Source organism: Lactuca virosa, chromosome 1 (assembly GCF_052849685.1).
Source record: "Lactuca virosa cultivar CGN04683 chromosome 1, Lactuca_virosa_CGN04683_v6, whole genome shotgun sequence".
In the NCBI taxonomy this organism is placed as follows: Eukaryota; Viridiplantae; Streptophyta; class Magnoliopsida; order Asterales; family Asteraceae; genus Lactuca; species Lactuca virosa.
Genome location: NC_136426.1, coordinates 41,136,900 through 41,281,078, shown reverse-complemented (window position 1 = coordinate 41,281,078; position 144,179 = coordinate 41,136,900). Strand labels below are relative to the sequence as shown.

Below are 144,179 nucleotides of genomic sequence, written 5' to 3'. Positions count from 1 at the left end.
GAGATTATAAGGCATATTCTTTACTTCATTTTTGGGAAAAAAAATAGGAATGAGTCGAAGATGGTCTTAAAAAACCATATTATTCGGAACTTAATTCTTTATTAATGGAGTGGCAAACGAGGAGGGATTGGGTTTTCATCCACAATCACCATAATATTTAGATATGATTGCATTTATAAGGCATTATATATTATATATTATGATATGATATAAAATAAAAACAATTTTATATGTGCCACGAGTTCTTTTGAGTTGACTTCGATGATGTTTTTTTTTTTTTTTTTTTTTTTTTTTTTTTTTTTTTTTTTAAGAATTAGTAGAATAGGTAGATCTTTGTAAAAATAAAATTGTTTATTTTTTTAACGTTTGAGATTGTTAATACAAATTAAAATATAAATAAACTGGTTTTTAACTTAAAAAAAGTTTCTAACACTAAAATTTAAATAATTTTAGTTTGCCAATCTCTCTAGCAAACTTCAATTCTTGGCTATAGTATACACCTACAAATTCACCTGTTGGAAAGATGACTTTCAAATTGGTAAGATCATATTATTAACTATTAAAGGCTATAAGATTGAAATATAATTCTTACAACTATAATACCAATTATTTTGAAAGAAAATGTTTTTATTTTATAACTATTTCCAGGTCTGCTGCTGTCATGTCCTTCAAACAAATAAATGTTTCAAAAAAATTTAATTGGCTGTATTTATTGTATCAAATAGTTGAATAAATAAAAATAAGGGCTAAATATCAAAGAATCAATGTTTAGGCTTTGAGCAATTTCACGGGTTATTTAAAATGATTAAGAAAGCAAAAGCTCAGGTTTTATGATAAAGAAATAAATAAAACTATTATTATCTTTAGTATATTAAATTAAAAATAAAAGGAAATAACAGACAAGGGTATGTATGTGTTTGCGAAAAAAACATATATATATATATATATATATATATATATATATATATATATATTTGTTTTCACGCATCATTTTTTACTCATTTTCATTCTTATAGAATAAGACTCAATAAAAATTCTGACAGAATGAAAATAATAATAATAAGTCTATAATAACCTTATAGACGATTTAATTAGTGAGAATGCATGAAAATGACGATAGTTGTGTAAGGTTGAACATATTCACATTAACAAACAATCTATTCTCTTAGTATTTCTCATAGAGAATAGCATTGTCCGCACAATAGTTGTTCATCCACATTACAACCTAGCCCTATATATATATATATATATATATATATATATATATATATATATATATATATATATATATATATATATATATATATATATATATATATATATATAAAATGTGAGGTTCAATAGAGAACCATAATTAACCAAGGAACCAATCTTTTTTTCAACTTTTAGAACTTATTTTTTATCAAAAAAAAACTAAAAATACAAAAATTCATAAATTTTTATCTTTTTTCCAATGATACAAATTCGATAAAAAATATATTTTTTTTCCGTCAAATTCACAATGTGAATTTTTGAAAATTCACAATGTGAGTCTAAATTCACATGGTGAATCCGAAAAATATATTTAACATTCACAATGTTAAGTTATGAATTTAGATATTTTTAGTTTTTTTTCGATAAAGAATAAGCTCTAGAACTTGAAAAAAAATATTTGGTTCCTTGGAGAACCAATAATTATGGTTCTCTATTGAACTTTTCCATATATATATATATATATATATATATATATATATATATATATATATAAGACATGTTTCTTCTAAATAATAATTGTTTGTACTAAAAGATGTCTACAAGAAATGTTTTCACGTCTACAAACTTTGCTCTGTCTTATTGGAGAAGATGACGTGTAAACGTTTTGATGTTTGCGATCTTCTAAAAAATAATATGTGAGAATGTGCATACGTAAATGTCTTCCTGCGCGTAGACATAAATGATCAAAAATATATTTGATTGTGTTTAAACAAAATTATGGTTTTTGTGGTTTGTGAAAACAAGCATTGTTTTTTGTCCATGTGGCCTTAATTCTTTGCACTTCGCACTGTTAATCAAATCATGCATGTAAAAAAAAATTCTATTCTTTTTATTTACTTATAATATACGATTTAATTTAGATGTTCGAAGCCACCTGGTTTCGGGGGTAATGTGTTCAAAGAATCTCGCGGTTCTTTTCACTATTCAGATGACAATCCTAGGAAGTCGTGGAGTACGGGATCGGTAAATATTTTGAATAAAACTACTCCATCTGTGGGGGTTAACTCTTGTGAAGAGGTGAGTAAGTTCATTGAGTTAGGAAAAATGTTAGGATACGATGTGGAGAATGCTAAGGCGGATTTGAAAAACCGTCTAATCGGTATGGGAGTGCTTCAATCTTTATGAATTGTGTTTCACTTAATGTTTGTGGCATGAATACGTCAAAAAAGCGTAGTTGGGTTAAGGAGATTTGTAATAGTCATGTGGTGAATTTTATTGTTCTTCACGAAACCAGATTGACTCGGGTTGACCTTGTCAAAATAAGGGCTCTTTAGGGTAATTCGACCTTTGATTTTGCTTGCAGTACGGCTAGGGGATGCTCGGGTGGTATTTTATCGGTGTGGGATAATACAGTGTTTAAGAAGGAGAGTATTCATTGTCATGAAAATGTGGTTATTGTTGAAGGCACCTGGATCAGGAAAAATATTAAATGTACTATGATTAACATGTATGCCCCTCAAGATGCTGGAAAGAAAAGGGAGTTATGGCAATATCTGATCTCGTATATGTCCAAAGTAAATGGTGCTTTTATAGTCTTTGGTGATTTCAATGTGGTTAGATCTTCTAATGAAAGACGTGGGAGTTTGTTTTGTGCTTCGCAAGCTGCTGAGTTTAATCAATTTATTTATGAGACAGATCTGTTTGATATTCCTATGGAGGGCCGGAAATTTACTCGAGTGGATAAGGCTGGTGCTAAGCTTAGTCGTTTGGATCGATTCTATATTTCTGAAAGTTTGTTAGATGTTATTCCCGGTATCTCTTGTATTGCATTGGATAGGAGGTGGTCATACCATTGCCCGGTGCTTCTGAAGGAAGATCAGAATGATTACGGTCCTATTTCTTTTAAGCTGTTTAACTCGTGGCTTCAGATGGATGGTTTTTCCGATGTGGTTTCTCAAGTGGTTAGAGATTTTAGTCCAGATTGTAATCTAAATAAGTGTATTAATCTGAAGAACAAACTTAAATTCGTTAAAGCCAAGATTAAGGGCTGGCAAGTTGATATGCGTAAGTTGAAAGGGGAACAAAGGAAAGCGTGTATTAACCGGTTGCTCGATATTGATAATCTGATTGATAGTGGGGTTGCTTCGGATGATGTCATGGTCGAGAGAAAGAATATTCTCCAACAGGTGTCGGATATTGATAAGGCGGATATTTTGGATTATGTTCAAAAGGCTAAGGTCAAGTGGGCGATAGAAGGAGACGAGAATTCTAATTTCTTTCATGGTATGCTAAAAAGAAAAAGAAAACAGATGGCTATTAAAGGAATCTCGCAGGATGGTATTTGGGTGACTAACCCAGATAGCGTTAAGGAGGCATTTTTAGAGTTTTACAAAAACAAATTCAAGCATTACAATGTGGTCAACATGGGTACTCCTAGTGCTCGGTTCCAAAAACTTAATGAAGTCCAGGTGGAGTCCTTACAAGCTTATTTCTCAGATGATGAAATTAGGGATGTAGTGTGGTCGTGTGGGAGTGATAGGGCTCCGGGGCCTGACGGATTTACGTTTCGGTTCTTGAAACAATTCTGGAGTTTGTTTGAGAAGGATGTGTATGATTTCATGCGAGAGTTTTTTGATACTTGTATCATTTCGCCAGGGTGCAACTCTTCTTTTATCACGTTAATCCCTAAAGTTGAAAATCCCACTGAGATCAAAGATTACAGGCCGATTAGTCTGATTGGGCTGCAGTATAAGATAGTTGCGAAGTTATTGGCTAATCGATTGGATAATGTGGTAGACTATTTAGTCAGTCCGGTTCAGTCTGCTTTTATAAAAGGTAGACAGATTCTTGACTGACCTCTTATGGTCAATAAAATTGTTAGATGGTCCAGGTTAAAAAAAAATGTTGATGTTTAAAGTAGACTTTGAAAAGGCCTACGAATCAGTTTCATGGGAGTATTTAGATAACATTATGGAGGTTATGGGATTTGGGGAGAAATGGCGCATGTGGATTAGGGGTTGTCTGCAGTCTGCTAGGTCATCTGTCCTTCTGAATGGTAATCTGAGTTTCAACTGCAGTGTGGTCTTCGTCAAGGAGATCCACTATCCCTGTTTTTGTTTATCTTGATCATGGAAGGTTTACATGTGTGTATGGAGGATGCTATTCACAATTCGGTTTTTAAAGGGGTTTCTATTGGAGATCAAAATCTGCATATTTCACACTTGTTTTATGCGGATGATGCTATTTTTATTGGAGAATGGGATGCGGAGAATATTAAGAATTTAATTCGAATTCTTAGGATTTTCTTTATGGTGTCTGGGCTTCAGATTAACTTGCATAAGTCCAAATTGTACGGAGTTGGTGTTGAGCAGGAGGCTATTGCGCAGTTAGCTGCGTGTACTGGGTGCGGTGCAGATTCTATTCCTTTTATTTATCTTGGGCTTCCTGTTGGTCAACTCATGCATAGGAAGTTGGCGTGGGACTCAGTTTTTACTAGGTTTCGCAAAAAACTTTCTATATGGAAATCAAAGATGTTATCTATTGGGGGCAGGTTAACTTTGGTTCGTTCGGTGCTTGGCAGCTTGGGCACTTACTTTCTTTCCATGTTCTAGATGCCTATCTTGGTTTCTAAGGATTTGGAAAGACTTAGAGCTAGGTTCTTTTGGGGAGCTGATGATCGAAAAAGATTTTTACACTGGATTAAATGGGAGATGGTTTTAAATGATAAAAAATGGTGGCCTTTCTATAGGTAGCTTGGCATCGTTTAATCACTCTTTGTTGTACAAATGGCGTTGGCGGTTTTTGAATAGCCCTAATCTTCTGTGGGTGGATCTTATTAAAAGTTGTTACGGGAGTGATGGAGGGTTCTGCATGGCCTCACGATCCAATTCAAAGAAAGGAGTTTGGATGGGGATTGTTAATACGGTTTGGGATATGCATAATAGAGGCTTAATTCCTTTTGACTCTATATGTAGGAAGTTGGGGAATGGTCAAAGTATTAGGTTTTGGAATGATGTTTGGTGTGGTGACATTATGTTGAGAGCTAGATTTTCTAGGCTCTGTGCTGTAGCTAGTGATGTTGATGTATTGGTTAGTGACTATTGGGATGGACAAGATTGGAGGTTTCAATGGGTTCGGAATTTTGATGGTGGGGTGTTGGCTGATCAAGCTTTGAAACTGAGGAATTTGCTGCAGTCGTCACATCTTTCAGCTAGAAGAGATTCTTGGCGTTGGTCCTTTGGTTCTGAAGATACGTTTTTGGTGAAAGAGACTCGTCTTCAATTGGATCGGGCTATTCTTCCTTCAGGTGGTTTGGCGACTAGATGGAATAGGTGGCTTCCTATTAAAGTTAACATTTTTATTTGGAGAGTGGTGCTAAATAGAATTCCTACGAGAGATAATTTGGATAGAAGAGGGTTAGACATTGATTCGAGTCTGTGTCCGGTTTGTCAGCAGGCTCGGGAGGACATAAACCATTTGTTTTTTACTTGTTCGGTGGCTTTACAAATTTGGTTTAAGGCGGCGAAGTGGGTGGAGCTTCATATCCCTTCGTTTTTGTCTGTTGAAGAGCAGCTGCAGTGGGTTGATGGGTTGACGATGGTGCGCTCTAAAAGGTCAATTATGGATTCGGTGTGCTCTACTTTGTTGTGGGTGTTGTGGACGTTTCAAAATGACATCGTGTTTGGGAATAAGAAGATGAAAAGGAAATTTTGTTTGATTCCGTTGTTTCTTTTTCTTTTAATTGGTATTGTGCTAGGAATTGTAAGGCTAGTATAAGTTGGACCGAGTGGTTGAAAAACCCGGTCATGAACTAATTGTTTTGTTGTGGTTTTGCTAGTTTTTCGCTAGCTTTTAATTCATTATGCCGTTCATATATATATATATATATATATATAGTGAAAGATCATTACCGAAACTCAAGGTATCATCCCAGAGCACCAAAATTGGTTTTGCTTCTTCATCCAACTTCTTTTCTTCTTCAGGATTTTGTGAATATGTCACCAAATAATATAATGCATAAAAACATATCTTAATAGATTAAAATCATATCTCGTGATTTAGATGCGTCTTAATCTGATTTATCTTCTTTTATAAAAGTTACTTTAACCGAATGAATTTACGCAAAACTGAAACGATATGTTGCTATTGGTTGATTAAAATATTAAGATCATTTTCTACGAAAATCTAAGATTGTGAAAATTTTAAAAACAAATACTTTTGATGGAATATTCATCGAATTGAATTTGGTTGTGTTGCACCTTATACTTGCACATTTAAGATTCCCAACAGTTTAAAGTCTGTTTTTCAACCTTTTCTTTTACTTGTAGATGTTTCTAACATTTATCGTCAAATTGGTATGTGATGTCTAGTTTGCTTACCGGTCATGTAACATCTAGTCCTTTACGATGTCTTCGAGTGTAATCACTTTGATTGAGGAGCCCATGAATCCTTGTTACAAACAACAAGAATGAAAAACAAACAAGGTTAGGCAATACATCAAATTATCAAACACCTTATAGAATAATCAAGAGCCAAGAACAAAAACTTGCAAAACTAGATTGGGAAAATCAAGAACCAAAAACAAACCAACAAATATCTACCGTTAAACAATATTATTTTTCAAGCTGGTAAATAATAAAATGATAAAATATACAATTTGTGAAGTTAACGGATTTGTAAGCTTATAATATGTTAATTATTTTTTTCTTTTGGAGTAAGGTAGAGAATAATAACAAAAGTTGGATGATCAGGTGCAAAAATATGAGTAAAGGGCAAAATGGTCTTTTTTGGTAAATGTCAAAATTGGCAGGGTTGCTCATACCTGCATGTTGGGATAGTTTTTTTAGATTAAAAAAAAAATCCAAAAATAGCAGGAATGTAGAGGGTTGCTCGAAGTTAGCCGCCCCAGACGTCTTGAAGATGCTCGAACCATTAGATACCGAACTAGCATAACGATTTTTATGGAAAGGAAAGAACGAAGGGAAGGTACAAAGTGACGTCGAAACAGTAATTACAGTATCTCAAAACTATGAGAATACAGCCTGTACGAGGATACGTGGCTGGTGGATCCTGGTACAGTCTCACAACAGCTGTATAACGACATGTATAGTAACGATAGTCGTACCTTCGGGTATAATGCCATAAATGCGATAAGATGGCATGTCAGGGTCAATATACGAAGAGCTTGCTGCTTCCTCCTATCACTATAAATAGATAGCTTGACTCGTCATGAAGGTAAGTACACAAAAAACCCGTTCATAACTTTTGTGTATAATCGATCGAATACATACCCTTTCGCTAACTTAACCGTCAGAGAATTGTCCGGGATCCCCTCCCGGTCAATTGCTTACGGTTTGTTTGTAGTCTTCAGGTCAATCTACTAGCCTGGGGAGAACCAATCCTTGAGTGAAAGATGGAAGTTGGACCTGATGGCACATCAAGTGGCGCCATCTGTGGGACTCCGCAACAAACAGCCGGCACAAGCACGCTAGCATTCGAAGCGAGTCCCGTCGCAAGAACGCAAAACCTATAAGGCCCAGAAGCAACCCCACATGTTGCAACTGTGGTAAGACATCAAATCGTAATCGCCGAAAAGTTTTTCAATGACGACGGAACGAGTTTGCAAGGCCAAATGGCAGAAGAGGTGGAGCTAGAAGAATTTGAAGCATTTAAAAGTTTTAGAGCCATGACGAAATTACAAAGTGAAAGATAACTCTAGAAAGAAGAAGAGTGGGATCGAGTTTCGGTCCACACAGATCAAACGGAGGACTCGGACGAAGAAGAAAAGGAGTCAAATCCTCGCGAAAAAAGATCAAGCAAGAACGAGAAGAAGGCAGATCGACTACCCAATGCAGAAGACGCTCATAAAAAGCAAGAAAAACTACCTGAAGTAATAGAAGCAAAACAATACAACCAAGCATTCAAGAGCCTAAACTTCCGCTCTCCTTTTACGGATGACATTAACGAAACACCCATCCCTAAAGGATTGAAAGGGCCAAGGGTGCCACCTTACAATGGCACCGGAGATCCAGACAATCATGTATCCAATTTTCAGTGGGCAATAAAAATGATACCAATGGATCCAAAATTATGGAGCATGTACTTTGTGAGAACTTTAGATGGATCTGGTCGATATTGGCTCGCCAGCTTACCACCTCGAAGTATAGGGAGCTTCGAAGAGCTATGTCAAAAGTTTTGTAACAGCTTCATACAGCAACGAACGTTCCAGCAACAAGTGCATGCAATATTTTCTTGTCGACAACATGAAGGAGAATCGAACGAAACATACTTTAAAAGATTTAATGAGATCGGTATAAAGATGCCAACCCGAGATGAGCCTATGATCATAGCGGCGTTCACCTACGGACTCCTAGAAGGGGAGTTGTTTCGAAAGCTGGTAGGGCGAGAATGGGCTAACGCGGAAGAAATGATACGAAAAGTCAATCGGTTCCTAAGACAAGAGGCTGAAAGTGTCAAAAAAGCAAGAATGGAAGGAAAGACCATGGTGGGAAGAGGAAAAAAGGAAGAACGAATTAAAACATACCCGTCTCAACCCAAGGGGATGCCCCGCCACAACTACGGGAGAAGGCCACACCAAAGCGAGAAGGGAAGGTGAAATGGCCGCTATCAGCAATATCGACAGGAAGCTTATGAAGTTTACACTCCACGAAGCCCGAACATGCACAACATAGACAAAAACAGAAAGTACCCTCGAGACCCGAACAAATACTGTGAATTCCACAAAAAGTTGGGTCACGCGACGGAGGATTGTGAAAGCTTAAAAAGAGAAAAAGCGGTCATTCAGAGTCGACGAACGGACGATGAAGAGAGACGACACACCAAAGTATGACGCTGAAATTGCCATGGTACAAGGCGAAGAAGATTCTGGTGACAAGTTAACCCAGAAGCGGAAGGTAACTATCATTGAGTTCAGTCTTCATGATCCAATACCTTTCGATCATAAAGGGACGGAGCCTCTGATAATAAAAGCAGCGATAGGAAGAACGTTGATTAAAAGAGTTTACGTGGATAATGGAAGCGTTGTCAATGTAATGTACGAACATTGCTTGAAAGGACTGCCCCCGTACATCCAAAGATACCTCAAATTTGTCACAGGTGCAGTGGTGGGATTCGCGGGCCAGTTCGTATGGCCGAGAGGGAAGATCTTGTTGCCTTTCACCTTGGAGGATTATCGAGGTAGTATTCAGAAAACCATATTGATAGAATTTATAGTGGTACAAGCACCATCTCCCTATAGCATACTTTTCGGAAGAACCGGCTTGTGGAAGCTTCAAGCCGTTTCATCCACGGTGCATGGGTTACTCAAATTCCCAACTGAAGAGGGGGCGGCGATAGTTCAAAACACCACCTCAGGACCTCCTGAGCTTAGCCATGTTGTACAACCAGAGCAGGCTGAGCCCATGGAAGAAGAATGAGTTTCTACAGTAGACATCGAGGAAGTAATTGTCAATAAAAGCCACAAGGATCAGACAATCAAAGTAGGGGTCAAGCTCCCTAGGGTGCTGCGAGAAGGATTGACGACGATATTAAGAAAGTACCAAGATGCGTTCGCATGGACACCCGTAGATATGACAGGTATCCCAAGGTCAATAATACAACATCATTTGAATATCAATTCCTCATGCACACCCGTAAAGCAAAAGAAGTGCATCATAACTAAAGAAAGAAACAAAATCGTTAACAAGGAAGTCGAAGCTTTAGTAAGAGCCGGAGTCATGAGAGCCACACAATTCCCAAAGTGGATCGCTAATCCGATGCTGGTAAAGAAAGTGGATGGAACAATGAGAATGTGTGTTGATTTCACCGACCTCAATAAAGCTTACCCAAAAGACAGTTACCCCCTTCCATAAATTGAGCAGAAGATCGAGTCGTTGGGGGGATATCGATGGAATTCTTTTTTGGACGCATACAAAGGGTATCACCAAGTAAAGATGGCAACGGTCGATGAAGATAAAACAACCTTCCATACGAAGAAGGGGACTTTCTGTTATACAAAGATGCCCTTCGGATTGAGGAACGCAGGGGCAACTTACCAGAGGTTGGTAGACAAAGTATTCACGAAACAAGTAGGAAGAAATGTTGAGGTATACGTAGATGATATGGTAATCAAGAGTAAGGCTAGTGAAGATTTCCTGGCAGATGTAGAAGAGACCCTCAAGAGGCTATGACAGACTAACATGAAGCTTAACCCAAAGAAATGTATTTTTGGGGTGCAAAAAGGAAAGTTCTTGGGCGATATTGTAACAGAAACAGGGATAGAGGCGAAACCTGAGAAGGTCGAAAGTCTGTTGAAAACGACAACACCCCGAACATTGAAGGGGGTACAGAGTCTTAATGGCAAGTTGGCGGCGTTGGGGCGATTCCTAGCTAAGTCAGCAGACCAGACGATACCTTTCTTCCAAACATTGAAAACATTCACAGGGAGAAAGGATATACTATGGTCGGATGAGGCGGAAGAAGCACTCCAGAAATTGAAGCAATACCTCAAGCGACTACTGACCCTGGCAAGTCCCTTAAAGGAGGAAGTGTTAACGGTGTACCTGTCAGCAAGTCACAAGGTGATCAGTGCAGTGTTGGTTGTGAAAAGAGGAACGAAGCAAGTACCAGTATACTTCATTAGTAGAGTATTGTAAGGGGCGGAATGAAATTACTCTAAAGTGAAAAAGTTGGTCTTATCTTTCGTATACGCAGTCAGGCGATTGCGTAGGTACTTCCAGGCCCATCCAATCGAAGTGTTAACTGACCAACCAATGAAGCAGATTCTATTACAACCAGAACGCTCGGGAAGAATGACGAAGTGGGCGATAGAATTGGGGGAACACTACATCACATATAAACCTCGAATCAGCATAAAAGGGCAAGCTCTAGCTGATTTCCTAGAAAAAAATGCCAGATAACCCGCAGTGATCAATGATGAGTACTCACAAAGATGCTGACGAACTTCCAAAAGCATCGACCCAAGCAGCCAAAGAAACGTGGGTGCTGCACGCTGATGGGGCGTCAAGCAAAGATGGCTCAGGAGCATGCATTGTTCTCACCAGTCCATATGGGGACAAGTCGACCTATGCTCTACGATTCAAGTTTAAGTGTTCGAACAATGAAACGGAATATGAGGCCCTGCTAGCAGGTTTACGATTGGCGACAAGTATGAACGTCTCGCATCTTGAAGTGTTTAGTGACTCGATGTTGGTGGTTAACCAAATTAAAGGGACTTACAAAGCGAAAAAAGGGCACATCTAGAAGTACCTGGCTCAAACACAGACATGGATCGCGAAGTTCGAAATGTTCGAGATCACACAAATTCCACGATCAAAGAACAAAGAAGCGGACGCCTTAAGTAAACTCGCCTCAATATCCTTCATTCACCTATCAAGAAGTACCACGACTGTCAGATACATGTGAATATGCCAACCCTACCTCCATAAGACATGATCAACATCACAAGTCCATGGTCGTTCCTCCGGTGGGGAATTGGTATTGTGGGACCCTTCACCGAAGCACTGGGAAAGCTTAAATTCCTTATCGTGGCGATAGACTACTTCACCAAATGGGTCGAGGCTGAGGCAGTCGCGGTCATAACTGGAGAAAGAATTATCAAATTCGTGTGGAGACAAATTGTTTGTCGTTTCGTCTTGCCCCATTGATATCGCAATAATCATACATATATTTCGAGCGATATTTATGTATTTTTAGCTATATTTTGGTATGATTTAAGATAAAAGGTACTTATTAAGTTTGAAATTCCATTTTACAGCTAAAAATCATTTCTGAAGAAAAAGGAGAAGAAAATGTGCAAAAATCCGCAAAAAGAAGTGAAAGAAATTACACGAAGAAAAACGAGATCAAAAAGTCAAAGAATTCAAAGATAGCCGCGTTGGAGAGTCAAGAAAACAAAATAAAAATATAAAAAGAATTTAAATTAATTAATGAGGTTTAATTAAAATAAATTATTGGGAATTAATTATTTAATTTCTAAATAATTTATATTAATTAAATTAATTTAATTTACAAAAAGAAAAAAAAAATAAAAGAAACAATTCGGATTTAGCCCAAACCAGGAGCCCAAACCCGGAGCCCAAAAGAAGACCCTGATCCGTCCACCGGAAGAACCCGAACCGAATCCGGAGTCCGCCCCGCGTCCAGATGCTCTCACAAGCTGATCTGGTATCCGACCCGACCCCGATCCGACCCGGGAGTTAAGATCCGCGTGTTTATTAGCCTGTAACGTCATCGATGACGTCATCCGATCCGATCCATGTCCGGCTTCGACCCAGCTCCGACCCGAGCTCCGATTCGTTTTCTCTCACATGAAGATCCGCGTGTCGACCCGATTCCGACCCAAAATACGATTCGGAACTATTCAGCTTAAAACGACGTCGTTTTGGCTTCCAGATTTGCCAATTCCGATTCCATTCCGTTTTTAACCATTTTTTTCCCACTTTTTCCTATTTTAAACCCATTCCTTTCCAACCAATACTCAATAATTCACCACCTTTAAACTTTCCAACCTTTTATTCCCATCTTTTTATTTCTTTTGAATTCTTTTTCATTAGATCCAATCTCAATTTATTTCTTTTTGGTATTTAATTCTCCCAATTTTTACTATAAATACCACCATTTTTCACCACAAAGGGGGAAAAAAGAGGAAGACATTGGAATCATACACTTTGATACACAAATTTCTCCATACAATTTCTTACCATATCACCACTATACCAAATTCCATCCAACCTTTGAACCACAATTGGGGATTCAAGAGTCAAAAAGCTAAGGAATTGAAGATTGCAGTGGCATTAGGGACTACATCGGGTTTGTTTTATCGACATGTTTAACATTCTCAATATGTTTTCTATGTATGTTGTAACCTTAATTATGAGCTAAATTCTCTTTGCTTTCACTTGGATAATGAAACCTTGAAAATATGATTTGATTTATATTATTCGGATATTAATTGTTATTTATTTTATCATGCATATTTGATCATTTATTTGTATATGTTAAGTTTTTGTAATTAATTTTCCCATAACTAAGTTAATATTTTTAAAAGATCACTTTAATTATATTATCTTGAATCATAAATTTTTCATAACCATTGATATTTATGACTAGTAAAGGACAATATTCTAGGAATTGGGCAAAATAAAATACTAAAAATTTAACATGTATATTTTATATCGTACGACCAACTTACGATTCCTATTTGTTTTACTACCACTAAAATGAATAGTTTGATCAAATGTTTGCATGATACGAATTAATTATTGTTAATAAAATTGTTAATTGCATGACAATTGTTTTTAATTAATTTTATTATCAAAACGGTAAAAAATTTAGATCATGATTTTTAACCAATTTTAGAAATCGGTAAATAACTAATAATATCCATTGCACTTAATATAAATCATTCATTACTAAAAGGTGGAATTAAATCTAAGTGAAAGCATCCTTATCATTCTTGATTCTTAAAAACCAATTCTTGTTCTATATTTATTCTACACTTTAATTGTTAAAATTCTCATTATTGTCTTGTTACTAGAAATTCCCTCAAGTTTCTTATCTTTTAAGTTAATTAGCGACAAATAGTCTAATATTAAATCATACTCGTTTCCCCAAGTGTTCGACATCCGTTCTTACCATTGCTATATTACAAATTCAATTAGGTACACTTGCCTAAGTCGATAGTAAATTCTAGTATCGGTAATTTCAACCTTATAAATTTAAAACTAGTGAAATTTACACATCTGCCCCATACCATCATAAGTGACAATGGCAAACTATTCGCCGAAAATCCCTTCAAGAAGTGGTGCCAGGAAAAGGGGATTCAGAAGAATTTCACCTCGGTAGCTCATCCACAAGCCAACGGCCAAGTAGAGGTGACGAATCGAACTCTAGTTAAAGGAATTAAGAAAAGGCTGGGGAAAGCCAAAGGAAATTGGGCTGATGAGTTACAACATGTATTATGGGCATATCGAACCACAGTACGGGAACCAACCAAAGAAACTCCTTTCCGCTTGGTGTATGGGATGGAAACGGTCATTCCCATAGAAGTCATGATTCGAACTACCCAAACCTACAATCCACAAGCACGGTCGACCACAGTTAACCTCCGGACAAATCTGGACCTGTTAGAGGAGAAGCGAGAAGAAGCTGCCATAAGACAAGCCAATTATAACGCATTAATGGAGAGATACTATAACGCCCAAGTAAAAAAGGCATCGTGTAAGGTAGGAGATTTGGTTATACGCAAGAACGAAGCAAGCAGACAAGAGCCCGTTGGAAAACTGGGTCCAAACTGGGAAGGTCCATATCAAGTGATCGAAGTGCGACAAAGTGGAGCTTATATTTTGAAGACATTGGAAGGGATCCGCTTGCCAAGAACATAGAACATGTGTAATCTCTGCAAATTCCACTTTTGAAAGAAATATGTAAGACAATCAGGGGAAAAGGAATCAAGTGACAACGACATTTTAGAACTCAAAACCTTTTTGTTCTTTTTTGATGTAATTCGATTACTTGTTCTAAAACGATATCTTTCATTCCTTTCAACCTTACCGACTACGAATAGTTAAGTATAAAACGATATGTTCCCACTTCTCGAACCTTAGGTTCAAACCTAATGGTTCGAGCAACTTATAAACTTCGCCATCATCCTCCATATTATGGCTCGATGTTCTTATTACTCGAACCTTAGGTTCAAACCTAATGGTTCGAGCAACTTATAAACATCGCCAGAATCCTCCACATTATGGCTCGATGTTCCCATTACTCGAACCTTAGATTCAAACCTAATGGTTCGAGCAACTTACCAACATCGCCGTAATCCTCCATATTATGGCTCGATGTTCCTATCACTCGAACCTTAGGTGCAAACCTAATGGTTCGAGCAACTTATAAACATCGCCATAATCCTCCACATTATGGCTCGATGTTCTCATTACTCGAACCTTAGGTTCAAACCTAATGGTTCGAGAAACTTACCAACATCGCCATAATCCTCCATATTATGGCTCGATGTTCCTAGTACTCGAACCTTAGGTTCAAACCTAATGGTTCGAGCAACTTATAAACATCGCAATAATCCTCCATATTATGGGTCGATGTTCCTATTACTCGAACCTTAGGTTCAAACCTAATGGTTCGAGTAACTTACCAACATCGCCATAATCCTCCATATTACGGCTCAATGTTCCTATTACTCGAACCTTAGGTTCAAACCTAATGGTTCGAGCAACTTACAAACATCGCCATAATCCTCTATATTATGGCTCGATGCTCCTATTACTCGAACCTTAGGTTCAAACCTAATGGTTCGAGCAACTTATAAACATCGCCATAATCCTCCATATTATGGATCGATGTTCCTATTACTCGAACCTTACGTTCAAACCTAATGGTTCGAGCAACTTATAAGCATCGCCATAACCCTCCATATTATGGCTCGATGTTCCTATTACTCGAACCTTAGGTTCAAACCTAACGGTTCGAGCTACTTATAAACATCGTCGTAATCCTCCATATTATGGCTCGATGTTCCTATTACTCGAACCTTAGGTTCAAACCTAATGGTTCGAGCTACTTATAAACATCGTCGTAATCCTCCATATTATGGCTCGATCTTCCTATTACTCAAATCTTAGGTTCAAACCTAATGGTTCTAGCAACTTATAAACATCACCATAATCCTCCATATTATGGCTCAATGTTCCTATTACTCGAACCTTAGGTTCAAACATAATGGTTCGAGCAACTTATAAACATCTCCATAATCCTCCACATTATGACTCGATGTTCCCATTACTCAAACCTTAGGTTCAAACCTCACGGTTCGAGCAACTTATAAACATCTCCATAATCCTCCACATTATGCCTCGTTGTTCTCATTACTCGAACCTCAGGTTCAAACCTAACGGTTCGAACAATTTACAAACATTACCATAACCTTCCAAATTAGGACTCGATGGTCGTATCACCCGAACCCCAAGTTAATTTGAGTCAGCGGGTGAAATATTTTAAAACCTGTTAAAACACTTTAAATCGATACGAAATTAGATGTCAATCGAAACCAATAGAAGAATAATTGAAACCACAAATAACTATTACAACCACAATGGCAAGAAGAGAAAAGGATTCGAACGGATAGAAAAGGATTACATTATCCCTAAACGTCATTACAAGATAAAAAAAACAAAAGAAACATGCCCTATAACATTGGAAAAACAAAAGTGGTGACTTCCAAAAGTCTAGACCATTACGACAATAAACACAACTTCCAACCTTCATCTGCTCCAAAAGAAAACTACCTCTTTCCAACCCCTAGCTCGACCCATCTTCATCTGCTCCAGATGAATCCACAACCTTCAACAATTTCTTCAAACCACCAACATCCATTTCTTCGTTCCCCAAAGCAGATACTAGTGAATACTTGTATGTTGTCATATCAGCAAAACGCTCAATAATTTGACGTTGTGCGTCTGGGTACGAATACAAGACATTCTTACCTTTTAGCTCTTCAGGGTACTTCACTTTCAAGTCCACACAGGCTTGATGGAGCCCAAGCTGGATAGCAGATGTCTGCAGGGCGACATTCACAACACCAAAATCACTTGAATCCAACAAAGCCCGAACAAAGATAGGGATACCTTCCTTTATGACCCACTGTAGTTCCTCTTTCTTTTTACTCATTTCCATCTGGCAACTTGTTGTATTTTGCTCCATCAAAAGTTTTGAATCACTCAATGTGGCAATTCGAGCATCCTTCTCCAACATCAGAAGTTTCGTTGCGGCTAGCTCCTCCTCTATCAACTTAATACTAACATCCTTGCTAGAACATGTGATTTCCAACTAAGAAACCTTCTCTGTATATTGCGAATTTAATGAATGGTATTACTGAGAAACACCCTCGATCTCCTTAACGGTAGAGGCGCGGTGGCTCATGACATCATCTATTTTTAGTTGTAAATCTTGATTCAACTTCTTCAACTCCTCCTGGTGACCAATAGCTTCACTCAAATCCGTCACTAAACTTTGGTTTCTCTCACACAAACCTGCTACCTCTTCCTTCAAACCCTTAGCTTCTTTTTTTGTTTGCTCGTGAAGGGTCTGAAGCTGCTTCAACCCTTCCAAGGCTTCATAAAAATCGATTTGACGCTGAGTAAGTTGCTATGAACGTGCCTTAGTGCGTAAGGACACTTCATTCAGCAAATGAATTCCTTCCATCAAGCAAGACCGAGCCTTATCTAAAGCTTCTTCGTCAGATGCAACCCCCGTTTGAAAAGGGTTATTGGGAACACTTGTAATAGCAAAAGGACGTTGGAACTGGGGAAGTGAAGCAGTTAGAGTAATTAGTGTTGGCATTGTGGCCTCCTTCCCTGTAATGACAATAGCTGCACAGTTAACAAACACGTAAATTGTGACAAGGATATAAAGATCATAGAAAGAAGAAAGCAAATGTTGGCAGGGAAAGAAAATGAACATACAGCCTGATGCAGGGGGGGGATCCAGAATATTAACTTCCATGCCTGCAGATTCGATCCTCATAGGCTCTTCATTCTTAGTCATGGTATCGGAGGGAATGGGAATAGGAGTAATTACTGAAGAGTCGGTAGTCGACGCCATGAAACGACCAAATCCGGGCCCGAAGAGTTTCTGTTGGAACACAACTGCAGCAGACAGACCTTTGGGGTTTTCTTTCTCTAACAGGGGATTTTCAAGGATCTTCTCTTGGAGACCTCCAGTAACGGTCTCTGGTTCTGATTTGTCCAGATGAGACATTTATGCCTCATCCTCCACATGCTTCATTTTGCTGTCCGATTCGATTGAACATTCGTGAAGGACGATAGTAGCAGGACCCTCCGAGGTACGCTCAGAGCTTGCAACATCGGAAGCTATAGGGTCAGATAGATCATTCAAGCTTCAGCTTCTAGATTCACGACCAGAACGTTTTCATTTGGGAGGAGACATTTTGATAAGTTGGTCGACTTGAACACTCTCAGAGCGCTTCTTCAAGATGAGCCCTTTTGAGGTAGTCCTAGTAAACACAGTGGGAGGTTCACCACAATCAACATCCGATTTCACACCCTTCGAATGAGGGTTAGGAGGAATAGGTCTAGAACCCTCTGATTGGGAAACATCTACGGCAGAGTCCATGCTAGACTCTGACCTACTCGGGGAATCCGGCGCCATCACTTCCTCCAGGGTGGTATTTGCAAATCGCTTTCGGCGGAGTCGGTCAAGAAGGGTTACGTTCTTTCCTTCGAACACCTCCACTGGCTTCTTGCCCAAACGGATTCAATGGGGACTCATGCCAGCCATACCCAGTATCACTTCATCAGGGTCCGCCCATCGAAAAAAATTGTCTGATAACCTTTTGTGACGCTCATCTCAGGTATCATTTAATTTCTTCAAGCTTTTAGGGTTTTACACTAAAACTCGACGATTTGGGAGCACCAACTCGTCGTGTAGAGATATTTTTGGGACGTGGGATTTAGGACCTACTCGACGAGTTGGAAGGGCCAACTCGACGGGTAGGCGTTGTAAAGGAAAACCCTAATTTTCAAGGATTTGTACCCTATTTAAGGAACTTATGGACCACTTGTGGCCTCCCTCATCGTCCTAACTGTCCAGAAAGAAACCCTAGTTGTCCCTTCATGAGTGTGTGAGCTTTGGAGAGTGAAATTTGTGCTTTTTGGAAGGAAGTTTGAAGATTAAAGACATTGAAGTGAGGAGAGGGATTTAGATCCGTCATCTACCTGGTGTTAGCATCCTTTTGAAGGTAAAAAGTTGCTAACATGATCTCTATTTGCTTAGATCCCATTTTATGGAAGTATATGGTCACTTTTGGTGCAAAATGGTGTCATACTTGGTTTTGGACGTGTCAAGAGGACATGGTTCCAGATCTATACACCTCTACGTCTTCATGGACAGAAAGTAGCTCACTTTACCTAGTCTAAGCCCTTCTCTATGCCCTAAACCTTGTATGAGACTTGATTTTAGCGTTCTAGCTTCTTGAAGCCTTACATGCACGTAAAGTTTGCAACTTTACGTGGTATTTCAGTCTTTAGGGACTGGATCTGAAGTTTGGGGCTTTGGATTCAACTGGAAGGATAGATTATGTTAGGTCAAGGGAAAAACTCGCGAGTTGCCCTGGCAACTCGACGAGTTGGATGGGGTTTCCCCGCTTTCTAGATACATGAGTGAACTCGACGAGTTGATGAGGCAACTCGGCGAGTTGACTAGGGTTCGTCCCGGTTTTCTGGACACTGAAGGAACTCGACGAGTTGCTAGGTGCACTCGACGAGTTGGGGTCAACATGGACTATTGACCTTAATTGTTGACTTGGACATTGACCAGGGTTGACCAAGTTTGACTTTGAGGGTATTTATGGTATTTCAGGATTTTGACAAGTTAATCACATGATGGTTATAGGCAGTTGAGTTGGAGTTGTGCATTGGGACTTATCTGATCCTACCCTATCAGTTCAGCATTCTTGAGAGGTGAGTCTCCTCACCATGCCAATGGGTCGAAGGCACCAAGGCCGACTCATTTTATGATATGTGGTTGATGTAGTGATATGTGGTATGATAGTTAGTTATATGCTAAGTGGTATGCTAGTTATATATGTGATACTCGCAGGGAGGACCATAGGGGAAGCCCATGGCGCTTGGATGTAATACCAGGTGGGGGAGCCCATGGCTTTGCAAGTAAAGACCATGGTGGGAGCCCATGACACTTGGATGTAAGACCATGTAGGGGAGCCCATGGCTTTCCAGTTAAAGACCATGGGGGAGCCCATGGCACTTAGGTGTAAGACCATGTGGGGGAGCCCATGACATCCTGGAGTAAGACCCTGGGAGGAGCCCACGACATCCTTATATGTTTGTATGCATGGCTTATAAGGTTTATGTAGCTTTTATAGCTAATATGGATTATGTGATTATGTAGATTGTGTGGGGTATGCTCTGGGAAACTCACTAAGCATTAGCTTACAGTTTGTTGATTTGTTTCAGGTACTCCTGAGCCTAGGAGCAAGGACAAGGCTTGATGCCGCGACATGCACTCTCTCTGGCATTTTGTGGGACACTCTAATATTTGAAATAAAAATTGTTGATGTTATGGATTTGAAAACAATTGTTCTTGAGATTTTGTGGTTTATTAGAAATGTTTTGATAATTTAAAAATGAAAATTTGGGTTTTAAAATTGGGTCGTTACAAGTTGTTATCAGAGCCTTGGTTTGAGGGATCCGGGCACACTCTCGGGTGTGTCAGGACTCAAACTAAGGAAATGGTAAAATTATTTTCAAAAAAATAAAAGTTAAAAACTTCTTAAAATGGAAAAAGAGGAGATTTCAATGTTCGTGATCGGCCGAGCCAAGTAAGTAGTTCCCAATATGTTAGCCATGTTATACTGATATTTGAGTTATGATAATCGTATGAATCTTGTTATGTGTATGCTTTCAAAATTATATACGGTTAGGGTCTTATAGCCTCAGAATGATGGACTTGGCCTTATTTCCTGTTCCTTGTTTGGTTGTGGTCTTAGGGTAGAGTCTGTTATTCGAAAGTCTATTTGATCCTGTTCTGTGTATAATTTGCATGCATAAGGCAACCTGCTATGATTGAGTTCTGGCTTGTTATGGTATTGAGCAAATCTTAGGATAGCCTAGGATTTGAGTTACGTAGTAGCCATGAAATATGTTTTTTCTGGGTCGAATTAGAGTTATCAGGTAGAGCGTTGGGGAAGGTACAGGTAGGTGTGGAAGGTAGTATTGGGCCCGTACAAATGGAAGCACCAAACATGTACCCGAACCAATGTTATATCTGGAAGCTCTAAGGAGAATCGGTGTGGAGGGATCCTTTTTTGGATATTTGACCCTTCCGTCTTATGATATTTCATATCAGTATGGTGGTTACACGACATGGAGCGGGGGGATCTGGGTCACGAGAGGCATCCTTGACGCTACCCCAATGATTTTTGGGACGGTCAAGGAAGGGATGATGGAGATTATGGAGGAGAGGCTCAGGGCATTCAGAGTCGAGATTTTTGCGGGCCAGGTCGGGGCCCGAACTCCCTCGTTCCGGGAGTTCAAGGAGTGCGGGGCGCCAGAGTTCTTTGGGGTCAGGGATCCCATAGTTAGTCGACGTTGGGTGGCGGACATAGAGAACGCCCAACGCACGAGTTCTTGCCCTGAGGCGGCAAAGGTGGGTTTTGCTTCTTGTATGTTGCGGGATTGAGCCCGATATTGGTGGGGAGAGGTGACTAGCCAGGTGGGAGAAGCCGGTGTGGCTGAGATGACATGGACAGAGTTCGTCAGGCGTTTCAATTTGGAGTTCGCACCACCTATTGAGGTGCAAAGAATAGTGAGGGAGTTTCATGAGCTCCAGCAGACCACCGAGACTGTGGCGGAGATCACCGCTAAGCTTCGGGAGCGAGCACTCTTGATCCCACAGTACACTACATACGAGGAGATGAGGAGGACGAGGTATCATTCCATGCTGAGGGATGATATCCGGGAGTTTGTGAGCTTTACAGGGTGCAAAACCCTGAATGAGATGGTGGATAAGGCCCGTGAGCGGGAGATGGAGTTGGACTTCCGCACCAAGCTGAAGCCTGAGCAGGCACAGACAGCAGTAGGTCAGGCTAAAAAGCTTAAGACCTTGGATCCTTCCAGTAGGGGCCAGCAGGGTCGTGGCCGGTGTGCCAAGTGCGGCAAACTGCACAGTGGGGCTTGTCGGGTAGCTGGATCAGGATGTTACACATGTGGCCAGCCGGGTCACTTGAGCAGGGATTTCCCCAAGAAGGGCTTGATATGTTTTCACTGCAACCAGACCGGTTATAAGAGTTCCGATTGTCTGAGGTTGCAGGGAGAGGGAGGAGCAATGGTGGTGCCTGCGCCCGCCACAATGAGGATCACAGATAGCCTCCCTGTTAAGGCGGATGTTTCTGTGGTGAAGAGTCGCACACTTCAGTTGACCACCGAAGAGGCTCGGGCAACGCCAGACGTTGTGACGGTACGTATTTTTATCTTCCTGCTCTATATTTATTGCATTGCTTATGTGTACATTGTGCTTATGTATAGGGACCTTTTTGGTCAATGGTATGCCGGCTCACGTTCTATTCGATTCGGGTGCTACCCGATCGTTTGTATCTCTTGCGCTTAGCAAGAAGTTCCAGGATGCACCGGAGATCTTGGATTCCCCGCTTGAGGTTGAGATTGCAGATGACCGCACCATGAGTGTTGTGAGGGTGTATCGGGATTGTGTTCTGAATGTGCATGTGGAGAGGTTTCGTGTGGATCTAGTCCCGATACCGTTACGAGGACTGAAGGTGATCGTCGGGATGGACTGGTTGGGGGCCAATGGGGCCATGATCGATTATGAGCGCTCGTCGGTGAGGGTTCGAACCCCAAGTGGGGGAGAACTGGTTATTCATGGAGAGAGGGCCTTGCACGGTCCAACCCTCTGTTCAGCTGCGAGGGCTAGGAGACTTCTTCAGCAGGGTTGTTCGGGATTTATGGCATATATCTCGGATATGAGAGTTGAGACCATGATGGATTTGGGCAGTACACCGGTTGTACATGAATTCCGGGATGTCTTTCCCGAGGATTTACCTGGAGTGCCTCCGGAGAGGCAGGTGGAGTTTCGCATTGATTTAGTGACGCGTGCCGCTCCGATAGCCAAGGCACCGTACCGACTAGCTCCCCCGAGATGCAGGAGCTATCTACGCAGCTTCAGGAACTGCTAGACTGAGGGTTTGTCCGTTCGAGCAGTTCCCCGTAGGGAGCACCGATCCAGTTCGTGAAAAAGAAGGATGGGTCACATAGGATGTGTATTGATTATCGAGAGCTAAACAAGCTAACGGTGAAAAACCGTTATCCGCTCCCGAGGATCGATGATTTGTTCGATCAATTACAGGGTGCATCTTGGTTTTCAAAGATTGATCTTCGGTCGGGGTACCATCAGATCAGGATTCGGGATGAGGATATATCGAAGACCGCTTTCAGGACCCGTGTGACATCCCCATTTTCACAGACAGAAAAGACCGATTTGTTTATGCTTTATTTTGAAAATCAAATTATCCTTTTAAAGAAAAATGTTGCGGAATTTGTTCCCAGAAAACATGATAAATACGTTATCAAAGCGTTTCTGAAGAAATGTATTTTATTCATTTTAAAACATTGGGATGCCATTGTCAATACATAAACATAAGCATAAACAGACCTTACGTTCATTTACACTAGTGATTCACAACTTCTTTAATCTCTCAGTGTAATATAGCCTCGTATCGAAACCTGTAATACAAATAATCTGAGTGGGTTAGGTTGGGAAACTTGTTGAGCACATAGGGTTTTCAACCCACAATAATATAGTTATTATATTTAAACACCAAACAATCAACCCAATTACCCATCCCCATTATCTTCTTTACTCTTAAGGTTCTACCCTGTGAATCAGCTATTCTTCGTTCATTCATTCCTAAGGATTATCCTAAGGAATAGTCACGAAGTCCATCGTCGCCAGGGTTTATACAACAGACAATAAGTCCATAGTCGTCAGGGTTCATACATTAGGCACTAAGTCCATAGTCGCCAGGGTTTATACAATAGGCACTAAGTCCATAGTCGTCAGGGTTTATACAATAGGCACTAAGTCCATAGTCGCCAGGGTTTATACAATAGGCACTAAGTCCATAGTCGTCAGGGTTTATACAATAGGCACTAAGGCCATAGTCGCCAATGTTTACTTATATCCTCTTCCATCCATCCTCCTTCATCTACCCATGTTTTACCCAACATATTCGTAGATATAAAATACATATACAGTTTAAATCATTTAAAACATGTATATAGTCGTTCATCTAGCATAGACAACAAGTATTCAAATAATATGCACACATAGCACGTAATTTATATAAAATACTTCATATCTATGTGTAAGATGAAAGTAACTATGCACTCACCTGTTAAGGTGGTGATTCCGAACTCAGACAGTGCTTCGCTTCTTAAAAACAATTTCCTTTGACGAAACCTAGTATTATTACCACTAGAGTTTAGTATAATATTCACCGAGACTAATTAATAGTCTTTTTATTATTATTATTATTATTATTATTATTATTATTATTATTATTATATAAGCGTTAAACAATACTTCTCAACTACTATGTACAGACAGGGGCAAACATGAAACACCGGAGGGTAGGACCATTTTGGTATAATAGCACTTCTGAAATCCAACAACCCAAGCTGCCCTTCAAACCAGATTCCCCGTACCGCGAGTAGTTAAAAAGGCATTATGACGACACTTATATAAGTCATAATAATAGCCCAATCATTTATTATAAGTTCATAATAACATTACTAATATTAAATACAAGCTACACTTAAAGTAGGGTAGGCGTATCTCACTTACAACAGGTTTTCTTAAAAACCGGGCTCCGCTGGAGCAGAGCTTCTGAGCCGAAAAGCTCATTTTCTCGGAGCCTTCGGGCGCTCCGGGGCTTTCTTCTAGTGCCTTGAGGCTACTAGGGCTTTAGGAGGGTTGTGGGAGGGTTAGAGAGAGTTTAGAGTGAGAAAGAAAGTGTGGAAGGTGTGAGAAATGAAGGCACTCTCGCATGGTATTTGTAGGCTGAAACACAGCTTAACTCGTCGAGTAGGTGCCACATGTCACCATCTGGTGGCAAGCCTTGGGAAGAAAGCAATGGCCAGGATTGTGCCACGTCACCAATTTTCGCACAACACACTTTCGACTTCTAAAATCCATAAATTTCACATACGAGCTCTGTTTTTGACGTTCTTTATATCCACGCGTAGGTATTGACAAGATCTACAACTCTCTTTTTGACTCAGTCGGCTAATTCTCGACCGATTTTAAATTTAACAATATGAGAAGATTATACTCTTAAATGGCCGTGTAAAATTCATGAATTCTACATACAGACTCCATTTTTGTCTGTATTTTTATCGTTGAGCTCCTATTAATGAGATATTCAATTCTCATTTAGGTTGCATTGGCCAAAAATCGATCGATCTAAAATTCGAATTCCGGGTTGTGCACTGTTATGTCAAATCTTAGAAAAATCATAACTTCCTCATACGAAGTTAGATTTGGGCGTTCTTTTTATGCATGCTCTCGGTTTAACGTATACTACAACATTCATTTAGATCTCTAAGGCTAAAAATTTGATTATCAAAAATTCACTTTTTACGTTACGCGGTGCCGTGCCGGTTTAGCCGTAAAACTTCGACGGGTCGCTACTTCTTCGTTATAACTCGGATTTCGGCGTTCTTTATATGTACGGAACCCTTGTGACATATACTATAACATGTTTAAGATTATTCATTCTAAATAATCTTCCATCAAAAAGTCATTTTTTGACGCTTAGTATCTCTAAATTGACAAACTCGAATCTGCGGGCGTTACAATTATCTCCCCCTTAGGATGATTACGTCCCGGAATCATCAACGAAACATGGGTGTATAATGACTCCATAAGTTATCTCTTCATCCTAGGTAATAATCGTATCTTCTATGTTTCTTCGAATGAGTATTTAACTTGTTGACTTCTTGACCGCATGCAGTGCTCAATATTGCACCTGCTCTCTATCTCGCGTTGGGCATTCAGTTGTAACCTTCGAGTTACAGAATCAATCTTTATTGGAGACTCCTTCTTCTCCTTAACAAACTTATCTTAAGAGAAGTTCTTTTACTTTGATTATATTGACAGACCTATGGGTCATGTTCTAATGACCTCGCATCGTATGATGCATCGCTTAGACTCAGGTCTTTTAGAGTCAAATTCTAGAATAGGATATACCTACCTTCATGTTTTAATGTGATATGATCACATTTTAGTATGTAGCATTTCTAGCTACAAGCTTTTTACTCCAACAACGATCGCGATACTTCTATTGATCGTTTTGATTATCTTTTGGCTTAAGTTGGATGCTACACCGATCTTGGTTCTCTGAACCACGTAACATACTCGTCTTAGTTGGATTCGATTTGATATGACCACTATGGTCGGAATAATAATCATCTTTCTTAGTCATTACCGAAATGATGGTAACGACATACTTGAACAAAACGGAATCAATTACTAGCTTCTTGGTAACCTTGTCACCTTCCCTGATCCAAGCGTGAGTTATGTGCTTCCGGTAGTATAGGCCTCTACTACCATTCACACCTACTCATACTCGTCCCAAGTATTGTCTCGCAGTTTTCCAAGTTACCATACAAGAAAATCACATAAGAACTTAACACACCAGATAACAAAACGAAGGTTTTATATTATTCCATGAAACGATTACATAGGTGTTCAAGTTCACCCAAAACTATGCCTCCTATAGGCTACATCGCATGATACGGTTGCGGTAAGACCGGGCATTTCAAAAAGGACTTCCCAAAGGCACAGAGCAGGAATAACGGAGGCGTGGGAAGAGTTCTAGCGATAGAGCATGAGGAAGCTATGAGGGATCCCACTTTGGTGACTGGTACGTTTCTCCTAAACAACTCATATGCATGCATATTATTTGATAGTGGTGCGGAGAAAAGCTTCGTGAGCCACCAATTTAAACACCTACTCAAACAGAAACCACAAACACTAAATGAAACCTTCACTGTAGAGATGGCCAATGGAAAAACAGAATTCACTAATGATATATTCGTAGGATGCACACTAACTCTAAACAACCATTCCTTCCAAATTGACCTGATGTCGGTCACAATGGTCACAATCAGTAGCTTTGATGTCATCATCGACATGGATTGGTTAAGTTCCCATCATGCTGATATTCTGTTTTACAAAAAGGCCATTCGCTTTAACCTACCGAACAATGAAACCCTCGTCGTTTATGGCGACAAACCTGGCAAAAATTTACACATCATCTCCTACATCAATGCGCAAAAACATCTATGTAAGGAATACCATGCCTTCTTAGCACATGTAGTTGATAAGAAACAAGAGGTGAAAGACCTTAAGGATATTCCCGAGGTCTGCAACTTTCCTGATGTATTGCCAGAAGACCTTTCGAGAATCCTACCAGTACGCCAAGTTAAGTTCCGAATCGACTTGATTCCTGGAGCCAACCCCGTAGCAAAATCCCCATACCGCTTAGCACCTGCAGAAATGCAGGAACTGTCTAGTCAATTGAACGAGCTGCTGAGCAAAGGATTCATCCGACCGAGCTTCTCACCCTGGGGAGCACCGGTCTTGTTCGTTAAAAAGAAGGACGGATCTTTCTTCATGTGTATATACTATCGAGAACTGAACAAGCTCACTATCAAGAACCGTTATCCTTTGCCACGAATTGACGACTTATTTGATCAGCTACAAGGGTCGAGCTACTTTTCGAAGATTGATCTAAGGTCGGGGTATCACCAGCTAAGAATTCAGGAAGAAGATATTCCTAAAACAGCATTCCGAACTCGCTATGGTCACTACGAGTTTGTAGTAATGCCCTTCGGTCTAACTAATGCGCCAGAAGTGTTCATGGACTTAATGAATCACATGTGCAGGCCTTACCTGGATAAATTCCTGATCGTATTCATTGATGACATACTAGTTTATTCACGAAGCGAGGAAGAACACCGTCAGCATCTACGGCAAGTCTTAGAGACGCTTAGGGCAGAAAAGCTATACGCCAAGTTCTCGAAATGCAATTGCAAACTGGGCGACACCAAGAACACCGACGGAGATACGCCAGTTTTTGGGCCTTGCTGGCTATTACCGAAGATTTATACAAAGTTTCTCAAAGATCGCCAAGCCGCTCACAACCTTAACACAGAAGGGAGTAACTTTTAGCTGGGGAAAAGAACAAGAATCCGCCTTCCAAACACTTAAGCAAGCTCTGTGTAGTGCTCCAATCTTGTCCCTCCCATAAGGGACCGAAGACTTTATGGTCTACTGTGATGCATCCAAGCAGGGCCTGGGATTTGTACTCATGCAACGAGGAAAGGTCATCGTGTATGCCTCAAGGCAACTCTAGACTCATGAGGTCAATTACACCACGCACGACCTCGTGTTAGGGGCAGTGGTGTTTTCCTTAAAGATCTGGAGACACTACTTGTACGGTACCAAATGCACCATCTTCACAGATCATAAGAGCCTACAGCGCATACTCAGTCAGAAAGAGCTCAACATGAGACAATGGCGATGTGTGGAATTGCTTAACGACTACGAATGTGAAATTCGTTATCATCCGGGAAAGGCCAATGTAGTAGCAGACACCCTGAGTCAAAAAGAATACTCGGGTCGCCGAGTAAAGTCATTAACCATGACCATCCACTCTCACCTGTCTTCACAGATTAAGGAGGCTCAGTTGGAAGCCTTGAAACCCAAGAATGTAATAAATGAAGCTTTGCATGGTATGGAAAAGAACCTTGCTATCAAGGATGACGGAGCTTACCACCTCATGGATCGAATCTGGATGCCGAAGTTTGGTGGGTACAGAGACGTTGTCATGAATGAAGCCCACAAGACAAAATACTCCGTTCATCCGAGTTCTGAAAAGATGTATCAGGACCTCAAGAAACTCTATTGGTGGCCGAACATGAAAGTCGAGATCGCTACCTATGTGGGCAAGTGTCTGACTTGTGCCAAGGTCAAGGTTGAATATCAAAATCCCTCGGGTTTAATCCAGCAACCAGACATACCCGAGTGGAAGTGGGAGCGGATAACCATGGACTTCATCACCAAGTCACCCAAGACGAAGGGTGGACATGACACCATTTGGGTGATCGTTGACAGTTTAACCAAATCCACACACTTCCTACCAATAAAGGAGACTGACAAGATGGATAAGCTGACAAGGGCGTACATTAGAGAAATCGTGCGGCTGCATGGGGTGCCAATATCAATTATCTCCGACAGAGATAGTAGATTCACCTCACGGTTCTGGCAGTCACTACATAAGTCCTTAGGGACCCAAATTGATATGAGCACCGCCTACCATCCTCAGACTGACGGGCAGAGTGAGAGAACCATATAGACACTTGAAGACATGTTGAGGGCATGTGTGATATACTTTGGTAAGGACTGGGATACTAACTTACCACTTGTCGAGTTCTCCTATAATAACAGCTATCACACCAGCATTAAGGTCGCTCCATTCGAAGCCCTCGACGGACGAAAATGCAGATCACCCCTGTACTGGGCCGAAGTAGGTGACACGCAGCTGGAAAAGGGACAAGTACCTGATAGTACGCTCACTGGCCCGGAAATCATACGGGAAACCACGGAGAAAATCGTTCAAATCCGTGAACACTTAAACGCATCCCGGGATCGGCAAAAGAGCTATGCAGACAAGTGGCGAAAACCTTTGGAGTTCCAGTCGGTGATCGCGTGATGTTAAAGGTCTCGCCCTGGAAGGGAATGATACGCTTTGGAAAACGAGGGAAGTTAAATCCAAGATATATCGGGCCATTTGAAATCCTTGCTAGGATTGGTCCGGTGGATTACAAGTTACGTCTACCACAGCAACGCAACTATGTACATCCTGTCTTCCACGTGTCCAACCTAAAGAAGTGTCTGTTTGATGAGACTCTTGTGGTTCCACTCGACGAGATCGAGGTAAAGGGAAGTCTACACTTCATAGAGGAACCAATTGAAATCATGGATAGGGAGGTCAAAAGGACGAAACAGAGTCGTATACCGATCGTGAAGGTCCGTTGGAACGCCAAGCGAGGACCCGAATTCACTTGGGAGCGGGAAGATCAAATGAAGTAGAAGTACCCACAACTATTTTCTAGCTCTTGAATACTCACCCTAAAAATAATTTCAGGACGAAATTCCCTCTAACGGGGGGATGATGTGACAACTAACAAAATTTGGATCAAGAAAAGTCTAAATTGTAACCATGTACAAATGAATTCACAATGTAACCTTGTTGCAATTGATTCTTGTAAATCAAAAAGGACATTGTTTGTATGAATACATATATAAGCGTACTTTGAGAACCAGTTCGTAACAAATATTTAAAAGTCAAAATAGGTCAAATAGTTAAAACATGAATCAAAAGTGGGATTTGCTTTAGGGTTTTCGGCCAAGAAAACCCCAAGACCGAAATCACCCTTAGTGGGTGATCTCTAAACCGAAAACCCTCCCATGTAAAGCATCAAACCGAAAACACAATCCTAGAACACCCTAGGACCAAAAACTCCAAGATCCAAGCCCACTAAGGCCGAAAACTCAATGGGTGAAGGAGTTAGGATCGAAATCACCAAGGGAATAGGGTGATTTCGGTCATCCTAAGGGGTGTCCAGTGGGTTTTTCTATGTAGGATTAGAAATGACCTTGGAAAGAATGATTCAACTTTACACAACTTTACCCAGTACGTATCCATGCAACCCCCACAATTACATTTCAAATAATCAAGGATCCATACATTCCTTTTCTCCATAAAACCACGGCCAGAAGGCCATCCTTCATTCACCATCTCTCCTTCTTTCACTATCTTTACCTTCTTTCATCTTCATATTTCAAAAAATTTCCCTCAAGAACAAGACCCAAAAATTTCCCAAGATCATCATCATCAAAGTGGTCCTTAGAATTTTGGTAAGCAATTTCGTGAACCTCTAGCGATTCTACACATTTTTATGTAAATTTCATCATTTTTACACACCTTAGTGTGTATTGACATCCTTAGGGTAATATAATCTTCAAGAAGTTCATCAAACACATACTAGTGTTTTAGGCTTGGAATCTTCACATAAACTCTTCAAACAACCCACAAATCCACTCAAGGTGAGTTCATACCCCCATAATTTTCGAAAATTTCATGTTTTAGGGGGGGCGGGGGGTAATACAAGTCAAAAATTGTTTATCACACAAATACTTGCATGTTATAGCTTTATGTTAAAGTATCAAGTGTTATTTGCATGAGTTATGATTTTGCTAGTTTATACAAATATTTGTGTTATATTAGTTTTCAAATGCAAAACTAACAAAAATAGAACATGATCTATGTTATAAAAAATTGAGAAAAATTATGATTTGTGAAGCTACATGGTTTCTGGAAACTTTTTAACTAAATATAGCTTTTCTAACCAAAAGTAGTATATTCTAGTTATTTCACTATTTTGAGGGTTACAACCCAAAAATATGATGTTTAAACTTACATTTAGAAACTATACAAGATGACTACTATGTATTTATATAAATGATTATATAAATGTTTCTTGATAAACAAACATGATAAACTATAATTGGTATAGTTTGGGACTCACAAAACTACACTATCATTTCAGATGAAACTTATAATTAATTAAAGGTATAATTATTACATTTACAAGTAAAAGGAGTTTCAGTTCACGTAAATCGATTGATACTGGTTGTGAGAGTTTCGACTTCACCATACCTACCAGAGTATACAACTAAGACTTGTATTATAACCAGAGTCTGTTGGAGGGAGAGTGTGATACTTGTGTATCGATCTATAAGGGATTGACAACCCCGCACCTAAACTGTTAACTACAGTTAGACCGACAGGTCTGGATGACAAATATCATACCAGTTACCGACGCCCGAAGCACGTCGTTTCAGGCAACTAGTCGCATTAGCATGGTTATAGTAACTCACACAGGGTATCAATATAACGTTTGATTTATGAGTTAACATACATTCAAATAGTTTTATATAAATATAAAGCTTCATAAACATTAATTTCAGTATAGCATTACTTACATTTTAGTCTTTGGATTAAGACTTACAGTTCATTTTAAAGAAAATATTGGATTTTCTGGAAGCATACCCTATCATTTTCACGAAACAGTTATAAACCCTTTTCATACAAAAACGCTTATGAACTCACCAACTTAAATGTTAAAACTTTTCAAAATCACTTGTATTCTCAGGAAATCAGTAAACAGGTAACCCCAGGGAACTTTCTTTTGAGGAATGGAACGTCGTTACATCATGCTATTTATTTTGTTATATACATTGGTATCATGTAAAACAATATTTTGAGTACAATGTAACTTATTAAGTATTGAATGTAATGGTTGTGATGCTTGTTTCATTTATATCCAATTGTTATGATACTGTACATGAAGTCATCCGCCCTCGGACATTTCCGCCATTCCGGTTCGAGGGTGTGACACGGGGAAAGCAGAGACGTGAACAAAAAAGAACTCTTCTTTCTAGTATTTGATAGAGGTTGAAAGACCGTCACAAATCTCCACTAAACCATGAAGAAGAGAGAAGGAAACCCAATCTCCATTGGACATAGGAATATAGAAGTGACAAAACAGATTGATGGTCGATGACACATCCAGAGCGATGCACAGCAGGGTGAAGCAAAGAATCTTTCGAAAACCATCAGGGGTTATTTGGGCGATGTGCAAACCATAATAGTCTAGAACACTTTCAAGGAAATCAAAAGCAGGGAGACGCAACCCGGATTTGATGAATACTCGGTAAACCCCCACGAAGCCCTTCAGGGGCGTCAGTAATGGCATCATTGGCCTCCGGCAAGCAAGGATGGAACTTGGGGTCGATATTGTACTTCCCAACGAGCATACCCATGGTCCGAATGGTTAACTTGGATTTCACCGTCCCAATGTGAGAAATCCCAGTGCTCTCCATGTCTGGAAGAGAAGAATAAAACGAGAGAGGAAAGAAACTGACTCTAACCGAAATAGCAAATGGTGAAACGCGTGGTTCAATATCGAGTATTTTTAGCAAGTATAAAGTGTGTGAAGGTTAACAGGCAGACAATGTGGTTTGTAGATATTGTACCCCTACTAAAGGAAAGGCAGGTGAAAAGACGGCTATAGGGATCATCATTAGGGCTAGCATAACCATCAACACGTCACATCAAAATTAATTCAGGATTCTTCTCGTTCCTATCCGATTGTAACGGCTATAATGTCGACTCTACCAAAGTTTGCATCCCTACTCCATTGAACACGTTGGGATACAAACTGGGGGGACTTAATAGGATATAGTCCAGGAATACATATATCCTTTCCAAACAGACCGAACCGGCATGCTAGAGGGTTGCGCGAAGTTAGCCACCCCATACGTCTTGAAGATGCTCGAACCATTAGATACTGAACCAGCATAACGATTTTTAAGGAAAGGAAAGAACGAAGGGAAGGTATAAAGTGACGTCGAAACAGTAATCACAGTATCTCGAAGTTATGAGAATACAGCCTGTACGAGGATACGTGGCTGGTAGACCCTGATACAGTCTCACAACAGCTGTATAACGGCACGTATAGTACTGATAGTCGTACCTTCGGGTATAATGTCATAAATGCGATAAGATAGTGTATCAGGGTCAATATAGGAATAACTTGCTGCTTCCTCCTATCACTAGAAATAGATAGCTCGACTCATCATGAAGGTAAGTACACAAAAAACTCGTTCACAACTTTTGTGTATAATCGATCGACTACATAGCCTTTCGCTAACTTAACCGTCGGAGAGTCGTCCGGGATCCCCTCCCGATCGATTGCTTACGGTTTGTTTGTAGTCTTCAGGTCAATCTACTAGCCTAGGGAGAACCAATCCTTGAGTGAAAGATGGAAGACGGACCTGATGGCACATCACTATCATTTTTAAAAGTATTAGAAAAAGAACAAAGTATCATCAGATATTCCTCTAAACTAAAAAATAGATGACTAAATAATACCAGAAGATGATGGTGGTTGTGCATCTCCTCTATGCAATACTTTAGTTCCTCATGTGTCTCTTATGTTGAGTTCAAGCTATATAGGTCAGAAGTCATGTACATTAAAGTTAGTCCATGAAATGTATTAACACTTTTATATTATTCCTTGTATTTTTTTTATTCAAAATAAATACTTTTAAGTCATAAAGACCTTGTGGAGCAACATTTTTAATTGAAGGAGGTAACTACAGTGATGTTATACCACATCGAGATAAATTTGCAACCTTTGCAGCCAGATCCATGTACCACTTTTTTCTACAACCTTCCTAATTACATGTAATGTCCCATTTTCACAACAAAATTTTTTTAGTTTATTTAAGTAAATCTTCCCAATTATAAATCCGTTATGTAGTAAACCGTTTATTCCAAATACATTTATAAAAAACAGAGTGATATTAAAGCGTGGAATCTTCATTGTTGTTGATGAATGTGTACAGTCACGTCTTCGCCTTCCCATGACGACCGATGATACCTGAAACAATAAACAACTGGGTAAGCATAAAGCTTAGTGAGTCTCCCCCAGAATACCCCATACGATAAACATACAAGCATACATCGGGTCCACTCAGCCACCAGGCTAGAATACCCAGGCTTTGTTGGCCTACCGCTTCAGCCCAACCGCTCTTCCAGAGCCTCCGCGCCTACGGCTTACAGCCGGCTTGCACCGGATATCTTGGCCTACAACACAAAGCAAGACCGCCTCAACCCACTACTACCATATGTCGACATATAAACAATCAAGGATCAAGTAGGCACATAATACAGACAAACAACAATCATACAACTCACTACCGCCCACTAGTCCTCTCACAACACACATTCCCACTACCAGCTAACCTCCATGAAATGCATAACCATAAGTACCCAGAGGTGAGATAGCCACTCGAACAGATGATCATACTCTAGAGCCACAACCAAACGAGGAACAAGCAAGAAAGCCTAGATCAAGAGTTCTCAGGGTATCCTACATGACTACGTACAGTCCTTAGGGCACTCCAATAGATGATAACCAGTAAGTATAGATAGACACACAAATCTAACAGATCACTACATCATATCAACATCCTATATACCATGATACAAATCTAATAGATCACTGCAGCATAACAACATCCTATATACCAGGATACCGTTCTAACGGATCACTACAACATAGTAACATACTAAGTACCAACAATCCAAGGAATACATGACTGTATATACTCAGAGGTGATATAGACACCCGAAAAGGTGATCGTACTCTAGATCCACAACCAAACGAGGAACAAGCAAGATAGCCTAGATCAAGAGTCCTCGGTCTATCCTATATGACTATATAAAATCCATATAGCATCCTTCTACTAAAATATAACCAAAACTAGTGGGCCGACATTGGTGCCTTCAACCCACGAGTATAATGAGGCAAAACTCAACTAAAATGAAGAAACCCGAGAACACTGTGATACGCTCCCTGCTACACTGCTTGCTCCCGCGGATCCACTAACATCAGAACCATATAAAATCTTAATCACTAATAAAAAACCTCAAGCCTGACCTAAAGTCAAACTTGGTCAAAAAGTCAACGGTCAATAGAGTCAACCAAAGTCAATATTTCTTCCCAACAGAGTACGCCCTGCGTACCAAGAGAATACGCCCAGCTTACTTTGATGTTAACCAAAAGCGGGGCGCTGACCAGGTATGCCTAGCGTACGCAACCCAGTTCCAAACCTCCATTAAGAGCTTATTCCATTAATCCCTTACGTCCAAAACTCAGATCCAAGCCCAAAATGATGTCCTAATTCATAAAGCTTCCAACTTTATGACTTTGCATGGCTATAAAGTGCTTAATGTCCAAAACCCTAAGTTCTTAACCCAATAAGACATCACAACTTTTGTATGGAAGGGATAGATTGGCCAAGATCACATTTTTATGGTTCATAATAGCTCCATAATGGATAAGGTTTCCAACTTTATCCATCAGAATGGTCCCAACAAATAAGATCTAGTCTTTAAGTCTCAAAGGGACCCAAAAGGGCATCTTTTTGAACTAAATCCATTAAGTCCAAGTTCTCTAACCTTCAGATCTGAATCAAAATGATGTTTAGATGGATAAAGTTTCCAACTTTATCCATAACAAGGTCACAAACTTTCAAGATCTAAACTTTATGCAATTAAATTGACCAAAAGCTCATAACACCCAAAACTAGCTAGATCTAACAGTTTCATCATCAAGATTCAAACTTTATACCTCTAAAAGAAAGATCAAGGTGAACAAAATCTAGATCTACAAGATGCAATGCAACCAACACTTCTTCAATGAGTTCCATCTTCTCCAAGGTGCACCAAGAACACTCCAAAGCACTTAAAAACATCTTCTTTTTGCTCACAAGGCTCAATCTAGTGTTAGGGTTTCAAGAGAGGATGTTGGAGAGGTGGAGGCTGAGAATGGAATGGGTTTGGGGAAGTTAAGGAGCTTAAATAGGGATTAAACCATGAAAAATAGGGTTTATGCACTGATCGTGTACGCCCTGCGTACTCTTGGTACGCCCAACATACTAGGGATGCCCTAGTACGCCCTGCGTACGCGGCTAACCCAAAAATCGTCCTAACTTCAAACGGTCGTAACTTTTTCGTTCCAAATCCGTTTTCGACGTTCTTTATATCCACAGAAAGGTGTTGAAGAGATCTACAATATTATCTAAATATCTTGGAACTAAAAACTTCTCGAAAAAAATCCATATTTCATGCAAGGACCCGACCTATGACTTTTCCTTTTCTACCATTCGGCCCAAAACACAATTCAAGGGTAAAACCTCTTAACTATGATTACCTCCTTCCACAAGAACTAAACTTTGCCTCCTTAAGGCCCAAAAGCTTACACAATCGACTTCCGGTCCATGGCTCAAAAATGGCAGGAAACATAATGTTACATTACAACATTGAAACTATGAGAGCAATAATTTATCAGAAATAAATGAAATAACAAAAATTGCTAAGTTATATTTACTAACCATTATCTCGCGTTCTGTACATGTTCCTTGCTCACTAATTTGTGAAGAAACGAACAAGTCAAATTACACATAATGGAAAAAATAGATAGCAAAAGAAGAGAATAAAAAAACCTACTTTTATTTCAACTAAATTCTTCTACCACTAGATGGTCTTTCGTTGTAGAAATGACAATTTTAATACAACAAAAGGAATGAAAGTTCACATGGCATGCATTCCATCTAAACTCAAATAGATTCAAGCACTCAAAACACAAAGAAATTCAACTTTGGTAGACTGGTTTGTGTTCGACTTTTAATCGAACTCATGGTATGCATTTCAGTAAACAATATATTTAGATGATTAAATATAAAAGAAATTGAGGTGCATCAATATGTACATCAGGGGGTCAAAAACAAGGGTTCTACATACATGCTAGTAAAAGATTACTTAATGGAGAAAAACTATAGCAGGGAAAAAACACAAAAAGAAGAAAAAACAATTGAATGTGAGACTTGTACGTCCAGATTGAAATCGATTGAAGGTTAGTAGCCGACGACCTGAGATTAATTGAAAATAGTAGGTGGCGACGAACCTTACTGAAGGTGAGATCATACCTGAAGTCCGAACACAGTCCGAACACTGAAGGTGAAATTAGGTTTCCCTTATATCGTTTGAGGTGAGGCAAAACTCTAATTTCAATTTCATTGGAGATCAAGCAGAAACTTTCATTGGCGAGATTCTTATTTATGCTTGGAGGGAAATGAATTTTCATGGTGTTAGAAATTTTTCGATGGAAGGATCAGTTCATCGGGTTATATGTCCAATTTTTTGCGAACCCTAAACATTACATCTTTTCGAAAGATATAAAACTAGTTATTTCTTTAGTTTTTGTGCCACTGAATGACATTTTGTTTGTAGTGCTCTATATATTTTTATATAAAAAATATCAACATCGTTCGAGCTTCGTCGAAGTCTGCGACATATCCAATGGTGAACCAATTCAAGGTGTTTTTTCATACAGTGGTAGCAACAATAAGATTTTGTTGCAAACTTTACTTATCGGTTTGGAGATGCGCTCAAGACCAAAAAAAAAATATTGGCTATAGAGATCATGAACGATCTTCTTCTTGTTGAAGACTACTTTGCCAAAAATATCCGGTGCACAAAAATTGAGTGAGAGAGAGAAGGTTCACTTGTTTTTTATTTTTTATTTGAACACATGTTAAAAGTTAAAGAAAATATATCAAATTTAATAGTAATCAATATAAATATATTTTTAAAACAAGATAGTATAATAAAAAAATTAAAATTAATTTTATATATACCATATGTTCTTTGAGTTGTCCACGTTTAGTTGCTAGTGAATAATAAACAATTATTTGGATATGATTTTGATTGTTTTTATTTTATTTTAAATGTCATTTTATTTTATGATAAAACTAAAACGGATTTTACGATTTCTTCATCTCCCCGTAACTGAAGCTGCATCTCTGAACTTGGATCGAAAAAATATAAAATTATTTGAAATCGTCTTTATGGTTTGATCAAAATTTCACGTGTGGCATATAACTTTTTTTGCACTCGGATCGTCCCTGTGATCTGATTTTGTTGCATTTTTCGTCTCTATAGTTTGGACAAAATTGCACGTTTGGTCCCTAACTTTATGTATATAAGGGACGAAAAACGCAACAAAATCTAACCACAAGGACAGTCCAAGTGAAAAAAATAATAATTATGGACCAAACGTACAATTTTAACCAAACCATAGGGACGATTTCAATAATTTACTCTTGAAAAAGACCACAAAGCGATGTAGAAGGTATAGATGGAGGGTAATGAGCAATGACAAAACCTCGAGTTTGGGTATATAATTCTTCCTGGGAAGTCTTAATTAAAGGGGAACTTTTTTTGACTATTAAGTGAATAGTTGTTGGATATGATCAGGAGTGGCTGATACTTGAATCACTTTCTAGCCCCTCATATGATTTGAATAGCCGCTATTAACAAACTACACATCAGTTTGAATGTGTCACACACATAACTGAGCAGAAATATGAGTGATTTTATTGATTTGCGTTGATAAGGAAATTACATAAACAAGGCACCTACTTATTCCCCAAATAACATAACAACCAAAGCTACAAAACTGAAACTTATCGAGAAAGATAACAACTCCTAAAGACTCCTAAAACTACTGCCTTCGACCGGGTAAGCATCACACTCATTAAAACTTTGAATCAACATCCAACATATTAATTCTTTTTAATAGGGTAAGATGCCAAAATTGTTATTCCACATTTACCGATGTCCTGTTTTATATTGCGTTCTAGTCTTATGTAACCTTCTTCACCCCATTCTGTACCCCATGAGCTCCTCACAATCCAGTAGTCCTTGCCATTTTCAGTCCCATACCCAACTACAACTACACCATGGTTTACTAAATCTCCACATACACCACTAAAGATACCCTGACAAAATATAAAATACACAGATTATCACATATATTTTTTAAAACTTGTTTCGCTAAATTCAAAGATTATGAAAAAAATAGAGGGAGTACTTAGTACTTACTGAACTGTATGACATGAAATCCGTGCTATTGATAGCAATACCAGCAGATATAGGCTGGTTTGCAACGGCCTTTTGTAATGCTAACTCGCTTTCCTCCAGAAGATATTCATAATCATCAATGGTAACAAGCGTTGTGTTTTTCTGTACAAATTCGAAACAGAATATAATTGTCAACAACTAGACGCATACATATTGAGAAGATATAGTAGAAGTAGAAGGAAATTAATATGATAGGACCTTGGAAGTGTCGCATTTTCCATCTTTGGCTGTGTACGGATAGTCTTTGTCACTCTGTATTCCGCCATTTTTGATGATGAAGTCAAAGGCATCAGTAACAAAACCACCATCGCATCCATAGTTAGATGTATCACAATCAATGAGTTGTTGTTCTGAAAGTGTTATCAGGTCACCTGTCACTATCTGGTTTATCCCTTCCACTGCTCCGATCGCTGAGAATGCCCAGGAAGCCCCTTTCATTCAACAAACATGAATCCACAGTTTTTAGCTTGCTTTTCTTATCAACTATCAATTAAGAAGATTTTGCGTACTAAAATGTTGGCAACACAGTAAAAACAAATGCTCAAAAACGAGGGAAAAGCAAAAGACACGAAAATATTTCTAATTTTCTATAAAGTAACGCACCGCATTTTCCTTGTGTTTTGACGGGGGCGACGGCACCTTTGGCCCTCCAGTCAACGGAATCAGGCAGGACATCGGCGGAAAGAGGAGAGTAACGATCACTCTTCAGCTTGTTCGACTTTCGCTTAGGAATGGCGCCGGTACTGTAGCGTAATCGGTGCTCTTCAATGGTCAGATCTGAGAACTTGTTGAGTCCAAGCTTGTATGAATGATCACCGGAGTTGTGAGCTTCTATGTACCTGAGGTTGTCTTTGAAGATCTGAAACCTCTTCTCCTTCTCTCTAAGAGTGTTGTAAAACTTACTATGTTTGACGAGCCAGGACTCGTACATAGCGTTGACTTCGTCGTCGGTGCGCCAGCTCGAGGAGGATGCATCGGAGGTGGTCATGTGGGTGGCGTCGTAGCCTATGATCGACATGTCCATGGCTGATGAGACGACGAAGAGTGCAAAAAGCAAGAAAATCACCATTGGAAGGAGCTTCATTGTTGGAGCGTCTTGTGTTGAAAAGAGAGAAGAGGAGAAGGTGATAGAAATGAATCAATGGATTTATATTTTATAACGGGAGACATGCAAGAGGGAAACGTGTCTCGTGTTATTATTTTATTTTTTTGAACGACGCAACTGTCACGTGATCATATCTTCATTATATATTTATTAATTTATTAATTTATTAATATTAATATACTATTATTGATCAAATAAAAATAATACTATTTACTTTTTTTAATATATTAATTATATTTTGTTACAATGTTATTCGATTAAGATATTATATTATACAAAATAGCATTTAATTACCATATCTTCCAGTATTAATTTTGTTATCCATATAAGTGTTGGTTCAAATAAAATATTGAGTTAGAGTTTAAATTGGCACGTTTTATTGACCAAACTGATATTGATACTGAAAATCAAAGTAATTGGAATGGACTTTGGACTCCTAAGTAGATTTTAGAGTCAATCATATGTATTGCCATATATGTTCTTTGTAGAGCATAAGGTATTGTGGTCGACTTTCGAGTCTATGATAGGGATGGCAAAAAAGCGCGAACCCGACCAGGAAACCCGAAACCCGATCATTTCGGGTCGTGTAACGGGTCGTTATCGGGTTTTTTATCGGGTTCGGGGCAGGGAGTGGGTTATCATCGCCCCGACCCGCCCCGCCCAGATTATATATATATATATATATATATATATATATATATATATATATATATCTTCGAATCCTTTTGATGTTAATTGCATGCATTCAAAGATAAAATACTTAATGTGAACAATTTCTTTAGTTATTAAAAATCTAGTGTGAATGATATTTTTTATGTTTTAACGTATTACACTAAACTTAAATCAAATAATATTTTTAGTTATTAACAATCTAGTTAAAATAACCATTTTTTATATTTTGACGCATTACACTAAACTTAAATCAAATAATTTCTAATATAACGTCCAAAATTATTTTATTAAAGTGATGTATCATATTTTTAATTTAAAAGGGAGGCTAGAACATATATTTTCTATAAGACATCGGGGTACCTTAAAACAGAATAAATATTTCGTTATGAATTGTTATAAACCCGATTAGATACCCGAAACCCGATGGGGCGCCCCGATAAGAAACCCGAAAAATATCGGGGCGGGTTTAGGAAACCATGCCCCGCCCCGAACCCGTCCCGTTGCCATTCTTAGTCTATGAGGAAAAGAATAGTCATGTGTGTATGAGGAGTGCAGGCACTTTATGCTGTAGGTTTTTATGTCCAACAATTTTTTTTTCAAGACTATATAAAAGCTAAGTCATATGTTTATGGGGTAATGGGGAAAAGAATAGTCATGTGTGTATGAGGAGTGCAGGCACTTTAGGCTATAGGTTTTTATGTTCAACAATTTTTTTTTCAAGACCTTATAAAAGCTAAGTCATATGTCTAAGGGGTAATGGGGAAAAGAATAGTCATGTGTGTATGAGGAGTGGAGGCACCTTAGGGCTACAGGTTTTTATGGTACTAATTAAATACTCCAACTTTTTTTTTCAAGACTATATATAAAAGCAAAGTCATATGTATAAATATTGATGCATAAGAAAGCGTGTGTGAAAGAAAGTTTTGTAAAACTAAGAGCATCTACAATCCATTGAACTCTATAGAGTTCAATGAATTGTCACATCATCCATTAAACATCTATACAACACCACCCGCAACCCATTAAATACTTATTCAATCCTAATCACCATTTTATTTCTTCTATTGAACCATTCAATGATCATTCAACTCTACTCCATGTCATCATCCACACTCCATTCAACTCTTATTCAATCCTAATCACCATCCTATTCAACTCTTATGCTACTTGCATTGTGGATGCTCTAAACATCACGTTTTATAATGGTTCACATTAACGTGTTTTTTAAGTACACTATACAGTTTACACCTAAATTCATTATCTCCGACTTGAACCCCTAGTAGGATTTTTATGGTAGAACTCAAACATAGGCGGTGTTTGTTTTTTTAGTTTGTAGATCTTTTTGGTCTCTTTTATCTATGAAGTGTAGAACACGTGCGGACATTATATTTTGCAGACTGTTTTTTTTAGAAGACTGCTGACTTACAATCGTTTGCACGTCTTTTTTAACGCAAATATAGCGTAGAGTCTTTTAACATCTTCCATATATCTCCCTTCCATACATCTACTATAGCCTGAAAAACACATATATCCTTTTTTATTTATTTAGTTAAAACTTAGATTTATTTCAATTTTATCTGTGAATAACAATTTGGGGGAAAAAGTTACAATATTTCAAGAAAAAAGGGTTTGATGATACAACATTGGTCTTTATGATAAATTTATAAATAATATAAATAAAGATTTAATTACAATAATGGGTATTAGAGCTATTTATATAGGTATGAAATAATCTTAATATTGTCTAATGTTTTTTTATGCCAAATTTAGAAAAAAAAAAAGAAAAAAAAAACATTTGATGCAACATCATCCATTTATTTGAAAAAATATATATATATGGTCAGTTTTTAATTGATTTAATTGAATAAAAATAAAATAAAAATTTTTAAAAAAAATCATTTTGAAATCGAAATGTATTTTTATCCATTTTATTTATTAAATTTTTTAATCCTTAATTACAATCTTTACAACTTTGCGACCAAAACTTCTTGATTTTTATCAAATATATTTGTTAATTCGTACTATTTTATTTGAACTTTTTTAAACAATAATACATAAATTATATCTATATATGTTAACTATTTTTAAAAAAACATCATAAAAGTATCAAAGAGAGTAGATCTCACTCTAACACCTCGTTCCCAAGTTCAATTTAAGGAGAGAAAAGAAAGGAAATGGGTGGAAGTGAGAGGAAACTAAAAGAAATTGTTGTTCCCGAGTTTCATTAAAGGAATGAAGTGGAAGGAAATCGAAGGATCACTTTCCCTCCTAACTTTCTTTCCGATTTGGAAGGATTTGGAGAGAAAGAACAAAATGTTTAACTTTCCTTCTTTTACTTATCTCCAACTAGGGAACACAAAATACAAATTTCTTTTCCTTTATTTTCTCTTCTTTTCTTTTCTTATTTTATTTTCTCTTCTTTTCTTTTCTTTGCTACAACTCGGGAACAGGGTGTAAATAAACACTTACAAATTATATCATTTGGATACTCATTCCAACTTAGATATCACAATAAGGGACTTGTTTTACTTGTTTGATAGTTGCTGATTGAGTCAGATCTAACTGTATCAAAGGCCTGACTAGATCTGAAGTCTAACTGGATCTACATCTGATGAAACCATAATGTTTGATTACGTATCTGATTGGCTACGTTAAATGATGAAAATTATCATTGACATTTTGATTACGTCTACATGAAGAGCCATTTGAAAAGTGTGAGGGTATATCGATCCTCAATAAGATAATATCCATAAGGATCATTCTGAGGATGAGCATTCCCATAAGGATATTTACATTACTATTAATTTCCTTCAATTAACCAAAAATAAACTAGACAATCTGAATATTATTGGAAACCTTGGTTACTAGCTCAAAAAAGTTTCAACACTGGAAGCACTGTAATTAATCAGCGTGTTGTAAATACATATGCATTTTATTGTGATTCAATGTGTAATAAATTCAATATATTGATATTTCATGATATTTTCTTTAACGCAAGTAGTGATTCAATGTGAATTTGTACACTCTTTAAGCATATTCAAATCAATGGAAAAGGTATGAAAACATCAAAGATGATTACAAGTTCCATTCTTCCAATTATAATATTTCCATCTCCGAAGAAGGTATGAAATCCATACCTTTAATATGCTTATAACCATTTTTCTCACAAACATATATAGGTTGGCTTAAGAATAGATAAGGAAACATATTTATGTTTAGAAAAGGAAGAAGACAAACTTTCCCAATTAGAGGATATTACGTACAAGAACCATCATTGGTTTTACCTGTGTAAAGTGAAGCGAACCAATTGATGATTGCTATTATATTGTATTCACTTTCGGTTCTTACGGAAAAGTTTAGGTGTAAATTTTCCATATCCTTTTTTGTTTAAGATTGTGAAAATAGGATGTGGGAAGTAATAAATAGGAAAAGCTAGGTAGGTTTCAATGACCAAAGGATAGAAAGTCTTGTGTGAAGATTATTTAGGTATATGGGTGCCCCTTAAATTATATAACTTCAATAGTTTATAGCATATGACAACATGAATCAAGAAATCGACAACGAAATTCACAAATAATCAACATGTATTAAGAATCAATAGTTATGCCTCAGAGACTAAGCAATTGGAGAGATGAAAAAAAGCAGAGTAATTGAGATATTTATTCATACCATTTCAAGTCCAAGCGTTAGTGTTATAAACAATTGAAATGATGAAGTGAGAAGAAAACGATGACAAATAGGGACAAACCTAAAACGATTAACTACGTTGGAAGAAATTAACGTTGGATAGGGCGGGGATGGATGACAAGGACCGCGATGGAAGATGTTTGCGATGGATTTGACAACATCAATGGGTAAAATGGGGACAAAGTGTGTCTTTTTCTTTATTCAGTCAATCAACTATCTTTTTCTATTTAACAGGGTCGGTCATTTTTTTGGATTGAGTTAGAGATATGGGTTGGACTAGATGCACAATCTACACAAATCAAACACCCTGACTGGACCGAGTCAGACTGTAACGGTCCAATTTTTTTATAAATAAAACAAAATAAAGACAGTTGTTACCCTTTAAAAAATATAATTAAGGTTTTCAAAAATATTCGGCCACTTTTATATAATAATATTTCTAAAAACATTTTCGAAGAAGAAAACGTCCCAGGTTTAAAACATAGCATAGTAATTTCATAAATCTTCAAGAGAATGTCGCTTGCAGTTACACCAGTCTCTTTCCCTTATCAGTACCTGACGATCCTGAAAAATGTTAAATAACAACGGGTAAGCGAAACGTTTGGTGAGCATACACATTACTCACCCATCATATTGATCATTTACCCACACATGGCATGCATATTCACATAGCATTCATATAGAACATACAATCCTAACACATATTGTTGGTATCAACTCTACATCAACAGATTGATTCCCCCGAAGGGTCTATCTCAGACACTACCATATTGGGGACTAATCACTTCCCCCGAAGGGTCTATCATGACCATCCAAACATCGACCACTACCCCCGAAGAGTCTATCATAGTCAAGAACATATCCTTGTCCACTCTACCGGATTAGGGTGTCGGTGGTAAAAGTGCACAAAACCTGAATCTGATCTGATCCAATCTGGATTCGAATCTGATCTGGATTCGCTTACGTCATCATCGATCAGGTTTGCCTTTAATCCGCTTCGGTTTCAAACCGATTTTGACCGGTTTCCCATTAGATGATATAAATCGGTTTGATCCGGTTTTTGTTGGGTTTTAACGTATTTTTGGGCGGTTTTCAAACCAATTTTTGGAAATTCTAGTTTTTGATCCAGTATTAAATCTGATTTAGAAACTAGGATTAAGATCCGATTTATAATCCGTTCTTAAATCCAAACAGATCCGGTTTCGGATTGGATCCAATTTTGAATAGTAAAACTGGTTTCTGTGTGTATCTCTAATTCGTAGACAACATACACTTACATAGACAAAGTCAACATAAGAAGCAAGTTAGTGTAACTCACCTCTCTTGATAACTTGAAACACTCTAGTTGTGAGAGCTAAATGAACCTCCTCCTTTCCGAACACCTACACAACAATTTTAACATTTACTTAACTTGTGCTTCCTTACTCTACTTTAAAATTCTTATTTTTGTATTACTTTAACTTTTCATTGATTAAAGTGTTATGATCGGGACCTGATTTCTTACCTTTAAATTCATACTTAGGTTTCGATAAAATTATATTCATATATTTCCCTCTCTTACCTTTTCGGTAATATAAAGATCTCATTCTAACGATTTTTGTTGATTTTATATAGATTTTACAAGTTAACATCTTTGGGCTGTCATTTTCTAAACCCACTCTAAAAAGTGGTAACTTTTACTTTAGGAAAAGTAAAATTCAGGTCTTAGGAAAACTTTACGGTAAACTGGACATTATACCCTAACCAAACTTCTGGCATTACATGAATTGGGGTTATGTAGAATTAATTATGCACGACATAAGTTGATTTATGATTTTAGTAACTTTATGTACCACTAAGCACTCTTTGAATAAACTCCACCAATCAACTAGGAATTTCATGAAGCCCTTGATATGGAGGAAACAAGACATCCATATCTAACTACAAGCCCTGGAATTTTTGACATTTGGAGTTGTAATGAATTGATTATGATTTTTGAAAGACACCTTATAAAATCTGTGACAGCACAGACTAGTCTGAGATGTAACAACATAAATTTCCAACACAATTTTTTTCATTTTTAAAACATAATTTCATTTATAATAAGTATCAAAATCCAATGTAACACATGTCCTCCAAATAAAACAATCCCAAGATCTCAAATACCTAAAACTCCATCAATGTGTACAGATCATGCAGGCGCCTTCCTGCGATCCTCGCTGATACCTGAAACACATATCACATAAACGGTAAGCATAAATGCTTAGTGAGTTCCCCAAAATACCACATATGCACATACGCCACTCAAGGCTATAACTCTACAAGACCTTCCAGTTCGTGTGTCTCAGGGGACTTCCGTCCCGTAACCATGATAGACCTTCCGGTCCCATTTCTATGACCTTCCGGTCCGTATCATCTTGACCTTCCGGTCCATATCATAATACTCATAACATAACATAGCACATACATATCATATAACAACATACATCACATACTCATCATAGCACATAAGACCTTCCGGACACACATAATTACCACTCTAGGTAAAGTATAGTGAGAAGACTCACCTTGTACGATGTCGGATAACCTCTCGTGCTCGATAACCCGACCTAGCCTCCTCCTATTACATAATAACATCTCTAATCAATACTTTCTCTTGTCCTCATTTCTAAAGAATGGGTAGAAGACCATTCTACCCCTCCCCGACCTCTCTTGAACCAGCTTGACCAAAACCCTAAGGTCAACTGAAGTCAACTCTAGTCAACGGTCAAACTTTGACCAAACTCGCCGAGTGCACTCATGTGAATCGACGAGTCCATGCGTGTCCTCTTAATCCTCATAAATCCTCACTCGACTCGTCGAGTTAACCTTTCACTCGACGAGTTACCACTGGTCACAAAACGCGGGGCAACCCGACTCGACTCGTCGAGTCCCCTTATGGACTCGGCGAGTTCCCTCCATGGCAACACTCAAAAGACCTTCTGAGGTCAGATCTGCTTCTCTAACCTATAGATCTGACCTTCCAATACACAATAATCACGTAAAGGTCCAACCTTTACACTCATGCAACACTCATAGGGCTTCTTTTGGTGAAATAGCTTCTAAAATGGCAACCTAGGTTCATATATCCAAAGGAATAGCATAAAGCAGGATAGTTAGGACTCTCTGGACCTCTTAAGGTCCAGATCTAAGAATAATTCCAGCTTGGGACCTCATATGCTTCGAATCCAAGCTAAAGAAGGCATAAGAAAACCCTAAATTCAAGTAGATCACCATATACACGAGAATGAGCATAGATTTATACCTCTAGCAGCCTCTTCTAATCAAATGGTAGTAGATCTGAGCTCCTCAATCTACCTAGCTTTCCCTCCTTCCTTCTTTCTTGCAAAATCACACTAGAAATGAAGAAAATGGCTTCTTTTCTCACTCACAAAGCTCTCAGGTTCTCTGGTGCTCTCAAGGGTGAAGGTGGCCGCAAATGAGGGCCATAAGATCCCTTAAATAGGGCACAGGCCTGAGGATTTAGGGTTTCTCTCCACAGCGGGGACTCGTCGAGTCAACTTGTCGACTCGTCGAGTCCATTCATTAAATCCAGTCAGCAATCGCGATCCTACTCGACGAGTCTAGGCGTCAACTCGTCGAGTCCCTCTTCTTGACACAAACTAAATAATTAAAATATGATACCTGGAATTCCGGATGTTACAATTCTCCCCCACTAGAATCAGACTTCGCCCTCGAAGACTCGCTCTGCAAACAACTCTGGATGCTGCTCCCGCATCTCCAACTCCGGCTCCCAAGTCAGCTCGGACCCTCTCCGATGTTGCCACTGGACCTGAACCAGGGGCACCTCCTTGTTCCTCAGAACCTTGATCCTCCGATCCAGGATCGCGATCGGCCTCTCAACATAATTCAGGCTCGCATCCACCTGAATATATCCTCTAGTGGCACTACCGCCGACTCGTGGGCTATACACTTCCTCAACTGAGACACGTAGAAGGTATCATGTATCTGGATCAACTCCACAGGTAGATCTAAACGATATGCTACCCTGCCCACCCTCGCGGTCACCCTGAAAGGACCAATGTACCGGGGCCCCAGCTTGCCCCTCTTCCTGAATCGGATCACTCCTTTCCAAGGAGATACCTTCAGGAGTACGAAGTCACCAACCTGAAACTCGAGCTCGGATCGTCGCCTATCCGCATAACTTTTCTGGCGACTCTGAGCTGTCAGCAACCTTTGTCTGACCTGTTGTATCTGCTCAGTCGTCTGGAGCACTATCTCAGTGCTACCCATCACTCGCTGCCCTACCTCTCCCCAGCAGATGGGAGTCCGACACCTCCTCCCATACAACAACTCGAAGGGAGGCATACCAATACTCGAATGGTGGCTGTTGTTATAGGAAAACTCAGACAATGGTAAGTACGTGTCCCAACTTCCTCTGAAGTCCAACACACATGCTCGAAGCATGTCCTCGAGCGTCTGAATCGTCCGCTCACTCTGTTCGTCCGTATGTGGCTGGTAAGCGGTGCTGAAATGCAACCTCGTACCCAACTCCTCATGGAATTTCTTCCAGAATCTGGAAGTGAAACGTATATCTCGATCTGACACAATCGAGATCGGTACTCTATGCCGCGATACCACCTCTCTCACATATATCTCTGCCAGTCTCTCTGCGGAAGAGCTCTCACTAATAGCAAGGAAGTGGGCGCTCTTCGTCAGCCGGTCAACGATCACCCAAATTGCATCGACACCCCTCGCGGTCCTCGACAATTTGGTGATAAAATCCATGGAAATTTGTTCACACTTCCACTGGGGAACCTTGAGTGGCTGCAACTTGCCATGCGGACGTTGGTGCTTGGCCTTAACCCTGCGACAGGTCAAGCACCTCTCAACAAACCACGCAACATCCCTCTTCATACGGGGCCACCAATAATCTCTTTTCAGGTCCAAATACATCTTAGTGGCCCCGGGATGGATCGAGAACCTCGATCTGTGCGCCTCCTCCATCAGGATGGTACGTGCCCCGCCCGCAAACGGCACCCAGATCCGACCCTGGAAGGTCATAAGCCCTCGGCTATCGGTAACAAACTCAGATACCTGCCCAATCACCCGCTCTCTCTTGCAGTTCTCCGGTCTCATAGCCTCTGCCTGGGCCTCTCGGATGGTATCCAACACCAGAGTCATCACCGTCATCCTCATACAAATATCTCATATCGGGGCACTCTTCGCCCTTTGGCTCAGGGCATCGGCTACAACGTTAGCCTTGCCCGGGTGGTACAGGATCTCGCAGTCATAATTCTTTACCACATCCAACCATCTCCTCTGGCGCATGTTCAGGTTGGGCTGATCCATCAAGTACTTCAAACTCTTGTGGTCCGTGTATATGATACACCGAACCCCATACAAATAATGACACCATATCTTGAGGGCGAACACCACGGCCCCCAACTCTAAATCATGGGTGGGATACCTCACCCCGTGAGGCTTCAGTTGCCTCGATGCGTACGCTATCACGTGCCCTCTCTGCATAAGCACCGCACCTAACCCCGATATCGATGCGTCACAATACACCACGAAATCCTCCATTCCCTCTGGAAGGGCTAACACCGGGGCTTCGCATAGCTTCTGGCGAAGAGTCTCAAACGAGGTCTGCTGCTCTGGACCGCACATAAAAGCAACGCCCTTCCGGGTCAACCTGGTGAGTGGCACGGCAATCTTGGAGAAATCCTTGATAAATCTCCGATAGTAGCCGGCCAACCCCAGAAAACTCCTGATCTCGGTGGGGGATCTCGGCACCTCCCAACTCATCACCGCCTCAATTTTGACCGGATCGACCAATATCCCATTCTGATTAACGATATTCCCCAAGAACTGGACCTCTCGTAACCAGAAATCACACTTGGAGAATTTGGCGTAAAGCCTCTCCGATCTCAAAACCCCAAGGATCTCCCTCAAATGCTCCTCATGCTGCTCTCGGGATCTCGAATACACCAGAATATCGTCGATGAACACGATCACCGATCGATCCAACATCGGCCTGCACACCCTGTTCATGAGATCCATGAACGCTGCCGGTGCATTGGTGAGCCCAAAAGGCATCACCACGAACTCGTAATGCCCATAACGAGTCCTGAACGCCGTCTTCTGGATATCCTCATCCCGCACTCTCATCTAATGATATCCAGACCTCAAATCTATCTTGGAGAACCAAGACGCTCCCTGTAACTGATCGAACAAATCATCGATCCTTGGTAAGGGGTAACGGTTCTTGACCGTCAACTTGTTCAACTCCCGGTAATCAATGCACATCCGGTGTGAACCATCCTTTTTCTTGACAAAAAGGATTGGCACTCCCCACGGCGAGCTACTCGGTCGAATAAACCCCTTCCCCAGCAGCTCCTGAAGCTGCGAGGATAACTCATGCATCTCTGGCGGTGCAAGGCGATAAGGCGCCTTGGCGATAGGCGCTGCCCCCGGAACCAAATCGATGCGGAACTCCACCTGCCTCTCGGGAGGCACACCCGGAAACTCCTCAGGAAAAACATCCGAGAACTCACGCACTATCGGAACATCATCAACCGAACTCGGCCTCTCTGCGGCCACTCGTGTATCCATCACATAAGCTACAAACCCGCTGTAAACTCTGTCTCGCTCTGGCAGCCGAACAAAATGCTGACCCACATCGGATACCCTCGCCATAAACAATCAACACTCCCCCACTAGGGTCTCGTATCGTCACCATCTGCCGCTCGCAGTCTATAACCGCCCCAAATCGGCTCAACCAATCCATGCCCACTATAACGCAAACGTCCCCCATCGCAATCGGGACCAGATCTATCGGGAACTCAACACCGAAGATCTCGAGTACACATCCTCGAACCACGTCAGTAGCATACACCGCTCGTTCGTCAACTATGGAAACTCGTAGAGGTCGACTCAACGCCTCTCGTCGAATACTGATGTGCTGACTAAACGCTAACGACACAAATGATCGACTCGCACCCGAGTCAAATAACACCAAAGCAGGTACAGAACTCACAAAAAAAGTACCTACGCATATCATAATATAAGCACAATATCTCAACTCAGCATAAATAAATAAAAGAATACATACCAGCCACGACATCGGGCGCTGCGCGGACCTCCTCCGCTGTCAACTAAAAGGCTCTCCCGCGAGCCTTCGGTGCCTCGGCCTTCACTGGCCGACCCTCAGTAGCTCGTGCAGTAGCAGGGGCAGATCCTTGCGCTGATCCCTGTAACAGCTATGGGAACTCGGCCCTCCGGTGACCCGTCAGGTTGCAATGAAAGCAAACCATAAATACCTTGGGGCAGTCCTTGGCTATATGCCCCTCCTTGCCACATATGTAGCAAGCACCCGCTCGACACACTCTATCATGTCCCTTTCCGCACTTCCCACAAGTGCGGCCCTTCTGGCCTCCAGATCTCGTATCAGCGGGCTTAGCCCGCTTGGCTGTCGGTTGTACCTGTATCGGTCGCCTATCCCTCCTCTGAGACTCGGCCTCCTCCCTGGCCTGAGTCTCTAGCTCAATCTCCCTCTTCCGGGCATTTGCCTGGAGCTCAACAAATGTCCGATAAGTCGAGTTCGCCACGAACTCCCGAATATCCTTCCTCAGAATGCTCAAATACCGACTCATGCGTGCCTGCTCAGACGACACGTGCTCAGGGCAAAACAACGCCCTCTCGTGGAACATCCGTGTAATCACAGTCACGGACTCCGTCCCCTGTTTAAGGGACAAGAACTCTTGTGCCAACCGTTCCCTCTCCACCGGGGGAACATACTCATCTCTGAACATGGTGGTGAACCTCTCCCAGGTCACCTCTGAGATCTCTGCAACAGTGAAGTTTGCCGTCACAAACTTCCACCAATCCTTCGCTCCCAAGCGGAGCTGGTTCAGAGCGAACCGTACCCTCAGATGCTCCGGACACGAACAGGTGTAGAAGCATCCCTCAATATCAGAAATCCATCTCATCGCAACAATCGGGTCCTGTGTCCCATCAAACTCTGGTGGCTTCGTGTTGCTGAATTCCCGGAACAACAACGAGTCACCCCCCTGAGGTCTAGCAGCAGCAACAGCTGTCGTAGCTGCAGCGGCTGCAGCCTCAGTAACCGCGGCGTACCGCTCATCGAATGTCTCAATCAACGTGGTCTTAATAGACCCAAACATCTCCGGTATCTCTGCTCGGATAGCCGCAGCTACCTCATCGTGGATCATCTGACGAAGCTCCTCGTCACTGACGTCGCTGGTCTCTGGTCTGTGACGTGTCCCAACCATGATGTCTCTGAAATATGACATAAAAATATCAGAGACTCGCTCGAGTATACTCGCACTCGAAAACTAAACCCTACTTGTTCCCTAGTACCCTAAGGATTCTTACTTGGACTGCGCACTGATCCGGTGTTTTCAGTAGTACGGGCCCTATACTACCTTCCACACCGCATCAACATTCATTCCAAGTCCTCCTCCTAGGGTCCCAGATCACAGGTACTCTACATCTCGCTAAGCATAGGCTACCCTTCGGTAGACTTCTGATAAGCTCCTCACTGCTACATACTCACTCTCGAAGCATCTCATAGCAGCAGTAATCTCCTAGGCTAAGGCATCACAAATCAGGCCACTCTAGTCCTAATAGGAATACTTAGCCTACTCTAGCATGCATAACATATCATATCATATCTCATAACACATAATGTAAGGGTATTTTGGGAAATTACCGTTCGGGCGCTGGCTGATCGTACACATTGCTTCTTTCCGCTTTCCTCACATTCCTTTACTTTTTAGAAAAATTGTTTCTTTTATGAAAAACTTTCTCAAATCTTCAGTTTGAGTTCAAATACACCCGAAGGTGCATCCGAATCCCTCAAACCAAGGCTCTGATACCAATTTGTAACAACATAAATTTCCAACACAATTTTTTTCATTTTTAAAACATAATTTCATTCATAATAAGTATCAAAATCAAATGTAACATATGTCCTCCAAATAAAACAATCCCAAGATCTCAAATACATAAAACTCCATCAATGTGTACAGATAATGTCGGCGCCTTCCCGCGATCCTCGCTGGTACCTGAAACACATATCACATAAACGGTAAGCATAAATGCTTAGTGAGTTCCCCAAAATACCACATACGCACATACGCCACTCAAGGCTATAGCTCTACAAGACCTTCCAGTCTGTGTGTTTCAGGGGACTTCCGTCCCATAACCCTGATAGACCTTCCGGTCCCACTTCTATGACCTTCCGGTCCGTATCATCTTGACCTTCCGGCCCATACACCGTTGACCTTCCGGTCCATATCTTAATACTCATAACATAACATAGCACATACATATCATATAACAACATACATCACATACTCATCATATCACATAAGACCTTCCGGTCACACATAATTACCACTCTAGGTAAAGTATAGTGAGAAGACTCACCTCGTACGATGTCGGATAACCTCTCGTGCTCGATAACCCAACCTAGCCTCCTCCAATCAACATAATAACATCTATAATCAATACTTTCTCTTGTCCTCATTTCTAAAGAATGGGTAGAAGACCATTCTACCCCTCCCCGACCTCTCTTGAACCAGCTTGACCAAAACCCTAAGGTCAACTGAAGTCAACTCTAGTCAACGGTCAAACTTTGACCAAACTCGCCGAGTGCACTCATGTGAATCGACGAGTCCATGCGTGTCCTCTTAATCCTCATAAATCCTCACTCGACTCGTCGAGTTAACCTTTCACTCGACGAGTTACCACTGGTCACAAAACGCGGGGCAACCCGACTCGACTCGTCGAGTCCCCTTATGGACTCGGCGAGTTCCCTCCATGGCAACACTCAAAAGACCTTCTGAGGTCAGATCTGCTTCTCTAACCTATAGATCTGACCTTCCAATACATAATAATCACGTAAAGGTCCAACCTTTACACTCATGCAACACTCATAGGGCTTCTTTTGGTGAAATAGCTTCTAAAATGGCAACCTAGGTTCATATATCCAAAGGAATAGCATAAAGCAGGATAGTTAGGACTCTCTGGACCTCTTAAGGTCCAGATCTAAGAATAATTCCAGCTTGGGACCTCATATGCTTCGAATCCAAGCTAAAGAAGGCATAAGAAAACCCTAAATTCAAGTAGATCACCATATACACGAGAATGAGCATAGATTTATACCTCTAGCAGCCTCTTCTAATCAAATGGTAGTAGATCTGAGCTCCTCAATCTACCTAGCTTTCCCTCCTTCCTTCTTTCTTGCAAAATCACACTAGAAATGAAGAAAATGGCTTCTTTTCTCACTCACAAAGCTCTCAGGTTCTCTGGTGCTCTCAAGGGTGAAGGTGGCCGCAAATGAGGGCCATAAGATCCCTTAAATAGGGCACATGCCCGAGGATTTAGGGTTTCTGTCCACGGCGCGGACTCGTCGAGTCAACTTGCCGACTCGTCGAGTCCATTCATTAAATCCAGTCAGGATTTGCGATCCTACTCGACGAGTCTAGGCGTCAACTCGTCGAGTCCCTCTTCTTGACACAAACTAAATAATTAAAATATGATACCTGGAATTCCGGATGTTACAATTCTCCCCCACTAGAATCAGACTTCGCCCTCGAAGTCTCGCTCTGCAAACAACTCTGGATGCTGCTCCCGCATCTCCAACTCCGGCTCCCAAGTCAGCTCGGACCCTCTCCGATGTTGCCACTGGACCTGAACCAGGGGCACCTCCTTGTTCCTCAGAACCTTGATCCTCCGATCCAGGATCGCGATCGGCCTCTCAACATAATTCAGGCTCGCATCCACCTGAATATCCTCTAGTGGCACTACCGCCGACTCGTGGGCTATACACTTCCTCAACTGAGACACGTAGAAGGTATCATGTATCTGGATCAACTCCGCAGGTAGATCTAAACGATACGCTACCCTGCCCACCCTCGCGGTCACCCTGAAAGGACCAATGTACCGGGGCCCCAGCTTGCCCCTCTTCCTGAATCGGATCACTCCTTTCCAAGGAGATACCTTCAGGAGTACGAAGTCACCAACCTGAAACTCGAGCTCGGATCGTCGCCTATCCGCATAACTTTTCTGGCGACTCTGAGCTGTCAGCAACCTTTGTCTGACCTGTTGTATCTGCTCAGTCGTCTGGAGCACTATCTCAGTGCTACCCATCACTCGCTGCCCTACCTCTCCCCAGCAGATGGGAGTCCGAAACCTCCTCCCATACAACAACTCGAAGGGAGGCATACCAATACTCGAATGGTGGCTGTTGTTATAGGAAAACTCAGCCAATGGTAAGTACGTGTCCCAACTTCCTCTGAAGTCCAACACACATGCTCGAAGCATGTCCTCGAGCGTCTGAATCGTCCACTCACTCTGTCCGTCCGTCTGTGGGTGGTAAGCGGTGCTGAAATGCAACCTCGTACCCAACTCCTCATGGAATCTCTTCCAGAATCTGGAAGTGAAACGTACATCTCGATCTGACACAATCAAGATCGGTACTCCATGTCGCGATACCACCTCTCTCACATATATCTCTGCCAGTCTCTCTGCGGAAGAGCTCTCACTGATAGCAAGGAAGTGAGCGCTCTTTGTCAGCCGGTCAACGACCACCCATATTGCATCGACGCCCCTCGTGGTCCGCGGCAATTTGGTGATGAAATCCATAGAAATCTGTTCCCACTTCCACTGGGGAACCTCAAGTGGCTGCAACTTGCCATGCGGACGCTGGTGCTCGGCCTTAACCCTGCGACAGGTCAAGCACCTCTCAACAAACCACGCAACATCCATCTTCATACAGGGCCACCAATAATCTCTTTTCAGGTCCAAATACATCTTAGTGGCCCCGGGATGGATCGAGAACCTCGATCTTGTACGATTTTTAGAAGTTGAATGACAGATTTTGGGAATTTAGTCATGATAGCTTTTAAGCAACTTTTTAATGTCCCATTCAGGACTTAATGATTAAGTTTTATTCTTAGCACCTTAGACATAATAATTGGATACTTATGAGGTTATTAAGGTGTATTAATGAACTTTATTCCAATGACTTAATGCATGACCTGTTAAAGACATAAAACTAGGGTTTAAACATGAAACACCAACTTTAGTATATTTTAGGGTTAAGCTTCCATCTTAACCCCTTAAGTTCTTTATGGCACCAAAAGTGAAAATTTGTGTCCCTCATAGCACCACCACCTGTTGGTGGTTTGATGGGAATGTTATGGTGGTCTATGGTGGTCAAACCATAACAAGTTAGGACTTGCATACGGTGAACATCAAACAATTTTCATTATACGAGATTATCACAATACTTAGGACTTACATACGGTGAACATCAAACAATTGCATGTAGCTTTCAATTAAGTTGAACAGAGTTTCAGTCATTTCAAGTAGTTCCTCAAGTTTTGCAATCACCCTACGTGCTTCTTGGATTCTTTTCATTGAGTTGAGAAACTATTGTATATCGTCAAACACTCTAATCACAAGCACTTGCATATTATAATGTGATTACCTTTTATGCTAAGTTAGGACTTGCATACGGTGAACATCAAACAATTTTCATTATGCGAGATATCCACAAAACTTAGGACTTGCATACGGTGAACATCAAACAATTGCATGTAGCTTTCAATTAAGTTGAACACAGTTTCAGTCATTTCAAGTAGTTCCTCAAGTTTTGCAATCACCCTACGTGCTTCTTGGATTCTTTTCATTGAGTTGAGAAACTCTTGTATATCCTCAAACACTCTAATCACGAGCACTTGCATATTATAATGTGATTACCTTTTATGCTTCTCGGCTTTAGAATGTCATGACAGAATTTCCAATTTTAACAATTTCTCTTGCACACGGTAAAAATCATGAATCAATTCTAACTCAGTTGTATCAACAAGATCATGTTCTCTAACCTCAATGTATCACTTCATATTCTACTAGTGGATGTGGTACAACTGTAGATGTTGAAGACTGTGATAAACAAACATATAGTTCTTCATTATAAAATCCATTCTTCTTATTCCAAGATAAGTTTTGAGTTTATATTTATATTTTAGACATGCATTCCGGATCTATTTTTTGTATTTTGAAGATGTTTTTCGCATTTTGAACATGTGCTTTACACATTATGACATAAAGTTTAAGTAGATAAACATGTAAACTAATTTGGTTCGTGGAATCCATAGAGTTTCTCCAAAAAAATAAATAAATACTCCACAAACTGAGTGCATTTTTTTTAGATTTTCTCGAAATGCTATTCCGATATAAGTTGTGGGTCCCATATATACGAAGGGACCATACAAATAGACTTGAGGCGTTTCCTTGAATCTAGAATGCTACATTCCAAATAAATTGGTTGGTCTTAAAGAATTTTCATTTTAAAACTTTTTAAAATAATAATTAGTTTAACGAATATCCTACTTTTTTTACCGAATAAAAAGTATACTTATAATGTCATCCACATCAATCAAATGTCACTCATCTTTCAAACACGTCATATCAGCTTTGATAGTTACTTTTACATGAGTGTCATTCATCTTTTAAAAGTGGTCTCACTACCACATCAACAATTACTTTATCTTTTTTTAACATATATCTTATATATTAAATATTAATAATTACTCAATAGAAAATAAACATAAATTCAAATATTTATAACTAGAATAATATTTTTAAATATAAAATAACAAAATAATAATAAATATTAAATTTAGTTTACTTTATTAAATATTTAAATATTAAGATGTTACAAAAGCATGAATCACAAAACGAATATTACAATATTAATCTCCGTTTTCTTCGTCTCCAAATCGGTCCCGAATCTCTTCAACCAAATTTGTTTGCGGTTGATGATTTCCGGATCTATTAGTTATTTTTGCATGATTATGAAAATACATGTCATATGCTTATATACATGGCCGATTCTGAGGATATAAATATGCTCAAATGCTCTGGACGAACCAGAATAAAATGACTCTTATTGCTATTATAAGTTTTTTATTTTTTAATAAATATATATACATATATAACATAATAAAAAAAATTCCCCAAAAAATTGAGTATTGTGCAACTGTCCACTTTGTCCCTCCATCCGTGCCCATGCTTATATATTTTTTAAATAAACAATAGTTACTAATATTTGTTAATCAAATAATAATTAACTTTCAAACTAAAATTAGTATATTAAACATATAAGAGAACACGAAAGGAAAACGTAAATTAGGAAAATCAAATAACTAAAACTTCCATATATATAATAATAGGTTAATATAATAAAAGGGTGATTAAATAAATTATATATTAAAATAGAAAACATTGTTTAATATTAAATTTGCAATCGCAAGCCTTTCAATATTTGAAAGGTGTTGGTCTACATGGCTTCTAAATTGGAATACGTGGCATTGCAAGTTGTTTTAAAAGCCCTTGATGGGGTGGTCTAATATTTCATCATATTATTTTCGATTGAAACGTGAAAAACATACAAATACATCACGTGAAATTACAGCAAAGTGAAAATAATGCAATGATCATAATGTAGTTCATTGGATTCAATATTTAATTTTGCCGCTTGCTACTTTAACTTTAATTTTATGACATTATCATATACTTATCTACTTATATAAACTACTATTATTACGACGAGATTGAAGTGGTTAAGAAGTGGAATATTTATATATATGATGTTTAAAGTTCGAATTCTGAAACACTAGAAATATTGTCAGTATTCGACGATTCACCTCCCACGTATATTTCTTATGATGGATTGACGTGAGTCTTTCAAATTATACGACTTACTATTCTTTTGTATAAATTATTGAATACACAATTGGGCTAATAACATAAAATAAAAAGCTATTATAATTTGCACAATATCCAATAATTATTGGACTTTTTTTTGTTTTAACACACTGTAAAAATCATCTTTTCAAAACAAATATCACCGCCACTATCTATTTTAGGGTTTAATTTTTATCAGAAAAAATAAATATATAAAAATTTATAATTTTTGTTCTCTATAAACAAAATGGTAAGTCGAGAGTGTATTCAAATAAGTCTCACCCATGACCCATGGTGGGAGACATTAGATAAATGTTACTTTGCCTTCGACCCATAAGACTAGAGGGAGTGGGAGGGAAACTCATTTTTTGTATACCACATCACACTCTTTCTCTCACTTTCCTTTCCCTCTCTTAAACTCAAAAAATGGGTCGGAAGTTTCCATCACTATTTTGTTTTTTTTATTTTTTAAATAAAATTAATTCTTTTTTATGATTTATAATTTTTAAATTAATAATAAACATAAAATTTAATTAAAAATAAAAAGCATTTCATTAATTAAAATAAAAATTACATTAAACCTAATATTTAAATAAGTAGAAAATAAAAAAAATTAAAAAAAAAGACGCAAACAAAAAATCAAACAAACCACAACATAGAAAACATAATTAATATCCTAATTTGAAAAAAAAAAAAACAAAATACATGACTCGGAATCAGCGTTTTTTTATCGACCTCATCGTCTTCATCATTCTCCCGAACGTCACTCTCGTCATCGGAATCTTCGCTCTCGACGAACATATTAGAATCCTCGTCTGATTCGTCAAACAAATCATCATGAGAAAACTCTATCGGGGCTGAATATGAGTCTTATAAACGTGCTCCACCAAATCAGCACGAAGGGCGTGATGAATGTTGCGATTGTGTACTTCTCTTCTATTTGCCCTATACTCTTATGTACCAACGGCTACTCCTTCGACATTTGGCAAAACTTCATTTTCGTTGTACCAATATATTGCTCTTCCTTCGTCTTCAAGAATCATATTATGCAATATGATACATGCATGCATTACGTGTTGTAACCTTTTCACTTCATATAACCTTGCCCCGGCTGCTAGTACTTGCCAACGTCTCTTAAGTACACCAAATGTTCGCTCCACATCCTTCCTAGCTGACTCTTGCGCCTCTTTAAACTTTTTCCTTTTCGGGTCGTTAGGACATGTAAACGATTTCACAAAAACAGACAAGGGAGGATATATACCGTCAGTAAGATAGTATCCACGCTTATATGCTACCTCATTTGCTTGAAAAGGTACATCGTGCGACTTTCCAAAGTAGATATCGTTGAATACCGGTGTTAGGCGTGTCAAACCCAACAAATAAAGGGTACAAATGACTCCTTAAACACTACTACTATGCACTAAAAACGTAGTACAAGGTAAGTAGGGTCGATCCACAGAGACACGGGACAAGTGTTTATACCTTTTTGCGTAAGGTACAAAAATGGTCACAGGATGGGGGGAATTTATAAGCAATGATTTAAACTATAGAATAAAGCAATAAGTAAATGATTGATTAAGTGAAATAAGTTCAAGATTTGTAAGTACTCCAACTCTATGCAAGACAAATTAGCAATGTGATTCCATGGATGACAAGATATTTGTTTAATTCTATCTAAGTTGGTACTTGAAAGTGTTAATAAGCTCTAACACTTCCCATTCACCACAATAATTAACCAAAACAAGCTCTTTGATTAATCCTAACCTTACCAATCTAATCTAAACAAACTCTTAGAATTAGGTTGAAAGATTGCATTAAACTTTATGTGAATGTTCCCAACAACACTCAATACTCCTCATAAGCTCGGGAGCATAAGAATGTGTGAATAAGATTTACACTAAATTCATTCAATAGAAATCAGTTTAGTGCTTGTTACCTAGTCCAATTTACAAAGCAATTACGGATTTTGCAATTAGATAACTTGAATGATCTAACCCTAATTCAAATGGCCAATAAGAATCACAATTAGAATCAAACATTCGATTGAAACAAAATCAAATTCACTAGATAGAAAATTGAAAGAAAACATCAAGTCATATGATTGAAATCACAACTAGAAGTCAAGACATAAAGTTGGAGAATCTAGGGTTCTAGCCACTCATGACTAGAACAAGATCACAAATCTAGAAAATGAAATTAAAGTTCTTACAAAATGAAATCAAATGTTCCCAAGTGTTAATCAACTTCAAAATCCTCAAGAAAATCGCATTCTCTACTCCAAAAGTCGACCCCCTCTTAAAAAAATTGGTTTTTCCCTTTAAGAATGGTGAAAAACTGCTTTAAAACCCGCATTTACGTTTACACGGCCCGCGTAAATTAACACTGTCGTTTACGCGCCCGCGTAAACGCAAAAATACACTGTGCAGAAATCTACGTTTACACGGCCGTGTAAACGCAAGGCTTCTATTTACACGGCCGTGTAAACGTCTGTAAAGCCAAAATCTTCATTTCTTTGATATCTTGCTCCTCGGTGCTCCGCAAGTCCTGAAATTTTGTCCGCAACTTTTATTTACCTCCTCCAACAATATCCTACCTCCAAAAGTCCCTGAAATATCACAAAAGTATTTGAATGAAATTGCCTCATGAAAAATCCCGAAAAACATGCAAAATGCATGACTTTAAGCCTATATGCAATGTACTTTTATGAAATAAAGCTACAAAATGGGTACATGAAATGCACCTAACAAATCTCCCCAAGCTTAAACCTTTCTTGTCCTCAAGAAAGAACAAGAAGATTTAAACTAGAGAAAATAAAATAGAATAGAAGAAAAGAAAATTAAAGTTAAAACTATTTGAAACTTAATGCATGAAATCAAAACAAACATGAAAAGATCCAACCCAATTAACCCTGTTTTGTACCATAGTTGAGAATGTACCTGTCATGCCTTGAGTCAACTTGGCTTTAGTCTCAAAATATTATATGATAATAGAAATAAGACTTTGGCCACTCCCTAATACAACTCAACAGAATCAAAGATCACAACACTAATTCCCTTTCAATATCATCAAGTGAATTCTTGGAACAAATTATGGTCTTACTCTCGTGAAATTATATGTGACAAAACATGCTCAACCATATTTGTTTCATAAAATATAACAATGCCCGATTCCAGCTATTTGTTGATCAACAACAATCTTTTTCTGAAAAATCTTTTCTAAAAATTCCCTAATATTTATCCAGATTGGTTACAAACTTCAAACCACTTGCACCAGTCAAAGTAATTAACATTCAGTCCAATGTCATAAGTTCAAATCCAAGTCCAAGGGAATCTTTTGACAGCCAAGTATTTTTCCTAAACACAATATTCAATTAAACTATAAACACAATTATATACAAACTTCTTAATTATATTTTTTACAAATAAAGCTCATGGCTTTCTTTGAAATCCGTGTAACGGGCTTCCAACCAACACATCCAAATCAAATGACCTTAGTGTGCTAGATTTAAAGAGATCCCTCGGGTTTACTTGCCCGAACCTCAAAGGCCACAGATTAGCTTTATTTGCTATTATTAAGTTCATGACTTTCTATGGAACCCATGTAACGAATTTTCAACTCAATCAGTCCCAAACAATTTAGCTTTAGACGATTAGATGTAAAACACCCCTCAGAGTTTACTTGTTCGAATCCCAAAGGTCACAGATAACTTAATAATAGTTTTTTTTTTTTTTTTTTTTTTTTTCAAGTAACACAAATACAAATAACTAATTTAACACATAACACTCTTATTAATTTATTTATTTATTTGGCCAATTTCTTTATATTTTCGTCCTTGACTTTTCTATTGTGGGACATCTCACGGTCTATTACCGTGAGGACTTCTAAGACATTTTTCAGGGGACTAAAGGTTAACATGCAAAGACCCGTAAGTATAGTTGAAAGTTATGTCCCCAAGCAGGGTATATAAAAGGGAATGAGTAGAAAGGACTTTTTAGAGCGCTGGAAGGCTCGGGACATTGAAATTTTGCATTCTTTTTTTATTTTTTTTATTTGACATTTTAAGTTTAATTGAGCACTTACTACTCATAAGACCAGTCATATGTCCCAAAGAATTAACTCATACCTGCTGTTATGCTCCAATGTTGACAATCTTCTCACTTTCTGTTTTGCACAAGTAGCTTCGGGAGGTGTGTTCGTGTGTGATTAACTTGCTTTTAGATTTTTCAATAAAAAGAGCAAGTCAATTTCAAGGCACATGACTCATTTACCAGCTCAACTATTTTGAAAAGATTCGGTTGCTTGGGATTGGATCAATTGTTTTTTTTTTCTTCAAAGAATGCAATGCAAAAATTTGGATGCAAACAAAATGCAAAGAAAATAATAAAAATTAGAATAGAAAGAAAATCTTTTTGGTTTTTGAAAAATTTTCTATGCAGAAAAATGAACAAGAAAATAAAAATTAATGCAATATGTACAAAATTAATGCAACCTACATGCAACGGAATTTATGCATGGATGGATTCCCCTCCCCAAGCTTAAAATAAACATTGTCCTCGATGCTTGGAGAGAGCTAAACCATCTAATTATCAGGGGTGGTGGAGGATGGTAGATGGGTTGGGAATGGGTCCAAAACAGTCACAAATGCACACCAATTGGATTTTAAGTAAAATATGAACGATTAAAGATATGGAAAGAATTTACTGAATCGTTCTTGGAGCCTCGCAATTGTTGTGTGAACCTCCTCTTCATCCTCCCCAAGCTATTCGTGAAGTATTTTTGGAGCCGGAGATTCAATATCTAGGCATAAAAAATAAGTTTAAAACCATTTGGGACATTAAAAAAATTGAAATTTACCAAAGACTAAAAAGTTTTAAAAGAAAGAAAAAAAAAAAAAAAAAAAAAAAAAAAACTCCGGGTTGCCTCCCGGTTAGCTGCCCTTGTTTTAAGTCGTTGGCTCGACCTGGCCCCTGAATGTGCTTTGTTCTAAGTAGGTGGGCCTTTACAACACATTAACCTTCTCGCCACTTCCTTCAATTGAAAACTTATCTTCTACCTGATTTTTTTTTCTTTTTTTTAAAAACACCTGCTCACAAAATGCTTGGCATAAACAATTAGTAACACCGTGTCCCCGGCAACGGCGCCAATTTGTTAGGCGTGTCAAACCCAACAAATAAAGGGTACAAATGACTCCTTAAACACTACTACTATGCACTAAAAACGTAGTACAAGGTAAGTAGGGTCGATCCACAGAGACACGGGACAAGTGTTTATACCTTTTTGCGTAAGGTACAAAAATGGTCACAGGATGGGGGGAATTTATAAGCAATGATTTAAACTATAGAATAAAGCAATAAGTAAATGATTGATTAAGTGAAATAAGTTCAAGATTTGTAAGTACTCTTCTATAAGACGATCGTGTTCGGCTTCGTGATTTTTACGCAACTGCGACTTTCTTGGTTTAGATCGTGCACGTGATGTTTCGCCTACTCGGTTTTGAAAGTATGCAACCGTTTTCGCCATGACGGAACCGATAAACTTAGCCTCCTCTAGAGCCGTCGAATCGGATGATTAGATGATGACATTTTGATTAATCTTTTTTGGAGAGAATTATAAGGTATAGGTTAAAAAAATGGTTGGATGTTGTGGTATTTATAGTTTAATAAAAGGAATATATATATATATATATATATATATATATATATATATATATATATATATATATATATATATATATATATATATATATATATATATATGTGGGAAAAGTGAATATATCCTTAATGGTATATAAGTTTAGGTACCCAAATCCACTATAATATGTCATTTTGTTTGATATATCTATTATAATGTTCTTAAAATCCAACCCCTAATTTGATTAATTTCAAGATTTCCAAAATTTCACTATTATTTTCCTCTTACATCACATCTTTTTGTCGAACACTACTAAACTATATATATTATAGTTTAAAATGAAAATTATATAAAATGACAATAAATGTGAAATTTATAAAAATCTTTGAAGTAAATCAACTTAGAAGTTGAATTATAAAAACATTGGACAATTATAATGTATATATATGACACAAAACGATGTAGTATAGTGAGTTTAGGTACCTAAGCTTATGTACCCTTAAGGGTATATTCACTTTTCCATATATATATATATATATATATATATATATATATATATATATATATATATATATATATATATATATATATATATATATATATTAACGGCTATATAGCCGTTTGAATAAAAAAAAATAACGGACGAATCAAATGAGGAGTGAAAAAGCGGCATCCCCACCCCCCACCCTCCTTCCCGCGCTTCGTTTCCCGCACCGACGGTGCGGTGTTCCCGCACCCCTCCCCGCACACCATACCGTCCGGGCTAAGAAAGAGTGATTTTTAATTATCAAGTGCATGATTCCTTGGGTTTAATATTTAGTATTCATATTTTAATCGTCAATCTCCTGGACAACTATCAATTCAGTCATGTTTAACTTCCGTTGCTATAATCATAAAATTTTATAATTGTAACAAAACCGTGTAGTGGTATTTAAAGTCTTCCATTGACACCAAATTAGCATATTTCAAGATGTGACTTTCATTATAAGGGAGGTGAGTATCATGTGTTTTTGAGGGGAGGTATCACCGGTACCTCCAAAATAGGACCCTTCAAGCTTTGGGTCCAAGATAGGACCCTTCAAGCTTTGGGTTGGAGTGGTTTGAAGAATTAGTACTCTTCAGCCATTTGAGGAAGCCGTTTCCTTTTTTCTCTGTACTCTATTTTTTTCTCTTTTTTTTTCTTGTACTATGTGTTTTAAGACTTGTACATTAATTTTTTTTGTATGTTTTTAATTGAGTGGCTTGAGTGAATTAAAAAAGATAGGGTTTCCATATGTTGTAGGTTGGAAAAGATAAAAGAGAAAAGAGAATAAAAATTTGATGTGGCGGTGGATTGAGTGGGTTCGGAGGGAAGGACTCCCTCCTCCCTAAGATCTAAAGTGACATGAACATGCTAATGCTTAAGATTGGTTGGTCGTGTAAAGAGATGTGTGAATCTACTATAATCAATTGTTAAAAATATGGAAAGCCACAACAATATGAAATGAGAGATTGAACTATATAGATTTCACATTGAATTATTTTCTATACCTTGTGTGTATGATATAGACTTGTACACTTATGGATTGTTTGATATGCCTCTTACTAGGTTCTAATTAGATTGGTAATAGACTAGATTGGCTCTTACTAGGTTCTTATCAATCAAGATTGGTAACAGACTAGGTCTGACTCTGTCATATTCAAAATGTTTGATACTACAATTAGCTAGGTCTGACTTAGTCTCATAACCTCTGATATGTCTCTTATTAAGTCTGGTAAAAAATTGTATCTAATTCAATCAGCTCAAACAGCCTTTGATTTAATCACATCCAACTTAATAGGCAACTATCAAATGGCCCCTTAGCTATAAGAGTGTTACGTTATTAAAGGTCACACTCAAATGCAATTGATATAATCAATGGTGATGAATTAGTTTCTAGTTAAGCTTCAATAACACAAATCAGATCAATGGTCATGTTTTTCTTTCCCTGTTACACAAAACAGAAAATATGTTACTTGAAATGATTATAAAATTGATGTATATGGTGGAGACACATCTAGGACTATACATATGCAACAAATGAAAGAATAATTTTACCTATGGGATTATTAATTACTCGTTTTGATAGGGTAAGATGCCAAAATTGTTATTCCACATTTACCAGTTTCCCGTTTTATATTGCGTTCCAGTCTTATATAACCTTCTTCACCCCATTCTGCACCCCATGAGCTCCTCACCACCCAGTAGTCCTTCCCAATTTCAGTTCCATATCCAACTACAACTACACCATGGTTTACTAACTCTCCACATACACCACTAAAGATACCCTGACAAAACAAAAATAACAGATTATGGATCACATCTTTCTTTTTTTTTAACTTGTTTCACTAAATTCAAAGAGGGATTACTTACTGAACTGTATAACATGAAATCCCTGCTACTGATATCAATACCAGTAGATATAGGCTGGTTTGCAACAGCCTTCTGTAATGCTAACTCGCTTTCCTCCAGAAGATATTCATAACTATCAATGGAAACAAGTGTGGTATTTTTCTGAACAAATTGGAAACAGAATATAATAGTCAAGACTCAAGAACTTGAAGCATATATATGGAGAAGATAATATAAGTAGAAGGAAATATGATAGGTACCTTGGAAGTGTGGCATTTTCCATCTTTGGCAGTGTAGGGATAGTCTTTGTCACTGTGTATTCCGCCATTCTTGATGATGAAATCAAAGGCATCGGTAATAAAACCACCATCACATCCATAGTTAGATGTATCACAATCAATGAGTTGTTGTTCTGATAGTGTGATCAGATCACCTGTCACGATCTGGTTTATCCCTTCCACTGCTCCGATTGCTGAGAATGCCCACGAAGCCCCTTTCATTCAACAAACATGAATCCAAATCCACCATATTAATCAACTTTTCCCCAAATGTCCGCCTAAAAATCTTCCATCATGTTCTTATAATTTTTAGTTTACTTTTCTTATCAGGTATCGATTAATTTTATAAAATAACGCACCACATTGTCCTTGTGTTTTGACGGCAGCGACGGCGCCTTTGCACCTCCAGTCAACGAAATCAGGCAGGACATCGCCATCGCCGGAAAGAGGAGAGTAACGATCACTCTTCAGCTTGTTCGACTTCCGCTTAGGAATGGCGCCGGTGTACCCTAACCGGTACTCTTCAATGCTCAGATCTGAGAACTTGTTGAGTCCAAGCTTGTAAGAATGATGACCGGAGTTGTGCTCTTCTATGTACTTGAGGTTGTCTTTAAAGATCTGAAATCTCTTATCCTTCTCTCCCAGGGCGTTGTAAAATTTACCATGTTTGACGATCCAGGACTCGTACATAGCGTTGACTTCTTCGTCGGTGCGCCAGTTCGACGCGGAGGTATCGGCGGTGGTCGTTTGGGTGATGTCGTAGCCTATGATCGACATGTCCATGGCAGACGAGACCAAAAAGAGAGCAAAAATCAAGAAAATGGGCATTGAAAGGAGCTTCATTGTTGGAGCTTCTTGTACTGAAAATTGGAAAGAGGGAGGAGAACGATGGAGTGGAAATAGGCGAGGGGAGGGATAACCGTAACTAATAAGAGGGTCGGACCTTTGTTCAAAAGGGGCAAATAGCACTGGCAGTTATGGTATTACTAGTAAAACTGTAAAAGTATCTTGTCTAATCATGAGTTTTTTACCAAGGCATAGCAGGTGGAAAAAGTATTTACCAATTTATAATGGATTGAAAAGTATTTACCCAAAAATAGTTAAATAATTAGAGATTAACTTTTTTTAAGTAAGTCAGTAGGAGAACAAGTCTCGTACACAGCGGTGAGATGACATGTCCAGTGGTACGGTGAACAACATATTGTTTGGTGTGCAGTGGTGTAGTGAAGTCCCTGCAGAAAAAGAAAGTAAAGCGCCTCTTTTTTTTCATGCTTCATATTTTTGTAGAGTACAATATCTTATTTCTTGCATATTTTGAGGGTAGTGAAAGGTGAGTGTTGTTTGGTAAGGTTGCCTAACAATTGAATAAAAATATCATTATAACCAGTGGCGGAGCTACCTAGTAGCCAGGGGTAGCACGGGCTACCCCTCAAAATCATCCGAGAAATATAAAAAAAATATTACAGAGGCGCTACTACTAGTGCTACTCCTAAGATTTTGACGAGGAAGATGAGGAATCAAACAGGCCATTGCCAGCACCGAATCCCTCCTCCATATCTAAATGGTAAGAACCTTTTCCTTTTGTCCTTATGCTTCTGAATCTTTGTGTGCTCCTGAATGTTTTTGGACGACAAGTATCTTAAATTAGGGTTTATGGTCTGAAAGTTCCAGTTCCTTGAAGATGAGAATTGTTTGAAGTTTACAAATCAAGTCACTTTCTAGTAACAAATTTGATCAGGCATTGAGATTTGAGACAAAGATTCAAAAACAATTCTTCAACAGATCATATGTCTGGTAACAATAAAACATCGATTCTAGGTGTTTCTTTTTTGTACTTTGTTGAAAATTTATCCTTTAAACGGTTACACTTCTTCAAGAGTGTTTACTACTTACAAGTTGATCATAAAAATCTTGTATGTCTCTTTCTAATGTAATGGGTCTAGCTTCAAATGAAGTTATGAAGTCTTTGAATTTTGCATTCCAAGTGTTTGTGAAAAGTCTTGCTTTGGAATTCAGAAGAATCTCACAAATTATAAGTATATTCTTGATTGTTGTCAATTCTGCATGACTAAATTAGAATTTTGACACAAAATTGATTGTATTTTTTTATTTAACTTTAAATCAAAACTGAATTGTGTATCTATACAGGTGATTCATTGAGTGTATGTTATGGTCTAAAGGTACAAATGCACTCTTAGTAAGTACTACTGATCTAACCCCATCTTATAAGCTTTTTCCCTATTAAATTTTATATCGTCTATTTGATCTTTTTGGGTTCCATTATGTTGTTAGATTAATTGTTTGATGCTCAAGTGGAACTGTTCATGTTTAACAGACCTGGCCCTATAATTTGTCATTAAGATCATATGGGAAAACCACATCAGAAATGTTTAGTGTGTTAGGAAGCTAGCTATAATGTCCTAGTATGCTAATTTGTTTGAAAAATATAGGATATGGGAGGTGTTATTTTTCGCCATTATGATCTTTTGAAGATGTAGGTTGTGTAGGATCCCATAAAATGTGTAATTTTTGTGGTTAATTACTTAATTTTGTATTACTTTTTAAATTTTATCGGGAAAAAATATGTGCTACCCCTAACGGAAATTTCTGGCTCCGCCCTTGATTATAACCTTCTAATAATAACAAGTTCAAATAACATAAAAAAACATGTTACCAATCTTTAAAATCCAAAATTCAAAACATACTATCAATCTTCAAAATCCATTTTTTTCTCTTAGAATCATGATATTGATTCATCTGAACAAAAAATGAGAAAACTCATATGGACAATGCTCTTTGATCGTCTTCTCTAGTGATTCGTGTTTCTTAATCGTCATACGAACCTCAATGAATTAAAATAAACGCCATTCGTGTTAATATTGATTGTCATAAAAGAGCAACATTCCATTTGCCATAAACCAAGAAATCGGAATTTAGAGCCACATTTCATGAGAAAACAAATAAAAATGAAAAGATCAACAAAAAAATACTTTATGTTGCTCTTGTTTGACAATGACGGTGGGGGAGGAAGAAGGTGGCAACAGTTAAGTCAACAAGGACGACGATGGGAAAGAAGCAAGGGGCGGTCGGTAACCTTATGGGTTCAAGATAGACATATGTTGCTCTTGTTTGCCAGCGGCAACGAGGAAGAACGAACGTTGCGATTGGGAGACTGATTAAGATTGGGAAAGAATCAAGTGGCAGTCACAATGATATACTCTCACAAAAGAATGGTCTAGACCTATTGTTTAGTTGAAAGGTTATGCCTCTAACCGAATGAAAGATTCAAATTAGACGAATCTAACGCTCTTAATGGTTAAACCATTCAGAGGTTGTTTTATATTAAACCATTAAGAAGCTATCAAAGAGGTTGTTTTATATGAAACCATTAAGAAGCTATCAAAGAGGTTGTTTTATATTAAACCATTAAGAAGCTATCAAACAAGGCGATAATTATAGATATATTTGAAAATGGTGAGGGCAATGACAAAAATGGAATGAAAAGGCACTCGGAGGCTGGAGCACAGATGAAGATAATAAGTTGTGATATTACATTGAACGATATGGGCACTACAATTGACATTGAACTTCACATGTACTCGGTAGGATTGATCTTCATCCCCTTTGTTTGCATATAAGAAGTTCCAATACAATTTTTTCTATGCATCTCTCCGTAGAATTGGTTGTTTATTTATAAAAAGTGTATGACAGCATAACGGATCTATGGCATATTTCCATAAATGAAAAAAAGTAGAATAAGGACAAATCTATTAAATTATTCTTTCTACTTTGAGTTAAAATGAAACATCAATATATAAAATGAATTCATGTGCCAATTAAGAATTGAGACATTAAATATCTTTCTACCAATAATACCTATTTTTCTATTCATATAAAATAATTACATGTAGAATCCGATAATTCTTTCTTTAAATCTATTATCTTGATTTTGACATTTGTTTTGATCTAGTGAATATGAAGATGGGTAGGGACAAAAGGCAAGAGGATATTTGATTTCTGGAATTGATTTATATCCATTAAGTGAAAAAATAAAGCGCCTAAAATGGATTAACAAGAAAAGTAATGGTGTGATACATATTCTTTTTGACTTCTTTGGCTTGTAGGTTCAACTTATTGGTTTTTGGATTTATTGTTTGTCTCTTGATAAAGCAACAAAAATAAATAGCAATCGAGTACATTGATCTGTTAGAAACAAAAAAATCCCCTAAAATCATTATGAAAATATATAATAAAAGAGTATTTTTTTTATTTACACACCATCCTATTAATCAATAACACACAACTAGACAAAAAGTTATTTAGTTTTTTAGTCAAAATGCCAGTTTGATAGTGAGATTTAAGATGACGTGAACATGGTAGAACATGGGTAGAGATATGTGAATCTAGTTTGATCAGATTAGAGAATATGGAAAACAAACAAGTAGACGAAATTTTATCATGGAAACCCATACCTCACAGCAAATTATTTCCGAGACTTTGTAAATGGAAATTAGAGACTTGTACATTTAGCTATAACAGTAGTACATTATCAAAGGTAACTTCCGTCGTTGCGTGATGGTGGAAGGTTTATCAACTTGAAAGCAATATAAAAATATAGATAACAATCTTCCATATCATTTACTGTTTTCTTTAGTTTTCGATTCAGAGTTTCAAATTTTCAAGTTTTGATCCTTTTCATCTACTTTTACTTCAAATTTGGTCCTTGCACGAAGGCCAAAAAGAGAAAAGAGAAACCACATGAACCATTTTTGCAATTTTCTCTATCATGTAATAAAAGTACATCGCTATTTGGTATAATTTATGAAATGTTTAGTAAGACGAAAGCAATATAAAAGGGAAAAGCATGAACTTGTCTCTGGATCAAATTCAGTACAGAAATCAATAAAGTATTTACAAATAAGCATCAGATTATATATAATATATAATCAGATGGTAATCAAATAGTTTAAAGTTAAATAAATACTTCAATAACACAAATCATGTCAACATCTCAATTGCTTCTCAAGCATTGTTCCTCTTCAAATTAGTCGGTGTAGCAAGAATACGCTTCAACGCCTGGATTTCCAATGGGCTATTCTTCTTCTGTAAAACACAAAATTCAAAAAATTAGTCACACACATCGGTCAGACACAGTCTCATATGCCTAGGCATATGTAGACAAAAATCAAGGACTCCGCATATCTATATTTACCTTTGAGCAAGTACCACGACGCACATTACAGATGGGATAATCATGAGGGCAGCAACTGTAATTATCATCACAACAAGAAGCACCTTCCAAGGGGCAACATCCCCACGCGAAGCACGCACCATGGTAGTTATAGACACAGCAACAAGTGGTGCTTTGAGGGCAAGTGGCGTATTGATCGCAGACGATTTCAGGTTTGACCGGTGAAGGTGGTGATGGACCAGGGTTAGGTGGGTTTTGACCGTTTTTAATCGGGTAAGATGCTTCCATTGCTATTCCACATTTACCAACTTTTTCTTTTATATTTCTTTCCATTCTTATGTAACCTTCTTCACCCCAATCTGCAGCCCATGAGTTTCTCACTAGCCAGTAGTCCTTCCCATCTTCAGTCCCGTATCCTACCACAACCACACCATGGTCCAAATCGGTCCCACATTTACCGGTAAAGATGCCCTGACAAAATTCAAGTTTGTCAGGTTTAATAAAGAAAAAGTGACTTAAAAAAACAGCATTTCAACTTCTAAACAATAACAAGACAAAAGGGGTACCATATCTTTAAATGTAATAATTTAATATGATAATAATTTAAACCCACCCACCCCACAACCCTTGGGCCTCGACCAACAAGATTCCATGGAGACACAAAAAGATTTACAATTAAAAGATTCAAATTTGTGCATTCTATAATCATTGGCCTGGCCAGAATCTTCTTGTAATGCTTTATATCCATTGTTCATTAGGAGATTATTTTGCAAACTTGTTTAACTAAATTCATAGATTGTGATTAAAGAATAAAGGGATTACCGAAGTGTAGAACTGGAAATCCCTGCTACTTGCTTCAATAGCAACAGTTATGGGCTGGTTTGCAGCAGCCTTTAGCAATGCTGACTCATCGTTCACAGGAACATCTTCATAACTATCAATGGAAACAACCTTTGAATTTTTCTGCACAGCAAGAACACACAATATATATTTAGTCATTAATTTATTATGATTAATGTATTGAAATTCGAAATCAAGGAAATATGATACGGACCCTGGAACTGTCGCATCTTCCATCTTTGCCAGTGTAGGGATAGTCTGTATCAGTATCTATTCCGCCATTCTTGATGATGAATTTGAAAGCATAATCCATATCACCACCGTTGCATCCTTGGTTGTATGATGTATCGCAATCCACCAGTTCTTGCTCTGATAGTGTGATCAGTTTACCAGTCGTGATCTGGTTAATCCCTTCTACTGCCCCGATTGATGAGAACGCCCAGCAACTCCCTTTAATTCAAAAAGGATCCATTATATTAATCAACGTTACAATAGGAATTATGTTTTTATAATTTTTAGTTTGCTTTTCGTGTCAAGTAGATGAAGATTTTCAAAAGAAATTAAAGAAGGATATTGAATTATCATTCCCAAATTCTTATAGAAGACAAAACATCTTAGATCGTAATCACGGACCCACTTTTCCGATTCTTTATTCGCTGACCAATCAAAATCATACTGATGTATCCTTTTGCGAGAAAACTCAGTATTTACTTCCAATTTCAATTTGTATTTTGTTCTTATGAACTAAAAATTATTTTTAGTCATGGTTAACTGATTATTCCAAATCGTTCACGTTCGTGCCCTAGCTTTAGTCTCTTCAAGTTAGTGGAGACGTAATAAAACAAATGCTTAAAAGTAGGAAATAGCAAAATAAAGCACAAAAACAATTCAATAAAATAACTCACCGCAGCTTCCTTGATCTTTGACGGCAGCGACGGCACCTTTGGTCCTCCAGTCAACGAAATCAGGGAGGGCATCGCCGGAACGGGGAGAATAACGATCACTCTTCGCGTTGTTCGACTTCCGTTTAGAACCGATCGTCTTAGCGCCGGTGTAGCCTAACCGGAACTCTTCCTTAGTCAGATCTGCGAACTTGTTGAGTCCAAGCTTGTAGGAGTGATCGCCGGAATTGTGCTCTTCTATGTACCTGAGGTTGTCTTTGAAGATCTGAAACCTCTGCTCCTTCTCTCCGAGGGCGTTGTAAAATTTACGATGTTTGACGAGCCAAGACTCGTACATAGCGTTGATTTCGTCATCGGTGCGCCAGCTCGAAGAGGATGCATCGGAGGTGGTCATGTGGGTGGCGTCGTAGCCTATGATCGACATGTCCATGGCTGATGAGACGACGAAGAGAGCAAAAAGCAAGAAAATCGCCATTGGAAGGAGCTTCATTGTTGGAGTTTGTGTTGAAAAGAGAGAAGAGGAGAACGATGGAGTGGAAAGTGGAGGGAGGGAATGAATTTATAATGGTAGTCTTGGTAGAGACGAGGGCAACGTCTCACGGGAATATATTTAGATAACCTGATCAAGTACTACTTTCCATATTAAATGAAAGCGATAATGATACAAAAGTCTAGTTATCGATTTTTAATTTATCTTAACATTTTTTTGCTATTAACTTTTTATTAACTTAAAAAAAAACTTTTTAAATTATAAAAGATCGTCATCAGCTCTATGCCTTTAATACAGATTTTTCTATATGTGGAATTGGTTTCTTTATAAAAACTGGAGGATAAATTATGATGATTTAATTGATTTGTGTGCATCTCTGGAAAAAAATATTGAAGTTGCAAGTTAAATTAATTAGGGTCGTTTAGTATAATGATTTGTTTAATTTGTAAAAGGTATCTCTGGAGAATTGGTTGATTTATTGAAACGAGAAGAAAAATTAATGTTAAAAGTTAAAACCAGATTATCTACAGAATAATTATAAAGAAAAAGTGACAAAAATAACCACTACCAGCGCCACAACAAAATCTATGGGTTGGAAGACTACGGTTGTTTGATTGGCCATTCATAAATAAATAAAGGGAACTGATTTTTCCACTTCGTTTTTGATATTTCCATTGAAAAAATAAAATATTGACAACTGTACGTCTATACCCTTAATTTTAATTTGTAAAAAACTTCAAAAAAGGAAATCCTGATTTTGTTTCCAAAAACTCACGACCTGAACTCCAAACAACGCAGGATGGACATCCGCTTCTTCCCCCTTCGTCGCTGCATGCATCTTCAGCCGACTTGCTTCGGTTGCTGCTTCCTCGGACCACCAAATAAGATTTTTATAATTTTTTCTCAATCACCAAGGATGATTATTTTATTTGATAGTTGATACCAAATAGGGCCTTAAAGATTTGGTTTTTCATGTTATTGATATATCAGTCCTGATATGCATTTCATCAAACACATGATTGACGAACCAAACAGAAAAGGATAAGACCAGAGTTATGCATTTCATCAAACACATGGTGGACGAACCAAACAGAAAAGGATAAGACCAGAGTTATTAACACACAGAGCAAACACTGCCAACTAGACTCAAACAATATACACCCTTAATCATGTCAAATTTTATAGAGTAGTGGATTTTTAACCATCGATTTCAATGGACTTAACATCTGGCTTCTTCACTTCTTCCTTGGGCACAGTAATCACGAGTACTCTGTTTTCCAGCGTTGCTTTCACCTGATCCATCTAGCATACTCCGGCAACCTGAACCTTCTTGTGAACTTCCCACTGTTTCGTTTAAAATAATGTCATGTATTGTTTTTATCTTTTCTCTTTATATTTTTCTAGCGTTGATTTTTAAAATCCCGTCTCTTTGTACATCCACCTTGACTTCTTGTTTTTTGATCCCAGGAAGATCGGCCTTGAACACATGAACTTCTGGGTTTTCCTTCGAATCGAGACATGTCCTTACCAAATCGGATGTTTCTCTTGATACATCATATGCTAATGAAATCAGTTAATTTACCAGAAACTCTGAATCATCTACAAAGCTTACCGTCTCTTTAAGTATATATTTACAAAATAAAATAGGTGTACAATTGTCGATATATTATTTTTTTCAGTGGAAGAATCACAAATCTCCTTGGAAACATCATCTCCCATAAATAAAAAGCCAAATGGCAAGCAATATAAAAAATTGATAATCATTTAAAAGGATAATATATTTTTTGATTTGTACAAATTTAGTCACTGGGTTTTTTTTGTTCATATTTCTCATTAAACTTATTAAACTGTTTAAAAAACATCTTTATGATCTGCTATATAAGGTTTAACCGATTTCATGTGTTCTTGTGAGCTCCGGCGAAGCTCTGATCATCTTCTCCGGCGAGTCTCCGGCCAAACATGACTTTTCCGGCGACTTTGTCATCTCCAAAAACCAACGACTTTGAAGGGTTCCAAATTCGTGGGTTTTCAAGGAAGAAGAAGACCATAGCATATCTGGAGTCCTTGGTTACAAAAACCCAAGAACTCATATTTCGATTTCGAAAGAATGAGGGTTGTGAAGATGAAGGGGCTGTGAAATTGAACACGAAAACCATCAGAAATCTGTGTGGGTGTGTGTGTTTGGATTCGAGTTTTGGGTTCATAAATCGAAACAAGAAAAAAGAGTTCTTCTGCTCTGAAAATCGAATGAATATATCTGAAGATCTGAAAATCGATGTGTGTGGTCTTGAACAAAAACCGTGTTCTGATTTGATTCAAGTTCCATTTTCATTTTCCCTGATCGATGTGTTTTCTTGAACAAAAATCGATGTGTGTATGTGTTTATCTTTTTTCCAGAAATTAAATGATCTTCAAGGTATGTGTGTGTGTGTTCATCGTGTTCATCTTCTTCACAAAAATCAAAAAACGATGTGTGTGTTCATCGTGTTCATCTTCTTCACAAAAATCAAATGATCTCTAGAAGTGTTCGTGTGTATGTGTTTATGCTTGAACATCACATATGGGTTTATTGGAGCGATTTTCAGATGTGTTCATGCTCGATTTTAGAACAACACACATACATTCATCTGATGTGTATGTATGTGTGTGTTCATCATAGATCTTGAGCTCATGAGAAAAGATAAGAAAAAGAGAGGGGGGAATAGAAGCTGAAACAGATCAGATGTATGTGTGTTCATCTTTGCCGGGAAAATCATGAACATCGAAGACTCGCCGGAGAAGATGACCGGAGCATCGTCGGAGGTGTCAAATACGTCGGAGACCGGCTAAAACTCCTATAGCAGGTCATAAGGATGTTATTTGAACAGTTCAACAAGTTCAATGGGAAAATGTGGACAAAAAAACTCAGTGACTAAATGTGTACAAATCAAAAAATATGTTACCCTATTAAGTCATTATCCCTATAAAAAATAAGGTTCTTTGGAGAAGAAAATTAAATACGAAGGCAAGAGACACCGATAAGAATGTGTACCACCTATGTGTCTTTCTAGTGAGACTTGAACACATTGATGGTTTTTATATGCTACAAAAACTAATTTTTTGGCGGCAAAACATAAACCCTAAGTTCACATGCACCCTAAAGGATCTATGTTCTCACTTCTCACTATAATTTGGGAACAACTATTGAATATCAAGAACCCTACAAGTATGTTACCATTTTCGAAATTATCAAAGGGTTATAGAAAATACATACCTTTTGTTTATTATAGTTAATAAACAATAATTCCTTCTTGATCTAGCTTTAGAAAGCAAGCACAAGAAATCTCGTGCCTCTAATGGTTCACAACCAAACCCTAGCAAGTTGGAGGTTAAAGAGGAGAGAGGAGAGGGAATGAGAATTTTTGGTTCTCATTATTGTAGAAGGATGAAAGAAATTATGAACCCTTAGGAGGGTTTATATAGGTGACTAAGGGAACTAGGATAAGGCGTGTTTCCTTAGATAAACCTTATCCCCTTTCATTGCTCCCTAAGGACTCCTAGGCTTCCTTAATGCCCAAGAAAACCCCTAAAACCATCTAGAATTTCGTTTCCCATCCTAGGGAGGTTCTAGAATTGGTCAATGTTCAACTTTTGAACCTTGTCACCTTTAGTCCTTCCACTTTTAATTAATCCAATTAATCCCAAAATTAATTCCAATTAATTTCTGATTAATTCTTAATTAAATAATACTATTTCTAATTAATATATTATTCGCATAATATATTAATAAATTATTTATTTTGATTTCTGATTAATTTATTAATCATATAATAAATTTATAAATCAGTCAGGTGTTGTTTGTTTTTTGGAAAAAAACCTCTTCAGACCTCTTATTGTTGCGCGGCGCAGCACACGCGCAACACTTTTCATCTCGCAGTTGTTTGTTTTTCAGAAGTCTTCAGATTAAAAAATCTCTGCGCGAGTTCTTCTTGGCGCAGCACTTGTTTTGCCTCTTTCTACCTCTTATTCTTCTTCTTTTCTTGCTAAAATAGTGATTATATATTGCTGAAATCTTATTTCACATTTTTTTTCGTTTTTTCTTTTGTTTATTCTTGTAGAAAAAAAAATTCATTTTATTTTTATATTGAATAATAATAATTTGTTGATGAAATATCATTATTTTATGCTAAAATATCTTTATTTTTTGTTAAAATATCATTATTTTTTCTGAAATATCATAAATTATTGTCGAAATGTCATACATTATTAAATTTTCGGTATTAAAAAACTATTTTCAGATTATAAAATCAGTTTATTTTAATTTTTTTATATCTGCAGCTGCATGCAAATGTTAAAAAAAACAAACACGCTTCTTATTACAGTCTGCAACCGTTTGGTCCACCTCTTCTACTGCAGAGGGTTGCAGAGGTGGTCCGCGGACTTTATGTATTTTTGCTTTAAAAAAACAAATGGCACCTCACTCTCTCCAAATAACATTCCAGACCATTAGTAGGTTTGAGGGAAACCCAAAAGGAACTTTGCTATAATTCAAGATTATACTAATTTAGTTACTGGCTTAGACACCTAATCCAACAGTCTACAACTTGGATAAGTCTAAAACTAAATTACTGGTATAACTTCTAAATTAAACAGCAAATGGTGTTTTCCAAAGCAACTGCCTAACTCTGATCTGATAAGATATTTTTCCTTTAGATAAGTGATCAAATATTCTTCCGTTCTTCTAGATATCATATGGACATGAGACATGGATCAAAATCAATCTCATTATCCAAAATTCTGTTTCATGATTTCCCGATTTATGACGACTGAATTCAAACTAGTAACTGAACACATCAATTCAGTCCGGGCTCGGCCAAGCATTTCAGATGTCGACAACAAATTTGTAACATCCCAAAATTATGAGGTAAAAATTTCATTTTTAATTCAACAAAAACATTAATTATCTTTAAGTCAACATTCAATATCATTTTCTAAATATTCAAAAGTACTTTATAACAAAACAGTTATCAGAGTACAATCTCAAAATCATCATAATGGGGAAACATGGGTGGATGCGCTGCGATCAAGTCGTGCCCTTCCCTTTCGAACCGGAAGTACCTGAAACCATAACCATAAAAACCTTAAGCACAAAGCTTAGCGAGTTCCCCAAATACCACATGTCATACATATAATAGAGAGTGCTATGTGTCAACCATAGTCTTGTCATTATGCCACGAGCCGTATCGTGGTATTTCCCTGTCAGGCCAGGGGCCAAAACCCTAGGTCTTACAGAGAAGAGTCAGGAGCCATCTCCTGGTCTTCCATGTAAGCATCACGAAGACAACTAGCATACTATCTATACACATAAACTATATATCTATTTGCCAGGGTCCGATCCCTGGTCATGCATACAATTTTCCAGGAGCCACCTCCGGATCTTTCATAAAAATGTCAAGGGTCGCCCCCTGGTCTTCCTATATCTCATAAGCCAATGGGCCGACACTGGTGCCTTCGACCCATAGTATAGTGAGGAAACTCACCTCAAACTGCTGAATATCACAGACAAAAGCTCTGTCGATCCGGAAGTCCCCACGCTAACAACATCAAATAACACCAAATAAATGATTAGTCCTCAACCCATAGCTGGAAACCTAGTTTGACTGTCCAATACTCAGGGTGAAAGTCCATTTTACCCTTTCCTCACTTGGCTCAAAACCCGAAGCCCAAACCAAAGGCAACAAAAGCCCAATATGGCCCAATATCCAAATTGGGCCCAAAACCCATCATGGGCCTAATCCAAGAATCGTACTTGACATAATAGTCCCATTTTCCAGATGGTTCACCAAGAGTTGACCATTTATGTTTTGATCGCCTTGGCTTATTGGAACGTCTTGCTGTGTTCAGTGGCTCATTCTCCAAGATCCTTGCTTCATCCAGACATTCTTCACAGAAACATATATCACAGGGGATATGTTTTGTCTGAGGTGTTTGAAAACATACTCCTATAAAATGCTCTTCATCTTCGTCCAAATGATCGTTACCTAATACTTCTCGATCATTCTGGTCAACAGAGTATCTTGCTGGTTGGGGGGTTCGGCGATATCTTTCAAATTGGAGACTTAATGATTTGTTAAGCCTTTCATGTACCGCTACTCTTGATGGTACACTTACTGATGTTTGCTCAGATGGCTTTAGATTCCAGCTCATTCCTTCAAGCTCTTCTATACTCCTTCTTTCACCAGAAATTGTCGTGATGCCATTTGTTGTGAGATGGTCCACAACATTTTCTACACTATATTGGAATCCCATATAGCTAGTGTTTGATAGCCTACCCGTCATGGCTATTGTAATCAAAATATTACTTTCGCCGCCTTGCCAAGTTTCATACCCATGAGTTTGTATGACAACTTCTACATGATTATGGAAGTCCTCAATACTTAGAACCATATCAGGGAACATGTAGACTAGCTGCGTTCCTGCAGAGAGGCCGACTTCCATAGTTCCAATGATTTGTCGACCATCTATATAAGGGCATAAGTTCTAAGTTTGGGATCATCGAATCCATTCACCTACAATCACCACCACCACCATTGTAACAAAGCTTCCACAGTATTTTAATAGAAAGGTGTGTACTTTAAAGTTTTAGTTTTTGAGCTTTAGTACAAGATAAAAAATTCCTGGCAACGTAATTTTTATCTTGGTATCAGAGCTTTGAATCAAAACGTTCTTAGCTCTATGGAAGGCTAAACTCCTAAGGTATATTCAGGAAAAACAGTAAAGGTATTATTTTATCAATTTCTTGTATTTCTACGGTAACATTTCTGTTAAAAACTTCATAAAAACCCTTGTTTTTAGATAAAAGACAGCGCAATTGCTTCTATTAAAAAGTACCGAAAGAGTCGGTAAGTGTTTGAAGTTAACCGTTTGGTGAGTCCTAAAACAAGTTTGTAAATATAAACCTTTGAAGTTTTTATGTTATGTCCGATCGCTTTGAGCAAGAGATACAAAATTGGTACGATAATTCACGAACTGTGGATCCTGAGTATATCATTTTTAAAGAAAATAGTTCTAAACCTACAACTACCGATTTAGCCAATAATTTAGCTTGTATTTATAATCGTTTAAATCTCTTTTCTAAAGTAGCACTTAAGAATTTTAAAAGTATTTCTGAAAAACAAAAAGATCTTGAGTCAAAAGTCCAAAGTTGTCAAGAGAAGCTTGAATCCTGTGAGGAGTTATTAAGAAAAACTCAGAGTGAAACCAGAAAAGGCTTTCAACAAATCTCAACTGAGATCCATCAATCTAAACCACTCACAAAAAGAGAAGTCCTGAGCCTTGTTCAAGAAATAGCTGAGCAACCAAAATTAGTTGAGAAAGAAGCCCTCAGACTAACAGAAGAACTCAATCATAAAACCCAGAAGGTTGAAAATCTTCTTCACGAAGTCAAGAGGCTCATCACCGGATGAGTATTGCCAATCAAAAGGCAACTACTGAGTATCAGGAAGCCATACAAGCCACTGAAGACTTTGAATCACCAGCAGTTGGTTTTGCAAAAACAACCGACTACAAAGAAGCTCTAGTTAGCCAAGTAAAGGCTGTTATAAAACAAAACAACACCTTGCTTTACTTAGCAACTAAGCAAAGTCAGAAACTGATTGAGATTGAAGAAAAGTTTGACAAGCTCAAACAAGAAGTTCAAACTGTTATCAAACAAAATACTCAGCCAGCAGATCTTGAAGACTCAATATCAAGCTTAACCAGAAGACTTGATAATTTCTCTATTAGTGGGAAACTTCCAGTAAAGAAAAGTAACGGGAAATCTACGTCTTTGAAGATCCTAACAAAATCTTTAAAGAACAGTTTGGGAAAGAATCAAAGAAATGACTTTCAGAAGGCCTAGCATCCTCAACAGGAGTTCCACACAAACTCAAACAGAACTCCTAACTCAAGAAGATCAAATTCGTGGTTATCGACAAATGACCCGAAACAGATATCAAGCAGCTAGGGCAACAAGAAGAGTATTTGGAAGAAGCAGCTATAATCGCACCTTGGAGTCTGTTGTAGATCCAGAAACAACTTGAAATATCAAGAGAGAGAAGGGCAAATCTTGTTCCAGCAGAGGTACTTTATTCAAACAATAGAAGTACTACAAGACATAGAGTCTATGAACACTACTCTGAGCAAAGAATCCTATGTGTTGGAGAAAATCAAGTTAACCTTCGGCTGTGTAACAAAGAAAGCTACCAGAACTTGAGAACTTCAGGGCTCCAACATATTCACCTAGGAATATTCATGATCAGGCTACATGCACTCCACCGGAGAAGTGCGGGAACAAATGCTCTAGTTGTCCTTCGGGACACTAGATGGGAAGATAGTCGACAAATCATTGGAACTATGGAAGTCGGCCTCTCTGCAGGAACGCAGCTAGTCTACATGTTCCCTGATATGGTTCTAAGTATTGAGGACTTCCATAATCATGTAGAAGTTGTCATACAAACTCATGGGTATGAAACTTGGCAAGGCGGCGAAAGTAATATTTTGATTACAATAGCCATGACGGGTAGGCTATCAAACACTAGCTATATGGGATTCCAATATAGTGTAGAAAATGTTGTGGACCATCTCACAACAAATGGCATCACGACAATTTCTGGTGAAAGAAGGAGTATAGAAGAGCTTGAAGGAATGAGCTGGAATCTAAAGCCATCTGAGCAAACATCAGTAAGTGTACCATCAAGAGTAGCGGTACATGAAAGGCTTAACAAATCATTAAGTCTCCAATTTGAAAGATATCGCCGAACCCCCCAACCAGCAAGATACTCTGTTGACCAGAATGATCGAGAAGTATTAGGTAACGATCATTTGGACGAAGATGAAGAGCATTTTATAGGAGTATGTTTTCAAACACCTCAGATAAAACATATCCCCTGTGATATATGTTTCTGTGAAGAATGTCTGGATGAAGCAAGGATCTTGGAGAATGAGCCACTGAACACAGCAAGACGTTCCAATAAGCCAAGGCGATCAAAACATAAATGGTCAACTCTTGGTGAACCATCTGGAAAATGGGACTATTATGTCAAGTACGATTCTTGGATTAGGCCCATGATGGGTTTTGGGCCCAATTTGGATATTGGGCCATATTGGGCTTTTGTTGCCTTTGGTTTGGGCTTCGGGTTTTGAGCCAAGTGAGGAAAGGGTAAAATGGACTTTCACCCTGAGTATTGGACAGTCAAACTAGGTTTCCAGCTATGGGTTGAGGACTAATCATTTATTTGGTGTTATTTGATGTTGTTAGCGTGGGGACTTCCGGATCGACAGAGCTTTTGTCTGTGATATTCAGCAGTTTGAGGTGAGTTTCCTCACTATACTATGGGTCGAAGGCACCAGTGTCGGCCCATTGGCTTATGAGATATAGGAAGACCAGGGGGCGACCCTTGACATTTTTATGAAAGATCCGGAGGTGGCTCCTGGAAAATTGTATGCATGACCAGGGATCGGACCCTGGCAAATAGATATATAGTTTATGTGTATAGATAGTATGCTAGTTGTCTTCGTGATGCTTACATGGAAGACCAGGAGATGGCTCCTGACTCTTCTCTGTAAGACCTAGGGTTTTGGCCCCTGGCCTGACAGGGAAATACCACGATACGGCTCGTGGCATAATGACAAGACTATGGTTGACACATAGCACTCTCTATTATATGTATGACATGTGGTATTTGGGGAACTCGCTAAGCTTTGTGCTTAAGGTTTTTATGGTTATGGTTTCAGGTACTTCCGGTTCGAAAGGGAAGGGCACGACTTGATCGCAGCGCATCCACCCATGTTTCCCCATTATGATGATTTTGAGATTGTACTCTGATAACTGTTTTGTTATAAAGTACTTTTGAATATTTAGAAAATGATATTGAATGTTGACTTAAAGATAATTAATGTTTTTGTTGAATTAAAAATGAAATTTTTACCTCATAATTTTGGGATGTTACAAATTTGTTGTCGACATCTGAAATGCTTGGCCGAGCCCGGACTGAATTGATGTGTTCAGTTACTAGTTTGAATTCAGTCGTCATAAATCGGGAAATCATGAAACAGAATTTTGGATAATGAGATTGATTTTGATCCATGTCTCATGTCCATATGATATCTAGAAGAACGGAAGAATATTTGATCACTTATCTAAAGGAAAAATATCTTATCAGATCAGAGTTAGGCAGTTGCTTTGGAAAACACCATTTGCTGTTTAATTTAGAAGTTATACCAGTAATTTAGTTTTAGACTTATCCAAGTTGTAGACTGTTGGATTAGGTGTCTAAGCCAGTAACTAAATTAGTATAATCTTGAATTATAGCAAAGTTCCTTTTGGGTTTCCCTCAAACCTACTAATGGTCTGGAATGCTATTTGGACAAGAATAAAAACGTAAGTGATGACGTTTAAACAAGGGCCATTATTTAGTTTGTTACATGTGGCCGACAATCTTGATAATGATAAAGATACTTTTAACAAGTGGTGGGGACTTCTCGAAGATTTCTGAACAAATAATTTCACATACGGGCCCTTCTAGCTTTTGGATAAAGGTATGGATCCATAGGACGATTCAATTTTATCGTTTTTAGACAATAATCATCCCACCCGGGGTCCACTATAAAAATTGAATCGTCATCACTGTTGTCAATATCTTCTAGAAATCATTTGTTGTTGTAGCGGCATTTGTTTTCTTTTTGGTTATTGTCTTGGACTTCCATGGGCTTAGATATTATTGCGGCCCAATCGTTGTGCGAGGGCTTCTAGTTCGATGAGGATTCTTCGGGCTTCTTTGTTTTGGATTCGAACATCTTCCTTTTGGTCAGACCAATGGTTGTCTCTTGTTGATTTTCCAAAGCAGATTTGAGCTTTGCACTGTATGATTGCTTGTAATTTTCGCATTGCTTTGATCGCTTCTTTTGCTGCTGATAATTCGATATCTTGGGCGACTGATCTCCATGCATCAGATTTATCCATTCTAATTGGGGTTTGATTGGCTCTAAGCTGGTATTGTCTGTACATTGCTCCTGGTTCTTCTAGTGTGAAGATTGTTTTAGTAAAGATTCTTGGGAGTGGTTGAAAGTCTTCATGATTTCTTCGCAAGTAATCTTCATATTCTTCTGAGAGGCAGAAGGGGATTGTAGAACTTCCTCCACTGAGTAAAGGGCTGCTGCTGCTAACCGTTTCATTTCTCCTGTGCATTCTGCAAAACAAAGGTTAACAAGTCTTGAGAGAGAATCAGCTAGTGTATTATGTTTCCCTTCTATATGCTCTATGTTAATCTTGACGTCTGTTCCTGTGACTGCATCTGCAAACTTTATCCACCTGACCCTTGAGGATTTGTTGCTATTAGCTTTGTTGTAAAAACTAATAATGGCTTGGCAATCTGTCCTTAAAGTGATTTCTTGTTTATCAAGGTAGTAGATTTTTAGTTTCTCCAGAGTGTTGATGCAGGCATTGATTTCAGCATCAATTGTGGATTGGGTTGTTGAGAACTTGCCACTTGCATATGCACAAATCTTTTCTGAGCTTCTTGGTCCTTCCTTTTTGTTCTTCCATTTGACTATACCTCCCCATCCTTCCATACATCCGTCTGTTTCTAGGATGATATAAGCATCTTCAGGTGGTATCTCAAGGTCTGGGAGATTCTGAACTTGCATCTTGATCCTTTTGATTAACTCATAATCAGAGGGCTTCAATCTTTTGTCTCCATGAGCATTTGCCTTTTCGTACAGTGGCCTTAATAGTATCCCAAGTTTTGGGATATGATTACGAGCATAGTTAAGGATTCCTAAGAATGACCTCAACCCCTTCTTTGTCTTTAATTCTTCTTCGTTGAAGTTCACAATCTTCTTTATGATGTGCGGTTGCAACCTTATTGTTCCTTCTCCTACGACTACTCCCAGAAAATCTATTGTTGGGACTGCTATCTTCATCTTTGTTGGAGATAGGACTAGGCCATTATCCTCACATATTTGCAACATCTTTTCCAAGTGTTTTGCATGTTCTTTTTCGTTTTTTGAGAAAACCAGTATATCATCAATATATACTGCGATAAATGATTCTGTTCCTCTGAAGCATTTATCCATTTTTCTTTGGAACATTGCTGGGGCATTCTTCAAACCAAATGGCATAACTAGCCATTCATAAAGTCCTCCAGGTACTAAGAATGATGTCCATGGTATTGATTCTTCATCCATGGCGACTTGATGGAACCCTGATTTGAGATCAAATTTTGAGAATATTTTTGCACCTCCTATTCTCTTGATGATCGTATTTATTCCTGGTAAGGAGTATTGGTCCTTGTATGTGTTGTCATTCAAGGATTTATAATTAAAAACCATTCTTTCTTTCCCTTTGACCTCCTTTCCAGTTACAGGATCAATTGTTGTTCCTGAGTTTACGATCATTGCCATCGTTCTGTGTCTGCTTTTGCTTGGTCGAATAGCACCAATCTTGAGTAAACTATCAACATGTATTCTGAATGAATCTTCCATTGCTGGTGTCACATGTTTTAGTGGTCGATCTTCAATTGTAATGTCTGGATTTATAATATCCAGTTTACAAAGCTCACCATTCTTCTTCCAATGCTTTAAAGGTTCTTCTCTGATGTATCCTTGGAGCTTTAACCTATCAATGATAGGTTTAAACCGTTCTAGGAATGCATTGTTACCTTCTTCGTTGAAATAAATAGATTCATTTATTTTAAAGAAATCTTCTTCACTAATTTCAAGCTCAGTGATGGCAACTTCAGCAACCTCAGATTGCTCTGAAGTTTTGATCTTGGTAACCTTCTTATAAATAGTTATCTCATCACCTTCTATACGAATTCCTCCTTTCATGGACCTTAGGAAGTTGGTACCTATCAGCATTTCAATGCCATTGCTGTCATGCATATCAAATGCATATATAAGGGGAATTTTCAACTTGTTTCCCTCGATGAGAAAATAGCCTTGCTTTATTTTGTGAGTTGCCTGCTGTCTTGAATTTAAACCATTAAAGAAAACACTGTGGTTTAAAGGTTCAAGTGCTTCTTCTGGAATAACCTTCTTGTTTATGCAGCATGCTGATGCTCCTGTGTCTATTATTGCGCCGATCCCAAATGCTGGGCAATTAGGGATATCAAACTCAACTTTTACGTTGTAAAGTGAGTTAGTTATCTTCCTAACTTTTGGGTTTGATGTAGCATTTTCAAAGTAATGAATCTCTGCTTCCATGAAGGGCCTTGCTACATGAAGTTCGCTTAACGGTGGGAATTCTTCTTTAGGGAATTGAGGCTTTTCCCTTTTTTCCTTCCTTTCTTGTAGTTGCTCCTTCAGCCTTCTTATTTCTTCGTTCTTTTGTTCTTCAAGCCTTACTTGTTCAGCTTTAAGCTGATCGATTATCTTAAGAGTATCTGTGAGATCTTTTGTTAGCAAGCCTTTTTCAAGCTGCCATGCTTCCTCTCTCTTTTGTATTTCTGCCTTGGTCTCATAAAACTCTTTGGCTTGATCCTTAATCATCTGCTGCATTTGCTCCGTCTTCTCTTTCAAAAGTTCTTTGAGAAGCTTTATTTCCTTATTGGTAAAGTCACTTTCTTCTTCCGGCTTAATCTGCTGTTTTTTCTTAACGTTAACTGTTTTGCCAAGATAATTTTTGGCGCAAAGAGCACATGTTGTGAGTTGGCACTTGGGACAGTTAAGTCTTGACACGTCTGTGGTTAGTATTCCACAATAATAACAGATCGTGTAATTTGTGACTGTGTTTTCCTTCCAATCATGCTCACAGTTTTTACTTTGAGCTGGCAATTCTTTGCTTGGTTTCCACGATCCTACGGATTGAACCATATCTGCTATTTTTGTTGGTGGTCCTGGATGGAACATGAAAGCATAATGACTATATTGGATATCCTCTCTTTCATCTTCGCTGCTACTTTCATTATCTTCATGTGTTATTGTGAAAGCTGCTTCTTCAAATGGAGTATCTTGGACCATAACACTGATGCTTTGATGGGTATCGCCTTCTCCTTCTGATATACTATAGACACTGGTGTCATCAAAGTCTGCTGAGACAATGTCCCAGTTATCATCAAGATCCAGTTCTTGATAGACAGCTGATCTTGCAATGTTTCCTTGCTTGCTTTTGTAATCTTTTGTGAAATGCCCTTCCTTTCCACAAATAAAGCATTTGCATTTCTTGACTCGTCCTCTGTCATCTTTGTACTTTCTTTTGAATGGCTTTACATGAGAACCATGTGGCTTTCCTTTGTAAGTCTTCGACTTCCTCATTCCATACTTTTTCCTGTTGTTTTTGTAATAACCAGGAATTGGTATGGCTGAACAAAGAGATAAATCTCTAAGATCTTTGGCAAGCGCCGCATCTTTGCACATTTCTGAGATGAAAGTATGAGTGAATTTGATTGCAGACAGAACTCCTGAACTTAGACCAGGGTACCTGGCTTTAAATGATTCTTCAACTTTCTTGGATAGAGAAGGTGGAAGTTTAGCAAAAAGTTTTCCTATTGTTGAGGGGAAGTACAGCCTTCCAGACTTTATTGCTAACTGCCTGAAATCCTCCAAGAATGTCCACAAGTTCTTGGTTTCTTCACAAGTTATTCTGTCTAGATCTTTGTAGGCTCTGTCTTGTTCATCAGTTGAGCCTCGGTATGGATCTTCTAACAATATTAACTGCCTAACTTGTGATGTTATATTCTATGGTTCATCTGCGATTGCTTCAAGGGCAGCATATACATCTGGGTATGCCGTTCGCCATTGTTGCCACATTAACTTTTCGCTTTCTCCAAGAAGATTTTCAACAAAGGCTAATTTTGCTTTGTTGTCAGTCCATGTTTGGCTATTGAGCCTATTGATTGTTATAGACTCCCATTGTGCTATTACATCTGACCATAAGCCTGGATCTGCTGGTAGAACAAGCATTACACCTGATTCCGTCCATGCTGGTGGCAGAGTCCACTGTGAATTATGATATTCACCATATCCTCCATTAAAAATATTGCCTTTTCCTTGAGGGTAACCAAATTGGTAGTCTGGTCTATAAATTGGCTGTGGATTTTGCCGTGCTGGTGGGTAGACAGCTGGTCCTAATATTGCATCATCTGGAGGTTGATAGCTTGCACCAGATTCTGCGTCATTTGCTGTTGGAAAAACATGTTCTTCGTGTTTTTTGACCATTTGTGCTGCCATTTGTTTAAAGTTGCGAAATTTTGGGTATGGCAGATTGTCATCATCTTCTTTGGAAAGATGAAGAATTGTATGGTCCTCACCATGCTTCGCTGCGAATGGGTTTTCCCATTCAGACTCTGATCTTTGTGTGGTGAGTTGGTCATCCCATTGTGGCAAATATTCATCAAGAAAATCTTGTTGGTTTTTTGAAAATTCTTCTCGTAGGACAAGGATCTTTCCACCACTTCTTTCATCATCATCCCAGTCACTTGTTTTGTCCATAATTGTCACTTTTCCTGAGGTAATTTCATCATCTGGGAATCCATCTCCCCAGCCAGTTGCTACAATTTCTTCTATTGAAGTTGTGCTTACTGAGGTATCGTACTTGACATAATAGTCCCATTTTCCAGATGGTTCACCAAGAGTTGACCATTTATGTTTTGATCATCTTGGCTTATTGGAACGTCTTGCTGTGTTCAGTGGCTCATTCTCCAAGATCCTTGCTTCATCCAGACATTCTTCACAGAAACATATATCACAGGGGATATGTTTTGTCTGAGGTGTTTGAAAACATACTCCTATAAAATGCTCTTCATCTTCGTCCAAATGATCGTTACCTAATACTTCTCGGTCATTCTGGTCAACAGAGTATCTTGCTGGTTGGGGGGTTCGGCGATATCTTTCAAATTGGAGACTTAATGATCTGTTAAGCCTTTCATGTACCGCTACTCTTGATGGTACACTTACTGAAGTTTGCTCAGATGGCTTTAGATTCCAGCTCATTCCTTCAAGCTCTTCTATACTCCTTCTTTCACCAGAAATTGCCGTGATGCCATTTGTTGTGAGATGGTCCACAACATTTTCTACACCATATTGGAATCCCATATAGCTAGTGTTTGATAGCCTACCCGTCATGGCAATTGTAATCAAAAGATTACTTTCGTCGCCTTGCATACTCAGTTGGTACGCCCAACGTACTCAGTTGGTACGCCCAGCGTACTCTAGATCTTGACTAACCCACGGGGGTGTGGACCCAATACGCGCTGCGTACCAAGGGGTACGCCCCGCGTACGCTGCCAGCTCTTAACCTATCTAGAAAATGTATTAAACCTTTAAGCCAAAACGGCCAATGCTCAAAACTAGATCCAAATCATACCTTAACCCATAAGTCGACAACTTTGAGCTTTTTCAAGGCTCAATGGGTCCCAAATCCAAGCCCTAACTTTACAACTTCAGTAATGAGCTAATACTCATGCATGAGTAGATATCAACCATCAAGATTACATTTTTATGCATTTGGGACACCTACATCATCCAGACCTAGCGACAAAACTCTTGGGGAAAACTCATCCTCATAAAGACAAACCAAAGAGACCAAAAGTGCCATAAACCACCCCAAACTAGATCTACCCAAAGAGATGCCAAGATTAGAGCTTTTTACCTTCAATAGGTTGCAAAAGATGAGTAACTTCTTGTGACAACTGGCAAACTTAGAGCCAAACCAAGTCAAAATATGTACTATGTATAAGTGAAAAACACATTGTAACCTTGTCACGTTAAATCACCCTTAGCCTTGAGGGCATGTTTATATATGTTAATATAAACTGAAATCCATGTTTATATGAGTTATATATACATGTTTACATATTGAAAACCATGAGGAAATAAGTAAATACAAACTAACAAGACTTAACGAGTCAAAGGGGTAAACAAGAGATAAAGGAATCACATTGTTAGAGTATCTTCAATCTAGGGTCCACTACCTTTGAGTTTTCGGCCATCTAGGACCGAAATCTCTTCATGGAGATCACCTAGAACTGAAAACACCCTCTTGGAACATATATAGGACCGAAATCACAAAGGCTAAAGCCCATTAAGGCCGAAATCCCCACTACTTTGGACCAAAATCCCTTTTTTGAGGTCCATTAGGACCGAAGTCACTTTCAAGTAAGTGGGAATGTGAGATTTCAGTCATGCTTGGCCGTAATCCCCTCCATTTGGCCGGAATCATCCATAAAGTGGCCAAGTGGTGCCACTTGATTGGTCAAATTTAGCTTCCCAAGGTGATATGTGCTCTTACCCAGGTAAATATCACTTCACTGTCAATTCACCTTACCCTCTTATTTCGCATATAAATTCACGTCCAAAGCTTCCTTCAAACACTTCTCAGTTAACACCATTCACTTCTAATTCTCTCTCAAGTATCGAACATTCAGTTCCTCTCAAAACTCAAGAATCAAACTTCCCTGGAGCTTCATTCCTTAGCATTTTGGTAAGTCCTATTAATATAATAGTGTTATACATTCTTCTTATGATTAGTTCATTTTATTTACACATTTATATGTGTTAAAACGATTAGGAGTTCGATCATTTCCGAGTATTCTAACGTAAAGATCATAATCGTCACCTTGTTATCAAACCGCGACTACACATAAGGTGAGTTCATACCCCTACATTTTCAAGATTTTTTCTATGTTTTTAGGGAGGAATAGAAGTAACACACAATAATATTTTCATTATAACGAGAATATTTTGAATACGTTACTATACTATTTTACGAAAAACATTAAAAACACGAAATGGTTTTACTATCAATCGCGTATGATTTCACGAACAACATATTAATAATCATTATATTATTCGTATATATATATATATATATATATATATATATATATATATATATATATATATATATATATATATATATATATATATATATATATATATATATATTTCAAATACAAAACGTTCATTTTTGTAACGACGTAAAGTTTAAAAACAATTTTTCGTTTTTCAACATAATAAAAACATATATAATATTTCCAGAATCGCATGATCCAATGTCATCATAATAAAACATATCCCATAATCTCCAAATGTTGACCAAACCCTAAAAGTCAACCCCAGTTAACGGTCCAACTTTGACCAGACTCGTCGAGTGCACTCGGGTGACTCGGCGAGTCCATACGTGTCCTATGAATCCTCTAAGGCCTCACTCGACTCGTCGAGTCAACCTTTTTCTCAATGGTTACCACTGATCACGAATCATGGTGCAACACGATCCGACTCGTCGAGTCCGCTCATGGACTCGGCGAGTTTCTTCCATGAAAATGCTCAAACGACCTCCTGAGGTCAGATCTGCTTCTCTAATCTATAAATCTGGCCTTCCAACCCTCAAAAGTCATGTAAAGATCCAACCTTTATGCTCATGCAACACTCATAAGGCTCTTTTTGGTGAAATAGTTCCTAAAATGGCAACCTAGGTTCAAAACTCCATTGGAAATGCATAAAGCTGGATGCTTGGGACTTCCTGGACCTTATAGGGCCCAGATCTCTAACACAACTCGAAGAAGGGGGTTTGAGGCATCCAAAACCCCCAAAAAGGAATGATTCAAGCCCTAACCCCAAATAATGAAACCCATACAATAGAGAGAAAGAGGGGTCCGATTTGGTACCTCAAGGTGAACTCCTTGCTTGGCTAACTCATAATAGCAATCTCCTTTGATCCTTCTTGCTGGAGCTCCTCTCCTTTCTTGCAAAATCACACCAAAAGCTCAAATGGCCTTCTCTCTCTCACTCTACACACTCAAGATCGATGGGGGTTCTCTCTCTGGGATGGTAGCCGCAAATGAAGGCCATAAGTGCCTTTAAATAGGGCTCAGGCCCGAAGATTAGGGTTTCCACTTACAGCGCCTACTCGGTGAGTCTACTCTTGGACTCGTCGAGTAGTTCATTAAACTCACGTGGCTACCTCGCTTCTACTCGACGAGTTATAGCACCAACTCGTCGAGTAGATCAATGATCCTCAAAAATAAATAATTCAAAAATAACATACCTGAAAATCCGGATGTTACAATTCTCCCACACTAGAATCAGACTTCGCCCTCGAAGTCTCGCTCTGCAAACAACTCTGGATGTTGCTCCTGCATCTCCGACTCCGGCTCCCAAGTCAGCCCGGACCCTCTCCGATGTTGCCACTGGACCTGAACCAGGGGCACCTCCTTGTTTCTCAGAACCTTGACCTTCCGATCCAAGATCGCGATCGGCCTCATCAGCTATACACTTCCTCAACTGGGATACGTGGAAGGTATCATGGATCTGACTCAACTCCTCGGGTAGCTCCAGACGATATGCTACCTTACCCACCCTCGCGATAACCCTGAATGGACCAATGTATCGGGGACCCAACTTGCCCCTCTTCCTGGACCGGATCACTCCTTTCCAAGGAGATACCTTTAGGAGTACGAAATTTCCGACCTGGAACTTGAGCTCGGATCGCCGCCTATCCGCATAACTCTTCTGACGGCTCTGGGCTGTCAGTAACCTCTGTCTGACCTGTTGTATCTGCTCAGTCGTCTTAAGCACTATCTCAGTGCTACCCATCACCCGCTGCCCTACCTCTCCCCAACAGATGGGAGTCCAACACCTCCTCCCATATAAAAGCTCAAAGGGAGGCATACCGATACTCGAATGGTGGCTGTTGTTGTAAGAAAACTCAGCCAAAGGTAGGTATGTGTCCCAACTTCCACCGAAGTCCATAACACATGCCCGAAGCATGTCCTCGAGTGTCTGAATCGTCCGCTCACTTTGCCCGTCCGTCTGTGGGTGATAAGCAGTACTGAAGTGCAATCTCGTACCCAACTCCTCATGAAACTTCTTCCAAAACGTGGAAGTAAAACGTACATCTCGATCTGACACAATCGAGATCGGCACTCCATGTCGTGATACCACCTCTCTCACATACATCTCCGCCAGCCTCTCCGCAGAAGAGCTCTCACTGATAGCAAGAAAGTGAGCGCTCTTCGTCAGCCGGTCCACAATCACCCAAATTGCATCAACACCCCTCGCGGACCGCGGCAATTTGGTGATAAAATCCATAGAAATTTGTTCCCATTTCCACTGGGGAACCTCTAACGGCTGCAACTTGCCATGCGGACGCTGGTGCTCGGCCTTAACCCGACGACAGGTCAAGCACCTCTCTACTACCCATGCAACATCCCTCTTCATACAGGGCCACCAATAATCTCTCTTCAGGTCCAAATACATCTTCGTGGCCCCGGGATGGATCGAGAATCTCGATCTATGCGCCTCCTCCATCAAGGTGCTACGTGCCCCGCCCGTATACGGCACCCAAATCCGACCACGGAAGGTCAAGAGCCCTCGGCTATCCGTCACAAACTCGGACACCTGTGCAATCACCCGCTCCCTTTTGCGGTTCTCCGGTCTCACAGCCTCTGCCTGGGCCTCTCGAATAGTATCCAACACCGGAGTCATCACCGTCATCCTCATACATATGTCTCGAATCGGGGCACTCTCCGCCCTACGGCTCAGAGCGTCGGCTACTACGTTAGCCTTGCCCGGGTGGTACATGATTTTACAATCATAATCCTTTACCACATACAACCATCTCCTCTGACGCATATTCAGGTTGGGCTGATCCATCAGGTACTTCAAACTGTTGTGGTCCGTGTATATGGTACACCGAACCCCGTACAAATAATGACGCCATATCTTGAGGGTAAACACTACTGCCCTCAACTCCAAATCATGGGTGGGATACCTCGTCTCATGAGGCTTCAGCTGCCTCGATGCGTATGCTATCACGTGCCCTCTCTGCATAAGCACTGCACCCAACCCCGATATAGACGCATCATAATACACCACGAAATCCTCCATTCCCTCCGGAAGAGCTAACACCGGGGCTTCGCATAACCTCTGGCGAAGAGTCTCAAACGAGGTCTGCTGCTCTGGACCCCAAGCAAAAGCAGCGCCCTTCCGGGTCAATCTGGTGAGGGGAACGACAATCTTCGAGAAATCCCGAATAAATCTCTGATAGTAGCCGGCCAACCCCAGAAAACTCCTGATCTGGGTGGGGGATCTCGGCACCTCCCAACTCATGACCGCCTCAATCTTGGCCGGATCGACCAATATCCCATTCTGATTAACGAGATGTCCCAAGAACTGCACCTCACGTAACCAGAAATCACACTTGGAGAATTTGGCATATAGCCTCTCCGATCTCAATACTCCGAGGGTCTCCCTCAGGTGCTCCTCATGCTGCTCTCTGGTCCTGGAATACACTAGAATGTCGTCGATGAACACAATCACCGATCGATCCAACATCGGCATGCATACTCAGTTCATGAGGTCCATGAACGCCGCTGGTGCATTGGTGAGCCCAAAAGGCATCACCACGAACTCGTAATGCCCATAACGAGTCCTAAATGCTGTCTTCTGGATATCCTCATCACGCACCCTCATCTGGTGATATCCAGACCTCAAGTCTATCTTGGAAAACCAAGACGCACCCTGCAACTGATCGAACAGATCGTCGATCCTTGGTAATGGATAACGGTTCTTGATCGTTAATTTGTTCAACTCCCGGTAATCAATGTACATCCGGTGTGAACCATCCTTTTTCTGGACAAAAAGGATCGGCGCTCCCCACGGCGAGCTACTCGGTCGAATAAACCCCTTTCCCAGCAGCTCCTGAAGCTGCGAGGATAACTCCTGCATCTCTGGCGGCGCAAGGCGATAAGGCGCCTTGGCGATAGGCGCTGCCCCCGGAACCAAATCGATGCGGAACTCCACCTGCCTCTCGGGAGGCACACCCGGAAACTCCTCGGAAAAAACATCCGGGAACTCACGCACTATCGGAACATCGACAACCGAACTCGGCCTCTCTGCGGCCGCTCGTGTATCCATCACATAGGCTACAAACCCTCTACAGCCCTGCTGTAGGCTCTGTCTCTCTCTGGCAGCCGAACAAAACGCTGACCCAATTCGGGTACCCTCGCCGTACACTGTCAGCACTCCCCCTCTAAGGTCTCGTATCGTCACCATCTGACGATCGTAGTCGATAACAGCTCCAAATCGGCTCAACCAGTCCATGCCCACGATGACACAGACATCACCCATCGCAATCGGTACTAGGTCAATCGGGAACTCAACACCGAAGATCTCGAGTACACATCCTCGAATCACATCAGTAGCATACACCGCTCGCTTGTCGGCTATAGAAACTCGTAGAGGTCAACTCAACGCCTCTCGCTGGACATTGATGTCCTGACTAAATGCTAATGACACGAAAGATCGACTCATACCCGAGTCAAATAACACCAATGCAGGTACAGAACTCACAAGAAAAGTACCTATGCATACCACAATATAAGCACAAAATCCCAAACTCAACATAAGTAAGTAAAAGAATACATACCGACCACGACATCGGGCGCTGCGCGGACCTCCTCCGCTGTCAACTGGAAGGGTCTCCCACGAGCCTTCGGTGCCTCGGCCTTCACTGGCCAGACCTTAGTAGCTCTAGCAGCAGGTGCAAATCTCTGTGCTGATCCCTGTAGTAGCTGCAGGCACTCGGCCTTCCGATGGCCTGTCTGGTTGCAATGAAAGCAAACCGAAAATCCCTTGGGGCAATCCCTCGCGAAATGCCCCTCCTTCCCACACTTGTAACACACCCCAGCTCTGCACACTCGCTTATGGCTCTTGCCGCACTTCCCACAAGTGCGGGCCTTCGGACCTCCAGATCTCGAATCAGCGGGTTTGGCCCGCTTGGCTACCGGCTGCGACTGCGCCGGTCGCCTGTCCCTCCTCTGAGACTTGGCCTCCTCCCTGGCCTGAGTCTCCAGCTCGATCTCCCTCTTCCGAGCATTTGCCTGGAGCTAGGCAAATGTCCGGTACGTCGAGTTCGGCACGAACTCACGAATGTCTCTCCTCAGTATGCTCAGATATCAGCTCATACGTGTCTGCTCGGTCGACACGTGCTCAGGGCAAAACAACGCCCTCTCATGAAACATCCTCGTAATCACTGTCACCGACTCAGTTCCCTGCTTGAGGGACAAGAACTCCTGTACTAATCGTTCCCTCTCCACCGGGGGAACATACTCATCTCGGAACATGGTGGTGAACCTCTCCCAGGTCACCGCTGTAATCTCTGCAGGAGTGAAGTCTGCCGTAACAAACTTCTACTAGTCCTTCGCTCCCAAGCGAAGCTGGTTCAGCGCGAACCGTACCCTCAGATGCTCCGGACAAGAACAGGTGTAGAAGCATCCCTCAATGTCAGAGATCCACCTCATCGCGACTATCGGATCCTGAGTCCCATCAAACTCTGGTGGCTTCGTGTTGCTGAACTCTCGGTATAGCAACGAGTCACCCCCTGTGGCCTGACAGCGGCGACGTCTGCGGTGGCTGCAGCAACAGCAGCCTCGGTAAGAGAAGCATACCGCTCGTCAAACGTCTCAATCAAAGTGGTCTTGATAGACCCAAACATCTCAGGAAAATCCGCCCGTATGGCTGCGGCCACCTCCTCGTGAATCAACCTACGGATCTCCTCATCACTGGTACCACTGCCTCTTGGGTGGTGGCGCGTCCCAACCATAATGTCTCTGAAATACAACACAAAAGAAGTCAGAGACTCGCTCGAGTATACTCTCACTCGATACTCAACCCTACTTGTTCTTTAGTCCCCTAAGGATTCTTACTTGGACTGCTCACCGATCCGGTGTTTCCAGTAGTACAGGCCCTTATACTACCTTCCACAACGCATCGGTATTCACCCCAAGTCCTCCTCCTAGGATCCCAGATCACAAGTACTCAATATCTCACAAACTCAGGCTACTCTCCGGTAGACCACTCATAAGCTCCTCGCTGCTACCTACTCACTCTCGAAGTATCTCATAGCAGCAATAACTCCTAGGCTAAGGCATCACAAATCAGGCCCACTCTAGTCCTAACCTTGAATACCTAGCCTACTCTAGCATGCATAACATATCACATAATATCTCATAACACATATTGTAAGGGTATTTTGGGAAATCATCGTTCGGGCGCTGGCTGATTGTACACACTGCTCCGTTCTACTTTTCTAAAAAATCTTTTACTCTTTTAGAAAAATTGTTTCTTTTATGAAAAATTCTCTCAAATCCTCAGTTTGAGTTCAGGTACGCTCGGAGGTGCATCCGAATCTCTCAAACCAAGTCTCTGATAACAACTTGTAACGACGTAAAGTTTAAAAACAATTTTTCGTTTTTCAACATAATAAAAACATATATAATATTCCCATAATCCCATGATCCAATGTCATCATAATAAAACATATCCCATAATCTCAAAACCTAGTCCTCTGCCAGTGTGTACAAATTGCGCCGGCACCTTCCCGCGATCCTCGCTGGTACCTGAAACACATATCACATAACACGGTAAGCATAAATGCTTAGTGAGTTCCCCAATATACCACATACAAAACATAAGCCACTCGAGGCTATAACTCGGTATGACCCTCTGGTCATTGTGTCTCAGATGGACCCTCCAGTACCGTAGCTCGTTGGACCCTCCAGTCCGGTCTAGCCTCCGGTCCGGTCTAAATCATTGGACCCTCTGGTCCGGTCTAAATCGTTGGACCCTCCGGTCCAGTATATACAACACATAGCATACATATATCACAATGCACATAAACTTAACATACACATAACACATAAGACCCTCCGGCCTGCACATAGATACCACTCTAGGTAATGTATAGTGAGAAGACTCACCTCGGGAAATATCGGAAAGTCTCGAACTCGAATATCTGCCCTAGCCTCCGCCTAATCACATAAAGTAATTATCTCTAATTAATACGGCTCTCAAAGGCTAGAATAATCCCTCCCTATATTCTCTCAGAAGGGGAAAAGACCATTTTACCCCTCCAATGGTCCAATGTCCAATGTTGACCAAACCCTAAAAGTCAACCCCAGTTAACGGTCCAACTTTGACCAGACTCGTCGAGTGCACTCGGGTGACTCGGCGAGTCCATACGTGTCCTATGAATCCTCTAAGGCCTCACTCGACTCGTCGAGTCAACCTTTCTCTCAATGGTTACCACTGATCACGAATCGTGGTGCAACACGATCCGACTCGTCGAGTCCGCTCATGGACTCGGCGAGTTTCTTCCATGAAAATGCTCAAACGACCTCCTGAGGTCAGATCTGCTTCTCTAATCTATAAATATGGCCTTCCAACCCTCAAAAGTCATGTAAAGATCCAACCTTTATGCTCATGCAACACTCATAAGGCTCTTTTTGGTGAAATAGTTCTTAAAATGGCAACCTAGGTTCAAAACTCCATTGGAAATGCATAAAGCTGGATGCTTGGGACTTCCTGGACCTTATAGGGCCCAGATCTCTAACACAACTCGAAGAAGGGGGTTTGAGGCATCCAAAACCCCCAAAAAGGAATGATTCAAGCCCTAACCCCAAATAATGAAACCCATACAATAGAGAGAAAGAGGGGTCCGATTTGGTACCTCAAGGTGAACTCCTTGCTTGGCTAACTCATAATAGCAATCTCCTTTGATCCTTCTTGCTGGAGCTCCTCTCCTTTCTTGCAAAATCACACCAAAAGCTCAAATGGCCTTCTCTCTCTCACTCTACACACTCAAGATCGATGGGGGTTCTCTCTCTGGGATGGTAGCCGCAAATGAAGGCCATAAGTGCCTTTAAATAGGGCTCAGGCCCGAAGATTAGGGTTTCCACTTACAGCGCCTACTCGGCGAGTCTACTCTTGGACTCGTCGAGTAGTTCATTAAACTCACGTGGCTACCCCGCTTCTACTCGACGAGTTATAGCACCAACTCGTCGAGTAGATCAATGATCCTCAAAAATAAATAATTCAAAAATAACATACCTAAAAATCCGGTTGTTACAATTTTATTGAAACTTTACGAATATAGTTTACGAAACTTTACCCCTTTGTAACCCGTTGAGCAAAGGGTAAAAACGATATAAAATATATATATCGCTGTTTTACGACACTTTCGACGTTATCCTGGAAATATGGGATAACGTCAGTTACAAACGTTTTCATTTCAGAAACACGTACACTCGTTGAATTAGTTTGTGAGACACTGTCTTCATCGTACCTAACTGAGGTATACAGAACGTCATGTATTTATAACCGGAATCTCCGATACGAGAGTGTGATACTTGTGTATAGATCTATACAGGACTGATGATCCCACACCCTGACTGCTAGCTATGGTCAGACCGGCAGGTTATGGGTGACAAATGTCATAAATAACTCGGTGCCTGAAGAACGACGAGGCAGGCACTACATCTTAAAAGCACGGTTATGAAAACTCACATGGGGAAAACGACTATACGTACATTTTACATGAAAACACTTTTCTTCAAATGGTTTTATACATGATTAAAACTACATATTACTACTTTAAGTATGGAAAACACTGGTACATTCGGTCTTGGAACATTTAAGGCTACAAATCATTCTACGGAAAATATTGGATTCTCTGGAATAAACATCATCATTTTACAAGTAAACAACTTATATCTCATTTATTAGAAAATATCGGATTTTCTGGGAACAACACGATATCTTTTCACGGAAATGCTTACTATTGTTTATAACAAAACTCTTATGAACTCACCAACTTAAATGTTGACACTTTTTCAAACAACTTGTAGTCTCAGGAAACCAGTAAAACAGGTAACCACCAGCTTTTGAGGATAGGACGCTAAGGCATCATACAAATCATTTTGACATCATATTGTAATTGACTTTTGAAACATGTAATACATACAATGATGTAACTTTTCAATTATATATATGATGGTTGTGTTTGCTTTCTTTATTATTATTCAACTGTTATGATACAATACATGAAAGTCATCCACCCCCGGACGTTTCCGCCATCTTGGTTTGGGGGTGTGACACTTCTAGATCTCCAAGCTCCATTCCAAGTGATGATTACTCAACAACCTTCAATCCCTTCAAAATGCTCAAGAACACACCAAGATTCCTCACAAGAGCTTAAGAACTCAAAGATGGTGGCTAAGGGGCCGAGATTAGGGTTTAGGAGGTATGGAGGCTGATAAGAGAAGGCCCCATAAACATAATGAGCTTAAATAAGGGTAAGACCCTAAAAATTAGGGTTTCAAGCTGAAGGGAGTACGCGCTGCGTACTCCTGAGTACGTCCGACGTACTCAAATGCCACCCGCAATCACTTCTTTCACTATGTGATGCGTACTCAATGAGTACGCCCCACGTACTAGACCAAGCTCCAAAACACTTCAATTTCATTCGGCCATAACTCCTTCGTTCTAAGTCTATTTTCGACGTTCTTTATATCCACGGCAAGGTAACGAGAAACTCTACACTTCTATCGACTCATCCTCGTCTTAAGATTTCCCGAACAAAAACCCAAAATTCATAAAGTCCGAACTTGCCAATTTACGGTTATACCCTTAGGCTCAGAAACTCAAACGAACACTCGGGTCACCTAATCTATAATACCCACATCCAAAAAGGGCTAATTCTCTCTTCCCCCAAGGCCCGAAGCCTTATGATAACTGATAATCTGTGACATCCCCATTTTCACGGTCAGAAAAGACCGATTTTGTTTATGCTTTATAAAAATCAGAGTACCTCTTTTAATAAAAACGTTGTGGAATTTGTTCCCAAAAAAACATGATAAATACGTTATCAAAGCATTTTCGAATAAATGTATTTTATCCATTTTAAAACATTTGGGATGTCATCGTCAATACAGAAACATAAGCATAAACAGATCTTACATTCATTTACACTCGTGATCTACATCTCTTATAAATCCCTCAGTGTAAAATAGCTTCATATCGACACATGTGATATAAATAAGCTTGAGTGGGTCAGGTTGGGAAACCTGGTGAGTACATAGGGTTTTAAACCCACAATAATTTAATTATTATGTTTAAACATCAAACAATCAACCCAATTAACCATCCCCATTATCTTCCTTACTCTTAAGGATCTACCCTAAGAATCATCTATCCTACATTCGTTCATTTCGAAGCCCATTGCTTCCAGGGTTTATATGATAGGCACTAAGTCCATAGCTGCCAATGCTTGTTCGTAAAGCACTAATTCCATAGCTGCTAAAGTTCATTTATCGGGTACTAAATCCATAACTACCAGTGTTCAGCTAATAGGTACTAAATCCATAGCTACCAACGTTTATTTAACAGGTACTAAGTCCATAGCTACCAAAATTATCTAACAGGTACTAAGTCCATAACTACCAATGTTTATTCGATAGGCACTAAGTCCATAGATGCCGATGTTATTTGTTAGGCACTAAGTCTATAGCTGTCAATGTTCACTCATATCATCTTTCATCTCTCATCATTCATCTACCCATGTTTTACCCAACATATTTTTAGATATAAAATACATATACAATTTAAATTATTTAAAACATGTATAAAATCGTTCATCCAGCATAGAAAGCAAGTATTCAAATAATATGCACACATAGCACGTAATTTATATAAAATACTTCATATCTATGTGTAGGATGAAAGTAACTATGCACTCACTTGTTAAAGTGATGATTCCAAACTCGGACAGCGCTTCGCTTTTAACGATTCTATTTTCCTTTGACGAAACCTAACATTATTATCGCTAAGTTTTAGTCTAATCTTTATTGCGACTAATTATTATTCTAGATTCATCATTAACTCAAAGTCTACTTTCATGATCTATCAAGTAAGGAACAACCAGGTAGGATCATATCGGAGATAGGGTCCGTTTGGTATACGAAGTATACTGTTTGGAAATCCCACTTTAAACACCTCACTAAATCACAGCCTAGACATCATTCCCGTAAGTAGATCAATCAGTATAACGACTTTGAATCACTGATAAATCTTATTTCTAGGTTCATAATAACGATATTATATTTAAATATAAGCTATATTTAAAGTATGGTAGGCTTATTTCACTTACAGCGGGTTTTATTAAAAACTGGGATCCGCTGGAGCAGAGCTTCTGAGCCGAAAAGCTCTTTTTCTCGGAGCCTTCGTGCGCTCCGAGGCTTTCTTCTAGCGCTAGGGAAGTTTCCTAGGCTTTAGGGGGGATTAGGGAGTCTAGAGAGAAGTTAGAGAGAGAAAGAAAGACTTATGGTGTGAAGAAAATATGAAGAGTTCATCTCTTATTTATAGGGGTTTTCTCGTAGAGTAGGCCCTAAGTTTTGTCCGTATCTTCCGCGTACGAGCTCTGTTTTCTACGTTCTTTATATCTACTCGTTGGTATTTACGAGTACTACAACTTTCATTTAGACCTCGTCGGCTAATTCTCATTCTATCTCCGATTTGCAAAACTGTATCGAATTTATCGCGCTCGAAGAGTAGGGACTAAGTTTCGTCCATATCTTTCACATACGAGCTCTATTATCGACGTTCTTTATATCCACACATTGGTATTTACGAATACTACAACTTTCATTTAGATCCCATCGGCTAATTCTCACTCTATCTCAGATTTACAAAACTGTATCGAATTCGTCGCACTCGAAGAGTAGGGACTAAGTTTCATCCATATCTTTCGAATACGAGCTCTGTTTTCGACTGTCTTTTTATCATTGAGCTCCTATTAACGAGATATTCAATTCTCGTTTAGACTATTTTGGTTAAAAATCGACCGATCTAAAATTCGAATTTCGGGTTGTGCACTTTATGCTAAATTTTAGAAAAATCATAACTTACTCATACGAAGTCATATTTGGACGTTCTTTTTATGCATACTCTCGATTTAACATATACTACGACTTTCGTTTAGATCGCTAAGGCTAGAAAGTATTTTATCGTAAATTCACTTTTTACGATTCCCGGTGTCGTGCCGGTTTTGCCGTAAAACTTCGACGGGTCATAACTTCTTCGTTATAACTCGGATTTCGGCGTTATTTATTTGTACAGAACCCTTGTGACATATACTATAACATATACTATAACTTGGTTAAGATTACTCCTTATAAATAATCTTCCATCAAAAAGTCTTTTTTGACGCTTATTGTCTCTAAATTGACTAGCCCGAATCTGCGGGCGTTACATAATCGGGCCACGGCCCCGAATAATGAAGCGATTCGAAACTGGGTGTTACAAAATCATCGAGGGGACAAAAAATATTTGTAACGTCCCAAAAATAAGACTAAAAAGTTTCGTTTTTAAATTAATAAAACCATTATCCCAAAACATCAACATAAAACCATGGTGGAACAAAGTGTATCAAATACATCATAAAACATCAGAGTAGTCATAAAATGTGGAACGAGGTGGTGTATGCACTGCAATCACGCCGAGCTCTTCCCCTTCAAACTAGAAGTACCTGAAAACATAAACTGAAAACCGTAAGCACAAAGCTTAGTGAGTTCCCCAAAATACCACATACCATATATAATAAACACATAATGAACCCCGACCGTCATCGGGCCCCGCCGCCATCGGGCCCCACCCAGCATCGAGTCCTGCTCGGTATACATATCTGTCAGTCATCGGGCCCCACCTGGTATACATATAATCATAACAGATAAACATATAACTCATACAATAATCACAAAGATAAATAACATACAAAATAGTCATCGGGCCTCGCCCGGTAAGCATACAAGCACACAACACATGCAAGAGTCACGCAGACATCTAGCATCCTAACATAACAAGTAATGGGTCAGAATTGGTGCCTTTGACCCACTAAACACAGTGAGGAAACTCACCTCTAGCTAATGAATCGCTTAAAAGAATCTTTGTCTGCTGGTCTGGAAAATCCCCGCGTTATCATCAAAATAACATCCAATTATTAATTGGATCTCGACCCATAACCAAAATTCTAAACTACTTAGCTCATAACCAGGGTAAAAGGCCATTTTATTCTTTATCTAACTTGGCCCAAAGCCAAGGCCCAACCCCACTACTCAAAAGGCCTAAATCCTACTTGGCAACCCAAGGCCCAAATATGGCATAATCTTCCAAATTGGGCCCAAAACCCAACATGGGCTAAATCCAAAAAAGCCCAATATATTAGTCACAAGCCCAAATCAGAAGTCTAATGGCTTTACAAGGCCCAACTTAAAAGCCCTATGGCCCAATACCGAGAATGGCCAAGCCCATGCGCCCAACTGTTGAGTACGTGGGGGGTACCCAGCTCGTACGCCCAACGTACTCCTCTGCTTACTAGATCTTTCCATTAGGCACTTAATCAGTTAAGACTTTTCTTCAAACTCTCAAATCTGGTCCCTAAGGGTGACTTATCACGTAAAGTTAGCAACTTTACACTCATGCATGGCTTAATGGGACTTAAATCTCAAAAAGAAGCTTAATAAGGATCTTAATACATGCATGGACCAAAATACTCCATAAAGTTGACATTTTTTTATGAACATAGGGCCTAAATGGAGCTAAGATCTAGCATCCATTAGTTCTGGAGTAGATCAAAAGCTCATCTTTACTTCAAAAGACTCAAAATGCCCAAGAAACACCACAAAGTAGATCTAACATAAATGATCCTCAAGGTGAGAGCTTTTTACCTCAAAATCCTTGCAAATATGAAGGAAATCCTAGATCTACAAGCTCAAGTTATCCCCTAAAGTGTTCCTCTTCTTCTTTTCCTTCACAAACCACCAACAAACACTCTTTCAAGCTCAAAAACTCACCAAATGCACTAGGGTTTCGATTTCAGGGTAAAGGGAGATTGAGGTTGGTATAACTTGTTCAAAAGATTTAATAATGAGGTTTAAATAGGGTGCAAACCCTAATAATTAGGGTTTGCCCAAACCATGCGTACGCTTAACGTACGTGGGTAATGCCCGCGACCAACTTATAGCTAGTACGCTAAGCGTACTCATAGAGTACACCCCGCGTACTAGCCAAGGACCAAAATGAAAATAATTTGCACAAAAAGGGATAAAATAGAAACTTACCAAAACTTGAGTGTTACAATTCTCTCCCACTTGAATCAGACTTCGTCCTCGAAGTACGCTGCCTCAAATAACTCTGGGTAGTGCTCCCTCATCTCATCCTCCTACTTCCACGTCCATTCTCAACCCTTGTGATGTTGAACTTTTTCCAACTCAACAACCTTGTTCCTCAAGGTTTTTGTCTTCCGGTCAAGAATCGCTACCAGTCTCTCGATGTAATTCAGGCGATTATCCACCTGCATGTCCCCCAATGGCACCACGGCGGAATCATCCACTAAACATTTCCGCAACCGAGAGACGTGGAATGTGCTATGGATCTGAATGAGCTCCTCGGGAAGATCCAATCGATAAGCACCCGGCCCACCCGGGCAAAAACCCTAAAAGGACCGATATACCTAGGGCTCAATTTGCCCCTCTTCAGGAGAACCATGTCCCCAACCTGGAACTCTAGATCTAATATGTGTTTGTCGGCATAACTCTTTTGCCGACTCTGAGCTAGCTGAAGTTTACTCTGAACCTGCTGTATCAACTCAATAGTCTTTAGTACCACCTCGGTACTCCCCATGACTCGCTGACCGATCTCACCCCAAAAATTTAGGGTCCTGCACTTCCTTCCATAGAGAATCTTAAAAGGAGGTCGATCGATGTTGGCGTGATAGTTATTGTTATACGAAAATTCCACTAACAGAAGATAAAACTTTTCCAAATACTAGGTTTAGATTAAATTTTCAAAATTAAAAAAATTTAATTTAGTTTTTCGAAATTAAAAAAATTTAATTTAATTTTTCAAAATTAAAAATTTTAATTTAATTTAAAATAAACCAATTAAGATTTAATCTTTATCTTTTAATTAACAATTAATTAAATTAATATAAATCTTATAAGGATTAAATAATTATTTACTATTAACAATTAATTAAATAATTTAAATTTAATCCTAATCCTTTCCCATCTACATTTTTTGAAAATTCAAGGGATAAGGGTTATCCAATTTTATTTAATTATCCAATTTTAAACAATTTAAAAGTAATAATTATCAAATAAGGAAATCATATAAATTTCGAAAATTAAGGTGTAGGCTAGGGTTTCAAGAACCCTAGCCCAAGGTGAAATTTTGATCCCTTAGGGTTTAATTTTTATAAACCTTAATCTTGATCTATTCAACTATTATGCAATTCAATTGAAAACATACGCTATGATACCACTGATGGGTTTTATATGTTACAAAAAAAAATCTATTTTTAGCGGAAAAACATAAACCCTAAGTTCTTATACACCCTAAGGATCTATGTTTTCACTATTGAATGCAATAACCAATTGAATATCAAGAACCCTATTGGAACCCTAGTACTTTCGAAAATAATAAAAGGGTTAGAAAAACATACCTTTTGATTATTCTATTAGATAATCAAAACAAAACCCTTTTTGAAATTGCTTGGAAGCTAGCACCAGAAATCTCGTGCCTCAGATGATTCACGCCCAACCTTAGTAACAAAGAGGCTTAAAGAGAGAGGAGAGGGGAGCACAAAACTTCAGCCTTGGCTTCTTGGAAAGGAGTGGACAAAATTATGAAGCCATGGAGGTGTTTATATAGCTGAAGGAAAGTTGGGGCTAAGGCTAGGGTTTTTGGGATAAGACATTGATTAATTAATATAATAATCAAGCTGCGTTATCTGCTTATCCTAACCCTATGGACGAAAATTCTAGGCTATTCCTAGCCAATTTTCGTCCACCCCATCCCATGGGGTTCTAGAGCCTTCCTGCTTCAACTTTCAATAAATAACCAAATAGTCCTTGCACTTTTAATTAATCCAATTAATCCCAAAATTAATTTTAATTAATTTCTGATTATTATTAATTAAATAATACAATTTCTAATTAATATATTATTCTCATAACATATTAATAAATTCATTTTAGTTTTTGATTAATTTATTAATCACATAATAAATTAATAAATCAGTCTCTCTCTCTCTCTCTAAAAGTCATCATTTTCAATTACTAGGTTTGAGGGCAACCCAAAAGGACTTTGCTAATAGTTCAATATTATACTAATTTAGTTATTGGTTTAGACACCTAATCCAACATCCACCGCCACAATCACAAGTAACAAGACCATTTAATTTCAAAATTTCATATATATATATATATATATATATATATATATATATATATATATATATATATATATATATATATATATACTTTGGTTATAGTTTGATATGTTGGTATTTGTAGTTTTGTAATTGTTAGTTGGTTATATTTTGGTAATTGTTAGTTTGGTTATGTTTTGGTAATTGTTAGTTTGGTAACAGTTTCAAATATTGGTAATTGTTAGTTTGGTAATAGTTTATACCTTGGTAATTATTAGTTTGGTTATAGTTTGATATATTGGTATTTTGTAGTTTGGTTATAGTTTGATATGTTGGTGTTTTGTAGTTTGGTAATTGTTACTTTAGTTATTGTTTGATATGTTGGTAATTTGTAGTTTCGTATGTATTAGTTTGGTAATATGTTGGTAATTTATAGTTTGATAATTGCCAGTTTTGTACTTTGATATGTTGGTAATATGTTTTCACAACAAGAAAAGGCACCTTTAGGGACGACATAAAGCGTCGCAAATAGTCAAGAAAGTCGCCCCTAAAGGTATTAGGGACGACATGTCGTCTCAATTGGGTCGCCACAAATACTTCGTAGCTAATACTCGAAAGTCGTCTCTAAAGGTGTCGTCCCTAATACACATCGTCGCTAATACCAGTCATCGTCCCTAATAATATTCCGGCCACCGGCCAGTATTACTTCGGCCAAATATTCTGGCAGGATGTGTCGTCGCTAATGCTTAAGATCGTCCCTAAAGGTGTTATATTTTATGTTAGTTTATATTATAAAAATGAAATTTATAAAATTATAAAACTTATAATTTAAAAATCTACATTACATAAAACATCAAATAACACAAACAAAGTATATCACATTAACATCATCTAAATCCATAATAACATCATCCATAACATAAAACAATATATACTAATCGTCTTCCCCATCATCGTTTTCATCGTCTTTGTTGGTCGCATTGTTGACTTGCTTGCTAAATGAGCGGATAATATCTCCAATTGCCGTCACAAACGTCGGATTTTGGAGAAAAGCATTAACATCCACATCCTACAAAGTAAGAATATAAGTTAAAATATATCATACTATAAAAACAAATTATTATTACTTAACAATTAAGTCACAAACACATGAAGTCCTTAACAATTTAACAAACTACCAAATTCATAACAATTTAACAAACTAACAAACTACCAAACTATCAAACAACAAAATAATAAGTACCTGTGTTGGTTGCGGTGTTTGTGACTGTGACTGCCACTGGGTGGGAACACTTGTATCCGCTACGGAAGGCTTAGGCCCGATGCCTCTCACATGTCCCCTTCGAGCACCTAACACCTTCTTAAATAAGGCTATCCAATCAATGGAGTTCGGATCACCACCGGAGTCGGCTATGTGCTGAGTTTGTAAAACAACCTCAGCAACTAAAGCATTCTACATTTCACGAAGATTGTCAATATACTTCAAAACAAATACAAAAAACACCATTCTACTTCATTTTAAAGTAATAATAACTTACATATTGTTCTTCAACTAACGGGTCAACGAATTCCCCTTGTTTATTGACATGTGCACGGTGAAATACTTCAAGTTTATTCAAATTCTGTTTAACATTAAAAAATATGTTATAACTAAATAAATATTAATGTTACTTACATTTTTTAAAGAAGCACTACCGTAGCTGCACGTCCCTCCAGGATTCTTAACTACTTGGTTTTTCCGGCATTCTTTGTTTACGTTGGATCATTTACAATGCGTATCAGTTAAGAAGTGGTCAATAGTAGCACTCCAACGCGCTGAATCCATACTCGGTGGGGGGGGGGGGGGGGGAGGGAGGTCGAACCCTTGCTGCCTCTGGACCCTCTAGCATATCTATAAATTTACCTTTTGCCCTATTTTTGCGGCCTCTATACCGCTGGCATATCCGATGGTTTAGTGATGCCCATAAAATTCTACCATCGGTGGGGAAAAAAAGGTGGAACCCTTTAGGCATGACGCCTTTAGGGATGACTTAGAATCTTTAGAGACGACAATTTGGAGGGAAATTCACGCGCTCATTTTTTCGCCACCTTTAGCGACGACATTGTCGTCACAAATGGTCTCGCCCCTATTGGTGTGAACAGTAACTAACCCCATCCGTTGGATCAGGATGCAATCGTAGGGACAAAAATTGATCAGGAGGCATTCACACGGATCGTCGATCAAACCCTTTAGCGACGCCCTTATTAGCGACGACACGAGGCTTTAGCGACGACAAAACGCGTATTGTCAAGTGTGTTCCCTAAAACTTCGTGTCGTCCCTAAAGCTTATATTTCTTGTTGTGTTTGTACTTTGCTTATATTTTGGTTAGTTGTTGGTTTAACTTATAAGATTATGTTGTTTCTTTTGTAGTTGGATATACTTCATACAATGCCAAAATACCCGATATGTATTGGTGCGACACTTGAAGAATGGTTTCGATCGTTGCCACCATGAAATGATACCAGATGGAACGAGAGGAGCGAGGGGAGTGATGATAACATGTAACTACCTGTAGGATTTATGTAATGTTTTGTTAGAATTAAAACATAGTTGACACTTAATGTTTGGATTAATACTTTGGGACGTCGTATCGTTAAATGTTTCGATCTACATTTCTGCAATTAATATTTCATAATAATTTTTATATTTTTATACTGTTATTTCTGCATTTTTAATGTTATATAATAAAAAAACTAAAAAAAGAGAAAACAAAAATTAGTGACGACACACCTTTAGCGGTGACGGAAGGCAATAACGGCGACCATTTGAGCATTAGCGACGAACCAACAACGGCGAAGCTTTAACGACGACACGTCGTTATTAATACCTTTAGTGACGACATTTTGATATTCTTGTAGTGAATTATCAAGAAATGCAATGGTGTCATTCATATTCTTTTTGCCTTTTTTTGCTTCTAGGTTCAACTTATTGGTTTTTTATGTCATCGTTTGTATGTTGCATTAAGCAACAAAAATAATAATAATAATAAAATAGCAATTGTAAAATCCATAAAATCATGTAGAAAATATATGTTGAGTTTCACAATGTTTATTGTCAAGGCCGGCCCTAAACATATACCGGGTGTGCGACCGCACAGGGCCCCCAAACAATGGGGGCCCGATATATATATATATATATATATATATATATATATATATATGAGATGTCGAGGTTAAAGTAAATAAAAAGCTGTTGGTTGACATGGCAAAGGCGCTTGACATTCATAGGTTAGGCTCAAGATCAAAACTTGGCACTAGCAATTCTGTTTTCTATTTTTATTATAATTCTTCTACCCATCCTTTTAATTCAAGCGTAACAAACACGTCATTAGTATCCCATAAGGAATTATCTAAGTCAAACACATCTTTAATTAAATTAGTATATAAGTCCAATTAAACTAAGTATATCACATAAAGAATTAGTATCTAACACAAACACGCATTTAATTACTATATATATATAAGTCCATAGCCTCTTTTATTTATTTGTTGAGTTTGGGCAATTCGGCAGCAAATGAAGAACTAAGAAACGGTTCGTTTCTTTTTTTCTTTTTTTTTCTCTAATGGTAATATTTATAATTCATAATTATTAGTACTTTTTATAATCATTAGTATTTTTTTTCTAGTTTACATTGTTATTGGTATTGCTCATTCAACATTTTGATATAGTCAATTAGATTTCTAGAGTTCTTTTATCATAGTTTTAATTTTTATCGAGTATTTGGTTGATTATTGTTATTTTATTTTCAGAAATAATGCCTCCTAAGTATTTATCTGGTAGTAAAAAACGTAAAAAGAGAAAAAGAATTGAAGAATCAACAAAGGCTAATAGTGGTTCTCTAGATAAGTTTTTCCAAAAAAAACCTAAAGTTCCTTCTCAAAATCAAAATAATGATGATATTTCTGATAATTTGGGTGTTGATGTTGAAGGAGATCAAATTAATGATGTTAATGTTGATAGTGTTAATTTCGATGGAGATCGTGTTGATGTTGATGATGGTAATAATGATGGTGATGACATTGAAGATGATGGTGATGATGATGATGATGATGATGGTGATGATGATGTTAATGTTAATAGTAATAATGTTGATATATTCGATCCAAGAAATTGGGATGGACTAAGCACAGACATGGTGAAACGTTTGGTAGAGAAAGGTCCTAAAAGGGATAATACTATTGATAAGGGTCCACTTGATAGATTTTCTAGACGGCTTTCTGCAACTATGTATACTAGAACTCTGCCAAATAAACAGACATGTGACAGAGAATGGCTAGTATATTCGAAAGAGCTTGATAAATTTTTTTGTTTTTGTTGTAAAATATTTAGAAAAGGGATCCCGAAAGGTCAATTGGATAGTGAAGGTTATGCAGATTGGCAACATCTTAGTACAAGACTTAAAGAGCATGAAGTTGGTTTGGATCATCTCACAAATTTATCTACTTGGTTTGAAATGCGTGAAAGATTGAAAGTTAATGAAACAATTGATAAAGTGGTGTATGATCAATTTAAGAAAGAAAGGGAGCATTGGAAACAAGTACTATTGAGGATTATTGCATTTCGTGGAACAAATGAAAAATTATATCAAAAGAATAATGGAAACTTTCTTGGAGCGATTGAGATGTTTGAAGAGTTTGACCTGGTTATGAAAGAGCATGTGCGTCGTATCAAAAATGATGAGATCCATGTACATTATCTTCGCTACAAGATCCAAAATGAGGTGATACTTTTACTAGCTGATGAAATTAAACGAGAAATCATTAAAAAAGTAAAGGAAGCAAAATATTACTCTATCATACTTGATTGTACCCCTAATACAAGTCACCAAGAACAAATGTCTTTGATAGTGAGGTATGTAAATTTCTCCTCCAATGATGTTACTGTTGAAGAATCCTTTTTAGGTTTTTTTAATGTTAATGATACCACTGGTAAAAGGCTCTTTGATATTACACACGATGAATTAAAATCTCTTGGTCTTGATATTGATGATATGCGGGGGCAAGGGTATGACAATGGATCAAACATGAGAGGAAAACATCAAGGAGTTCAAAAGAGATTTTTGGACATAAATTCTAGAGCATTTTATACTCCATGTGGTTGTCATAGTCTTAATCTTGCACTGTGTTACATGGCTAACAGTTGTAGTAAAGCTAGAGATTTTTTTAGAGTCATACAACAAGTATATACAATATTTTCCAATTCTACTAAGAGGTGGCAAATTCTGAAAGAGAATATCAAAGGTTTGACTCCAAAGTCATTGGCTGCCACTCGGTGAGAAAATCGTGTTGATAGTGTGAAGGCTATTAGACAACAACTTTCGGATTTAAGAGAAGCTTTACTTGAAGTTGCGGAAAAAGACAACGATGCTAAAATCCAAAGTGAAGCTAAATCGCTAGCAAATAATGAGCTTGGTGGATTTGAGTTTTTGGTATCCATAGTCATTTGGTATCAAATATTGTACATGGTGAACTTAGTCAGCAAAAAATTACAATCAAAAGATATGCTTCTCGATGTTGCTATTAACGAAGTGAATACGTTAATTGAGTACTTCAAGGAGTTTAGAGAAACAGGGTTCTCCAAGGCGATTGATGATGCAAAGGAACTTTCCGTTGAAATGAATATTGATCCGGTATTCTCTCAAAAGCGGCCGGTTAGTAGAAAAAAACAATTTGATGAGAATTCAAGTTATCAAGATGTTGTATTTTCAGCCGAGGAGAATTTTAAAGTTAATTACTTTTTATATATTGTTGATCAAGCGAGTGCTTCTCTTAAAACAAGATTTCAACAATACAAAGAGTATGAAAATATTTTTGGTTTCTTGTTTCCAAAAAAATTGAAGGAATTTGATGACAAAGATCTCAAGTCATGTTGTAGCCGTCTCGAAGCCGCACTTAAGTCTAGTGAACAACCAGATATCAATTCTCATGAACTTTATATGGAGTTAAAGCTGCTTGATTTGTTCTCACCGAGTGAAATTACGAGCCCTATTGATGTTTTAAAGTATATGAAAAAAGTCGATTGTTTTCCTAATGCAATTATTGCCTACAAAATCTTGTTGACTATTCACGTAACTGTCGCGTCTGCAGAAAGAAGTTTTTCAAAGCTAAAGTTGTTGAAGTCCTACCTAAGGTCCACAATGTCACAAGAAAGACTTAATGGATTGGCGATAATAGCTATTGAGAACGTTATATTGGAGACTATTGATTATGAAGAGTTGGTGAACAATTTTGCTTCCAAGAATGCTAGGAGAGTCTCGCGATTCATGTAGTTGTCTAAGATTATCTATTGTATGATCGTTCTTTTGTTTTGCTTCATATTATAACAATTATGAAATAATTAATGAATTTTTGGTACAAGTAAAAAATAAATATATATTTAGGGGCTTATTTTTTAGTTTCGCACCGGGCCCCTAAAATCAACGGACCTTCCCTGTGTATTGTGTAATAACAAAAAGTTTTCTAAACTTTACATCGATCGAAACAGCCCAACAAATTGGAGTCCAATGAAAACTGAAAAAAAAAAAAATGCCTTGATAATAACAGTACACAACGAGACAATAAGTTTTATAATTTTTTAGTCAAACTGCATGCGACTTTGATGGTGAGATTTAAGATAACGTGAACATGCTAGAACTTATAAGATAGGCTGGTGATGGGTAGAGAGGTGCGAATCCAGTTTGATCAAGTTACAACTTACAAGATATGGAAAACCACAACCAGAAGAAATAGTAGATAGATCATGGAACCCATACTTCACAGTGAATTATTTCCGAGACTTTGTCAGTGGATATCAGAGACTTGTACATTCAGATGTAAGAGTAGTACATTATCAAAGGTGACATTTGACGTTGCGTGATGGTGGATGGTTTATCACAAGATGAAAGCAATATAGAAAGATACAAAATTGCAAAACTGACCCCTAGATTTACTGTTTGCTTTCAAAATTTCAGGTTCATCCTTTACAGCTATTTTTTACTTGAGATTTGGGCGAGTGCGAAGATAAAGGAAAAAAAAGACAACCACAAGTACTATTTTTGCAATTTTCTCTAAAAGAAACCATGTAAAAGCACATTGGTATTTGGCAAAATTTATGAAAGGTTTAGTAAGAGGAAAGCAATATAAAAAGGAAAAGCATGAACGTGTCTCTTGATCAAATTCAGTACAGGAGGAATCAATGCAGTATTTACAAATGAGCATCTGATTATATTTATAATCAGATGGTAATCAAATAGTTTAAAGTTAAATAAAAACTTCAATAACACAAATCACATCATTTCCTCAAGCATTGTTCCTCTTCAAATTAGTCGGTGTCGCAAGAATACGCTTCAACGCCTGGATTTCCAATGGGCTGTTCTTCTTCTGCAAAAAACAAAATTCAAAAACTTGTCACATATCAGCTAGACACAATCTCATCTAACAGACGAAACAACAGTATTTTTACCTTTGAGCAAGTGCCACGACGCAAGTTACAAACGGGATAATCGTGAGGGCAGCAACTGTAATTATCATCACAACAAGAAGCACCTTCCAAGGGGCAACATCCCCACGCAAAGCACGCACCATGGTAGTTATAGACACAGCAACACGTGGTGCTTTGAGGGCAAGTGGCGTATTGATCGCAGACGATTTCAGGTTTGACCGGTGAAGGTGGTGATGGACCAGGGTTAGGTGGGTTTTGACCGTTTTTAATCGGGTAAGATGCTTCCATTGCTATTCCACATTTACCAACTTTTTCTTTTATATTTCTTTCCATTCTTATGTAACCTTCTTCACCCCAATCTGCAGCCCATGAGTTTCTCACCAGCCAGTAGTCCTTTCCATCTTCAGTCCCGTATCCGACCACAACCACACCGTGGTCCAAATCGGTCCCACATTGACCGGTAAAGATGCCCTGACAAAATTCAAGTTTGTCAGATTTATATATAATAAAGAATGAACGACTTTAAAATAAAAAGCATTTCAACTTCTAAAGATTAACAAGACAAAAGGGGTACCTAATCTTTAAAGGGAAAATACCGGCAATAGTCAAAAAAATGGAGGGTAATTTCAAAATTTAGACATGAAAATGGACATTTCCAGGTATAGACATGCATTCCGCGGAATGTACTGTAGCTCCACGGAATGGATCTTTAGATTTTATTTTTTTTTTCACATCGTTTCTTCGGGGTTTATATTAATTCCACAACTAATTATTTTCAAGAAAAAGATTATGATAGTATGATAATCTTTGCTTGAAAGAAAAAAAAAAAAAAAAAAAAAAAACTGAAGATCCATTCCTCGGAGCTACCTCCGCGGAATGGATCTTGAGGTTTTTTTTTTTTTTAATACACTCATTTATTTACGATTTTGCCATTCCACGGAGCTACCTCCGCGGAATCCATACTATATCCGAAAATCCAATTTTTTGTGTCTTTTTTGAAAATAGACCCCATTTTTTTACTATTGCCGGTATTTTCCCATCTTTAAATATAGTAATATAATATGTTATTAATTTACACCCACCCACCCCACAACGCTTGGGCCTCAACCAACAAGATTCCATGGAGAGACAAAAAAAAATACCAATTAAAAGATTCAAATTTATGCATATTCTATAATCATTGGCTAGAGTATATATCCATTGTTCATAAAATCCAAGGATTAGTAGATTATTTTGCAAACTTGTTTAATTAAAATTAAAGATTATGATTAAAGAATAAAGGGATTACCGAAGTGTAGAACTGGAAATCCCTGCCACCAGCTTCAATAGCAACAGTTACAGGCTGATTTGCAGCAGCCTTCAGCAATGCTGACTCATCGTTCACAGGAACATCTTCATAACTATCAATAGAAACAACCTTTGAATTTTTCTGCACAACAAGAAACACAATATAAAAATTCACTAATTTATTATGATAAGTATTGAAGTATTGAAAACAAGGAGATATGATACGAACCCTGGAACTGTCGCATCTTCCATCTTTGCCAGTGTAGGGATAATCTGTGTCAGTGTCTATTCCGCCATTTTTGATGATGAATTTAAAAGCATAATCCATATCACCACCATTGCATCCTTCGTTGTATGATGTATCACAATCCACCAGTTCTTGTTCTGAAAGTGTGATCAATTTACCAGTCGTGATCTGGTTTATCCCTTCTACTGATCCGATTGTTGAGAATGCCCAGCAACTCCCTTTAATTCAACAGACAACGATCCATCATATTAATCAACTTTGCAATACATGTTTTATAGTTTTCAGTTTACTTTTCTTATCAATTAGATGAAGATTTTTAGAAGAAATTAAAGAAGGACATGGAATTATCATTCCCAAATTCTTATAGAAGACAAAACATCTTCGATCGAAATCACGGTCCCACTTTCCCGGTTCTTGAGTATTTAGTACTGATTTCACTTTGTATTTTGTTTTAACTTCTTATGAACTAAAAATTATATTTACTAATGCTTATTCCAAATCGTTCACGTTCGTGCCCTAGTTTTAGTCTTTTCAAGACTTAGTGGGCACGTAATAAAACAAATGCTCAAAAAGGAGGGAAAAAGCAAAATAAAGCACAAAAGTAATTTTATAAAATAACTCACCGCAGCTTCCTTGATCTTTGACGGCAGCGACGGCACCTTTGGTCCTCCAGTCAACGAAATCAGGCAGGGCATCGCCGGAACGGGGAGCATAACGATCACTCTTCACGTTGTTCGACTTCCGCCTAGAACCGACCGTCTTAGCGCCGGTGTAGCCTAACCGGAACTCTTCCTTAGTAAGATCTGCGAACTTGTTGAGTCCAAGCTTGTAGGAATGATCGCCGGAGTTGTGCTCTTCTATGTACCTGAGGTTTTCTTTGAAGATCTGAAACCTCTGCTCCTTCTCTCCGAGGGCGTTGTAAAATTTACGATGTTTGACGAGCCAAGACTCGTACATAGCGTTGACGTCATCATCGGTGCGCCAGCTCGAGGAGGATGCGTCGGAGGTGGTCATGTGGGTGGCGTCGAAGCCTATGATCGACATGTCCATGGCTGATGAGACGACGAAGAGAGCAAAAAGCAAGAAAATCGCCATTGGAAGGAGCTTCATTGTTGTAGCTTATGTAGTTGTGTTGAAAAGAGAGAATGAGGAGAACGATGAGTGGAAAGGTAAGGAGAGGGAATGAATTTATAACGGGGAAGACGAGGGCAACGTCTCACGGGAATTAATTCAGATAGGTCGAGCAAAAACCGAACCGATAAAAGAAAAACCGCAATAAACCAAAACCGACGCAAAAACCGATGGTGCAGATTTTATTTTTTTGAAAAACCGAATTTATTGGTGCGGTGCGGTGTTTATCTAAAAAACGGACCACCAAAACCGAACCGCACCGCACCGCAAGCTTATTAATAATAAAATAAATCATTAATTTATATTATACAATTATACACATTATTTAAAAAACTAAAAAATTCTAATTTATACATATATTGAACTTGACGGTAATTAGTAATTAGATATTAGGTTTAATATGTGAGTTTGTCATTTTATGTTTGTGACTTAATGATTATGTGTAAACTGTAAACACTATGTGAGCTACAAGTTGCAAGCTTGTAACCTCTAAGCACAAATTGAATAAAAACATGAGTTTGGGAATATGGGTTGCAAATGAAGTGATCAAGTAAACAACATAAACAACTCAAAATTACAGCTTCTAAATGTGAGGAAACGAAATGATAGCATGTCATGCAATCATAAATCTTCACATGAACACCACGGTTAAAAAAATTGTACCGGTGAACATAAAAACCGCACCATATGTTTGAATCGGTTTAAAACCGACACCGAAGCGGTACAAACCGAAACCGCACTCAAAAACCGCAAAACCGAACCATTGAAAAACCGCACCCAACGGTTTCTAGAATTCAAAAACCGCACTTTGCGGTTTGCGGTTCGGTTTGTCCCTAAAACCGCACCAAACCGCACAATGCTCACCCCTAGATAACCTGATCAATTACTACTTTCCATATTAAATAAAAGGGATAATAGTATAATACTACCGAAGTATTTTTGAATTTCATTTAATTTATCTTAAATATTTTTTTACTGATTTGTCACTATTTTTAAAAAAACGTTTAAAATTTTATTTTTTAAAAGATGACCATTAGGTCAATGCCTAGGTGCCGGTTATTATTGACTTGGCTGGCATGGCGTTTTCCACTGACTTGGCATGTATACTTGGATTAAATGGGATCAAATGGCTGATGTGGCATGTTGATGAGGTTTGCCATGTTGGCATTCATTTTTTAAAGAACATCAAATAAAGGATTTCGGATTCAAACTCGTGAAACAGACCAACCATGGAACGCGCCTTACCAACTAAACCATCGTCACAGTTGAATAGCATCTCCCCAAAATGTATATATATCATGTACTTAGAAACGCCTATTTACATAAAAAGTATCATTTATACAGGAAAAAAAATGTGCATGATTCTATAGACGAAAGAATATTATAAAATATACTTTAATATAAACAACTTTTTTTATAAAAAAATGTATATATATATATATATTAAAAAAAGTGTATGATTATATAGACAAAACAATATTATAAAAACGTCTATTATACACAGGTCTGGTTATGAGCAATGGTAAGATGAACATGTGCACATAGCCTATTTTTCTATTGTATATTTTGAAATCAGACCCAAATGCAAAGGATAGTCGAGACCACTACACACTTTAATCAATTAGTCGTAGACTCGTAGTCCACACACGAAGGAATGAGGTGGTGTGTGCACTGCAATCATCCCGGACTCTTCCCTTTCAAACCAGAAGTACCTGAAACATAAACTGAAAATCATAAGCAAAAAGTTTGGTGAGTTCCCCAAAATACCACATACCATACATAATAAACACAAAATGGGATCCGCCCGTCATTGTGCCCCGCTTGGTATACAGATTTGTCAATCATCAGGCCCCGCATGGCATCGGGCCCCGCCCAGTATACGTATAAACATATAATCATACAATCACATGCGATAATCATAAAGATAATTGAAACATCCCAATTTTAAGATCCAAAAAGTTCATTTTTAAATTAAGAAAACCGGTATTCCCAAAACATCATCATATAAATCAAATGAAATAAATGTATCAGTTATCATTTCACATCAGAGTAAATCAAGAAAATGTGGAACGAGGTGGCGTGTGCTCTGCAATCATCCCGAGCTCTTCCATTTGAAAACTGAAGTACCTGAAACATAAACTGAAACCGTAAGCACAAATCTTAGTGAGTTCCACAAAATACGGCATACCATACATATCATACATATAACGGGCCCCGCCCACTGAGTATAACGGGCCCCGCCCTAACTCATATAACGAGCCTCACCCACTGAGTATAACGGGCCCCGCAGAAACTCATATAACGGGCCCGCCCACTGAGTATAACAGGCCCCGTCATAACTTATATACGGGACCCGCCCACTGAGTATAACGGGCCCCGCCCAAACTCATACAACAGGGCCCCGTCCGCTAAACATATAACCATATAATCATATAAACATTCCAACACATGCGAAAATCACAAAGATAATAGCATATTGTACAATCATTGGGCCCCGCCCAAATACAAATCATATATGCATAACCAGATACTAGCATACAGAATAACCATCGGGCAGTGCCCTGTAAGCATACAAACACATACATATGCAAGAGTCACGCAGACACCTAGCACCCTACATAGCAAACCATGGGCCGACATTGGTGCATTCGACCCGCTAACATAGTGAGGAAACTCACCTCGAACTGCTGAACCACACTGATAAATCCCTGGCTGTTGGCCCGCGAGAATCCTTGCGCTATCAATCACAAGTTACTCATCCATTAATAATCGGACCCGAACCACACTAAGTGTCCAAACTAGGGTAAAAGACCTTTTAACCCTCTTCATAACTTGGCCCAAAGCCAAGGCCCAATTCAACAATCCAAAAGCCCAAATCCCAAATAAACACCCAAGGCCCAAATATGGCCTAATATATCCCATGGACAAACCTGATCAAACTTTTGGTCAAAGTCAAAGTCAACAGTCCATGTTGACCAAACACGTTGTGTTGCCCCTTGGCCACGCCGTGCTCCGACAGCATCCAAACAGTCGGGAAACCCCAGCCAACACGCCGTGTTTGTCGAAGTTCCAACAGCTTAATACATTAAGTTGTTTTCTCCGATTCCAAGAGCTCCAAAGCTCAGATCTAGTCCATAATGTGGTCCAGAAGGATAAAGTTTCCAACTTTATCCATTGGGACTACCCAAAAAGGTTCAAAACTCAATCCATAAAGCTTAATAATGCAAGAGCTTAACCAACAAGCACTTAATCCTTAAGGTCCGAAGTCCATCCTTTCTAGAAGTGATTCAAACACCAAAACCATCCCAAAGGTTGGTGCTTTATAGACATACATGTCCAATGCATGTCCTGAACCCATATTAGGTCAAAATGGGGATTTATGACCTAATCTTTATGCATAACATCAAAACTTGATTATAATCCAGATCCAAAACACTACTAACTTCTCTTGACCTGGAGATTCATAAAGTTGCAAACTTTATGAGGTCTAACCATTCCATCATTCAAGAATAAGAAGCTAAAGGAACAAAACTCAAGATCTAACAGCTTGGAATGATAAAAATCGAGTCTTAGACACTTACAAAGGTCCAGAAGAGTGCCAAGATGGAGAATGGGGACTTGCTTGCTTGATCTTTGCTTCCTTCCTCCTCATTCTTCCTTCTTTAGCTTCAAAAACACCAAACTAGCTCTAAAAATGAAGGAATATTATTAGGGTTTCTTTCAGGGATTTAGGGGCTGAGGATGGACAAACCGTAGCCTCCTTATTCCTTTAAATAGGGAGCAAAAACCCGGAAGATTAGGGTTTCCATTCGAGCCGTCAACACCCCGTGTTCCAAGAGGCAACACGCCATGTTGACCTTAATGAAAATCGCGCTTCTTCTTATCTAGACACATCGTATTGGTTCCTCCAATACACAGTGTCCAATCCTCAAAAGGGGATTTATCCCCAACAATTGATCCTCAAGATTATGGGTGTTACAACTCTCCCTCACTTAAATTAGATTATGTCCTCAAAATCATTCCTTACCATCCCAGGAACGCCAAACAGCCTGAAGAACGCAACCCCAACCCCGAGCATACAACGACCTTCCCAAGGCTACCGAACCCAACCCTAGCAGGGCTCTCCAACCCGAAGATGAAGAGTCATTTCTCAGTCTAAAACAATCCCTTGCAAAATAACCACACAGAATAATCACATCTACACATCCTGAAATTTGAAATCCCGAATTGGTTTGACTCCCTGACAGACCGACCATACTGAACCATTCCTAATTCCATACTACGTATCCCTCAACCGACTACTCAACTTTTGATAACCGGAGGTTCCTACTAGAAAACAACATCACAGACCATACGCTGCTGTCGGCAGCCTTTCTCTTGACCAAAGGGACAAATATTCCTTCGAGGGAAGACTCATCCTGATGACAACAATTCCATGAATATAATGAACAACACGGGACAAACTGGGAGATAAACCTTCTAGTGCTGAACAAGATACTGCTTCCTTTAACTGCCGAACCAACATACCGCTGCTGAAATTCCGAAACCCCATACTTGGCTGACCCCCACACAGATAGAACCAAATCAAAACACAAGAGCCTAATCTACCATCAAAACTGAAACCATCATTTAACCCTGAACCTTTCAATTGATCCCTTTGGCATAATTATTCCTTAATTCACATCCCACTGAAATGAAGACCTTGCCCATAAATGCCCGCGATACACAACGTGAGTTCCCACTAAGAACCAACTCGGTACTTAACTCGTAACCCGAGATCCAAGGATCTTTACTTTCATTTCACCTGAAACCTTCTGATTCACAACAACCCCGCGCTAACCCGGGATACATAAAGGTTCCCAAACCATCTCAGAGACTCCCAGTATCACACATGTGTTGGATTAGGTGTCTAAGCCCATAACTATAATTGGTATCTACTTGACCCGATAATAGCGTGGTCCTTTTGGGTTGCCTTCACCGGAGCAATTTGATAGGATGAATATTTGAGAAAGAGGATATTTTTGATTTATTAATACATTATATGAATAATATATTAATTGAGAAATCATATTATTTAATTTCTATTGATCAAGAATTAATTTGGAATTAATTTAGTGATCAAAAGAGATTGATTAAATTAACGAGGACTGATTAGGTAAATCAGCAATACTTATAGTTTGGGCTAATGATCCATGTTGATTAAGGATAAAGTTTCCAACTTTTTCCATTGGGACTACCCAAAAAGGTTCAAAAATCAATCCATAAAGCTTAATAATGCAAGAGCTTAACCAACAAGCACTTAATCCTCAAGGTCTGAAATCCATCCTTTCCAGAAGTGATTCAAACACCAAAACCATCCCAAAGGTTGGTGCTTTATAGACATACATGTCCAATGCATGTCTTGAACCCATATTAGGTCAAAATGGGGATTTATGACCTAATCTCTATGCATAACATCAAAACTTGATTATAATCCAGATCCAAAACACTACTAACTCCTCTTGACCTGGAGATTCATAAAGTTGCAAACTTTATGAGGTCTAACCATTCCATCATTCAAGAATAAGAAGCGAAAGGAACAACACTTAGGATCTAACAACTTGGAATGATAGAAATCGAGTCTTAGACACTTACAAAGGTCCAGAAGAGTGCCAAGATGGAGAATGGGGACTTGCTTGCTTAATATTTGCTTCCTTCCTCCTCATTCTTCCTTCTTTAGCGTCAAAAACACCAAACTAGCTCTAAAAATGGAGGAAGATTATTAGGGTTTCTTTCAGGGCTTGAGGGGCTGAGCATGGACAAACCGTAGCCTCCTTATTCCTTTAAATAGGGAGCAAAACCCAGAAGATTAGGGTTTCCATTCCAACCGTCAAAACGTCGTGTTCCAAGAGGCAACACGTCGTGTTGACCTTAATGAAAACCGCGCTTCTTCTCATCTAGACACGCCGTGTTGGTTCCTCCAACACGTCGTGTCCAATCCTCAAAAGGGGATTTACTCCCAATAATTGATCATCCAGATTCCGTGTGTTACAATAATAGCATACAAAATAGTCATTGGCCCCCGCCCGGCATCAGGCCTTGTGTAACACCCGCAGATCCGGGCTAGTCAATTTAGAGACAATGAGCGTCAAAAATGAGTTTTTGATGGAAGATTACTTAGAATAAATAATCTTAACCAATTTGTAGAATATGTCTCAAGGGTTCCGTACATATAAAGAACGCCGAAATCTGAGTTATAACGAAGAAGTTATGGCCTGTCGAAGTTTTTCGGCAAAACCGGCACGACACCGAGAGACGTAAATAGTGAATTTATGATGGAGGACTTTTTAGCCTTAGTAATCTAAAGAAAAGTCATAGTTTTTGTTAAACCGAGAACATCCATAAAAAGAACGCCCAAATCTGACTTCGTATGAGGAAGTTATGATTTTTTTTAAGATTTGGCATAGCAGTGCAAGGCCGGAAACTCGAATTTTAGTTCGAGCGGTTTTTGGCCTACGCGACCTAAATGAGAGTTGAAGATCTCATTAATAGGAACTCAACGGTAAAAAGACAGACGAAAACGGAGCCTGTATGTAGAAGTTATGAATTGTACGTAGTCATTTAACAGTATAATCTTCTCATACTGTTAAATTTAAGATCGGTCGAGAATTAGCCAATGGGGTCAAAAGGAAAGTTGTAGAGCTTGTCATTACCTACGCGTGGATATAAAGAACGTCGAAAACGGAGATCGTATGCGAAAGTTATGGGGTTTAGAAGTCGACAGGGTGCTGCAGCGAAGTGGGTGACGTGGCACAATCTGATGACGAAACGTGGCACCAACTCGACGAGTTGGACTATCAACTCGACGAGTTGGGGGTCAGAAACTCGACGAGTTGGGCTAGAAACTCGACGAGTTCACCCCTTTTTCAGCCTATAAATACCCCCGAGAGTTCCTTCATTTTTCATACCAAAACCCACTTATTCTTCTCTCTACTCACTCTCTAAACCTCCCAAAACACCCCAAGAAGCCTAGGAAACCTTTCTAGCTCTAGAAGGAAGCCTCGGAGATCCCGGAGTCTCCAAGAAAAAAAGTTTTTCGGTTCGAAACTCTGCCCGTGTAGAGCCCGGTTTCAAGCAAACTTCCCGGTTTCGTCAAAGAAGATTATTTTTAGAAGCGAGGTGCTGTCCGAATCACTCCTTATCAGGTGAGTGCATAGTTACTTTCATCTTACACATAGATATGAAGTATTTTATATAAATTACGTGTTATGTGGGCATATCTACTTAAGATTCGTGCTAGATGAAAAAAAACTTCTTTGTTTTTAAGATCTAAGCTGTATATGTATTTTATACTTTGAGATCTATGTTGGATGAAAGATCGAACTTCTTTCTTTACAGATCTGAACCTTTTTCTTCAGATCTAGGCTTTAGATGTACTTTGTTTATAGAATTGAACATTTTTCTTCAGATCTAGGCTGTGGATGTACTTTGTTTACAGATCTGAACCTTTTTCTTCAGATCTAGGCTGTAGATGTACTTTGTTTACAGATCTGAACCTTTTTCTTCAGATCTAGGCTGTAGATGTATTTTGTTTACAGATTTGAGCCTTTTTCTTCAGATCTAGGCGGTAGATCTAAAGCTATATAGGTATTTTATATCTACAAAAAAATATTGGGTAGAACATGGGTAGATAAATGATGAGGTATGAAAGATGATATAAGTGAATATTGGTAGCTGTATCATAACCTATAGATGATTTTGAAACGCAATGTACTCTAAACATCCTAGCAGATGCGCCTATAGGATAATATCGGCAGCTGCGCCTAATAGAGAACGTCATAATCCTGGCAGCTGCGCCTAGCTGATGATATTGGCAGCCGCGCCTAAAAGATAACGTTAGCAACTGCGCCTAATAGATGATACTGGCAGCTGCGCCTAGTTGAGTACAACACAATCCTGGCAGCTACGCCTAAAGGATAATAATGGTAGTTGTGCCTAATAGATGACATTAGCAGTAATGGACTTCGCGCGTATTCCCTAGGATAAACCTTAGGAATGAATGAATGAAGGATAACTGATTCTTAGGGTAAACCTTAAGAATAAAGATAATGGGGATGGGTAATCGGGTTGATTGTTTGATGATTAAACATAATAATTATATTATTGTGGATTGAAAACCCTATGTACTCACCAGGTTTCCCAACCTGACTCACTCAGTTTATTTGTATCACAGGTGTCAATATAAAGCTGCAATACACTGAGATATTTAAAAGAGATGTAGATCACTAGTGTAAATGAATGTAAGTTCTGTTTATGCTTATGTTCCTGTATTGACGATGACATCCCAAATGTTTTAAAATGAATAAAAATACATTTCTTCGGAAATGCTTTGATAATGTATTTATCATGTTTTTCTGGGAACAAATTCCGCAAGATTTTTATTAAAAGAAGTACTCTGATTTTTATAAAGCATAAACAAAATCGGTCTTTTTTGGCCGTAAAAATGGGGATGTCACACCTTGCCCGGTAAGCATACAAGCACATAAAACATGCAAGATTCACGCATACATCTAGCATCCTAACATAATAAACCATGGGCCGGTATTGGTGCCTTCGACCCGCTAACACAGTAAGGAAACTTACCTCAAGCTGCTGAATCACTCGACTGAATCTCCGACTGCTCCCCCGGAAAAATCCTCGTGCTATCAAAATCAATAACATCCAATTATTAATTGGATTCTGACCCATAAACAAAAGTCTAAGCTATTTGGCCCATAACCAGGGTAAAAGACCATTTTACCATTTATCTAACTTGGCCTAAAGCCAAGGCCCAACTCAGCTGTTCAAAAGGCCCAAATCCTAAAGCCCAATTTATGGCCTAATCTTCCATATTGGGCCCAATACCCATCATGGGCTTAAAATGTTAGGAAGCCCAACATAATAGCCCTAAGCCCAAAACAGAGGTCTAATGGCCCAACCAGGACCAAACTTTTAAATCCAACTATGGTCCAAAACCGAAAATGGCCAAGCCCAAAACAGCCTCTGTTGAGTACGCGGGGCGTACTTAGCTCGTACGCCTAACGTACTCCCCTGTCCTCAAGTCTTCTTCATTCAGCACTTAAACATTTAAGGCTTTTCTCCAAACTCTCATATATGGTCCCTAAGGGTGACTTATCGCGTGAAGTTGGCAACTTTACATACATGCATGGTTTAATGGGACTTAAAAGCTCAAAAAGTGCTTAACATCAAAATACTCCATAAAGTTGACATTTTTATGAACATGGGGACTGAATGGAGCTAAGATCTAGCACCCATTGCTTTTGGAGTAGATCAAAAGCTCACCTTTAACACAAAAGACTCAAAAGTGCACCAAATACCCCATAAAGTACATCTAACATATATGATCATCAATGTGTGAGCTTTTTACCTCAATAAGCTTGCAAATGAGAAGCTAGCCTTGGATCTACAAGCTCAAGCCACTCCTTCAAGTGTTCCTCCTTCTTCTTCTCCTTCACAAACCACCAACAAACACTCTTTAAAGCTCAAAACTCATCAAATCACTCTAGGGTTTCGTTTTTTGGGACAAGGAGGATGGAGGTTGATCAATAGAGGTCCAAGATGGGGTTTAATACATTTAAATAGGGTACAAACCCTAAAAATTAGGGTTTTCCCCAGCCTTGCGTACGCCATGCGTACTCCACGTACGCCCCGTGTATGTGGGTGATATCTGAATCAGTCATCGGGCTAGTACGCCAAGCGTACCACTTAGTACTCCCCGCGTACTAGCTAAAGGACCAAAATGAAAGGTTTTTCAATAAAGGGGTTAAAAGTGAAACTTACCAAATTCGAGTGTTACATTATGACCCGCAATGATCTGAAATAAACATCACTCTTGTTAATACTGATTACTATAAAAGAGCAACATTCCATTTTCCATAAACCAAGAAATCATATTTTCAGAGACACGTTTCATGAGAAAACAAAGAAAACGAAATAACAAATATAAAAAAATAAAAATAAATAAATACTTGTTTACGCTCTTGTTTGACAATGACGATCGGGAGGAAGATAGTGGCAACACGGTCTACGATGACAAAGAAGCAAGTGGTGGTTGGTAACCTTTTGGGTTCAAAATGGATCTAGGGGTGTTCATCGGTTCAAATTCATTATATTTCAATGGAACTGGTCCAATTCAATGGATATCATCCATTGGATGTTGGATTTTATCAACCGATTCAATCCAATTTAGTATAAAAAACCAATGATCGGTCTTATCAATTGGATATTTTTAATTGGTTAAATCCGTTTGTTATCTATTATCCAACCAATTATAATCTCCTTCTATAAAATAAAAAAAATATAACTACGATAACTAAAAATAAAACTATAAACAATTACATTAAATAATATTAACAAAGTAACATTAACTACAGGTCTTCAACTTATTTTCTTATTGAATAATTAATAATATTAACTGGATTTGGATAATAATATTGGATATTTATTGGACTACAATTGCATATTCAATTGGATCAGATCGGTTCGGTTATCAATTGCATTTTCAGAATGATCAAATAACTTATCCAATCTAATTGGATTTTAGAATTTTACATTCGATCCAATCCAATTGTAATTGAATATCCTATCCAATTGATCGGTTCGTAATTGGATCGGTCGATTTCAATTCGATCGATTAATTATACACACCCCTAGATGGACCTGTTGTTGCTCTTGTTTGTTGGGACAACATTGACCAAGTCGATCCAACCAACTCCACCTGAACACGCCAAAAATAAATGTCACATTTCATGAACTCGCGTCCACAAATAGGCTAGGCATGAATGTATGTAGGCTTAACTCATCTTTTGTCTTCACTAAAACCTTTTGAAGACATAACAAGAAAAAATAATAGAACTTAAATCCACATTATTAGTTTCTCCTCCCACCAATGTTTGCCAACTTGCAAATTACCCACTAAATTTCTAACACGCTATACCTTAAGACTTTGATTAGTACAATTACATATAATACATTAATCATTTATAAATCCAATCCAATCAAAGTTAATAAAATAATATTGAATGATCAACCGGAATTTTTCTACGTGTCTATTTATTATATTTTACATTTCATAATTATTTATGAGCTAGTTTTTATCCAACTTTGTTTTTATCACTTACCATTACATAAAGTTGTTTGGATCAAGATCACGAATAAGTGTGTGTGAGCATAAGAGATCTATGGCATATTTCCTGAAATGGAAAAAAGTTAAATAAAGACAAATTTATTAAACTTTATTACTCAACGTAGAAAACTTTACTTACTTTAAAATCTATATTAAATTGTTCTTTCTACTTTGAGTTAAAATGAAACATCAATATATAAAACGAATTCATGTCCCAACCATATAAACCGCCTAAAACGGATTTTCAAGAACTGCAATGGCCAATGGTGTCATACATTTTTTTCAACTTTTTTGGCTTCTAGGTTCTATTGGTTTTTGGATTTATCTTTTGTCTGTTGAATAAAACAACAAAAAATAGCAATTGAGTGTTTGGACTTGTTAGAAGCGGAAAATCCATAAAATCATTAAGTTTTGCAATAACACACAACAAGGCCAAAAATCCAACGAAAACTGAAAATGCCTTGATTAATAACACACAAGGAGGCAAAAAAAAATTTATAATCTTTTACTCAAACTACGGGTTTGATGGTGAGATTTAAGATGACGTGAACATGGTAGAACAATAGAACATGGGTACAGAGGTGTGTGAATCTAGTTTGATCAGGTTACAAAATCTGGAAAACCACAACGAAACGAAATAGTAGATGGAAACCCATACCTCAGAATGAATTATTTCTGATACTTTGTCAATGGATATTTAGAGACTTGTAAATTTTGCTATAAGAGTAGTACGTTTTCAAAGGTGACTTCCGTCTTTGCGTGATGGTGGAAGGTTTATCAACATAAAACCAATATAGAAATATAGAAAGAGACAAAATTGCAAAAATTGTCGACTCAGAGAGTTTTAAAGTTTTAGGTTTGATCCTTTACATTTACTTTAATTTTCGCCACTACACGGAAAAAAAAAAAGGCAAACCAAAGTGACCATTTTTGCAATTTTCATTGGAAAAAAACATGTAATAAAAGCACATTGCTATTTGGTATAAGTTTATGAACGGTTTATTAGGAGGAAAGCAATATAAAAGGAAAAACATGAGTTTGTCTCTTGTCAAATTCAGTACATGAATCAATGCAGTATTTACAAATGAACATCTGATTATATATTTATAATCAGATGGTAATCAAATAGTTTAAAGTTAAATAAAAACTTCAATAACATAAATCACGTCAACATCTCATTTCCTCAAGCATCGGTCCTCTTCACATTAGTGGGTGTAGCAAGAATACGCTTCAACGCCTGGATTTCTAATGGGCTGTTCTTCTTCTGTAAAACACAAAATTTAAAAACATGTCACATCAACTAGACACAACATGTCACTTCACATCTGCCTTTTATATATATATATATATATATATATATATATATATATATATATATATATATATATATATCAGGGTCTCCTCTCTCCCTCTAATAGACCCCACAGAATTAAGAGACAAAAATCAAGGACTCCGCATATCTAAAAGACGAAACAACAAAACAACAATATTTTTACCTTTGAGCAAGTGCCACGGCGCAAGTTACAAACGGGATAATCATGAGGGCAGCAACTGTAATTATCATCACAACAAGAAGCACCTTCCAAGGGGCAACATCCCCACGCAAAGCAGGCGCCATGGTAGTTATAGACACAACAACAAGTGGTGCTTTGAGGACAAGTGGCGTATTGATCGCAGATGATTTCAGGTTTGACCGGTGAAGGTGGTGATGGACCAGGGTTAGGTGGGTTTTGACCGTTTTTAATCGGGTAAGATGCCTCCATTCCTATTCCACATTTACCAACTTTTTCTTTTATATTTCTTTCCATTCTTATGTAACCTTCTTCCCCCCAATCCGCAGCCCATGAGTTTCTCACTAGCCAGTAGTCCTTCCCATCTTCGGTCCCGTATCCAACCACAACCACAGCGTGGTCCAAATCGGTCCCACATTGACCAGTGAAGACACCCTGACAAATTCAAGTTTGTCAGGTTTTATATTTAATAAAGAAAGAACGACTTTAAAATAAAAAGCATTTCAACTTCTAAACATTAACCAGACAAAAGAGGTGCCTAATCTTCAAATACTCGTATAATAGTATAATGTGATTAATTTACACCCACCCACCCCCACAACCCTTGGGCCTCAACCAACAAGATTCCATGGAGACACAAAAAGATTAACAATTAAAAAATTCAAATTTGTGCATTATATAACCATTAGCTAGAATATTCATGTTATGCTTTATATCCATTGTTCATAAAGATCAACGATTAGGACATTGTTTTGCTAACTTGTTTAACTAAATTCAAAGATTATGATTAAAGAATAAAAGGATTACCGAAGTGTAGAACTGGAAATCCCTGCCACTAGCTTCAATAGCAACAGTTATAGGCTGGTTTGCAGCAGCCTTTAGCAATGCTGACTCATCGTTCACAGGAACATCTTCAAAACTATCAATAGAAACAACCTTTGAATTTTTCTGCACATCAAGAAACACAATACATATAATCAGTAATTTATTATGATTGGAAGCATTGAAATTTGAAAACAAGGAGATATGATACGAACCCTGGAACTGTCGCATCTTCCATCTTTGCCAGTGTAGGGATAATCTGTGTCAGTGTCTATTCCGCCATTCTTGATGATGAATTTGAAAGCATAATCCATATCACCACCATTGCATCCTTGGTTGTATGATGTATCACAATCCACCAGTTCTTGCTCTGATAATGTGATCAGCTTACCAGTCGTGATCTGGTTTATCCCTTCTACTGATCCGATTGTTGAGAACGCCCAGCAACTCCCTTTAATTCAACAGACAACGATCCATCATATTAATCAACTTTGTAATACATGTTTTATAGTTTTCAGTTTACTTTTCTTAAAAATTAGATGAAGATTTAAAAAATAAAAAAAAATTAAAGAAGGATATTGAATTATCATTCGCAAATTCTTATAGAAGACAAAACATCTGCAATCGTAATCACGGACCCACTTTTCTAGTTCTTGATACGTTGACCAATCAAAATCATGCTGAAGTATAGTATTTAGTTCCAATTTCACTTTGTATTTTGTTTTTATGAACTAAAAATTTATATTTACTCATGGTTAACTGATTATAAAGCAAATGCTTAAAAAGGAGGGAAAAAGTAAAATAAAGCACAAAAATAATTCTATAAAATAACTCACCGCAGCTTCCTTGATCTTTGACGGCAGCGACGGCACCTTTGGTCCTCCAGTCAACGAAATCAGGGAGGGCATCGCCGGAACGGGGAGAATAACGATCACTCTTCACGTTGTTCGACTTCCGCCTAGAACCGATCGTTTTAGCGCCGGTGTAGCCTAAACGGAACTCTTCCGTGGTCAGATCTGCGAACTTGTTGAGTCCAAGCTTGTAGGAATGATCGCCGGAGTTGTGCTGTTCTATGTACCTAAGGTTGTCTTTGAAGATCTGAAACCTCTGCTCTTTCTCTCCAAGGGCATTGTAAAATTTGCGATGCTTGACGAGCCAGGACTCGTACATAGCGTTGACTTCGTCGTCGGTGCGCCAGCTCGAGGAGGATGCATCGGTAGTGGTCATGTGGGTGGCGTCGTAGCCAATGATCGACATGTCCATTGCTGATGAGACGACGAAGAGAGTAAAAAGCAAGAAAATCGCCATTGGAAGGAGCTTCATTGTCGGAGCTTGTGTTGAAAAGAGAGAAGAGGAGAACGATGGAGTGGAAAGGTGAGGGGAGGGAATGAATTTATAATGGGAGAGACCAGGGCAACGTGTCATGGGAATATATTTAGATAACCTTTGGAATTAGATAACCTCATTAAGTACTACTTTCCATAAAAAAATTAAAATTACTTTCCTTATTAAATCGAATTATTCTCTATAGAGGATACGACAAAAATAACAATAAACAAATGAGTTTGTAAAGGGTCTGCTGATGATGTCAATTGCATCCCGTTCAATATATATTTTGTTCTCATCCTTGCAATCCCTAGTGGCGATTTTCAAACAGGAAATAAATTTTCATGTCCGTAAGTCATCATACAACAATGTCCGCATCAAAAATGGTATCTGAATAATAATAAAAATGGGTTCGTAGGTTCTTCTTCTTGATTTCATTTGGGAAAACAAGTTTGTAGGAAAGGGTGGTTGGCGGTGGATTCCAAGTGGTATTTGGGGTAGGTGGTAGTATCCGAGGGTAGAGGTGGGGTGGTGACAGGAGGAGAGAAAGCAATCGATAGAGAGATAAAGAGAATGAATGAGAGGGAATATGTATGGGTAAATAAGAACCATTTTTGCAAAAGCAAACTATTTTTTGGACCTTAGTCAAGGAACAATGCAAACCATAATTCTTATCTTTATACAAAAAAGATGATGTAAACCAAAGAAATCAATGAATTAAGCAAAAAATTATGATATTAGATCCTAAATATCTCCCTCTCCTTTCTTTCAATGTAACACCCGGAGTTCATGTATGATTTTCATATTTCAGTTGTGAGAATTCTTATGGCACGACGTGGTGAAGGGATCACCACGACGTGGCATTCTGCCAGGATCGTGTATTTCATTAAAATGGTTGACACGACGTGGCCATGCATTTGCCACGACGTGGTGACTCATTTTTTTGGCAAACTCTAGATTACAAGCCTAGAGCCTTATTTAAAGGAAGTGATGGCTAGGGTTTCATTCACCCGTAGCCTCCATCACCTCTAAAACACCTTTGATAAACCTTAGCCTCCCTTTTGAAGTTCTTGGCTTATTTTTGGTAGTTTTTTGATCTTGGAAGGAGGAAGAAGGAGCTTTTGTGCTTAGATCATCAAACAACTTGTCTCTACTCCTTGTGTGCACCTTCTGGACTCTTTATAAGTCATTAAGTTTCTACCTTTTTGGTTTTCTCTTCATAGATCTAAGTTTTATTGCATGTTTTGACTCATGTTTGAGTATGGGTTGGTTAGAAGAGATAAAGTTTGCAACTTTATGGCTCACATTGGTCCATTGGTCATTACATCTTCTGGATCTAGAAGTTGAATGGGTTTTGAAAGCCATGCATGAGTTTTAGGTCGTTTTCTCATCATTTTGACCTAGTTGGGTGAAGGACATGCATGGTTCATTCATGTCCATAAAGTTTGGATTTTTATAGACGAATAGGGTCTCAAGAAGCTTACTAGAAAGTGTGAACAAGTGGCTTCATGGATTAAGGACTCAATCCATTAAGCTATCATAGTGTAGAAGCCACAACGTAACGAAGGAGAATGTCACGACTGTTTTTTCTGGACTCTGCCACGGCGTGGCAGCATGCCCGCCACGATGTGGTTGCGGATTTTGATCGTGAGCAAGTTGAATGGCCACAGTGTGTCCATTGGTTGGCCACGACGTGGAGACCGTTGACCGTTGACTTTTAACATGTTTGGCTTTTTGTCAAATTGTTAGTTGTAGAAGCTAGACGAAGGGTTTACCTTGTATGATTCATTAGGAGGTGTGTAGCACCCGCTTTCCATCTATGTAAGCTCTTCAGATGTCGACTGTGATTGTGAGGTGAGTCTTCTCACTGTACTATGTAGGTTGCTAGTTGTCTTTGTGACTTTAGCATGAAAGACTATGAGAGGACCATGACAATTATATGAAAGACCATGGGATGACCATGGCTGTAACATCCCAAAAACCATACCAAAATTTTTCATTTTCATAAAACATTCCCATAAAAACCATAAGTTATAAAACATTGGTTTCAAGTCAAATCAATAAATTCAGAGTATCAAAAATTCTCAAAAACATATTAGTAGGACGATGTGTACGATCACGCCTTCACCTTGCCCCTATCATTGGATGTACCTGAAACATGGAAACCAACAATTGTAAGCCAAAGCTTAGTGAGTTCCCCCAAAATACCCCTCACAGCAAAACACATACAATGCATGCAAAAAAGGCCTACAACACAAGGTTGGACCGCCACCTGAGCCTTCAGCTATAGGTTGGACCGCTCTCGAGCCTACAACATAAGTTGGACTGCTCCCTTGGGCCTACAATATCAACTGGACCGACCATGTATCTTGGCCTTCAGCACAAAGCATGACTGCCTCATCCCAACCACAATATATTGACATATGCACATAAACAAATAACTAACTAGCACAAGTAATCATACATATCTACCAATCTAATAGATTATGTAAGGGTCGAAATGTTGTAATTAGTCGAAGTATGTTTTGTACCCTTCGAACATTATGTAATCTATTTTACTAGGGCATTGTATTCGAAGCTTAACGCATAGTCCTTAGTATATTTTTTGTACGCTTTCCTCTCCTATAAATAGGAGTGTTTACTAGAGTCATAAGGACGGGTCTTTACAGAATTGACATTTGTACTCTGTAAAACTTGAGAGCGTAATAGAGCTGAAACAAGATCATATTTACATCTGTGTTCAAATCTTGCAATCCTACTTTGATCATTAAACTCTGATTCATTTCATACTCGATTAATTGTTTCATCAATTGGTATCAGAGCAGGAATCATATCTCTGATCTAATTTTCATCTTTTCAAAAGTTTTTAAATCAATTTTTTTTGGTTTAAGAAATTCCGCACTTTTTGAAAGTGAAAAATTCATTGGATCTAAGTCTGTGATTCGATTCTGCACTTGAATCATTAAATCGAGTGTTCTGCTAGTGATTCTGATTTGAATCATATAGGTTGTTGTCAAATTCTCAAAGTTTCTTCAAAAATTCTCAAGGATTTATTCCGTACATCAATGGCGTCTTTCAATCTTAATTCCATGACTTCATTCTCTCATCTTCTAGGATCATCCACCAAAATTCCTATGCTAATTCCTGAGTATTACGATCAATGGGCTGATCGTATGCAGGATTATCTCAACGGATTGGATGAAGAACTGTGGAATTGCATTTCTGGCAATCTCAATCCACCAACGAATGTTCAACAAATTGGATCATCTTCTGGAAGTTCTGAAGTTGAGAATCAATCTGATCGTCTGAAAAAGCTAGAGAAGAGATGCATAAGAGAGCTAAGAGGTGCTTTGCCTCCAGTTGTTTACAACTATGTGAGGAGTTGTACAACTGCAAAGGAGATCTGGAACATTCTCAAGGAGAAATTTCAGGGGAGTGAGAAGACAAAAGTTAACTCAGTGAAGCAATGCTTAGTGAAACTGAAGGACTTCAGACAGAAAGATGGTGAAACGATTGAAGTTTACTACGATCGTCTTAATGAATTAATCTATTAATGCAATCGATATGGTATCACCAGATCAGCCATGGAGTTCAATTTAATTTTTGTTGTGGGTCTTCGTAAGGAGTGGCGTAGTGTGAGCATGATGGTTAAGAATCAACAGAGCTTTGATACGTCAACTTTGAATGACTTGTACAATCAGCTGAAGTCTTATGAAAGCGAAGTGAACGAAATTGCTGAAGAATCGAAGGCAAGTTTGGGAGGTCCACTAGCTTTGGTTTCGAAGATCTCTGAAAGGGAATCTGAGAAAGATGTTTCGGACGAAGACGAAGGGTTCATCATGAATTCAGATGATGAGGCGATTGCTTTCTATTCAAACAATCGTGTGAAAAAGTTCTTCAAAAAGCCATTCAATCCGAAGGCAAAGTCATCTGATACAAAAGGGAATTTTATGAGTAAAAGTGCTGGGGAAGAGAAGAAGAAGGAAGAGAAGAAAGATACGAAGTTTGTTGAGGGAAAAACAGAGAAGAAGTTAAAGGGAGATGCTGGGATTGATTGTCATTATTGCAACGGGGCTAATCATTTAGCTAATGATTGCATGCTGAGGAAGAAAGATGAGAAAAAGAATAAGACGAAGGATGAAGCGTACTATGTGGAAAAGTTGGAGGAGGTGCGTGCGAAGGCAAAGAATCTTTCATTAGTTACTCGTGGTGAACAAGAAGAAGATGGAACTTATCAAATTTGTTCATCTGGATCAGATGATGAGGAGATGTGAAATCCAACCCATGGAGCAATGTTTGCAAAGATGGAAGAAGAATCAGCTGAGGAGGCATACGAAGTTCATGGGAGATGCTTCGTATCAAAAGCCGCTGACAAATCTCCGATGACCACAAAGGTACGTAATATTCTTGAATCTTTCAATATTCCAATACATGCTTATAATTCTGAATTAGTATCTTTCGATGAAACTGTTACTTATTTTGATTCAATTGTGGTATCTGCTAGCAATGAGGCTAAGAAGCTGTCTATGCAGTTGCTAGAGACACAGAAGAAACTAGATTCGAAAATTACTAAGATAGATTGTTTAGAACTTCAAATAACTAATATCATGGTTGATAGGGATAACTTGTCTAGTGAATCTAAACTGTTGCTAGCTCAGAGGAACATTTACTGTAATTCGGCTAAAAGATTGTATGGGAAATTAACTGAACTACATCATTCGTGCGAAATCAGTAAAGAACAACATAGAAAATTGCTGCCATTTTTAGCTTATGAAAGAGCTACGGTAGATAACATTCCGTATGATTGTGAAAAAGAAATATCTGATTTTAACAAAGTTCTGAATGATAAGTATAGATATGGAATAGTCCAAGTAGATGAATGTCTTGATTCAACTGAATTGGTTAAAATTGTAAATGATACTTTGACTAAGTCTGAACAAATTCACATCTTGAAAAAGACTGAGAATTCAACATCTGATTCTCAATCTAATTTTGCTGATATTGAGGATAATTCTGACAATATTAGTGAAATCAGTGATATTGAGGATGTTGATTGTTCTCAGTTGTCTATTATAAATGTTGCTTCATCATTTAAAGGAAAAGAAAAAGGTAAGGATTTGTTGGTTGAGATTGACACTGATCAACCCTCAACTTCGAAAGTTTGTGATGAGGACTTTGTGGAAGTCAGAGACAGCCAAACAGATGATAGTGATGATGAGAAAGAAGAGAAACAAACGAAGAAAAAGGTAGTTACAAAGGAAAAAGAAATTCCTCGTATAGTTGTTGAACAAGTGTATGGAGATACACAAAAGTTCGAAAAAGTGCTGACTGAACAAGGTGCTCATTACCTAGAAGCGAATACGGTGGTTTACCCGATCTTCAAGTGTACTGATGATCTTGTTTTTCCAAACCAAGTCTTTGTAACTACTGGAAATGTTGAAAATATCAAACCCGAATTAAAGAAGTTAGTTGAGGAGGATAATTCAAAAACAACTGATGAAGGCTTTTTCGCAAATCAAAACACAATTGAAAACAACTTAACAAAGAATTTGTATGTATTTCAACGACAAAAACCACAAAGCCAATGGGTTGAAAAATCAAAAATTGAAAAAGAGAATACAAAACATGTTGAAAAGGAAAATGAAAAAGTTGTCAAACTAAACTCTAAGGAATTTAAAGATCAAATTGACAAATTTTCGAAGGAAAACAACATTTCAAAACGACAAGCAAGAAAGAAAATATTTTGGCAAAATGTTGAGTCTCAAAAGATGTCTGAATCACAATCAACCAAAAATGTTTTCAAAGCTAAAAATTCATCTTTTTCAACAAAAACCCAACATTCATCTCAATCAACTCATACAAGGTCTGAAGTGAATAAGCAACCAAAGTTTTCGAAAGTTTCTGACACTAACAAATCAAGAGCATTTTCAAATAAATCTAATTCAAATCAACAAGTATTTCAACATCAACATTTTAAATCAACTGTTGATACATCATATGGTCATTCTTCTCTAACAAATCCCCAAGTTAATTTTGTTCCTCAAAATCCAAATTTTCCTAATCATACGAAGAAACAAACACTAAAGGCTTCGCATGAAAAAGGCATAACTTCAAGGAAAAATATAGATCACTGGCTCGAAGGACGAGGAAAAGATTATCAATCCAACAAATACTCAGAAAAACAAATCAACGAAGCTTATGAAAAGTATGTCAATACTTCTTCGAATGGAAGTTCATCCTCAAAAGATTCGAATATCTCCATCAAAGCTTGGAGACCAGTCCCAAAAGCGAAGACAGTTCAGTCACAAACTCAAAATGCGAAGGGTAAAGTCAGTGTACATCCGAAACCAACAAACTCTTATGTTTCGGTTCCTACAAATGATGATGTAGACATTATTGATAGTCTCAAAACTAAAGTTTGTGATTGGGTCAAAAATTCTTCATTCAATTCCATGTTGAAATCTATTTTCCAAGGACCCAAAAAGTCTTGGGTACCTAAATTTTTCCACTGATTGTAGGTACTATGTGACGAGCAATATGATAACAAGTGGTACATTGATAGTGGTTGCTCTCGTCACATGACTGGGAAGAAGGAAAATTTACGAGATTTTCGAAGTCTCAAAAATGTTGGAGTAGTAAAATTTGGGAACAATCAAAAATGTCAAGTCAAAGGATATGGAAAGATCACAAATGGACAATTCACAGTGAATCGTGTTGCATATGTTGAAGGTCTCCAACAAAACTTGATAAGTGTTTCTCAACTTGTTGTGGGCACTGGCAATCAAGTTCTCTTTAACGAAGAAGGATGTATTATTTCGAATGTCAACACAAACGAAGTGTTACTGAAATCCAAAAGGAAAGGTGACATGTTCAATCTGGACATCAATCCTATTGTAGGCAAACCTGCTGTATTCCTTCTTTCGAAAGCCACATCTGATCTAAGCTGGCTATGGCATCGAAGACTTTCACATGTCAACTTTCGAAACATCAATAAACTGGTGGTACAAGATTTGGTAAGAGGTTTACCTGTACTTAAATTTGATAATGACTCTTTATGTGCAGCTTGTGAAGTTGGCAAGCAACATAAACAAGGTCATCCAATTACGATAGATTCGAAAATTGTTGCATCTCTGGAGCTTTTACATATTGATTTGTGTGGTCCTTCGACTGTTTCAACTCTCAACAAGAAACGGTACATTTTAGTTATTGTTGATGATTTTTCCAGATTCACGTGGGTTTATTTTCTCAGGCTTAAATCCGAAGTTGCACAAATCATGATTGATTTTATCAAAAAGATGGAAACAACATTAAAGAAGATTGTTCGAAAAATCAAGAGTGATCATGGAACTGAATTTAAGAACAATGTTCTTGATTCATTTTTGGTGGACAAAGGGATTTCGCATAATTTTTCATCTCCATACACACCACAACAAAATGGTGTTGTAGAACGAAGGAATCGATCACTATGCGAAGCAGCAAGAACCATGTTGGCGTATGCGAATTTACCTCAATATCTTTGGGCTGAGGCCATATCCACTGCATGTTTTACTCAGAACAGATCTTTCATACACAGGCGTTTTAATATTACACCATACAAAATTCTGAATAATCGTAAACCTAATGTGAAATTCTTTCATGTTTTCGGATGTAGGTGTTTTATTATGAATCTCAAGGATCATCTTTCGAAATTTCAAGCAAAAGCTGATGAAGGGATTTTTCTTGGCTATTCGCACAATTCTGTCGCATATCGTGTGTTAAATAAGCGAACACGAAAAGTGGAAGAAACTTTCAATCTCATATTCGATGATTACTATGTTAAACAAAATAAACATAAATTTACAATTCATCCAATTTTACAAGAAACACAAGTTGAAATTGAATCTTTACAAATGGATGATATTGATTATGATTTGATTTTTGGAATTTCAGATCATGCAGTCGATGCTGAAGTTCATGCTCCTGATAATCACATACCAGAATTTGCGAAGTTTACTGATGACTCACCATCAATTCCTCAAGAAAGCGAAAGTATGCAAAATAATCCAGTGGAGGGGGAGCACTTGGATTCGAATACTTTAAATGACGAAGTGCATTCTTTCGAGGGGGAGAAAGAAAAATTGAATGCTGATGTTGAGGGGGAGCCTAGAGTTGAGGGGGAGCATAATGTTGAGGGGGAGCATATAGAAAATATTGCAAATAATAATGATTTTGATGATGTTTGTTCGATTGCAGGTTCTGAGAATGATGATATATACGAAGATGCTCCTTTGGAATTTGATCCAGCATATCCACCAATGGAAAAATGGACAAGAGATCATCCGAAGGATCAAGTAATTAGGAATCCACAAAAGGGAGTTTTAACAAGAGCTCAAATACGTGCAAAGAATGAGGTATTGAATACTCATCAAGAATTTTGCATGTTCAATGTTTTCATATCTAAAATTGAACCAAAAACAATTAAGGTTGCAATGGAACACTCATATTGGGTTGTTGCAATGCAATCTGAATTGTCTGAATTTGAACGAAACAAGGTTTGGAGATTAATTCCTAAACCTGAAAATGTTTCGATTGTCGGGTTAAAATGGATTTTCAAAAATAAAACTGACAAAGATGGAAACATTGTTCGAAACAAAGCCAGACTTGTTGTCAAAGGATATTCACAACAAGAAGGAATCGACTATGAAGAAACTTTTGCCCCTGTCGCAAGACTCGAGGCTGTTCGAATATTTCTGGCTTATGCAGCTCATAAAGATTTTGATGTTTATCAAATGGATGTGAAGTGTGCATTCTTAAATGGAGAGCTTGAAGAGACTGTTTATGTGGAACAACCCCCAGGTTTTATTAACGAAGAATATTCACATCATGTTTATATTTTAGATAAGGCAGTTTATGGTTTAAAACAAGCACCAAGAGCATGGTATGCCACTCTTACTTCGTTTTTGAAACAATCTAAATTTAAACAAGGATCTGTTGACCCCACATTATTTCGAAAGAAAGTTGGGAATCATCTAATGCTTGTTCAAATTTATGTTGATGATATTATTTTTGGCTCAACTGACCCTTCTTTGTCTAAAGAATTCGAAGATTTGATGAAAAGTAAGTTCGAAATGAGCATGATGGGCAAAATCAATAATTTTCTTGGATTGAATATTCGTCAAAACAGAGAAGGGATTTTCATCAATCAAGAAAAATATACGAAGAATCTGCTCGAAAAATTTGGATTGACGAATAGCACAAAGTTACGAGTTCCAATGGCAACGGGCATAAAGTTAACACCATCATTAGATAAACCTGCAGTTGACATAACTTTATATAGGAGCATGATTGGTTCATTACTTTATCTTACAGCAAGTAGACCTGACATCATGTTTTATGTGTGTAATTGTGCTAGGTATCAGTCTAATCCACGAGAACCACATCTCACTGCTGTGAAGAATATCTTTCGTTATCTTAAAGGAACAATTTCGTTAGGATTGTGGTATCCTTCGAAAACTGGGTTCTTTGTACAAGCATATTCGGATGCAGACTTGGGTGGTTGTAATCTTGATCGAAAAAGTACAAGTGGTGGATGTCAATTTCTTGATGGCAAATTAGTGAGCTGGCAATCGAAAAAGCAAACATGTGTATCAATCTCAACAGCTGAAGCAGAATATGTGGCTGCTGCTGCTTGCACTTCACAAATAATATGGATTCAAAGTCAATTACGTGATTATGCAATTAATATGAAAAAGATTCCATTATATTGTGATTCTAAAAATGCAATAAGAATTTGTCATAATCCTGTGCAGCATTCGAAGACTAAACATATAGCTCTTCGTTATCATTTTATCAAGGATCACGTGGA

General features: G+C 38.5%; 4 protein-coding genes, 1 long non-coding RNA gene and 1 pseudogene across 7 annotated transcripts; all 6 read right to left on the bottom strand.

Moving 5' to 3' along the window:
• LOC145113209 (oryzain alpha chain-like) overlaps positions 1-29 on the bottom strand; it is a 5,002-nt pseudogene extending 4,973 nt beyond the window's left edge.
• Positions 30-38,892: 38,863 nt separating this feature from the next.
• On the bottom strand, positions 38,893-40,599 carry LOC145110532 (putative cysteine protease RD21B). Its single transcript, XM_079047083.1, has 4 exons — positions 40,064-40,599; positions 39,659-39,891; positions 39,422-39,562; positions 38,893-39,318 (listed from the first exon to the last, which is right to left on the bottom strand). The coding sequence occupies exons 1-4, from the start codon at positions 40,542-40,544 to the stop codon at positions 39,103-39,105; spliced, it is 1,071 nt and encodes a 356-aa protein (XP_078903209.1). The 5' UTR covers positions 40,545-40,599; the 3' UTR covers positions 38,893-39,102.
• A 21,218-nt stretch (positions 40,600-61,817) lies between these two features.
• On the bottom strand, positions 61,818-65,332 carry LOC145110426 (uncharacterized). The gene is made up of 2 exons (XR_013709858.1): positions 64,386-65,332; positions 61,818-62,289 (listed from the first exon to the last, which is right to left on the bottom strand). It is a non-coding gene; the product is annotated as an uncharacterized LOC145110426 (long non-coding RNA).
• A 1,755-nt stretch (positions 65,333-67,087) lies between these two features.
• On the bottom strand, positions 67,088-68,906 carry LOC145110262 (putative cysteine protease RD21B). The gene is made up of 5 exons (XM_079047077.1): positions 68,324-68,906; positions 67,947-68,179; positions 67,708-67,848; positions 67,393-67,622; positions 67,088-67,282 (listed from the first exon to the last, which is right to left on the bottom strand). The coding sequence occupies exons 1-4, from the start codon at positions 68,805-68,807 to the stop codon at positions 67,404-67,406; spliced, it is 1,077 nt and encodes a 358-aa protein (XP_078903203.1). The 5' UTR covers positions 68,808-68,906; the 3' UTR covers positions 67,088-67,282; positions 67,393-67,403.
• A 3,908-nt stretch (positions 68,907-72,814) lies between these two features.
• LOC145109920 (low-temperature-induced cysteine proteinase-like) lies at positions 72,815-134,388 on the bottom strand. 3 transcript variants are annotated; one of them, XM_079047066.1, is made up of 5 exons: positions 133,846-134,388; positions 133,225-133,460; positions 132,995-133,135; positions 132,173-132,622; positions 72,815-73,067 (listed from the first exon to the last, which is right to left on the bottom strand). In XM_079047066.1, exons 1-5 carry the CDS (start codon positions 134,330-134,332, stop codon positions 72,987-72,989), a joined length of 1,395 nt encoding a protein of 464 aa, XP_078903192.1. In that variant the 5' UTR covers positions 134,333-134,388; the 3' UTR covers positions 72,815-72,986. The 3 variants fall into 3 exon arrangements, with proteins under 3 accessions (XP_078903192.1, XP_078903200.1, XP_078903177.1); XM_079047074.1 differs by lacking the exons at positions 132,173-132,622; positions 132,995-133,135; positions 133,225-133,460; positions 133,846-134,388 and adding exons at positions 73,177-73,626; positions 73,978-74,118; positions 74,210-74,445; positions 74,901-75,491; XM_079047051.1 differs by lacking the exon at positions 72,815-73,067 and adding an exon at positions 131,653-131,940 and having other exon boundaries at positions 133,846-134,387.
• Positions 116,547-119,549, bottom strand: LOC145109821 (low-temperature-induced cysteine proteinase-like). Its single transcript, XM_079046983.1, has 5 exons — positions 119,005-119,549; positions 118,364-118,599; positions 118,136-118,276; positions 116,869-117,318; positions 116,547-116,786 (listed from the first exon to the last, which is right to left on the bottom strand). Exons 1-5 carry the CDS (start codon positions 119,489-119,491, stop codon positions 116,706-116,708), a joined length of 1,395 nt encoding a protein of 464 aa, XP_078903109.1. The 5' UTR covers positions 119,492-119,549; the 3' UTR covers positions 116,547-116,705.
• Positions 134,389-144,179: the final 9,791 nt, after the last annotated feature.

Excerpts from the sequence above, each read along its gene's own strand:
- LOC145110532 (XM_079047083.1), bottom strand. The coding sequence starts at position 40,544 with ATGAAGCTCCTTCCAATGGTGATTTTCTTGCTTTTTGCACTCTTCGTC. Across the intron at positions 39,892-40,063 it reads CAAAACACAAGGAAAATGCG|GGGCTTCCTGGGCATTCTCA; the intron begins GTGCGTTACTTT and ends GTTGAATGAAAG. Across the intron at positions 39,563-39,658 it reads GAAAATGCGACACTTCCAAG|AAAAACACAACGCTTGTTAC; the intron begins GTCCTATCATAT and ends GAATTTGTACAG.
- LOC145110262 (XM_079047077.1), bottom strand. The coding sequence starts at position 68,807 with ATGAAGCTCCTTTCAATGCCCATTTTCTTGATTTTTGCTCTCTTTTTG. Across the intron at positions 68,180-68,323 it reads CAAAACACAAGGACAATGTG|GGGCTTCGTGGGCATTCTCA; the intron begins GTGCGTTATTTT and ends GTTGAATGAAAG. Across the intron at positions 67,623-67,707 it reads ATTTCATGTTATACAGTTCA|GGTATCTTTAGTGGTGTATG; the intron begins GTAAGTAATCCC and ends TTGTTTTGTCAG.
- LOC145109821 (XM_079046983.1), bottom strand. The coding sequence starts at position 119,491 with ATGAAGCTCCTTCCAATGGCGATTTTCTTGCTTTTTGCTCTCTTCGTC. Across the intron at positions 117,319-118,135 it reads ATTTCCAGTTCTACACTTCG|GGCATCTTTACCGGTCAATG; the intron begins GTAATCCCTTTA and ends GAATTTTGTCAG. Across the intron at positions 116,787-116,868 it reads GTCGTGGCACTTGCTCAAAG|AAGAAGAACAGCCCATTGGA; the intron begins GTAAAAATACTG and ends TGTTTTTTGCAG.
- LOC145109920 (XM_079047066.1), bottom strand. The coding sequence starts at position 134,332 with ATGAAGCTCCTTCCAATGGCGATTTTCTTGCTTTTTACTCTCTTCGTC. Across the intron at positions 132,623-132,994 it reads ATTTCCAGTTCTACACTTCG|GGTGTCTTCACTGGTCAATG; the intron begins GTAATCCTTTTA and ends TGAATTTGTCAG. Across the intron at positions 73,068-132,172 it reads GCCGTGGCACTTGCTCAAAG|AAGAAGAATAGCCCATTGGA; the intron begins GTAAAAATATTG and ends TGTGTTTTACAG.